General features: G+C 35.7%; 2 long non-coding RNA genes across 2 annotated transcripts; one reads left to right on the top strand and one right to left on the bottom strand.

Moving 5' to 3' along the window:
* Window positions 1–38,157: 38,157 nt before the first annotated feature.
* On the bottom strand, window positions 38,158–70,825 carry LOC147914540 (uncharacterized). The gene is made up of 3 exons (XR_015555266.1): window positions 70,641–70,825; window positions 39,487–39,745; window positions 38,158–39,267 (listed from the first exon to the last, which is right to left on the bottom strand). It is a non-coding gene; the product is annotated as an uncharacterized LOC147914540 (long non-coding RNA).
* On the top strand, window positions 70,167–138,557 carry LOC147914539 (uncharacterized). The gene is made up of 4 exons (XR_015555265.1): window positions 70,167–70,374; window positions 72,565–72,638; window positions 137,041–137,080; window positions 138,252–138,557. It is a non-coding gene; the product is annotated as an uncharacterized LOC147914539 (long non-coding RNA).
* The last annotated feature ends 5,622 nt before the right edge of the window (window positions 138,558–144,179 follow it).

Below are 144,179 nucleotides of genomic sequence, written 5' to 3'. Positions count from 1 at the left end.
GACTGAGAATTTTACAAAACTGATAGTAGACATCAACTCAAAGATATAGAAATATTAATGTGTCCAAGCTGGATTTAAAAAAAAAAGAAAAGAAAAAACAAAAATAGAAATACTGTTAATCACATAGGAGAAAAACTGCTGAAAGTGAGCAATAAAGTATCTTAAAAAACAGCCAGAGAATAAAAAACACATTCCATAAAGTAGGTAAAAGATAAGAATGACAGCTGTCTTCTCATCACAAACAATCAAGGATTGAAGATAATGGGACATCATTTTTGAAGTGCTGACAGAATAAAATTGTCATCCAAGAATTGCTTTGACAGCAAAAATAACTGTCAAACATGAAGCACGTCTTAGAAATTTATATATTTAAATGTTTTTTCATAAAATAAAAGTGCAAATTCAGTGATTTTATCTTCTACCTTAGAACACTAGAAAACAAGAAGCAAATGAAACCTAGTTAGGTAGAAGAAATGACTAAATAAAAATAACAAGGGATATCAATGAAAAGTACAAAAAATAGAGAAAAACATGGTGCTAAGTAGGCCCTTGAAAAGATTAATAAAATTGATTATCTCCTAGAAAAAGTAATCAAGAATAAAAATCACAGAAAACAAAATGACAGATATCAAGAAGAAAAGAGAGGAAATCGGTCAGCATCATGGCGGAGTGAGCTTTCCCATAAACTCTTCCCCCGATAAGATACAACAAAAGGAACAGTCACAGACCAACAACAGAATCCTAGACAATGAAAAGCAGGATCAGAAAGATCCACACTGCCGCACATCTGAGAGCGGAACGTGCTGGGTCCCCGGAGGAAGTGGGGAGAGGTAAGGAGAACTCCTCTCCCTCCCCATCAGGTCAGTGATCCCGGTCTGCGTGGCTCCCAGAGAGGGGGGAGGGGTGGCCCTCTGCAGGGAAACTGTAGCTCTTTGGGCTCTCTCAGCCAGTGGGAAACTCCCACGCAGAGGACTCAGAATTGCTACAGGGTACCATCAACATCTGAGCACCCCAGAGAGCAGATAACAAGGGGCGAAGGAGAAGCCCCCCACGCCAGGGACCCAGCGGGCAAAAGAGAGAGCCCCCCCCACAAACCAGACCCTACAGCTCAGCTGACCAGACCAGACCAAGTGACCCTCGGATCGCTGATCACACCGAACAGCCGGGGCACAGCGCAGGGGGCTCAGATTACACAGCCCTTTACCCCCACACAGTGGTGGCAGGTGGAAATTACAACCAGAGATTTCCAGGATGAGGAAAAACAAAGCCAACACAGGAACCACAATGCAAAGATACATGAAATCACCAGACCAGAAGGAAAATGACAAGCACCCAGAAACCAACCCTGAAGACACAGAAATCCATAACCTAAACGACAGAGATTTCAAAATAGCTATCTTAAAAACACTCGATGAAATACGAGACAACACAGACAAACAATTCAATGAGATTAGGAGTTTCTTCACAAAAGAGATTGAAATCATAAAGAAAAACCAATCAGTGCTGATGGAGATGAAGAAAAGAGAGGAAATCACCACAAATAACACAGACATTAAGTAGGTAATAACATATTATGAAAACTTTGTGACAATAAATTTGCTGATTTTGATGAAATTGACAGATTTCTGGAGAAACACAACTTACCAAAACTGACATAAAAAGAAATAGAGTATTTAAATAGTCTATTAGGTAATTTAAATATTATTGTTAGAGAATTATTATTAGCAGAAAATTTATTACTCACAAAGAAAATTCTAGCCATATGACCTCACTGGTAAATTCAATAAAAAATTTAGGGAATAAATAGAACCATTTTTATATAAGTTGTTTTATGAGACTGATGTAAGTCTGGTACTAAAATTGATATGATGTTATAAGAAAAAAATACAGATTAATATCTCTCATAAACATAGATGGAAAAATACTGTACAACATATTAACAAATTATGTCCTGTAATATGTAAAAAGGATAACATTTTACAACCAAACTGAATTGAAAGTCATTTTATCATTTAAGAATCAGACACTATAAATCAACATGTTAACTGAATAATGAAGAAAATTGTATGATTATCTAAATAGTTGCCGTAAGTAAACTTTGAAAAAAAACTCTCACAGTATCAGAAAACTATGAATAAAAGGGAAATCTCGCAATCTGATAAAGGGCATTTACAAAAAACCTACAGGTAACATCATATTTAGTAATGAAGTATTGTATGTTTTAACCCTAAGATTGAAAACATGGCACAGATATTCTTTTCCCAAATGCCAACTAATTCATTTGTAATTTGTCAAGATTATTTACATTTAAATATTTAATTCCTGGTGACTAAACAGATTCTCTGCTACATATCTGAGTGTGTGTAAGAAGATCAATTAATTCTTCATAGCAAAAGTTTAGTGAGCTTAATTTTCTTACTAAAAAGTTTTTCTGGTTAACTGCACAATTTTGTTTTCTCTTCTGTATAAGAGAACTGAATATTTTTCCACATTTTAAAGAGCAGGCAAACAATATTAGTTTATCACTTATAGAAATAGTCATAAACCTAATTCAGAACAAATTGGAGACTAACGATGTATTGACAAAAGGTTCACATGGTGTTCTAAAGGCAGAATTCTCAGTGCAGTATCTCATTTTCACTTTTCTAACTTCCAGGTCCCAGACCACAGCACAGGTTAATTTAATTTTCCTGAACAATTGTATAAGTGCAGCTTATGTTCAACATGTCAGATCAATATAACCTCCAATCAAACCCTTCTAATTGGTTAGCATAATACTTATATGTTAGATATGTCTGAATAGTTATTAGAGATTTTTTGATCCCTATAGTATGTTATTTATCTAGATGTCTCCACTATATACCTGGGAGAATCATTCAGCATTGTTAAATAAATTATCCCTGCTTCTAACAGTAGAGCATGCTAAAAAAAAGTAGCCCACATAAGGGGTAGCTGAATCATAAACCAATGGTGTCCCTCAGAGCATCTATATCTTTGATGTCTGATTGCAGGATTGTATTTGAAACCACTGCTTTTTTTCCTTGTCCACAGAATCTTCTTACATGTGGCATATCTCACCTAATTACAAGGGATTGTAATGGTAATTTAGTTTTAATATCTCTATATTATGACTACCTGTTTCTTTAAAGTAAGTTACATACCCTATGCATTGTCCGTGTCTTCCTTTCATTAATTTATTTAATTCGTATTTATTGAGCAACTATTTCATTCCAGGCTAGAAATTCCATGTTGAACAAGATAAGTACAATCCCTGCCCTCAAGGAGCTTATATTCTAGGATGGGAAAGATATATAATAAATAAATGTGAAAGAGTCATAAATATATTATCTAGAAAATAAAATATCATTGTGTGATAGACAGTAACAAGGGGACCACATTCTATAACATGGTGAGATAAAGAGTAAGGTTGAGGGGCTGGCCCAGTGGTGCAAGCGGTTGGGTGCATGCGCTCCGCTTTGGCGGCCCGGGGTTTGCAGGTTCGGATCCTGGGCATGCACCAACGCACCACTTGCTAAGCCATGCTGTGGCAGCGTCCCATATAAAGTAGAGGAGGATGGGCACGGATGTTGGCTCAAGGCCAATCTTCCTCAGCAAAAAAGGGGAGGATTGGCATCAGATGTTAGCTCAGGGCTAGTGCTCCTCACAAAAAAAAAAAAAAAAGAGTAAGTTTGAGTGGAAACTCAGGAGTCACCTTTTTCCATGTTAAGTTTGAAATGTTATGTGCCATACCAGTGAATAATATATCAAGCAAGCAATTATAGGCACATTGTTGGAATTCATGGGAAATATCAGCACTTGGAGTAAAAAATTAGGAGTAGAAAGCATATAGATGGTACTTAATGTGTTATACCTAGACGAAAATATCAAGGCAAGAACACAGAGAGACAAGAGTTTCTACAACCAAGCCCTAGCATGCCAGGATTTAGAGATTTAGCAGAGAAAGAGAATCAGGCAATGGAGAATAAAATGTAGAAAAAGACACAGTAGGGTGGTTCAGGTCAAACCGTATTTCAGAATCAAATCTATTTCAGAATCAAATAGATTCTGAAAGTCCACTCAGCAAATTTTATATGCAATAAGAAAAAGACAGAAATTTAATATTATTCATCTACATAAGTAGTAAATAACAGTACAAGAACTTGAAAGATCTAATATCTATTGAAAACTGGAGAATAATTTCATTCCTAGAAAATGTGGCTCATGATTATTTTGCATAAAGCTGGCTTTCAGTTATTATTTTTCAGAATATTACTTTATCCAATAAAGTTTTTCTGAATAGAATGCCCTTGCTTTTGACTTTCTCGTGACTCTAGACCTCGGGGTCAGCAAAGTTCTCTCATTAGAACAGGTCATGCATATTCAAAATGCTCACGCATATTCAAGTGCTACAGATCTTTTCGCTTACACTAAAGAATTTCCAAAGTGATAAAGATTGATCTTGCTCTTGTCACCCTTCTTTGAATGTCACTTGGTTTAGGTTATATTTACATAAATCCTATCTGTTATATAATAAATTTGCCAAGTATGTTAATCACAGATCAATTATGACAGGTTTTACGACTAAAAATACACAACTGAATATTCCTTTCATAATGCTGAGAAATATGTGTTAGTAGAGAAAACACATTTGATGGGCTTTGGTTCTGCATTATGATTCGTGATTGATTTTGAAGATAGTTTGCTTTATTCTTTCAGAACTCATCTATTATTTCCTGCCGTGTTGTACTTTCAATTCAGATTGTAAAAGTGACATTTTGAGGATGGAGATAAACACCCCATCAAGCACAGTATGGAATTAGACCCTTCATATTGATAATTTTTCCCTGAAAAGTTTGAGTAAGGCTTTCCTCCATATAAGTATACTTGCCTCCTTTCCTGATACTGCATCTATCAGATTTGGTTTTAGAGTATGACATTCGCTGAGGAGATGTTACAAACTGAATTGTGTTCCCCCAACCCTGCAAAATTCATATGTTGAAACCCTAACCCCCATTATGACTGTATTTGGAGATAAGGCCCTTAAAGAGGTAATTACAGTTAAACGAAGCCATAAGGGTGGGGCTCTAATACGGTAGAACTGGGGCCCCTTAAGAAGAAGAGACACCGGAGATCTCTCTCTTTCTCTGGTGTGTGTACAGAGCAGAAGCCATGTGAGGACACAGGAAGAAGGTGACGGTCTGCAAGCCAGAAAGAGAGGCCTCACCAAAAACTGAATGTGCTGGCACCTTGATCTGGGACTTCTAGCCTGCAGACCTGTGAGAAAATAAATTTCTGTTGTTTAAGCCACCCAGTTTGTGGTGTTTTGTTATGGCAGTCCAAGTAGACTAACACAGGAGAATACACGGTGACCAGATGACTGGGGTGAAGTACCTCCAAGTTTAGGAGATGCAGGTGGTTTGTTTGTTTCAATATTTTCCAGCAAGTTCTCTCTCATTTTTTAAATCAAATTTTAAAACTCTACTGAAAAAATACTTTTATACAAAAGTGATTGCTATTTTACGGTTCTTTGTGCTTTTTTGATGCTAGCCTCCTACATTTACTCATTTTACTTTTATACTTTTCAGACATCTATGTGGTATCATCACGAATAAATTGTGTACTTAGTCAAAATTGTTTTATCCTATTTTATAATTCACTTCATTTAGTAGATTCAATTCTGAATTATTTTTAGTAATTTCAAAGGAAATGCAACTTGTATTTTAGGAGAAATATTTGCAATCATTGAGAATATGAAAAACAGTTATTTTTTTGTCTCTGAAAATAAATCCAAATGAGAATTTCCATATATATTTGGGCAATAATAACATGCTAGGAAAATGATAAAATTCATGACTTGGAGATAAGTCAATATTGGTAAATTGAGCCACGTATAGCAGTCAGAGAAAGGAAAGTATTAAGTACTTCAACTAGAGACCAATGTATCAGGACAGGAGAAAGATAAAGAGTTATTAATCTGATTATAAGAAACTAGCTAGGTAGTATTGCCACATCGGTCAGGGGCCATTCTATATTAGCGGAAACAAGGATATGTTACTGTTTGGCTCCACAGAGTCCAATGTCATCAACAGGACTATGTTGGGGAATCTTCAGGTCTAAAGAGTCAAATAATTAATCCTTCTTCAGGAATGTATCTTTTGGTATAAATCTCCACCGCTTCACTCATTATTCACTAAATGTTCTTTTAACATCTACAAGGTTTCAGACACTTTCCTGGATACTGAAGATGTAAACCTCAAAACACAAGTAAGACTGAGTCTTACACTCAAGTAACTCATAGACTAGTGGAAAAGGTGGATAATTACAATACAGTATGATAAAAGCAAGCAAAGTAATTATGGGGGCATAGAGTAACCAGTCATAAAAAAGGTAAGAGAAGATTCCTGAAGGGAATGGACACTTTAAGTGAGTTTGAAGATAGGTAAATTCAGAAGAAAGAATTGAAATAGTATTCCACACTGAAGCAACAGAGGTAACGAATGAACCACAAATATTCCTGTATTATTAGTTACCTATGGAAGGAGAGTCATGTGAAGCAGCTTCAGACAAAGGCAGGGACCAGATCACGAAGGTCATTGTGTGTCAGTATGAGAATAGTCACAGGGAACTACTGAAAGATTTTTAGAAAGATGCTGCTATGTCAAAATTTGTGTTTTGCACAGATCACTTAGCACTCAGGAAGGAAGGGCAGATCTATGGGCAGAGTGATGTGTTAGGAAGCTATTGCAGTAATGGTGTTGTAAATTGAGAAAGGCAGACATTTAGCTAACAATAGTGAATCAGGAACGAAGGACACATTGAGAGATAGTTAGATGGTCAAATTAACGGGATATTGAGACTAACTGGAAGTAGGTTAAAGAGCATAACAAAAAGAAGTCAGTGCTAACTTAAAGATATCTGACACTGGCAACTAAGAGAAAAACAGTGCCTATCACTAGGATGGAGAATCCAGAGAGGAACAGATTTGGGTGGTAGGATTTAAGATAAATTCAAATTTAGATGTGTGTCCTCCCTTCCTTTCTTCCTTTCTCCCTTCCTCCCTCTCTCCTTTCTTTCCTTCCTTCCTTCCTTTCTTTTCTTTTGAAAGAAAGTTTGAGGTACAGAAAAGGAATATATCCAATTGACCTTGGATAAGTTATCTGGACCCAAACAAAAAAATCTCTGCCTTGAGAGTCAATAAGAAATGAGAGCAGAAGTGGATTCCAATTTACTGACGGAGCATGGGGGGAGGGGTTGTGAGGCCCATGATTCTAAATAGAGAAACACAATGGGTAGAAACCAAAGCAGAAGCCCAGTCTTATAAACAAAACCAAGATGAAGCAATAGAAACAGGTGATAAAGGTGTAGAGATACTACCATTTGGAGCAACAGAAATGCCTGGAATTATGTCAATGTATATAACAGTTCCCAATCTTGTAAACTAAGAAGAAAACAGTGGACACACAACTATTATTCTTAGGCTAAGGGAATTGATAGGACAGTGGGCAGTTTATCCTCATTTATCACTTCTGACACACTCTCTACTCTTCTTTGCCCTTTGCTGTGCTCTATGAACTTATTTTGTTTTACTGTATTATTTGGGATTCCTTTCCTCTTGGCTTCTAGTTGGGTTTAGATAATGCAAAGTACTAGCAGGAGATTGGAGGGTTGGAGGAAAGGTCGGAGGAATTATTTTTTTGGTTATCTCCCGCCTATCCACAGTTGAATAGTGGTGTCAATTTTCTACCTGTAGTCATAGCTGTTTTGTGGCTATCCTCTTCCAAATTTAAATTCTCCCCAGGTTCCATTTATCACCTTTCCTTCTCCCTTTAAGCCTATGAATAATAAACAATTCACATTGTTGCTAGTTACTGGGTGCATAAACTTCCTTGATTAGTTCCCTTAATCCTACTCATACCTTTCTATATGATCTCTTTATTGAACTCTCTTTAATTTTCACTTTGAGTAAGCCATCCTTCTGGGACCTGGACTGATAGAGTAATTAGTACTATGATTGGATGCAGGAAAAGGGCCCTCAAAAATAGGATTCTGGAATTTGGTAGGTCATATATTTGATTAATTTGTGGACAACCTCCTTGAAGGAGGAAAAAAAATGGAACAGTAATAATCCACGGTAGGCGGTGCTATGATTACTTAAGTTATTAACAATAGTGGCATATGGTGAAACAGAGATGGAGGGTTGAGCATTGGTAGAAAAAAAATGGTTGTACCACTTAGACGTATGGCATCGATGGTGATGACAAAGTTTACTGGGTAGTCTGGAAGCTTCTACAGCCCTAGAGAACAGATACAGTAAAGTACAAATGTAGTGACTTAAATAAATAAATTCAATAAACCTGACTAAAAATTAGAAAGATTAGAAAGCCTCTTTGACAATTTTAAAGTAATCCCTTATCTGATGGAGGTAAAGGGTAGACATGGCTGAAATTAAGCCCAGAACATGAATGCAATGCTTGTAGAGTAGAAGCACCAAATAAATGCACAGCTCTGCCAGGTATCTTATGTTAAAGAAGGGGAAGTGATAGGGAAGTAATGGAATAATTTCCACAAAAAGAAACTTTGAATAGATACAAATAAATTTGATAATGTTGAAACCCCTAATATGTCAGGAACTTGATTGAATAGAAACAACATCTTCCTATCCCTATCCCCACAAGTATCTGAAAGAAACATCTTTCCAGGAACATAAAGTCTTAAGGACTTTACATGGGTTATTGTCTCACAGGGGATGCTTATTTTCCTTGGGATGGTTCATCACCCTGTATTGCCTCCAGACTCATAAGGAGAGCTAAGTCCCTCTGTACTCTTGTATGAGAATTTATCTGGGAACAGATAGATTGTACCTCAAGGATTTGCAGGATTTGCCAGGTTTTTACTGGCAGAAATCTGAGGAGCATACATGTGAATGGAATCTAGAGGTGAAGAGCAAAGAAGACCTAAGTATGATTAACTTAAGCATATTCCCCTAAGACTCATAATTTATTATGTTGGATTAGTTGTGTGGTTATAAAAGTCTTTAGGACTCTTGAAAAGATAGATGACGAACAAGTTGAAAACCAACACAAAGAGAAGAGGTTCCTCATGGTTAATGAGTTTGTAATCACCTTCAAATAAAGCATATGATCATAGGGCAAAGTTAAATCTCTATGCTATTATGTATGGAACGTGTACGCATTCATTATTCAAATAAACCCCAAAGGATCATCAAGCTTTCCAAATTTTATTCTAATATTTTAATATACATTGACATCAATCAGATATCTGAATTAAATGTTCTAATTGAATTAATGTCATCATGAATTGAAAGGGGAAAAAACTGACGTGCTCTTTAAATATTATGATTCCTCAGGCACAAATGTGTCAAATTTCCTCTTTAATTGTAAATATAACTAACAATAGATACTTGCCAACTGCAAGGATGACTCCCTTCTCTAGGCTTGAAGTGATATTTAATTAATCAGAGAACTGGAAAATCCAGGATACTAGGATTGAGCAGGCAGAGGTTTATTGTTCTGCTGTTTCATTATCCACTAATTTTAAATAATTTAAAACAAACAAAGACAAAACAAAACACTCAAAACATGTCAGTATCATCACAGAGTTTTTCACCTGTGTTTATGGGATGAATAATTTTTCACTTGTCTGTGTAGATATGGACTTCTTATATTTTATGGAGTTGGATACAAACTTTTTGGCTCTAAGGGGAAACGGTTTGGGGTCCTTTTATAACCTTTTGTGAGGGGAGATATAATTGGTATTGATGATAGCCAATAACAGCTCCATTTACTTGATTTAAGGTGAGTGGATGGATACATCTTTCTTCATGCATTATTAACAATATTAGCAAGCCCACTGGAAAAATTTTGCTCAATTGAAGCTTTACTATCATAACATTTTCAATTTATTACAACAATCGGTAAGGTCTTTCAGGTTAAGGTGAATATGCATTTTTGTTCCAACTTCATGAACAAAGTAATTAATACTAAAATCTTATTTCCAATTTTTTCATCCACAAATAGAACTGATAAAAAATTATACAACAATAAATTGTATTTCTTTAAAAATATTCTGTATGAAATTCAAATTTGAAAAATCCTGTCTGAATCAAGGCACAAGTTTATTAATTCCAACTAAAGAAAAACTGTTCACCTATACATAACTAATTACTCTCTGAACTCTAGAGATTATTCTATGCCATAAATAATAAAGGAAGTTGTTAAAGTTACAGATAGAATTAACATAAGTTACTACAAATTGAGTAAAGCTTATTTATGTCCACCAGGAATATTTTGGATTATATGACTATTTTTGTTGAAAATAGTAAATATTTTCTCACATGGCAATCAGTACTAGAAATTCCATCCACATTTCTGAATTTCATAAGTTTTATTTACATCTCCAGATTTTTTTCTCAACAATGATTAAGATATAGACTACTTGTGTTACACAGTTTTCCCTTCTGAGATTTGTAAACATTACACTATTTTCAGCAAACTAATGTTGCTGAGTGGAACTCTTGCCAAGTTAATTTTTTCATGTCTTCTACTTGTACTCCTGTAGAATTTTTTCTATAACCTTGAATTTGAGTCACTTCACCAGTATGAGTCTTGGTGTTGATTTTCCCCAATTTTCCTTGGGCAAAATGAATTCTTTTTATCTTTTATGAGTCTTTGAAAAAAATGAGTCCTTTTTTCATCTACAATCCACTCTCTTAAAACACTATTCTATGGCATCTCTATCTAGTGATGAAATCATCAATTAGAAAAAAAATTGAAGAGGTAGGAATTCACAACTGGGAGAGAGAAACAAGAGGCTTCCAAGATATTGGTAAAATTCTATTTTTTGGTGTATAATGAGAATATCTATTATTATTATTATTGTTCTTTAAATACACATCATACATACATTCTCATCTATGATCTGTTCGCAATAAAGACTGCAAAAATACAAGAAGTATAAAAAAAGATGGGTATATACTCTTCAGTATGTTTTATGGAAAAATTTAAACCTTGAGTTATTTCTTCCTTTCAAATGTATTTGAAAGTTAAAAGAATATGATTTCTAGTGTACCAGCTCTGACCTTCACTGTGTGACTAAGACTAATGACTTCTATCTCTGAGTTTCATGTTCTCTCTCTATATATAATTAAAAGATTAGAGTATATTATGTTAAAAATCTCTTATAGCTGTTACATCCTTGACTTCAGATACAAGCTGCTGACAGCCAGTGTTGCTGTGTCATAACCAGCGTGTAGTATTTCTAACTGATTGCATTAGTGATGAAGTAGTTTTTATTCTCTAACAACAATTAACAGTGATAGTGGGAATAAGAGGCAAAGATTATAAAGCCTCTTGATTTTCTGCAAAAAAATTAATTTAGTGCAATGTATTATTGAATGAAAGGAACTAAGAAGTGGCAAGAAGCATTCAAAGATATCTTTGGATACAGAAACAATGGCAATGTACAATTTTGTATGATTGGATTCAGAGAGCATAAATGGATAAATTCTTCTTTTAAAACTATAATCTATTCAAATACACAAATGATAGGTTTTTCTTAACATGATATATTGCTATTATTATCATGATGAGTATTTTCTATTTTTTTAGGACTAGATTCTTAAAAATATATAATTCTAAATTTGATCTGTGTATTTCATTCAATCTTATTATTTTACATTGTTGATGTTATTTACATCGAGAGCTTACTCTGTTCCAGGTATTTTTCTAAGTAGTATTGGGAGTATAAATCTGAATAATGCAAGGGTTTTTGGTAATATTTTTTGCTTAGATAAAGACAATTAAAAAGAGAAATAGGAGTATTATTCTGGGAGTGGTCGTCTAAAATTGTACTAATCATTTTGGAAGAAATCCAATTGGAAGAAATACAATCAAAATAATACAATTTTGAATGGTAATTTGCACATAATGTGCCCATATACTCCATATGCCATGAAATAGGAGATCAATGACTAAATAATTCAAGACAATAACACTGACAATATAAAATAAAAACTTGAGGAGGGATATATTCAAAGACAAGTACATTATTAAGAATAAAAGACATTAGATGTTCTACAAAATCAGCTGCTGTACCTGAAACATATAACAGGAAAAATTAGAACAGAGAAATCTATGTCTCTATACAGATTGATAGAAGAGGGGTCCAATAGCATCCTTGTAAAATTTTGTGGTGCCTTTCCACTCCAGGCTGGAAATGATAGTAAAAGATACCTCAGGGCCAGACCCGTGGCTTAGGGGTTAAGTGCTCGTGCTCCCCTACTGGTGGCCCAGGTTCGGATCCCGGGTGCAAACCGATGCACCACTTCTCTGGCCATGCTGAGGCCACGTCCCACATACAGCAACTAGAAGGATGTGCAACTATGACATACAACTATCTACTGGGGCTTTGGGGGAAAAAAAAAAGGAGGAGGATTGGCAATAGATGTTAGCTCAGGGCTGATCTTCCTCAAAAAAAAAAACAAAAAAACAAAAAAAAACCACTTCAGAATCACTGGGCTCTTGATTTCAATGGAAACAATGAGATCCCAGACAAGGGGTGAGCGTGAGTGTTACAGCTCTGGCATAACGTGGGAATGATTGGCAGAATAAACTACATTGATGTTGGTGATCAGATTGTTTTTTTCTTTCAGAGGTTTATGAAGATGGCTAACTCGTCTCAGAGTCCCAGGGAATTAAATAGACGGGCAATCTATTAGGCCTACATGAATCAAGTCAATGGAAAAATTCTAGGTCTGCTGTGCATAAAACTGACTTGAATTGCCATAAGAGGGATTCATATCTTTTTTTTTTTTTTTTTTTTTTGTGAAAGACGATCAGCCCTGAGCTAACATCCATGCCAATCCTCCTCTTTTTTATTTTTTTATTTTTTGCACCAAGGAAGACTGGCCCTGAGCTAACATCCATGCCCATCTTCCTCCACTTTATGTGGGATGCCGCCACAGCATGGCCTGACAAGTGGTGCATCGGGATCCGAACCTGGGCGGCCAGCTGCGGAGCACGTCCACTTAACCACTACGCCACGGGGCTGGCCCCAAGAGGGATTCATATCTTCATACCCAGTTCCCAAATGCAATCCAGTTAACATCCAGAGCACTTTTTTGAAAGACCTTATGTTAGGGAAAAAAAAGTGAAATATTTTGAAAGGGGCAAAAAGGTAAATGGGGATACTTTCAGTGAAATGCTAGGCATTATCTAGATCTAGAGGCACCTCAGGCTCCTCTGATATTATAGGGATCTGAATCTTTCATTGTCTTGGATTATTTTGCAACTTTGTAGAGAAAGAAGACACTTGTAGACGGCTGATCATGATGCAAATAATTCTGTACAAAATAATGCCAATGTATGTTTCCCAATGAAGACACAGTTAACGTCCACTCCATGGAAGATTCCAGTTTTGCATTTAGTTGCAAATTTATTTCAGCATCTCTGATTACCTGTATATGTGTGTGTACTCTCTGAATTCTCCTTTGAACTGGTATTTACATCTTACTGGTTCCCTCTTAATGGGAAAAATAAAATCTTTGACACGTTCAATTTATATTCGTATGAGAGTTATCTTAAAAATTCTTTCAACAGTTTTGGAGTTTATCCACTGGAATGCCCAAAGGATTCACTTAACAGAGAGAGATAAATCACATTATCAGAGAAGTGTTACTTATGGTAGCTTAAGCCTAGGTATATACATATACATATTTTTCGGGGGGTTCCCAGAAAGAATACCAAGCAACAAAAGAACTTTAACTTTTATAACCGTTTCTTCAAAATTTTTTCCTTACTGATTTTGTGTTGTGTTTTGTTCTGTTTTCTGGTCCTTGCAGGGTGATAAATTAGTCCCTTGATGGCAGCAGTGATTGGATTTTGGTTTCACAGTCTGAAGATTTGATGATCTCTGTATATGGATGATAGAGATATATTATCTGTTGGGTGAGAGACAATAGAGAACTAGTTTGGTAGTCTTTTGTATTGGTCTATTTGTCAGCTTTAAACTCAAATCAATGAAGAATTTTTTGTCTACTGAGAAGGAGAAAGGCTCTTTGAAGTCTAAGTGAATGTTTGTTTCTGTTTGTACTCATGACCTGTTGCTGAAATTATAAAACTAAAGCTTTAAGCTTTAAGCAATCTGTGTGTTTATGTGTCTACGTGTCTGCAATTCAGAGAGGTCTACCTGTCGTGTGATGATGAAATATTTTCCCCTCTCCAGAGTATTAATAAATTGGATTATAATGCCTCTTAAATTAAAGGAGATCTATTCTGATTGGTTTATATCACTAATTAAACACTTATTTAGATAGAATTTTCCTAAAATTCCCAGGAAATAAGGAAATTCAATTTCTAATACTTTAAATGCTGTAGACTGAAAAAAAATCCTTGTTTTAGCAAGTGCAAACTCTTGAAAATGATTTACATAACTTAAGTTCACATGACTAAGGTAAAACTTTGGCGAATAAGACAAGCGTGTGTTCGAGCACTTGGATAGTTTGCTAAAAGGCTGTATTGCAGACAGTTCTCAATTATCCATGTCTCAGTTTTCTCTGTGAAATAGAAACCAATTACTTTGGGTAAAAGTTACAATTAATATGAGTAGTTGAGACCATGCTAGCAGCAACAGTGATACTACAATAAAACTCAGTGAGTGTGTGTGTGTGTGTGTTGTGTGTGTTTTAAGACTTTTGTTGTTGTTGACCTTTTTTTTTTTTTTTTTTTTTTTTTTTGTGAGGAGATCAGCCCTGTGCTAACATCCGCCAATCCTCCTCTTTTTTTTGCTGAGGAAGACGGCCCTGGGCTAACATCTGTGCCCATCTTCCTCCACTTTATATGGGACGCCGCCACAGCATGGCTTGCCAAGCAGTGCGTCGGTGCGCGCCCGGGATCCGAACCAGCGAACCCCGGGCCGCCGCAGCGGAGCGCACGCACCCAACCTCTTGCACCACCGGGCCGGCCCCAAGACTTTATTATTTTAGAGCAGTTTTAGGTTCACAGCAAAATTGATGGGAAGGTACAGAGATTTCCCATATACCCCCTACCTCCACACATGTATAGCCTCTCCCATTATCAATATCCCCCAACTTGTGTGGTACATTTGTTACAATTAATGAACTTAACATTGCGACATCTTAATCATCCAAGGTCCATAGTTTATATTATGATTCACTCTTGATATTGTATATTCTATGGGTTTGGACAAATGTATAATGACACGTATTCATCATTATGGTATCACAGATTATTTTCATAGCCATAAAAATTCTCTGTGCCCCACCTATTCATCCCACCCCCACACCAACTTCTAGCAACCACTAATATTTTTACTGTCTCCATAGTTTTGCCTTTTCCAGAATGTCATGTGGTTGGAATCATACAGTGTGTAGCCTTTTCAGATTGGTTTCTTTTACTTAGTAATATGCATTTAAAGTTCTTCCATGTTTTTTCATGACTTGATAGCTCCTTTCTTTTTAGTGCTAAATAATATTCCATTATCTAGACGTACCACGGTTTATTTACACATTCACCTACTGAAGGACACCTTGGATGCTTCCAAGTTTTGGCAATTATGAATAAAACTACTATGAACATCCATGTGCAGGATTTTTTGTGGACATAAATTTTCCTCTCCTTTGGGTAAATACCACGGAGCACAATTGCTGAATCCTATGGTGAGAGTACATTTAGTTTTATGAGAAGCTGTCAAACTGTCTTGCAAAATGTCTGTACCATTTTGCTTTCCCACCAGCAAGGAATGAGAGTCCCGCTGCATTATATCCTCAGCACCATTTGGTGTTGTCAGTGTTCTAGATATTGGCCATTCTTATAGGTGTGTAGTGGTATCTCATTGTCCTTTTAATTTGCATTTCCTTGATGACATATGACGTGGAACATCTTTTCATATGCTTATTTTCCATCTGCACATCTTCTTTGGTAAGATGTCTGTTAATGTCTTTAGCCCACTTTTTTACTCAGGTTATTTTCTTGTTGTTGAATTGTAAAAGTTCTTTGTATATTTTGGATTGCATGTGTGTGGTTTTTTTTTAATGTTAAAGAGTAATTTTGCCTTAAAGCAGCTGATCTCAAATTTCTTTTATCTCAGGACCCCTTTATATATATATTTTTTGTGTCTGAGGAAGATTAGCCCTGTGTTAACATCTGTCGCCAATCCTTCTCTTTTTGCTGAGGAAGACTGGAACTAACATTCCTGTCCATCTTCCTCCACTTTATATGGGACACCACCACAGCATGGCTTGACAAGTGATGCATTGGTGTGCACCCGGGGATCCGAACCTGGGCCGCCGCAGCAGAGCACACGCTCTTAACCACTATGCCACTGGGCCAGGCCCAGGACCCCTTTACATTCTTAAAATCACTGAGGACACAAATTTTCTTCAGTATTTTACTATATGAAAAATAAATACTGAAAAATATTTTGAGTGCTTGTTGATTTATTTTAAAAAACAATGAATTCTTTTTAAAAATTGCTGCCCTAAAATAATATATCAATATGTTCCAGAATATACCAGAGCATGATGAAAGATAAAATTCAGAAAGTAAATTTTATTTTTCTTGATTTATGATACCTGAATCTGTGAAGAAGCTATAAAAACTATTAGAACTTTGGTAAAATTTCTGTAAATATTATTATGTTTCAAATTATTTAAGGAATAGGAAAAAATGTTTCACACCATTGAAAAGAGCTAAGGTTCTTTATAATCATATTAAAATTTTTTGAATTTTGAATGGTTTTTAACATTTTGATTAGATGATAAGTCAGTCTTTCTCAAGTACCCACAATTCTGTCTTTTTTTCCTACTTTATTGAGATATAATTGACATATAACATTGTGCAAGCTTAAGATGTACAATGTGATGATTTGACATACATATATTGTGAAATGCTTGCCACAATAGGTTATTTAACATATCTGTCACTTCATATATTTACCTTTTTGTGTGTGGTGAGAATATTCAAGATCTACTCTCTTAGCAACTTTTAAGTATACAATACAATACAGTATTACTAACTATACTTACATGTGCTGTACCTTATATGTCCAGAACTTATTCATCTTAGAACTGGAAATTCTTACCCTTTAACCAACATCTTGCCATTTCCCCAAACCACCAGCCACTGGCACCACCAATATACTCTGTTTCTCTGAGTTTGACATTTTCAGACTACACATTTAAGTGAGGTCATACAGTATTTGTCTTTTTTCTTTGTCCGTTCATCTATCAGTGGATACTTAGCTTGTTTTCATACTTTGAGTATTGTGAATAAGGCTGCAATGAACATGAGGGTGCAAATATCTCGTCAAGATAGTGATTTCATTTATATGCTATGTATACCCAGATATATACCCAGAAGTGGAACTGCTGGATCACATGGTGGTTCTATTTTTCATTTTTTGAGGAACCTCCATACTGTTTTCCACAGTGGCTGCACCAATTTACCTTCCCACCAACAGTGCACAAGGGTTTTCTTTTCTCCATATCCTTGCCAACACTTGTTATCTGTTGCCTTTTGATAACAGCCATTCTAACAGGTGTAAGATGATATCTCATTGTGGTTCTGATTTACATTTCCCTGACAATTAGTGATGTTGAGCACCGATTTACATTTCCCTGACAATTAGTGATGTTGAGCACCGTTTCATGTACCTGTTGGCCATTTGTATGTCTACTTTGGCAAAATGCATGTTCAATTCCTTTGCCCATTTTTAAGCAGATTATTATTTTTTTTTTTCCCATTGAGTTGCATGAGTTCTTTATATTTTTTGGATATTAACCCCTTATCAGATAGATGGTTTGCAAAGAGTTTCTCCTATTCTGTAGGCTGCTTTTCATTTTGTTGATTATTTCTTTTTTCCTGCAGAAGCTTTTTTGTTTCATGTTGTACCACTATGTTTATTTTTGCTCTTGTTGCTTGTGCTTTCAGCATCATATCCAAAAAATCAGCTGGGCAGTACTTTAGGTTGGGCTCCGAGGCTGCCCAGGGTCCCTGTTCAGGCTCCCTGGTCAGGCAGGGTTGGAGGCTAAAGCTCAACAGTCGGGTGTGGTCGCTGGCTTGGCTCCCCACCCCAGCAGAGTGGTAGGATGGGCTCTGCAGCTGCGCAGTGTGTCTGGCTGGACTACTTGGTCAGGTGGGGTTGAAGGCTATGCTTTATCATTGGGCAGAACTGCTGACTTGGCTCTCTGCCTGGGTAGGGTCACAGGCTAGGCTTTGAGGCTGCCTTGGGATCGCTGATCATGCCCCCTGGTCAGTCAGACGGGAGGTTCTGCTCAGCAGTTGGGCAGAGCTGCTGACCTTCTTCCCTGTATGAGTGAAGCTGTAAAATGGGCTCTACAGCTAGTAGAGCCTTTTTGCTTGGGACTCAAACTGTGTAGAACTGCCCGTTAAGCTCCCTGGCCAGACGAGGCCACCGGCTCTGCTCTGCAAACAGGCAGAGCCACTAGCTGGTATCTCTGCTTGGGCACTGCTAGCAGCAGGAATGTGGTTCACCGTGTGCTGATGGCTGGGGGCCCCCACCCATCTTCTCCATCCCTAGCTGATCCCAGGTGTTCTAGCCTCACTCACTTCCTCAGTGATCCCCTTGAGGTGAGAGCTAAGTAGGACTTCTGGGAAACATCCCTTAACACTGGAAAAGCTGGATGCCCACCTTGGGTTTTCTTTTTCCTGCAGGAGGAACTGTGGGCCCAGAGGAACTGTCTTGGTGTGGCAGTCTGCCTGCCCTGGGGAAGGGTGAAGTGGGCAAAGTGTAGCTGCTCCTCTTACCCTTCCAATGAAGTTTTTCCTGGTTTTTGTCATCCAAGGAGATGCTTCATCCTTACTCCCGGGTTCTGGGCATCTTGTCTCTGGATAGTTGCTATTGGTCTTTCTGTGAGGGGGATTGAAATCGGGAATGAAACTATCCTGCCATCTTGTTGATGTTACTCTCACAATTCTATCTTAATCCAGCGCTTACTAAGGATTGAACTCTAAATTTAGAAAAAGATAAAATGAAATATTTAGGTTATCCTAACCTCTAAAATAAACTGAGATTTCCCAGAGGACCAATGGAAAAATCTTGAAGATTCATTAATTACTGTGAGAATAATAGGAAGGCAAAGAAGATTAATGAAACTTCTTAGTCTTTTTGGATTTTTTTCTTTAAAGCTAACTTTATGCCGTTTGAAATATAAATGTATTCATTTATTCAACATCTATTTATTTAGCACCTACTATGTTCTAGGAATTTTCTAGGAGCAGGACATATAGCAATGAACCAAATAGAAAAAATTCCTTTTCTCACGGAATTTTCATGTTGATAGAGGAATATAGAAAAAAAAAAAACTAAGGTGAGGAACCAAGAAAAAACATGGCTTGGGTGCTAAATAAAGTGTGAAAAGGTTTACGGAGGGACTGAGACTTCAGCAGATTTGCAGGAAGTGAGGGGGACGTCGTGTAGTCGTGCGGGGGTGGGAGGTGTGGGAAGAGGTTCAGGCAGAGGAAAGAGCTCCTGTAAACGCTCTGAAGTGAGATGATGCTTGGGCAGGTGTACGAATTAGGAGGTCAGTGTGGTAGGCATAGAGTGGATGAGGAGACTGTGAAAAGGATGAGTTAAAGAGTGACCATATAGGACATCTTTAGCCATTATAGGGTCTTTTCTCTAAGGGAATGAAGTGAGAGTCACTGTTGGTTTTGTGAAGAGGATTCACATGATCTCTCTTATATCTTTAAAAGATCCCTCTAGCTTCTACAGGGACTAGGAGAGAATCAGGAAGTTAGGTTGGGAAGATATCTCCAGAAGGAGAGAGAGGATAGCATGGAACAGTGTGGTCGTGGTGCAGCAGTGAGAAATGAGAGTTTGGGTATATTTTGAAGAGAGCATTCATGGAATTTTCTGATAAATTAGATGCAGCATGTAAGAGAAAGAGCCTGAGAACCTGGAAAACAAAATTGCCATTTACTGAGATATAAAACATTGTGGAAAAAAACAGGTTCTTTTTTGAGAAAGATATTAGAATTTCCGTTTTTGGATACATTCATTTTGTGATGCCTTTTCAAGTGCAGAGAAAGGTGAAATAAGTGGTTGAATATATGAGCCTGGTGGTCAGAGAAACGGCAGAGGTTGGTGATATAAATGTTTAATTTCTTAGGTCAGAATATAGATGTTATTTCACACAAGACAGTGTCTTATTTTTTTATCTTTAATAAAAGTACCATGAAATTTATTCTAAAATCCATATTACTTGTATAGTTGATACTAGTACCTCTAGTAAACCTAAGTTAACTTGTTGATATACTAAATATCCAGATTATTTTTTCAAGTTATTGAAGTGTTCAGGTTAAATTCCATCTTTATATAAAAGAGAGATATTAATGGAGGAGAATGGGGAACAATAAAGAAAGTAGTCACAATAAGATAGACGACAATTATACCTGAAGTTATCAATCCCTTTTGCTTAACGTAATTAGGATTCATTTACTCAGCACAAAAATTCTTAATTAAGAGAAAAAAAAGTATTGTGAGCTGCTGTTAAATTAAACAAAAGCTTTTCTACTTCACAATTATATTCATAGCTATAATTCTGTTTAAATTTATAATTCCATTTTTTTCCAGTAAACATGTTCACTTGCTTCTAAAAATGCATGAAATGTCATTATAATTGTTCATCTTTCTGGATGGGATTTCAACCATAGCTGAAGACAGAAATGGGAAGGAGAGGAAATGGAAATAACTGGAAGTTTTGAATAGGAAAAGAATGAAAATGACATAATAATTATTTCTTTATATGTAAATAATTAGTAAAATATTTAAAATATTATTTAATGATTTAATTTATCCATTTTGCCAATAAATCTTTTATCCATTATCCCAATAAATCTAGAGAAATTGTGATCATGGTAAGTAAATAAATAGTGTTGACCTTCTTCCCAAGGAGTGAACAAATGTTGCCAATGGCATTGCTATCTTAAATAGACTATTTGTAACTATCACACTGAATTGCAAAATACAAATTTTAACATTAAAAGAAAAAAATGATACTACTAAGACTTCAATTTTGTTCTCTCACAAAACAAAATAAAAAATTAAAGTTCTAGAAATTAAATTCTGTACTCTTTATATATGTGTGTGCATGCTTATTAGGAATTTCCTAAAGATCTCATGTTGAGAAAAAATAATTCAAAATGGTATGTATTAATTTGTCAGAAAATAAATTTGATAAAATTCAAAAATGTAGTAAACATATTAAAATCCTGAAATATGTTAATAATACTTCTAATAATATTTGAAATATCTGCATTAAAAATGTTAAACTTGTTCTATTCCTAAAGAATAGAATACAAATATTTATGAAAATATTTCTGCTATCTAAGATTGTTCAAGAAAAGCAGCATGTTACCTGTGAGATAAATTAAGTTTATAAGAATGTCTAAAATGGTAAGGATTTAAAAAGGAATATTTATTTACTTTAGTACGAATGCAAAAATATCTCATAGAATCTACTTGTTCAAGAAGAAACTCATTTCATTACTATTATTTCAGATTGTAATTGTATATTTAATTGAGTAATAATTAACTTCTATCTCTTCCACTAAATAATAAGCTAGTCAATGAATGACCAGAGCATGAAAGGAATCTCTTGCTCTCCTAAGAATATACTCTCAAGGCATAGAGTCTGTTGAATAGGTAAATTCCGCCACAGAATTTGCAGTGCGAATGCCATTATATGTTGATCAAGACATTTTATAAGAGTCCTCTCAAAACAGCTTATTGCTACTATGGATGATTTTTAACTTGATTTCCCCAATTTTGAGGGGAATAATATATTTTTTATTTTAAATGAAAGCTGAAGGGACAATATACTTAATTACATCCAAATTACCTTTACCTAAGTCTTTTTAACATGAACCTTTTATTTTGGAAGAGGCTGAAAGAAAGGTACACTGGTACGTTAAAATACACTTTCAGGTTATAAGTATTATACAGGAAACTAGTTTCATTGAGGGCAGGACTCAAGCAGACATGAGGAACAGGCTATCTGGAGGAGTGAAATGTGGGGGTGGAGTTGACTGAGAGAAAAGCACGAAGAAAAATCTTCCAATTTAATGTCTCATTTGAGCCCTGTAATAAAAATAATTTAGCAAAGACACATCATGTTGATTGGATTATTACTGAACATATTTTTAATAATAGAAGAGCATTCACTCTTCTAAAGGTACAAAAGTTTTTCATCACCAGGAATCTTTAAGCCAAAAAAATCTTAAAGATTAACTTAAAAAATAACATTATTTTAAAGACAATTTTTATGAATATAAGGTAATTACTTAAAATATAAAATTCTCTTCTTCTGGCTTTATTTTTGGCTTGTAGTTATTGGCTTGAATATTTAATACCTGATTAATTATGCACATATTGTGTTTGATCATGTTCTAAAGTGTGATTTCATTCCTTGGTTGTTAATTCTATATAGGATCATGTTTAATTAAAACCTAACCTTAATTAAAACCTTAAAATACAAGTTCAAACATTATCTTACTTCTCAACAATAAATACATATAATCTAAGTTGATCACATGTAGTAATAAAGTCTTACATGTTCAAGAAGACTTAATAATGTATATTTCAATCAAACAGTAATTTTGAAGTCCACACATAATTATTTGCTTTGGTTCCATCTCCCTTCACTTATTACTTCCTTATCCCTGACATGGTAGCTTTTCTTTGAGCATACCAATTACACCGGCAGCAGCTGGCATGACCATTGGTAGATCACCACAAAAGTTCATTGGCACTTTATAAACAGTGTTTGGCTGCTCTTTGTGTGTGTGTGTGCCACAAACATTGATGCATTGTGTTGTTTGCCTGCCCACTTGCCTGAATTCAAATAGCCTTGTACAGAACTCAAAGCACAGGCTCTATAAATGCAAATCACCTAGAATATGCAAATTATAAGTTTGTTTAAAAATGTGGGTGTTGGGGTAAGGATGCTAAATCATCTTTCCATCCAAAGCTATTTTGCTTAATTACAAACTTGAAATGTACGTAGAAAACAATCCTACTCCCAAATCACTCAGATCCAGCATGCAATTCTTTAGCATCCTCTTAATTAAATTTGGCTTCTGAACATTAATTATGAGCTCTATGGAGGTAGACTGAGAAAATTTAAAATACATGCTGACCATTTAATGTGAAAGTTGTTTTTGCAGAAAAGAAATCCCAACTCCCAAGTAACTGTTGCAAGAAAATCATACAAATTTGCTATTATATAATACACAGACTTAAAGTGAAAAATGAGCTGACATGATTATATAAGAAGCAACTAGCCTCTAGCTAAATTTATTATAAAAAAATCACTCTTAAGCATCCTCTAAATGTCATATACTTCTAACTTAAGAAAATGCTTTTATTAATTGCTATGTACTTATGTACTTTGAGCATGCTAATACATCATGTTAAGAAAATTAAGTAGATAATATTAATATCACTGTTAAATATGACCTAGTTTAAATTTAGAGTCTCCATCAAATATATCACCAACATTTCACTTCATTTGAAGAAATAAAATATAATGAGGTATGTTTGCCAGCAGAGCCACTACCAGTCCCTAAGGTGTTTTTACACAAATTATCAAGAGAGATCCGTCCTCAAAATATTTTATTTCCGTATGTCAGACATTCGTCAGAATACACTAATTGTGTAAAAATGAGATATTTTATTGCTTTCGGTTAGAAAATGGTCACTATATTTGCAAATTGGCTTTGTGTATGATGTGGATGATGCCTCACAAGGTGACTCAATCCTGTTAGACAATTTTGGTTTGTTTCCATTAGAAATATGTTCTAGAACACTCCATTCAAGGTATATGGATGGATGGACTGTCTTAATAGGTCAACTACCAGTTATGGAAATTGTAATATTGATTTGCATTTGTGGGCAAAAATTAAAACACCAAGAGAAATGTCAGTGTGCAATCTAAAGGTAATCTGTAAGAAATTTAATCATCTCCATCACAATGATCTTTTGTTTGAGATATTGGGAAACATATATGACTATTATACTTTGAAATATCTTAGTACACCTGCAAAAGAACACACAAAATAATAAAAAAAAAATAGTCTTGAAGTAAATAGATAAAAATAATGAATAATCATCAATAAAGGCTACAAGTGATTATCCATTTGTGCACATATTAATATATGAATTCATTTATTTGAAAATATTCGGTGAGCTTTCTGTGCACTATTTACTGTAATATTAATTGAAGGCATTGACACTACAATAGAGCCCAAGTCTGGTAAGAAGACGGCAAAATAAACAACTCTAATACAATGTAGTAAGTTCCGTGAAGGAAATAAGCACAGATCAACTTGAATTTGATATATTTTCCCCATCTCATTTTCCCATTGGATGACATAAGTTTAAATTGTAAACAGCAATGAGAATTTTGGATATGTTAATTGATGTTAAGTCATGATATGCTTTAGGAATTTTTTGAAGTGAAGGTTCTTAACGTACACCTTATCCAAAATAAAATTACACACAGAATCAGGATTTATATGTTTAAAAAATGAAACCATACACATTAAGAAGAAAATAAGTGTAAATTGTTTTCTAATCTCATGGTGAGGTAGGTTTCTCTAAATTTACAAAGCTGTAAGCAGTATACATGAATCAAAAAATTATAAAAGGAATTCCGTAAATCAGATTGTGAATTTACCTACAAAAGCAATAGAAAAGACGCCAAACGTGTGAAAATATTTCAAAACTTACTGAAACCAAATAAATGCAAATTAAGTTGAGATGCCTTCTCTAATTCAAAAGATTTTAAATTTTATTTTTCTTTTTAATGGTAACCTTACGTGGGCATGAGTTTTCAGACAGGAGCTCTATTTTATACTAGTGGAGGAATGACAAATTAGTGCAAAATTCCTAGAAGGAAACCTGGCAAAACATAACCAAAGACAAATAGGAATGGGGAGAGGAATGCTTGAGAGAAGAGAGAAAAAATCACAGACAATTCTTCCCTCATTTGTGCTTTCAGAACAGGTCTGTTAGGCACATCATCAAGAGTAACCACTCCAAAGTGGGCCTTTCCATAAATTGCAGCCATTTTCATCTTCTTAAAGGAGTTTTTCATTCAAATAAGAGTTTAACTGCAATATTTGGACATAACTTCTTAGATTCCAAAATATTTAGTCCCACATACTCGTACATGGGTGCATTAGCTTTTACAGCACCATTTGTTATTTTGATAACAATTCTTTCTGTTATTTATACTTTAAAAAGTCTTATTTGCAGGGCCAGTTCTGTGGCGTAGTGGTTAAGTTTGGCATGCTTTGCTTTGAGGGCATGGATTCATGTGTTGGGATCCCAGGCATGGACCTACACCAGTCGTCAGCCATTCTGTGGTGCCAAGCCACATATAAAGTGGAGGAAGACTGGCACAGATGTTAGCTCAGGGATAATCTTCCTCAACCAAAAAAAAAAAATCTTATTGCATACACTGGTGTATTGAGGTAAATGTGCAAACTATAATGTTTTTAATAGGATGAGTCCTCTAAAATCCTTCTTTTTGCACCTTATTTTCTAGTTGTCATAGTTTTGGTGAATTTCTCAGGGAACATGTAGAATCTAACAAGAGTCAGATAAACTTACTGCTTTTATTTATCAAATTAAAAATAAGCCATAAGACTATGAAAAGAGATGTGCCTAGAAATTCATCTTTTGTGAATGTATTCTGAAAAGCAACCCAAATATACAAGAAGCTACGCTGTTTGTCTTTTTTTTTTTCCTGACAAAATGGCTGCTGTATTTCTGCTAAAGTGACACTGACACAGGTAAGGCCAAGAGCTGAGGGACAGGACACATCAGATGGAAATGGGGTAGACATGCAAAATGGCAACTTAACATACAGAGATATATTTAATAACAGCCCCTTGAGTCAGTGTATGGACAGAAAAGCAGACTTTGTCCTTCAGAAGGGAGATTTAAAAAAAAAAAAACAAAAGACAAAAATTCTAGGTGAAGGGCTATAGATGGGGATTGGGATTGGCAAGGGAATCTTATGGCCAGAGGTCATCTGAGGGCAACAAGCATCGGCAGGTGTGAGAAGGCAGAGTGATAAGATGTCTTTTGTTATGTTAATGAAGTGATCTTTGGACCACACCTAAGGATGGGGCTGGTTACCCGTGGAGCCAACCATGTGATTAGAGGGTTGGAACTTTCCATCATACTCCCCCACACAAATCTCCGGAGAGGGGACAGGGCCTGGAGATGAACTTCAATCACCAATAGTCAATGATTTAATCAATGTCAATGTAATGAAGCCTCTATAACAACCCAAAAGGATGGGTTCGAAGAGCTTCCAGGTTGGGGAACCGGAACGTTTCCATGTGCCACTGTGCCAGGTCCCAAGTTCCACAAGAACAGAAGCTCCTTTGTTGGGGACCTCATCCTATGTGTCTCTTCATCTGGTTGTTGATTCATAATCTTTATTATCTTTTGTAATAAACTGTTAATCTAGTGAGTAAACAGGTTTCCTGAGTTCTGTGAGCTGTTCTAGTAAATACATCGAACCCAAGAAGGGAATCATGTGAATCTCTGATTTATAGCCAGTTGGTCAGAAGTACAGGTAACAACCTGGACTTGCGATTGTCATTCTGAGCTGGAGGGGGTTGTTGGAGCCTCCAATTTGTAGCCAGTTATCCAGAAGCATAGCTAAAAACCTGGGTTTTGGATTGGTCTCCGAAAGTGAAGGGCAGTCTTGTAAGACTGAGCCCTCAACCTCTGGAATCTGACTCTTTCTCTGGGTAGATAGTAACAGATTGAGTGGAGTTCTCAGACACCCTTCTGGTGTCCAAAAATTGCACGCTGTTGTGTGGGAAACCCCCTGCCACACTCATGTTGGAATTGGGTTCAGGAACCTAAAATAGCTATTATCAGAAAAACAAAAGATAAAGTGTCAGCAAGGATGTGGAAAAACTGGAACCCTTGTACAGTCTTGGTGGGAATGCAAAATAGTGTAGCTATGGAAAACAGTATGGAGGTTCCTTAAAAAAATTAAAGGTAGAACTACCATATGATCTAGCAATCCCATTTCTGGATTTATCCAAGAGTTGAATCAGGATCTTGATTATATATTAACATTCCCATGTTCATTGCGGTGCTATTCACAACAGCCAAGAGATGGAAGCAACTGAAATGTTCACTGAAGGATGAATGTGTAAAGAAAATGCACTATATAAATACAAGGGAATATTATTCAGCCTTAAAAAAAAAGAAAATCCTGCAATCTGTGACAACAGGGATGAGACTTGAGGACATAATGCTAAGTGAAATAAGTCAGTCACAAAAAGAAAAATACTACATGGTTCCATTTATATGAAATATTTGAAATAGTCAAACTCTTACAAGCAGAAAGAAGGGTGGTTGCCAGGAGCAGGGGAGAGGAGGAAATGGGGAGGTGCTGATCAATAGGATTAAAGCTTCAGTAATACGAGATGAATAAGTTCTAGAGAACTACAGCACAACACTGTGCCTAGTTAACAATATTGTACTGTACACTTAAAAATCAGTTAAGTGTGTAGATATCATGTCTTTTTACCAGTATTTTTACCACAATAAAATTTTAAAAAAGAAATTAGGGTTCACTGTAGAGCCAAATTATGATGACCTATTTTTCTAGCACAGATCCATTTCATCCATTCTTTTAAATGTTTAGCCTAAAATTTGTCCTTAATATCCTCTTCTAATTATACAATTTCCTCTTGTACCTATTGCTTTTTCTTGCAGTTAATATTTTTATTTGCTTCTTCATCAATTGTTCTTGAGAGATGTCAGTTTTTCTGTTTATTTTTTTAAAAAATCACCAGCTTTTTTTGCTTTAAGTATTTCATGTATTTGCATTTTTTTATTTTATCATTAACTAGATCTTCTTTTATTTTTGTTTATTTATTATAGATTTCTAACATGCTTTTAATTCCACAACATTTTCTACATTTTGGTATATAGTGTGTAGTCTTCTGGTTAGCATTCTTTTCTCAAAAGTTGCTGAATTTAGTTTTGATTTCTTCATTAACTTGAATTATTTAGAAAGATTTTTACAAATTTCCATTTTGATTGATTTGTTTTTGCTTATCTTTTCTTCTCTTTTCATTTTCTTTTTCTTTTCCCCCACGTTGGCTGCTTTATTTATTTCCATCCTTTCTTATTTTACAACAATGTTAACCTTTTGATAAAAAATAACACAGACAGTAAATATTAAATTAGAAATAAAAATAGAAAGCCCATGCCAGAGAAAACAAAACAAAACAAAATGCAAAAAAACTTATAATTCTAAAGTTCAACAAAATTGTTATGATTGAGTTTCAAATTATTCTTAAGTTTCCTGGCAGCCATGACAAAAAGGAAATGACTGTCAATTATACCTTGAATATTCTTTCTATCAGATAGCAAATAAACCTTAGGGCACCAAGTAACAAAAATGAAACATTCCTTGATACTATAATCTAAAATAAAATCTTCATGTAGATCTTATATAGTTGACTCTAATTTTTATAAAAATATTCGTAGTAATATATGTCTAGCAATTGTGGTGGAAAAGATCATGTAAATTTTTCTTAATATTTAAGCTATTTATATATGCAGTGGTTATATTTTCTACCCTTGAATATTTCCACTTCTCATTCTTCTGGACACAGCTGACTACTGCAGTTCTTTGCTCACTGTGGTTGTTCCGCCACGTGAACGATTTAGTTAATGGTTGTTAAGTGTAAGTGCCATGTGTTACTTAATTGCTTGTGTGGATCCGCCACAGCACTCTTTTCCTTCTGTCCTGGTACCATGATAATATTCAAGATGGTAGCCATCCCTTAGTCTGTGTAGCAGAGTGAGACTAATTCAGAGCAGGACCACTGGAGACTCATAATGGACATAAAGCATGAACAAGAAATTAAACCTATGTAGTTTAAAGTCTCTGAGATTGGGGAGCTGTTTGTTACTCAGCATAACCTAGCTTCACATAGTGGATGTCAAAACTGAAGGTGTTTTATATTGCACTAAAATCTTTTTTCAAGTTATACTTTGTATGGTATCTTTCTATTCAAAGATATATTTGAGTATCATAAATTAAATAAACATAAAAATTTTCTCCAAATATCACTTCACCTTTGACAGGAGCTGGATAGCAGACAGTTCTAGTTTGCTTTCTTAAATAGAAGCTAAAAGTATAGAGTTACTATAAAATAAGGGGAGATTCAAATGTTTTGAAACACAGAATGAGTCTGTCAGAGTTATAAATAAAATAAGTTATAAAATAAGTTAATTTTAACAAATCTTCTTAAAAGAATGTACAATTTCTCCACTTGTACACAGAAATTACTGTAAGAAAAGCTAGAACTTTTCTTAAAAAGCAACTTTCTTAGAAAGTCAGGAACGTTGCCCTCACATCTCTCATCTGTGTGCTTTTTCAATTCCCTTTTTTATTTCCTTCTCTTCTCGTGCTTTCCCCTGGCTTTGCAAAACCCAATTGCAGTGCCAATATGGGGGGTCAGCCTCCCTCAGATGTTCCCTGATACTTAACGCCTTTTCAAATATTTTTTTCTTTTCTTTTTCCATCCTATAAATTATGGATCTGAACTCTTTCTCTTATTTGACAACTCAAATGCTTAAGTATAAATTAATAACTGCATAGATATTGGACATCTTGTCCATGGTTGTATGTCTCCTTGAATATAGGAGCGATCCTTAATAACCCACAGGAATTGTGTGCATAGAAGGTATTTTTGAAAGGTATTGCTCTCAGTACACCTCAAATCACACTACTTACATCAAAGCTCGCTCTATCTGTTAGAAATGGTGACTACATTCAAAAAACCAATTTAAAGAAAATTGGCTCAATTTCTTTACCAGAAGGGCATTTGCTTGTTACATTAGTGTACATTATCATTAATAGTAGGAGTAATAGTAGCATTGTGTTATCTTAATACAATGTCAGAATCCCCCCAAATCCTAAGTACTTGGATTTTCATAAAGGTTATACAAAGAAAAATCCTAAAATTACAAAATGTACATTTTTCAACTATAAAACCTATTACAAACTAACAATAGTTTCTAGAAGATCAGTTAGTAGACATATAACTAAAATTTCAGTTTAAGCTGAAAAAACACCTACAGACACATGCAGTACATATGAACACAATATTTAAATGATCGACTTTGTCATACCTATAGCCAAAACAATATTGTCATTAAGTTGGGAATATTTATTAATTAGATCATCCAGTTTGTGATGCTCACAGTCTAAGTGTCATGTAGTCAAATATTTACACATTAAATATGTTTCAGAACCAAAAGTTTTGCTAATATATGTGCTGCCCATTTACATTTGTGCTTCTACAACTCCTACATTTATGCTCAAATTCAAAATAAGAAAACAAAGGAAATAGTTAAAGACACAGGAGACAAAAGAATTACAGATGAATTATAAAGACGTAGGATTCGAAGAGAAGAATTACGGAGGGTTGAGTAGTCGGGGAACTGAGGGAAGAAATGACAGCTTAAATCTGAAGTGGTACTAGAGAATTGAAAATCTGAAGTTACCTGAGAAATGGACATGTTGGAATGGGGCAAATTCAAAATGGAGGGAAATCTGGAATAATCATTAATGGAAAAAAATCACCCCAGACAATCCTGCTAGCCATTTTTCCCCAACGTACTCTTCATAAGCAGATACTAGTTTAGAGATTGAAAGGATCTAAGAGTTATTAGTTAAAACCTTTAATTCTACCGACTGAATTGCTTTGGGCCACCAAGCCCGTTAAAGGTAGAGCTAAGGACAGAACTCAAGTGTCTTAATAGCACACCAATCTGCTTTTACTTCTGCCTCAGATAAACATGAACAAAAGAAAGTAAAAATATGATATAAATGATAGGATTTATTGGTGATCAAACATCTGTTCAATGCATTTTTCAGTAAGAAACATATTTCAAATTGTCATCCACTTCTATTTTTAAATTTCACACTAGTGTTTTATCATGAAAATTGCATACCTAACATACCTAAATTTGGATTAATCATTCAATGAAACTATTCTTTTATAACCCACTCATCTTTCTAGAAAATTTATTGTCATCTTACACATTCTTTTGCTGCAGATGTATTTTGAGCTAGCATTTCCAATCTAATACTATTTTGTTCAAATTTATGAGTGAATTGGGATTGCTAAAGTACATATCTAATTAGATTCAATAACCTAATTTTTAGGGATATAAAATATTTTATATTAAGCATATGAATTGGTATCAGTAATACATACTTCTACCCTTAATTAGTAATATCTCTTTTAAATTTTGGTTGAAATGCAGTGACTTCTGATTTGCTCACTGTTTTTAGAAATAAATTATTATACAGACATAATAGTTTTCAAATAATTAGAACTAACCCATTATAATCATTCATGCCTGTTTCTATTTTATCTATTTTTAATGGAGTTTTTTTACAATCTCTTTCACATGACACTATCTCCTAAAATAGTAAACATATCTTGAATGTTTCCTGAGGAATGCAGCTCATAACCATTTACATTATAGATCTTTAGAGATGAAAGAGATTTAGTCTAGTTCAGCCCCCTCATTTTGTAAAAGAATGAACTGAAGCTCCCTAAGAGAATCACCAAGGCACTGGAAGACCTAGGGCTGGAACCCAGGTCCAGACCTAGGGCTGGAACCCAGGAACCCGCTTCATTTGCCTGATTCCTTTCTGCACTCTAACTGGCGTGTCCTACAGTTGTGGACGTGAAGGGACCTTTTGTCCATCTACACACACAATGGTGTTGAGTTCTTTATTACATTTCAGCCCTTATGGTTGTATTTTACTGTGGCATCATTTCCTATGTTTGATTGCTTTTGAAACATGGTAGCCTAGAATCCTCCTTTTAATGCTCATAATTGGTTAGAAATGACAAACTAGATAAGCAAGCATTTTACAATTGAGTATAACCTAAGTGTAACAAAATAGGGCTTGAATGAATAAGAGTCCTCCCTACAATAAAATATATGTGTTCTTGCCTATTTCCTTTGGGGCATGTATATTAGCAGGTTAAAATTTTATTTTATTTTTTTAATTTTTTTTAAATTTCTTTTTTAATTTTATTTATTTATCTTTTTCCCCCAAAGCCCCAGTAGATAGTTGTATGTCATAGCTGCACATCCTTCTAGTTGCTGTACGTGGGACGTGGCCTCAGCATGGCCGGAGAAGCGGTGCGTCGGTGTGCGCCCGGGATTCAAACCCGGGCCGCCAGCAGCGGAGTGCACACACTTAACCGCTAAGCCACGGGGCCGGCCCAGCAGGTTAAAATTTTAAATTATGTTTCATTTCTCAATTCTGACATGGTCAATTTAGTGACTTGTGATGAAGTGAAGTTTTGTCATGATGGTTTAAGTCAAATGTTAAAATAGATTTTCTGTGATTCCTAATGCCGTTCCTAAATTCATATTCAAATTTGTTCTGGAAATTATTAGTAGCTTAAAAACAGATATCCATATGTTCAAAATGTAATCATCTAGAAGCTGTGTTAAAGTAAAAGAAAAAGTAGAGTTGAAATATATATATATACACACACATATACAACGTATGTGTGTGTGTATATATGTACACACATTATATAGTGTATATATTTTATGGTCTTTATATAATCCATACCATTCAAACCTGTACCATTTTCAAAGACTTTGGAACTAATTGGCTCCTCTTTACAGTTTAAGAAGGGAAGAACACATATTTCCACCTCTTCTGTGAGTCACAGATGACTGATACTTCCCAGTGACTCTGTTCTTCATGGTTTGCTGGAGGCTGGCTTTCTAGAGGACCCTGATAATGGAGGGACCAGTAAGTTTTCCTCTTTGGAAAGCAAATGTCATTGGGTTGCTTTGTTTCAGGGTTATTTGAAAGTTGAATACCTTCCTGAGGAATTGTTTCTACAGTGATTGCCAATTTTCTGCTTGAGAGGTTTATGATCGAATAGTCTCTGGTAGGAAATTTTAGTTGGGATTCTTTCTACTGCTGATGTTCTATGACATTTGCTGGCACGTGCTAAAATTTCTTTTTCTACCATAGTTAACGTATAAATTTTAGGACCCACTAAAATGAATTATGCAAAGCATATGGCTTAGAAACTGATAGATTTAATTTCAAGAAGGAATAAATTCATATAGAATTTTTAAATGGAAGGTGGGAAGCCTGTGGATAAAATATTTAGAAAACAGAAACAATAAGCTTCAAGATGTAAAGATTTTCCTAAAGGATAAATAATATCTCCTGGAATCTGGCAAATACAGAGGGAAAGGTCTAATATAAGTTGATATAACAACCACAATTAAACACTTCAATAAACGAAGTAACTTGGATAAAAAATATTTTCTTTTGGTTTCTACTTTTCAAGTATCATCTAAAAGAAAACTGTCTTAAACTGTTCTCATTATCTGTCCCTAGACATCACCTTAATGGCTGTAACCACCATGGCCTTCAGTATTGTCAGGGAGTAAATATTAAGTGAAACAAATGAGTGACATTCTCTATGAAGACATTTTTTTTCAAAAACTGCAATCACTAATTCTCTTATGTCTGATCTCCTAATTGTTCTAGGATGCAGTAAATTAAATATAGAATTAGTTCTATTGCAAAATATCAGGGTTATTTTAACTTTTGGCTCAATATGCTCCATGCGGAGAATACCTGCTCCTCCGTGTTTTTTAGATATGACTCTTCTTTTTTTTTTTTTGCTGGAAAAGTTTCACCCTGAGCTACCATCTCTTGTCAATCTTCGTTTCTTTTTTCTTTTCCCTCCCCAAAGCCCTGGTACATATTTGTATATTCTAGTTGTAAGTCGTTCTAGTTCTTCTATGTGAGCCGCTCCCACAGCACGACTACTGACAGACGAGTGGTGTGGTTCTGCGCCCAGCAACCAAACCCGGGCCACTGAAGAGGAACACACTGAACTTTAACTGCTAGGCCATCAGGTTCTGCTCTGCTCCTACTTTATTTGATTGTCCAAAGAGAATATATGCTGACTATATCTGCAAATGTAAATGTAACTCCATTGTAGAGAGTCCATTTCAGTCTAATCAATCTAAAATCAAAAATTGCTAAAAATATTAGTGAAACTGTAAATATTACAATTTATGGATCATTCCCAAAAAATAAGACACACATTAAAAAGATGACCACAGAAATGATATTGAATTTCAAGACAACTTGATATATTAAAAAAATCCCTTTCAATTATTTATACTACACAAAAAACATTATTACAATTTTGTATTTTGTATTTTTTTAGTACCAGGTGGCTTATTATGCTGTGTTGTGTGCCCAGATAGTAATTTTGTTGAGCCCATGAGACATGAGAGAAACCTCAAATTAATGAGTCAAGATTTTAGAAAGCCATGAATTCCATTTCTAAATCTAGGCTCAACCTCTGACTCTCTCCATTTATTCCCAACCTTGTAGTAAATTTCGGAAAAGTGCCCACCATATGGTAGTAAAATATTGACATTTGAGTTCATTAACTTTTCCATTATAGCCAAAAACACCCAGTAGAAACTGAAAGCATTGTTACAGTCTTTTCCAGTTTTCTCAAACCAGTAAATTAATTTCACAAAACACAATTTACTAGGTTACATATAACTTCTAGGTAAAGAGTAAAGTGTGTATATGCAGGAACATGAAATTTTCAGAGAAAAAGAGGTCATTTAATGAAGGACTGCAGCATACAAAAAATAGAAAATGACTAGTATGGAAAAGTTTAAAAAATTCCTCTAAATTACCTTACATCCACGGAAAGCACATTTTAAAGCAAACACCAACATGGAGCAAAAATAGTGAATTTTAAACAGTAAGAACCACAGACATTAATATACAATGTGAATATTGAGAAACCAGACTATACCTCCTGAGAAAGAAGTCTTGATGTGATTCAAATTCTGGTTTCATTCACTTATTCATTCGAAGTCATTAATAAAGGACTTGTATTGTCTCAAGAATTGTGCTGCACAAATGGTAAATCATTCTTACTTTTAAGTGGTATTAATATAGTTGAGTATTGGCAAGGGTAGGAAAAAAGAGAGAATATTACAATACAGGGTAATAATTTCTATGGTAGGACTACAGCAGATGATATCAGAATATATATAAAGTTCCCCAAATCCGAACTTTGGAGGCAGAACAATCTTAGAAGAAACTTCATGCAGGAGACTATGATTGAGATCTGGGAGAGAAATGGAAGTTGTCCAAGCGGAGAGGAAGCACATGCACCCACTGGAAAGGAGACTGGTCTAGTGTATTTTGTGGGACTTGGAATGGTCCCCAGGCCTGGTGCTGTGGCCAAGAAGTTAGTGCTGAGTCAAGGCTGAGGGGAAACCAGTCGCTAATTAGAGACGAGTCTGAGAAACTTGTTAAGTGGTTTATCCCTTTTATTACAGGTAATGAGAAACAGCTAAAGGATTTTAAACAGGGAGTGGCATATCACATTTTTTTAGGCTTTAGCAGTAATGTAATAATAGGTTGGAGGGAATAGGACTAGAGATACAAGACTGATTAGTAGACTTTTTATAATCTCCGTGAGAGTTGAGAGTGATGGTCCCTAGAGTTGTGGAGGAGATAAAAAGAACTGTAAATTAAGGAGGTATAAAAAGATTGAGTCAATAGGATTTACTAACTGATTACATGAGTAAAAAGGAGAGCTGAATGATGGTTTCTTATTTTATGATGTTGAAAGCTGGATAGAAGCCTGGACCATTCACTGATATAAGGAGTGTAAAACTAAAACAGATTTAAAGTAGAGAAGGAGGTGATTAATAGATAAAAAGTTTGGTTTCATATATATTGAACTTAAAGTACTTTGGATTACCTGGTTGGACATATCTAGTGGAGAGCTGGATATAGGATTTTGGAAAATTAGATTTAAGATTACTCTCTTGAGATTCATCACCATGTAAATGAGTGTTGAAATTTTGGCATATTTCTGGTGAGATTAAATGAGAAGAGAATTGAAAGTGGAACTGTGTGGAACGTTAATATGATTAGCATGTTCAGAGAAAGAGGGGAAGGAGACAGAAGATTATTGAAAAATGGGAGAAGAAAATCAAAGTATCATTATATAATCAAAGAAGTGAAAGTTTTAAGACGGGCATCTTCAAACAGTTTCAAACCACTATAATAAGGTCAGGTGAGTTAGAGCCTTGAAATTTTCCATTCGATTTAGAAAAATGACCACAGCAAGAATAGTTTTAAAGGCATTATGAACAAGAAAAACAGATTACACTGTGTTAGCAAGTAAATGAGAGGTAAAAAACAGAATCAATTCAGTGGCTAATTATTAAATTCCTGCTATGCATAATGCCCTACACAAAATGTTTGAGGTAAAATAATGAAGACAACAGACCTGGTCTCTATCCTACAGATTTTCTAATAGGGAGATACACCTCAGTTGCAATGCACTCTGATAAATCTTGTGATTGAAGAGAATTGCAAGGTGGTTTACTTTTTAAATGAAGGTTGGCTTTTAAGGGAAGGGAAAAGTTAAGGTAGAAGCTAGAGGGAAAATTGGGTCATAATTAAAACTTTTCTCATTTTAAAATGAAAACTGTAACTGTCTTCAGTGAGAGCATTTTAGAAATTATATACATCTATATAATACTTATAATATAAAACCTGCAGTTATGCTATACATGTAGGGAAATGAAAGCAACACTAGAAATTAATATCCTGTCAGTTGATGATAAAAGACAAGATAAGAGCTCAGAACCTAATTTTGAAGGTGTGTGGTATAAGGCTTGTGAGATAGAGATCAGGTAGGGAGAAGAAGAACCTTTAACTAGTACTAATTTATTAATATTAACTGTAAACAACACACAAACCTAGCTCTTTATCACAAGTGGAATTGTCAACAGGAAAACTCCTTAAGGTCAACAGCCATAATTCTAATTTTACATTTACACTTAATCCTATTTATAGCATCTAAGATAGTTAGTAGCTCAATGCACTATCTATGCATGTCATTAATTGCAAGTGAAGCCAAGCATCAGACCAAAATCCAAATGATTAGCCATCTTTCAGAAATAACCTGAACCAAGAAATTACTTATAAATAATGTTTTAATAGTATTAGAATACTTTTAAACATTATCAATGACAAGTAAGAGGTAGCTAGTTCAACAAAGGATCTTAGAATTGAATGTGACTTTAGAGATCATCTGGTCCAGAAAAATTCAAAACTAATTAATGCCAGGTTGGCTCAATCTGAGTCAGCCTCTAGGCCCGCTACACTTTAGCCTGGAGGATGGGGCTTGCTTTGATACAATTCAGTTCCCATGATGACTAGTTAGCTTGGCTTCATTCCCATGGCCTTAGGACTGTTCTACAGAGAGTCAATGAAAATTTAGCACAAATTCTTCACTACTAGTATGAGTCCTACTTAATGAGAATCTGTGGTGTTGACTTCATTTCCACATAGAATTAAGATAAAAACTAAGAATTTCTGACTCCTACTCCAGGGATTTAAGGGACAACTATTGAAAAATTAAAGGATCTAGTATGGGAAAATGACTTTCAGAATGAGTGGAGATATTATTTCACAGCCTAAGGAAATAGTTCTCCATTCCATCATACTGGCATGATAATCTAAAAGAATTCATCCATAAATGAGTGGCTAATTCTGTGCAATGCTGATAGTGTTTGACTTTCTGAAAATAGAAAGATAGGTGAGTGTTATAAAGGAAAAAAATGTTTCCTTAAATTTATTGCATTTTCATTAGGAAATGAATGAAAGGAGAAGAAAATATACACAACCCAAAAAATGAAAAAATCATTAGAAGGACAATCATGTCAACTACTCATAAAAAAAAATCCATTAAAATTAGAGATCATCAAATATGTCAGTTCTTGGGAAACTAAACTTCTTTAATTTCCTTTGAGACATGATAATTTTACAGCTGAAAGCATCTGCATACACAAAATTTGTCAAAGGCTTAGGGTATTTTATTTCTGCAAAGTTTATTTTTTACTTAACAAAATTATTATAATGTAGATCTCTATAAAACCAAAAACTTAAAGAAAGAAAACAAATATGGGAAAAATATAAAACCTTGGCAGAAAGAATATAAAACAACTATAAAAATGTAAGGTTAGAAACAAAGAAAATGTCAACATTTTTGTTCACATTAAAGAATATCTTCTGATAACCACTGGATTCATCTTCACATTATAATATAGTTTTTCTCATAAGAAGAATCCAATTACAGAAAGCAGTAGAAAAAAATTCCGTTTGTACCACTGCTGTGAAGATTTTACCAATGAAAAAATATATACAGGGGCAAAATTTTCTAAGAAGTATCTGCAGCAGGAAATCTGACTCCAAGAAAAGTGGAAAAGCAAAAAGGACTGAGAACTCCTCTCTGATCCTAAGAGGAAAACTTCAATACTATTTACAGGCCCTCAAATGGACCTGGAGAGACTATTAGAAACCATTTGTTCCATCTTGCTTGTTAATTGTATCTCTGATGGAAAGAGAGTTGGCAGGACGAAAAAATCAACTACTTCCTGCCAATTTGATTTCCTAAGGTGTGTATTGTACATGTGTGCATTTGTTTGTACCCTTATACAGACACAAAATGCACACACAGGGCAGTCCAGGCCAATGAACTTTTCAGTAAGTGAAGGCTTTGTAGCTCCATTTTCTTGTGCGTTCTCTTATCCTGGATCATCAGTTTTGACATTCAAACCAAATTTTGGGCTGATTACACATCACTTTCATCAAAACTGCTCTTTTTTATAGCTTAAAACCTCAATATAAACTAGGCAACCCTCTAAACTTGACCTTTGACATCTCCAGAGGAGACATGGTCATAAAATTCCAAAGAGAACACTGGAGAAGAACCAGTCTGAGACGCTGACTCCTTATCTCCTTTCACCAGACCCTCTCTTGTACTTCGAGACCAGTATTTCTCAAATTTTAGGTACAGTAGGATCACTTGGAGGGTTGTTAAGACACAGAAAGCTGAGTGTCCTCGCCACCCAGTAGGTCGGGGGTGGAACTCAAGAAATTGCATTTCTGACAAGTTCCCAGGAGGTGCTGATGCTGCTGGGCCGCATTTTGGAAGCTGCTGTGCTATGCCTTCCAATGACGTGGCTTGAGGTGGGATGGGGAGAACAGCAGAGGAGACAAGGCCAATCGAGAAAGACTCAGCCTAAAGCTTCTTCCTGGATCAGAAGAATGGAAAGGAAAAGAGGAGTCAAGTCAAGCAACGAGAACAGCAAGCAATCATTCCCTTTCCGACAAAACACGCTTTATGGAAATAATACATTTATCCTCTTGTGATTAGCCCAAAGAAGTGAGATGGATGTTCCACCCAAAATTTCATTTGCATATTGAACTGATGACACCACATACACCCAGAGGTATAAATGTTTATTACTCACACAAGGAGGCTTTCTAGGCAGAGCAGGGCGGGCTTCCAAAGTGATCCAAAAATGGCTTGAGAAAAAGATCAAGGAAGAGTGAATGGCTTGGGGTTTTATGGTGGTAAGGAAGTGGGCTGGGATGAAGGTTCTCACATGTGCAAATTCGTGTTGTATGGTTCAAACTTCCCACAGGTGTAGAAAGAGGCAACACTCAGGCTTTCTTATCAGCTTGCTCAGATGTGGTACAGAAGGGAAGGGGGAGTGATGGGCTTGAAATCTGTCAAGAGTTAAACATAAAAAATGAAGCTGTATTCTTTACTACAATTCACTCCTGAAGATTTACTGATAACTGAAATGTACCATGTTTCATTTAATTGAATTTGAATTTGTTTACATAAGCCAATATGGCACTCTATGAGACCTGTAGTCTAAGGCCAGTAAATTACTTTTTCAAGAATCCAACATCGTGTATTTTAACAAGTGAAATGAGTGCCTTGGTCACTATCAAGAATGTGTGGACCTTCCTAAAGAAGATAAAGGGTGTTTTGGTGAGGCTTTACATTGTGGCCTTAGTATGTGCAGAGACTTTTGTGACTTTGATTTATATTTTTAGTATTTAAGAGGCAAGAGTTTTCCAGATTCTTTACCCCAAAGAGAGTGACCTTAGATAAGGTAATATTGTTGCCATTGACCAAACCAGGTGGCTAGACTACTGGCGATAGTGATAAGAATAGGTAAGAATATGCAGATGGGGCTGACTGTTGGCCAGGACATCCAGCATTAAAATTACTGCCTGAATTTGGCCAAGTGTGCTAACTATTGGGAAATGTTCTTTATTGGGATGGCCTGGTTAAAGGATAAAAAGCAGAAGCTCTCCAAAGAGCTCTATCACATGGGATGGGATCCTGCCATCCATCAAGTGTATGAACTCCCACAGCTGTTTACTCAGTTGATCCAAGGGCTGCCCAAGCAGCCAAGAATTCTAGGGGAGGGGTGACCTCCTCTGGCACTGTGGCATCTGGCAAAGAACTAAGAACAAGGGAGGTCACCCCCTCCTGCAACTGGGGTATGCCAGGGGCCCTGTAGGTGTACCCTGTAGGTACAATTGCTGTTACGACAAGGAGGCCTTGGTGGCCATAGTATGTTTGTGGGGTGCTGCTTCCATGACCAAGGCACAATGGGCAGTGGTACAGAGAATCACAGGCTCAGGACCTGTGGGAGTCTCCATATCCAGTAAAGCCCAGTATATAACCAGAAATTGCTGCTCTAATGGCATATAACATGGGACCAAGGAGGGAAGTTTCTTGCATCAGGAGACTATGAACAACTTGTGATAATCATGGGTGGTCCAGAGACTCCAGGAGGCATGAGAGAAAGTACCTAAAAGCTTTACAGTGAAGGAGTCAGTCATTGGGGTGGTGAGAGGGTTGGGAAAGTGCAGAGGTGGAGGGACTGGTACTGTTCTATGAAACTTAGATTCTAAAATAGTTTGTCGAGGGTGTTCACATTCAAGTTGGGCCAATTTGTAAGTAACAATATAAAGAGACTTAAGTGAAATTTGTAAGTGAGGAATAGATTGTCTCCAGAGGGGCTAAAAGATGTTGAGGTTGTTTTAATGTTGTGGATCCTGATGGGGTACATAGCTGTTTCTTGACGATATCAGGAATAGAACAACCCTCAGTTTACCAAATAATTTTCAGGAATTCAACTGAGATGATGGGGCTATGCACTGTGTGTGAGGAAATGAGCCATTTCCTTTTTGTGCACCTCTGTGTGAGTACTTTTACGTCCTGAATAAAGTGTCAAATGTATCTACTCAAGGAGGATGTTCTCAATGTAATATCATAACTGTACTCATGGAGAGAGGTGAATGTGGTTCAAATCTTACCTGCAAAGACTGCATGTGATTGAATTGTTGAGGGACAGAACTGTTGCACTATCCCATTGGTGGCCAAGTAAATGTATATTGTGCCCTTTTTAAGGTGAAAGCAAATTGTGGCTGAGAGGCTGTTGAAATAAACATTTAACAAACTTATTATCCAAATCTATAATGACAAAATATTTACCAATTACCAATAGTATGGAATCAGTAATTTCAATAATAGTAGGTGTGGGGACCTTAATGGGTGGGACCATGGCATTGAGGTTGCAGTAATCCATCGTGAGGTGCCATTCATTCTTTCCAAGTATAAGAACAGGCCAAATTGGGCTGTTCAATGGAGCAGTGAGGGTAATCAGCCTTTGCTAAATAGGTTAACTATTTTAATTAGTGGGAAGGGGCAGGGGTATTGAATCTGTTTTGTCAAGCCAGTGGTAAATGCCAATGACTTTTGTTTATTACCTGTTGATTCAGAGTGTCCATGCCTGCTCTGGGGTATTTTAGACTATGACTGTGGGAAAGGCAGGCAAAGCAATAGTTTAAACTAGAAGGACAGGAGGGAGAGGTCAAGATGGTGGCGTAGGCAGACTCTGAACTCACCTCCTCCCATGGACACAGCCAATTTACAACTACTCGTGGAAAAATTACCCCTGAGACAGAACTGAAAACTGGATAAGAGGAACTTCTGCAACAACGGACAATCCTAATTGAGGTGGAAGAGGCAGAAACTCCCTTCTGGAGAGAAAAAATGCTGACTTCACAAGCCGCAGCTCCTCACGGCCGCCCGGGCGCAGCCCACAGGTACACAGCCCTCCCTGGAGGCGCGGGGCCCTGAGCCGGGGAGCACCCCCGCTGTGGGCATTTTGTAGACCCAGCACAATCGAGACGAGTGGCATAATATCTGACTTTGCCTGCTACTAAAACATTGGGGAGTACCCCCAGAAAAGCTGGTTCACAAAGACATTAAAACCGGCTATTAAAGGGCCCACGCGCAAACTCACCCATTTCAGAAAGCAACCTAAAATCACCAGAAAGAAAGGTGCACAGTGCTTTGGTGAAAAGAGACTCACCTGATAGGCCCTGTGTGCATCTCGGTGAGAGGTGAGACCTCTCCAGGGACTGGGACATTGGTGGCGGCCATTGTTGTGGCCTGGTGTGGGCGTGCTGGTGCTGACACAGATGCCATTGGAGTTCTCCCTGGGGCCTGCTAACCTAGGTCTGCCCCACCCACTAGAGCACCGATTTAATCCAGCTCAGCCAGGGCAGGCAGCCCACCCTAGAGACAGGCCCCACCCAACAACAAGCCCTCAGGCAACTTGTGGGCCTGCATAGATTGGTGACTGGATTCTCTGCAGCCTGGCAACTGAGCTGACTTCAGTGGGGTAGGGCGTGCACAAGGAGCAGGTGGAGAGTGTGGGGCCATGGTGGAGTGTGTGGGGCTCCTGCCCTGGAGAGACTGGGTCCACATTGGGAGGTCGGGGCGCACACACAGGGCAGGACTGTGTTGACTGTGTGTGTGGACCTGTGGGCAGCAGGGCTTGTCAGCTGCAGAAGACTTGTGCTTCTCAAAGACCCACATAGGGGGTTTGCCCCACCTTCCAAATCCTCAAACAATTGGGTGGTCCTGTGCCTGAGGCCAGCCCCACCCAGCTGCAATCCTCAGAGAGCTGACAAGAGACCTAGAGGCTGGAGGCTTATAGCAATTGCAAAGCCCTGAGCCTAACAACCTGCCACGCTGGGGGCCTACTCACTTAAAAGAAATACTGCAACACAAATGTGGTATTAGAACTTGCAGCCAACTGTGCTAGGGCTCCCCACACCTGATAAGGAGACTGAAGGGCCCACACAACTACAAGCAGCTGAGCATTACAACAGCTGGCCAGGAGCATAACCCAGCCTCCCTGGGCGCCTACAGGGAGGACAAACAGGTCACAACAGAAGGACACATGTAGCCCACGTAGGGGTCACCCCTGGAACATTGAGAACTGAGGGAAGCACACTGGAAGCCTCCTAAGGCATCACTTACATAAGGTCACCTATCCAAGAGCAGGAGACGTAGCTGACCTACCTAACACGTAGTCACAAGCACAAGGAAAGAGGCAAAATGAGGAGGCAAAGGAATACATTCCAAGTAAGGGAACAGGACAAAACCCCAGAAAAGGAACTAAGTGAAACAGAAATGACCAACCTACCTGACAGAGAGTTCAAACAAAGAATGTTAAGGATGCTCACTGATCTGGGGAGTAGAATAGAGGAACTCAGTGAGAATGTCAACAAAGAAATGGAAGATATAAAAAAGAACCACTCAGAAATGAAGAATACAATACTGGAAATGAAAAATTCACTAGAGGGACTCAAAAGCAGAGTAGAGCATACAGAAGAATGGATCTGCGAGCTAGATGAAAGAATAGAAGAAATTACCTAAGCTGTACAGGTAAAAGAGAAAAGAATTAAAAAGAGTGAGGACAGTCTAAGGGACCTCTGGGACAACATATAGCGCACTAACATCCGTGTTATAGGTGTCCCGGAAGGAGAAGAGCGAGACAAGGGGGCAGAGAATCTATTTCAAGAAATAATAGATGAAAACTTCCCTAACCTAAAGAAGGAAACAGACATCCAGGTACAGGAAGCACAGAGAGCCCCAAACAAGATAAACCCAAAGAGGCCCACACCAAGACACATCATAATCAAAATGTCCAGAATTAAAGAGAGAATCCTAAAAGCCGCAAGAGAAAGTCAAGTTACATACAAAGGAAACCTCATAAGGCTATCAGCTGACTTCTCAGCAGAAACCTTACAGGCTATAAGAGAGTGGCACGATATATTTAAAGTGCTAAAAGGAAAAAACTTACAGCCAAGAATACTCTACCCAGCAAGGTTATCATTCAAAATGGAAGGAGAGATCAAAAATTTCCCAGACAAGCAAAAATTAAAGGAGTTTGTCACCAAGAAACCAGTGCTACAAGAAATGTTAAAGGGACTGATTTAAGGGGAAAAGAAAAGACCACAAATAGGAAAAATTATCTATTTCCATGATAAGAGGGTAATGGATACAAATGCACAAAAAAGAGGTTAGATATGATATCAAAAACATAAAAGGAGGGAGGAGGGGAGTTAAAGAGTAGAGCTTTCAGACAGAGGTCAAACTAAAGAAACCATCAATTCTGTGTAGAAGAAGGAAGGAACAGAGAAGGACTACTAAAACACTGAGGAAAAAAAGTTAAAAAATGGCAGTAAGTACATACTTATCAATAGCTACTTTAAAGGTCAATGGACTAAATGCTCCAATTAAAAGGCATAGGGTGGCTGACTGGATAAAAAAACAAGACCCATATATATGCTGCATACAAGAGACACACTTCAGACCTAAAGACACTCACAAACTGAAAGTGAAGGGATGGAAAAAGATACTCCACGCAAATGGCAATGAAAAGAAAGCTGGGGTAGCAGTACTCATATCAGACAAAATAGACTTTCAAACAAAAACTGTAAAAAGAGACAAAGAAGGGCATTACATAATGATCAAGGGAACAATCCAACAAGAGGATATAACACTTGTAAATATCTACGCACCCAATGTAGGTGCACCTAAATATATAAAGCAATTATTAACAGACATAAAAACAGAAATAGACAGTAACACAATAATAGTAGGGGACTTTAACACTCCACTTACACCAACGGATAGATCATCCAAACAGAAGATCAATAAGGAAACATTGGCCTTAAATGATACACTAGAACAGATGGACATAGTAGATATATACAGAGCATTCCATCCAAAAACCAAACCATACACGTTCTTTTCAAATGCACATGGAACATTCTCCAGGATTGATCACATATTAGGCCACAAAACAAGTCTCCATAAATTTAAGAAGATTGAAAAAATACCAAGCATCTTTTCTGACCACAACAGTATGAAACTAGAATTCCACAATAGGAAGAAAATCAGAAAAGCCACAAATACTTGGAGATTAAACAAAATGCTACTGAACAACGACTGGGTCAATGAAGAAATCAAAGAAGAAGTCAAAAAATACCTAGAGACAAATGAAAATGAAAATACGACATGCCAGAACTTATGGGATACAGGAAAAGCGGTTCTAAGAGGGAAGTTTATAGCAATAGAGGCCTATCTCAACAAACAAGAAAAATCTCAAATAAACAATCTAACAATGCACCTAAAGGAACTAGAAAAAGAAGAACAAGCAAAGCCCAAAGTCAGTAGAAGAAGGGAAATAATAAAAATCAGAGCAGAAATAAATGAAATAGAGACCAAAAAAACAATAGAAAAAATTAATAAAACCAAGAGCTGGTTCTTTGAAAAGATCAACAAAATTGACAAACCTTTAGCTAGACTCACCAAGAAAAAAAGAGAGAAGGCACAAATAAGTAAAATCAGAAATGAAAGAGGAGAAATTACAACAGACACCTCAGAAGTACAAAAGATTATAAGAGAATACTATGAAAAGCTATATGCCAACAAATTCGACAATTTGGAAGAAATGGATAAATTCTTAGAATCATACAACCTTCCAAAACTGGATCAAGAAGAAGTAGAGAATTTGAATAGACCAATCACCAGTAAGGAGATTGAAACAGTAATCAAAAACCTCCCCAAAAATAAAAGTCCAGGACCAGACAGCTTCCCTGGTGAATTCTACCAAACATTCAAAGAAGACTTAATACCTATCCTTCTCAAACTCTTCCAAAAAATTGAGGAGGGGTGGAAGTTCCTTAACTCATTCTATGAAGCCGACATTACCCTGATACCAAAACCAGACAAGGACAACACAAAAAAAGAAAATTACAGGCCAATATCACTGATGAACATCGATGCAAAAATACTCAACAAAATACTAGCAAATCGCATACAACAATACATTAAAAAGATTATACACCGTGATCAAGTTACAGTTTTTGTTTTTTTTTTCTGATGTAAGTATTGCTACCCCAGCTTTCTTTTCATTGCCATTTGCATGCAGTATCTTTTTCCATCCCTTCACTTTCAGTTTGTGAGTGTCTTTAGGTCTGAAGGGTGTCTCTGGTATGCAGCACATATATGGGTCTTATTTTTTTATCCAATCGGCCACCCTGTGTGTTTTGATTGGTACATTGACATTTAAAGTAGCTATTGAAAACTATGTACTTATTGCCATTTTGTTACTTTTTTTCTGGGCGTTTTAGTAGTTCTTCTCTGTTCCTTTCTTCTTCTCTTGCTCTCTTCCCTTGTGGCTTGATAGCTCTTCTTCTCTTGCTCTCTTCCCCTGTGGCTTGATAGCTTTCTTTAGTATTATGTTTGGGTTCCTTTCTCTTAATTTTTTGTGTATTTATTATAGGTTTCTGAATTGTGATTACCATGAGATTCATATAGAATAACCCATGCAAATAGCAATCTATATTACGTGGATGGTCTCTAAAATTTGACCTCTTGCTAAAACCTCTGCTCTTTTATTCCCCTCCTCCAACATTTTATGTTTTTGATATGATGTTTACCCTCTTTTTTTGTGTGTATGTATCCATTAACCTCTTATCATGGAAATAAATAAGTTTAGTACTTTTGTCTTTTGACCTTCATATTAGCTTCATAAGTGGTTGATCTGCTACTTTTACTGCATATTTGCCTTTACCAATGATTTTATTTTTCATTTTTTTGATAATTTTCTTATTCTTATTTGTGATCTTTTCTTTCCCATTTGAATAAATCCCTTTACCATTTTATTGATGGTTTATTGATGACAAACACTTTTATTTTTTGCTTGTCTGGAAAACTCTCTCTCTTTCTATTTAGAATGATAACTTTGCTGGGTAGAGTATTCTTGGCTGTAGTTTTCTTTCCTTTCAGTGTCTTTAAATATATCACGCCACTTCCTCCTAGCCTGTAAGGTTTCTGCTGAGAAGTCAGCTGATAGCCTTGTGAGGTTTCTTTTGTGTGTAAATTGTTACCTTTCTCTTGTAGCTTTTAGGATTCTCTCTTTATCTTTAATTCTGGAAACTTTAATTATAACGTGTCTTGGCGTGGGCCTCTGTGGGTTTGTCTTGTTTGGTGCTTTCTGTGTTTCCTGTACATGGATGTTTATTTCCTTCTTTAGGTTAGGAAAATTTTCAGCTATTATTCCTTCATATAGATTCTCTGCCTCTTTATCTCTCTCTTCTCCTTCTGAGACACCTATAATATGGATGTTAGTAGGCTTGATGTTGTCCCAGAGGTCTGTTAGGCTGTCCTCACTCTTTCTAATCCTTTCTTTTCTATTCAGTTTGGGTGAGTTCCTCTCCTCTTTTGAAAACTTGCTGATCCATTCTTCGGTGTCTTCTACTCTGCTATTGATTCCCTCTAGTGAATTTTTCATTTCCATTAATGTAGTCTTCAGTTCTGATTGGTTCTTTCTTATATTTTCCAATTCTTTGTTGAATTTCTCACTGTGTTCATCTATTCTCCCAAGATCAGTGAGCATCCTTATGACTATTAGTTTGTACTCTTTTTCAGGTACATTGTTTATCTCTGTTTCATTTAGTTCTTTATTCTGAGGATTTGTCCTGTTCCCTTATTTGGAACATATTCCTTTGTCTCCTCATGCTGCCTGTTTCTCTGTGCTTATATCTATGTATTAAGTAGATCAGCTACATCTCCTGATCTTGGAGAAGTGGCCTTTTGTAAGTGATACCTTACGAGGCCCAGCAATGTGCTTCCCTCTCATCAACAGTTCCAAATGTTCCAGGAGTGTCCTCTGTATGGGCTACATGTGTCCTTCTGTTGTGGCAGGGTTGCTGTTACTGCAGGTGCATGGGAAGGCTAGGCTGTCCCCCTGGCCAGCTGGTTGTAAGACTTAGCTGTGTGCAGCTGCTATTGTTCCTTTGGTCATTTTATTGTGTGGGGGGAGCCCCAGCACAGTTGGCTGAAAGGTCTAATAGCACATACCTACTGCTGTTTTGCTGTTATGTGAGCAGGCCCCTTGTGTGGCTGGTTGCTAGGCTCAGGCGCTTACAATTGCTGTATGCCTCTGGCCTGCAAGGCTATTGTCAGCTCTCTCAGAAATGCAGCTGGGTGCAGCTGGCCCAAAGCATGGCAGCACACAATTGTTTCAGGTGGTGGAAGGTGGGGAGCAGATCCCCTACATGGCTGTTTGAGAATTACAAGTCTACTGCAGCTGACAAGCCCCACTGCCTACAGGCTGACACACCCCATCAATACAGTCCTGCCTCATGTACACACCCCACCTGCTGAAGCAGACCCACTTGCCCTGCTGCAGAGGCCCCATGCACTCCACCAATGCAGGTCTGTCACTTGTGCATGCCCTGCCCCACAGAGGCAGACCCACTCACCTGGCTACAGTGGTCCCACGCACCCCACCTATGTGGGCCCACAAGTTGCCTGAGGTCTTGCTGGTGGATAGGACCAGTACCTAGGGCAAATGGCTGCCCTGGCTGAGCTGGATTAAATCAGTGCTCTAGAGGGTGGGGCAGACCCCTGTGCTAACAGACTAGGAGAAGAACTCCAATGGCTTCTGCCAGCATCTGTGTCAGTATGCCTGTACTAGGTCACAATAATAGCTGCCGCCAAAGTCTCAGTCCCTGGAGAGGTGGCCCCAGTCACCTCTTGCTTCCCTGAGATGCACCCAGAGCCTCTCAAGTGAGTCTCTTTCACCAAAGGACTGTGCATATTTTTTTCTGGTGATTTTATTTTGCTTTCTGGAACTGGTGACTTTGCCCATGAGCCTTTTAAGAGCAGGCTTTTCTTTCTCTTACGTTCAATAGCTTTTCTGGGGGTATTCCCCATTGTTTTTAACAGCCAGCAAAATCAGATATTATGACATTTTTCTTCATTGTGTTGAGTTCAAAAACTGCTTATTGTGGCAAAGCTCTCCCATTCAGATCCCCTACTCCTCCAGGAAAAGCTTCATACCTTAAGATTGCTCTTGGCTGTGAAGCACCATGGCTAGAATGGGGTTTTTTCTTCTCCAGAATGGAATTTCTGCCTCTTCCATCTCAGTCAGTGCTGCCCCTTGTTGTGGGGGTTCTTTTTATCCAGTTTCTGGTTCTCTTTCAGGGGTAATTGTTCTAAGGGTAGTTGTAAATTTGTTGTATCCATGGGAGGAGGTGAGTTCAGAGTCCTCCTATGCTGCTGTCTTTCCAGTAATCTTCGGTAGGTTAAATCTATAACAGAAACTCCATAAGACTCAGCAAATGCAGCACAAAGTAGCAGAGAAAAAACCCCAGCTTGTCACCAGCAACATCTCAAAGTACATGCTAGCCAGCAGGCAGCATGGTCAGATAGCAAGCCAAAGTAAGAGAAGAAAGACCCATGGTGTTGGTGGTCATCATATAGACAATCTGCTTGCAGTGTTCATTGTTGTGGCCATTCCATAGATATGCGTTGGGTCCCTCCATCCCAACTTTGGTTTGGATGTAAGGACAGATGAAGCCTTAGGCACACTAAGAGGGCATAAAATTTATTTACCCATATAAAATTTATTACCTGTATACTAAGGCTTTCTGAAAAGAACAGAGTGTGCTCCCAGGCTGGTACAAAAATGGCTTGAAAGAGAAAGAGTAAGGAGAAGCAACTGGCTTAGAGTTTTATGGCAGTTAGGTGGTAGGGCTGGAGTAAGGGTTCCTCACAAGCGTCGGCTGGGCTTATGTGGTCTGAACTTGCTTATGGTGCCAAAGGAGGAAACTAGGCTTTCTTATTGCTTTGTCCAGATGTGGACAGAAGGGAGGGGAGGGTGAAGCTTGAAAATTGTTAGCAATCAGATATGAAAAGTAGACATTGTATTACACCTCTTTTCTCATCTCTTCAGTCCTGTTACTATATTTTACACTATTTTGTGGGGTAGGGCAAGATAAAGGAAATTCAACCCACTCATATTGTTGACTGAAAAAGAAAACACTAAAATTAAAAAAAAAGAGAAGAGAAGACCTAATAGTGATTGTGAGTCATCTTTATGGAATTCTTTGTGCTAAATATTCTCCTTTATTTTGCTCACAATTAGACTGAGAATGAGTGTCTATAAGTGGTTTGCCCAGGGTCACATAGTTGTAAAAGAGTAGAAATGGGTTTGAGACAGGTTTGGGTGCCTGTCTAACCACAACTCACTTTTTCCCCCATTATTCCAGGATACCTCTCAGTTCAGGGTTTGGTTTTTTTTTTTCCCCATGTGGTCCCTCAAATGGATGCAAAAAAATCAAAAGTTACAAGAATCAACTGGAGAGAATAATTGAATACAGATTGCATGTCAGAGCTATTTTTGTGTAGTCTGTCTACGTATTTATGCATGTATTTATCTATCTGTGTTTTCTAAGAATTTAATGGTTAACATTTTTGGACTCAGTTTTCAAATGTTAATGGTCTTTTATTTGTGCCTGAGGGAATGAGAAACCAGCATTTCATTAAATAAACTTTAATCACTTGAAAATTATCCATACATAGTCTTATTAGATTTTTTTTTCTTGGGGATTGAATAACTTATTCTGTTAGATTGTATAGCTTTTTTGGTATAATCACACTAAAATGGATTTTCTGTCACAGCAGAGGAGGAAGTTCAAGGTAAATGTATTAGTTACTCTACTTTTCTAATTTCATTGGTAAAGACTCTGAGTGTCGTGACTTTAAATATATTATAGAGTTTTTGTAATTATTTCTTGTATTCTAGCTATTCAAGTAGTCAAACTAAGACATAAATTTGCAAAAATTCTATTTGGCTTGGAATAACAAGAGTTATTGCTCTATATTTCTCCAACATCACAATTTCTACTTTTTCTCATGTAAATAAGCTTAAGAGACAAAATCAAGTATGCGTCTAAACAAGTATACTTATGACTTAGTATATGATTCAGTAATGATGACAGACACTGCAAGTGAAAAATTTCAAAACTAAATATATCTGCCACCTGGCTAGTCTTTGAAAATATTTAAGAGGATGGGACTTTGGAGGAATATAGGTCATGATCTTAGAAATGTCTCCTCAGCTAGTCTGCACAGTATTCTTATTTAATCAGAAAGACGGGAGATGACAGAGTAACGAAAATGTGTTTGCTAAGTGCTTAAATTACTCACCTAGTCATTGCAGATTCAAAAGTGAGAGGGTGTTCTAACCCATTCTATAATGTGACCTAATGGAATTTGGCAACCTTCTACCTGGCCAGGCTTTGTATCTTATAATCATCTCCCATATTTTAAACTGAGCAATGCTTTTTTAACTATAAATTCTTCATCTTGTTCTTTGACTACTATACATATTTTTGTTCTGGAATTTATTAACTCTTTGATTCATGTTTTTGCTCACTAGCATTTTACTCACCAAGAGCATGTTAGACACTGTCATGGGAGCTAGGAAGGGAGACATCACAAAGACAAGAGCTAAGTACAGCAATGTTGCACCTAAGGAGTTCATAGTCAAGTGTTAAGTCAATAAGAAAACAGACTAAGAAACACTATATATGAACAGCACGATATGTTCCATGGTGGAGAGGCATGGATTGAGGGCTCCTGCATAGGGAGTAGTGTCTGGAGAAAGTGGAGAAAGATCTTGCTAAGAGAGTGTGGCATTTATCCCATCTAAAATTCATTAGACATTTCTAAGGGTCTTACTCCTCCTAGTATATTCCAAGATTCTTCAGTATAGGGATTCCTATACCATGTTTCAAATTTCTTAATGTCTAGAACTGTGTTTGTGTGTGTGTATGTGTTTCTGTGTGCCTGTGTGCGTGTGTGAAATGATGTTTACTGGTCAATGGAATAAGATATAAAAGAAAGAAAGACAAATGAGTGGCAGAATAATATTCAATTACATTATTTTTTTTTATTTTCTCTCTTCAAGTTTTATTTTTTTTCCTATTGACTTCCTATTACATTTATTTATTTAGTTTAATTTTTTGTTTATTGCAGTAACGTTGGTTTATAACAGTGTATAAATTTCAGGTGTACATCATTATACTCCTATTTCTGCATGGATTACATCATGTTCTCATGTTCACCACCCAAATACTAATTACAACCCATCACCACACACATGTGCCGAATTATTCCTTTTGCTCTCCTCCCTACCTCCTTCCCCTCTGGTAACCTCAATCCAATCTCTGTATGTGTTTGTTTGTTGTTGTTATTATCAACTACTTAATGAGTGAGATCATACTGTATTTGACCTTCTCTCTCTGACTTATTTCACTTTGCATAATACCCTCAATGTCTATCCATGTTGTCACAAATGCCTTGATTTCATCGTTTCTTATGGCTGAGTAGTATTCCATTGTGTATGTATACCACATCTTCTTTATCCATTTGTCCCTTGATGGGCACTTAGGTTGCTTCCAAGTCTTGGCTATTGTGAATAACGCTGCAATGAAGACAGGGGTGCATGTATCTTTACGCATTGGTGTTTTCAAGTTCTTTGAATAAATACCCAGCAGTGGAATAGCTGGATCATATGGTAGTTCTATCGTTGATTTTTTGAAAAGTCTCCATACTGTTTTCCATAGTGGCTGCACCAGTTTGCACTCCCACCAGCAGTGTATGAGAGTTCCCTTCTCTCCACATCCTCTCCAACACTTGTTGTTTCCTGTCTTGTTAATTATAGCTGTTCTGACAGGCGTGAGGCGATATCTCATTGTAGTTTTGATTTGCATTTCCCTGATAGTTAATGATGCTGAACATCTTTCCATGTGTCTGTTGGCCATCTGTATAACTTCTTTGGAGAAATGTCTGTTCAGGTCTTTTGCCCATTTTTTAATTGGGTTGTTAGTTTTTTGTTGTTGAGATGCATGAGTTCTTTATATATTTTGGAGATTAAGCCCTTATCAGACGTATGGTTTGCAAATATCTTCTCCCAATTGTTAGGCTGACTTTTCATTTTGTTGATGGTTTCCTTTGCTGTGTAGAAGCTTTTTAGTTTGATGTAGTCCCATTTGTTTATTTTTTCTATTGTTTCTCTTGCCCAGTCAGACATGGTGCTTGAAAATATGTTGCTAAGACCGATGTTGAAGAACATACTGCCTATGTTTTCTTCTAGAAGTTTCACAGTTTCAGGTCTTAATTCAAGTCTTTAATCCATTTTGAGTTAATTTTTGTGTATGGTGTAAGGTAATGATCTACTTTCATTTTTTTTGCATGTGGCTGTCCAGTTTTCCCCACACCATTTGTTGAAGAGACTTTCTTTTTTCCATTATATGTTCTTGGCTCCTTTGTCGAAGATTAGCTGTCCATAGATGTGTGGGTTTATTTCTGGGATTTCTGTTCTATTCCATTGATCTGTGTGTCTGTTTTTGTGCCAGTACCATGCTGTTTTGGTTACTATAGCTTTGTAGTATATTTTGAAATTAGGGAGTGTGATACCTCCAGCTTTGTTCTTTTTTCTCAGGATTCCTTTACCTATTTGGGGTCTTTTGTTGTTCCATATAAATTTTAGGATACTTTGTTCTATTTCTGTGAAAAATATTGTTGGAACTTTGATAGGGATTGCATTGAATCTATAGATTGCTTTAGGAAGTATGGACATCTTAACTATGTTAATTCTTCCACTCCAAGAGCATGGAATATCTTTCCATTTCTTTGTGTCTTCTTCAATTTCTTTCAGCAATGTTTTATAGTTTTCGCTGTACAGATCTGTCACCTCTTTGTTTAAGTTTATTCCTAGGTATTTTACTCTTTTTGTTGCAATTGTAAATGGGATTGTATTCTTAATTTCTCCTTCTGCTACTTTGTTGTTAGTGTATAGAAATGCAACTGATTTTTGTATGTTGATTTTGTATCCTGCTACTTTACCATATTCATTTATTACTAAATGAATTATTTAGTAATTTACATTATTACTAAACTACAAAAAACTAAAAGTTTTTTGGTGGATTCTTTAGGGTTTTCTATATATAAAATCATGCCATCTGCAAATAGTGAGTTTCACTTCTTCCTTTCCAGTTTGGATTGCTTTTATTTCTTTTCTTGCCTGATTGCTCTGGCTAGGACTTCCAATACTATGTCAAATAGGAGTGGTGAGAATGGGTCTCCTTGTATGGTTCCTGTTCTTAGAAGAATAGCTTTCAGTTTTTCACCATTGAGAATGATATTAGCCATGAGTTTGTCATATATGGCTTTTACTATGTTGAGGTACTTTCCTTGTATACCCATTTTATTCAGAGTTTTTATCATAAATGGATGCCGTATCTTGTCAAATGCTTTCTCTGCATCTATTGAGATGATCATGTGATTTTTATTCTTCATTTTATTAATGTGGTGTACCACGTTGATTGATTTGCGAATGTTGAACCATACTTGCACACCTGGAATAAATCCCACTTGATCGTGGTGTATAATATTTTTAATGTATTGTTGTATGCGATTTGCCAATATTTTGTTGAGGATTTTTGCATCGATGTTCATCAGTGATATTGGCCTATAATTTTCTTTTTTTGTGTTGTCCTTGTCTGGTTTTGGTATCAGGGTAATGTTGGCTTCGTAGAATGAGTTAGGGATCTTCCTCCGCTCCTCAACTTTTTGGAATAGTCTGAGAAGGATAGGTATTAAGTCTTCTTTGAATGTTTGGTAGAATTCACCAGGGAAGCCGTCTGGTCCTGGACTTTTATTTTTGGGGAGGTTTTTGATTACTATTTCGATCTCCTTACTGGTGATTGGTCTATTCAAATTTTCTATTTCTTCTTGATCCAGTCTTGGAAGGATGTATCTTTCTAAGAATTTATCCATTTCTTCCAGATTGTCGAATTGGTTGGCATGTAGCTTTTCATAGTATTCTCTTATAATCTTTTGTATTTCTGGGGTGTCAATTGTAATTTCTCCTCTTTCATTTCTGATTTTACTTATTTGAGCCTTCTCTCTTTTTTTCTTGGTGAGTCTAGTCTAGATAAACAAAATGTTGTTTTGTTTATCATTTCAAAGAACCAGCTCTTGGTTTTCTTAATTCTTTCTATTGTTTTTTTTTTTGGTCTCTATTTCATTTATTTCTGCTCTGATTTTTATTACATCCCTTCTTCTACTGACTTTGGGCTTTGTTTGTTCTTCTTTTTCTAGTTCCTTTAGGTGCATTGTTAGATTGTTTACTTGAGATTTTTCTTAATTGTTGAGATAGGCCTGTCTTGCTATAAACTTCCCTCTTAGAACCGCTTTTGCTGTATCCCATAAATTCTGGCATGTCATATTTACATTCTCATTTGTCTCCAGGTATTTTTTATTTCTCCTTTGATTTCTTCATTTTCCCAATCGTTGTTCTGTAGCATTTTGTTTAATCTCCACATATCGGTGGCTTTTCTGATATTTCTTCCTATAGTTGATTTCTACTTTCGTACTGTTGTGGTCAGAAAAGATGCTTGGTATTATTTCAATCTTCTCAAATTTATGGAGACTTGTTTTGTGGCCTAATATGTGATCAATCCTGGAGAATGTTCCATGTGCATTTGAAAAGAATGTGTATTCTTTGGTTTTTCGATGGAATGTTCTGTATATATCTACTAGGTCCATCTGTTCTAGTGTATCATTTAAGGCCAATGTTTCCTTATTGATCTTCTGTTTGGATGATCTATCCGTTGGTGTAAGTGGAGTGTTAAAGTCCCCTACTATTATTGTGTTACTGTCTATTTCTGTTTTTATGTCTGTTAATAATTGCTTTATATATTTAGGTGCACCTACATTGGGTGTGTAGATATTTACAAGTGTTATATCCTCTTGTTGGATTGTTCCCTTGATCATTATGTAATGCCCTTCTTTGTCTCTTTTTACAGTTTTTGTTTGAAAGTCTATTTTGTCTGATATGAGTACTGCTACCCCAGCTTTCTTTTCATTGCCATTGCGTGGTCTATCTTTTTCATCCCTTCACTTTTAGTTTGTGAGTGTCTTTAGGTCTGAAGTGTGTCTCTTGTATACATCATATATATGGGTCTTGTTATCCAATCAGCCACCTTATGCCTTTTAATTGGAGCATTTAGTCCATTGACGTTTAAAGTAGCTATTGATAACTATGTACTTATTGCCATTTTTTAACTTTATTTTTTCTCAGTGTTTTAGTAGTCCTTCTCTGTTCCATTCTTATTCTCTTGCTCTCTTCCCTTGTGGTTTCATGGCTTTCTTTAGTATCATGTTTGGGTTCCTTTCTCTTAGTTTTTTGCGTATTTATTATAGGTTTCTGGTTTGTGATTACTATGGGGCCCATATATAGAATTGATGGTCTGTTTAGTTTGATCTCTGTCTGAAAGCTCTACTCTTTAACTCCCCTCCTCCCACATTTTATGTTTTTAATATCATATCTAACCTCTTTTTTGTACATTTGTATCCATTACCCTCTTATCATGGAAATAGATAATTTTTCCTATTTGTGGTCTTCTCTTTTCCCCTTAAATAAGTCCCTTTAGCATTTCTTGTAGTACTGGTTTCTTGGTGACAAACTCCTTTAATTTTTGCTTGTTTGGGAAACTTTTTATCTCTCCTTCATTTTGAATGATAACCTTGCCAGACAGAGTATTCTTGGCTGTAAGTTTTTTCCTTTTAGCATTTTAAATATATCGTGCCACTCTCTTTTAGCCTGTAAGGTTTCTGCTGAGAAGTCAGCTGATAGCCTTATGGGGTTTCCTTTCTATGTAACTTGTCTTTCTCTTGCAGCTTTTAGGATTCTCTCTTTATCTTTAATTCTGGACATTTTAATTATGATGTGTCTTGGTGTGGCCCTCTTTGGGTTTACCTTGTTTGGTGCTCTCTGTGCTTCCCACACCTGGATGTCTGTTTCCTTTCTTAGGTTAGGGAAGTTTTCATCTATTATTTCTTGAAATAGATTCTCTACCCCTTTGTCTCACTCTTCTCCTTCCGGGACACCTATAACATGGATGTTAGTGTGCTTGATGTTGTCCCAGAGGTCCCTTAGACTGTCCTCACTCTTTTAAATTCTCTTTTCTTTTATCTGCTCAGCTTGCATAATTTCTTCTAGTCTGTCATCCAGCTCGCAGATTCGTTCTTCTGTATCCTCTATTCTGCTTTTGAGTCCCTTTAGTGAATTTTTCATTTCTAGTGTTTTATTCTTCATTTCTGATTGGTTCTTTTTTATATCTTCCATTTCTTTCTTGACATTCTCACTGAGTTCATCTATTCTTCTCCCCAGATCAGTGAGCATCCTTAACACTCTTTGTTTGAACTTTCTGTTGGGTAGCTTGCTCATCTCTGTTTCACTTAGTTCCTCTTCTGGGGTTTTGTCCTGTTCCCTTACTTGGAATGTATTCCTTTGCCTCCTCATTTTGCCTCTTTCCCTGTGCTTGTATCTATGTATTAGGTAGGTCAGCTACGTCTCCTGCTCTTGGATAGGTGACGTTATATAAGTGATGCCTTATGAGGCCCGCAATGTGCTTCCCTCAGTTCTGAATGTTCCAAGAGTGACCCCTATGTGGGCTATGTGTGTCCTTCTGTTGTGGTGTGTTTCCTTTCCCTGTAGGTGCCCAGGGAGGGAACTATGCTCCTGGCCAGTTGTTGTAGTGCTAAGCTTCTTGTAGTTGTTGTGGGCCCTTCAGTCTCTTTATCGGGTGTGGGGAGCCCCAGCACAGTCGGCTGCAAGTTCTAATACCACATTTGTGTTGCAGTATTTCTTTTAAGTGAATAGGCACCCAGCGTGGCAGGTTGTTAGGCTTAGGGGTTACAATTGCTATAAGCCTCCAGTCTTTAGGTCTCTTGTCAGCTCTCTGAGGATTGCAGCTGGGTGGGGCTGGCCTCAGGCATGGGAGCACCCAATTTTTCAGGCTTTGGAAGGTAGGGCAAACCCCTTACGTGGGTCTTTGAGAAGCACAAGTCTTCTGCAGCTGACAAGCCCTGACGCCCACAGGTCCACACACACATTCAACACAGTCCTGCTCCATGTGTACACCCTGACCTCCTGAAATGGACCCAGTCTCTCCATGGCAGGAGCCCCACACCCTCCGCCACCACCCCACACTCTCTACCCGATCCTTGTGCTCGCCCTGCCCCACTGAAGTGGGCTCAGTTGCCAGGCTGCAGAGAATCCAGTCACCAATCTATGCAGGCCCACAAGTTGCCTGAGGGCTTGTTGTTGGGTTGGGCCATTCCCCATGGTGGGCTGCCTGCCCTGGCTGAGCTGGAGTAAATGGGTGCTCTAGTGGGTGGGGCAGACCTGGGCTAGCAGGCCCTAGGGAGAACTCCAATGGCGTCTGTGTCAGCACGCCCGCACAAGGCCACAACAATGGCCGCCGCCAATGTCCCAGTCCCTAGGGAGGTCTCACTTCTCATTGTAATGCACTCAGAGCCTATCAGGTGAGTCTCTTTTCACCAAAACACTGTGCACTTTTCTCTCTGGTGATTTAGGTTGCTTTCTGAAACAAGTGAGTTTGTGCGTGGGCCCTTTAAGAACCAGTTTTCATTTCTTTGTGAACCAGCTTTTCTGGCGGTACCCCCGAATGTTTTAGTAGGAGGCAAAGTCAGATATTATACCACTCGTCTCGATTGTGCTGGGTCCACAAAATGCCTACAGCGGGAGCACTCCCTGGCTCAGGGCCCCGTTCCTCCAGGGAAGCTGCAGACCTGTGGGCTGCTCTCAGGCGGCCGTGATGCTGGCAGCTTGTGAAGGTGGCGTTTTTTCTCTCCAGAAGGGAGTTTCTGCCTCTTCTACCTCAATTAGGATTGTTGTTTGTTGCAGGAGTTCCTCTTATCCACTTTTCAGTTCTCTCTCAGGGGTAATTTTTCCACAAGTAGCTGTAAATTGGCTGTGTTCACGAGAGGAGGTGAGTTCAGAGTCTGCTTATGCCGCCATCCTGACTTCTCTCTCTCTCAATTACATTAAATGTGGGCCTGTTTCTTTCTCCGTAGGAGAATGATCTCTTGATTCTTTCTCCTCTCAACCCACTTCAAGCAAAATCACTTACAACATGGAAATAAAAAAAACTCTGTGCATTGACCCTCATAGTCTTAAGCGTTCTTCCAAATATATAGCAGTTACTGATTAATTGGTCTCTACATGGTACCACATTATGATTACAAACTACACCTTTGTCTCACCTGATCACACTTTCAAACCCTCTCATGTCCACACATTCCTCAGGTTATAGATTCGTATTGGGGCACTAGGAGAGTCACAGCATAAGCTATTGAATTCAGATGTTCTGCTCTTTTAAGATATCCTGCTTTTCTGTCCCATATGGCTTTGTCTTATAGTTATTCCAGCATCACTCTTCCAAGATTCCAGCTGTCTCTTTCATACTCTGCATTTAAATGATATCACCTCATTAGTTAGGATCTGTATTATTCATGGTTCTCTAGAGGAAACACTATATATCTATATCTATATATATATCTACATCTATATCTTATCTATATCTATATATATCTAGAGAGTCTCTCTCTATTCTCTCTCTCTCTTTCCCCCTATATCTACACACAGGTAGAGAGAGACAGAGAGCGATATTTATTTTAAGGAACTGGCTTTTGGAATTGTAGGGGTTGGCAAGTCTGAAATCTGTAGGGAAGGGAAAGTTAGCAGGCTGGAAATTCAGGCAAGATTGATAGTACAGTATTGAGATAGGATTACTTCTCTAGGAAACTTCAGTCTTTGTTCTTAGACCTTCAACTGATTTGTTGAGGCCCACTCACATTATGGATAGTAATCTACTTTAATCACAGTCTACTGATTGTAAATGTTAATCAAACCCTAAAAAATGTTTCACAACAGCATCTAGACTGGTATTTGACAAAACAATTGGGCACCATAGCCTAGCGAAGTTAACATATAAAAATAACCATCACAGGATTCATCATAAACATGAAGCTGAATAATATAGTTTATTCCAGGTTATCCTTTAATAGGCAGAGCCAGATATGTGTCTTCCCAAAGAAAGCAATATCACAGAGACAGGATAACTTTATTAAAAAGTCCACTGTAATGTCAAAATAAAAGTATGATATCTGTAAAAATTAAAGGTAATATGTTTTGTCAAAAAGTCTGTCCAATTGCTTGTAAAATTAAATTTACTTGTCTTTAGAAAGGCATCCAAGTTTTGTTTTCAAGATTAAACCAAAAATATTAGAAACATGTTGTGAGGGATATGGATCCTAGACAAAATTCTGGAGGCTATAACTCATATCAAGTTGTTAGCAGGGCCATGTTCACTCCAAAACCTGCAGGGGAGAGTCCTTCCTTCCCTCTTTCTGGTGGTTTGCCAGCAATCTTTGGCATTCCTTGGCTTGTAGATGTAGCACTTCAATTGCTGTTTCTTTCATCACATAGCATTCTCCCCTCGTGTGTCTGTGTCTTCTCATTTCTTATCAGGATACCAGGCATATTGGATTACCCTATTCCAGTATGACATCCTCTTGAATTAACCAATTACATCTGCTGGAATGATCCTATTTCCAAATAATTTTACATCCTGAGGTACTGGGTGTTAGGATGTCAACATATCTTTTTGGGGGACACAGTTCAACCATAACACTCATCTTTGTGGATATCTCTCTGAGACACAATTTTGTCATCTATAAAATGAAAGACATAAGCAAAATAATTTCCCAGGTAACTTGCAGCAATTGCATCCTATAATTTCAATTGCAACTTAAACATCTTTAGTCATTTAACAAATGTTCATGAAAATTATAATATGTCTAGAGTACTTGAAATATAGAAACAAATGACAGTTCTTACACTCAGGGTCTTCTAGTTCAGTGGGTAGGGTGGAAAGTATAATGGAGTGTGGAATTCTAATGTATACTGGAAATATTGTGAACACCTGAGTGGAGTAGAAACAATGAAATGCTTCTTAGAAAAGAATTCTTCTGAGTTATGAAAGATGAGTAGGAGTCTGTGATTTAAGAAGACAAAAATTGGTATTTAAATAGAGGGAAGAACTGAATGTGTGTTTGCAAAGGCCTGAGAGCAAGACAATATTCATCATTCAACGAACATCTGGTAGTTTGACCTTCACACGACCCTCAGCTCTGGGAAGGGAACTGGTAGGAAATGAGACTAAAAAGACAGATACAGTAAAATTATAAAGAACCATAACTATAATTCTAAAGAATTTGAGCTGTATCCTATAGCCACGGTGAACTTAATGACTGGCATTTAATGAGAGAGTGTTCATATGCTATATATTATTCAAATTCAGTCTGATGGCAGAGTGGAATATAAGGGATATATTAGATCTTTATGGAAACATAAAGACCAATTAAAAGACAAATGATATCATTCAGAAAAAAAAATCTTAAGAGTTTGAAATATGGCAGTAGCTGAGAGAATGTGGGCAAGGGGGTAGATTTGGGAGATAATAAGGGTATAGAGTTGTCATAATATGGCCATGAATTAAATTTGGAGGAGGCAGAGGCTGATGAAAAAGGAGTCTAGTATTTGTCAAAGTTCCTGGTTAACTCTATGATGGTGTATTTCACTGAAATGAGAAATACTGGGGAAAAAAAAAAAAAAGGAAGCATAAGAGCAAAGTTGAGAAACATAGTTTTATAAATGATGACCTGGAAGTGACATTACACCTAAACAGAAATGCTCCATGACCAGTTGGGCACATGTATAGCATTCTGAGTATGCTCAGACACAGGTGGAGTTGGAACAAGTTTCCTGACAATTCCAGTGGAATCTGTGGGCACATACAATACGAGTGAGTTACACAAAGATTTTCCTCCTGCTATTTATGAATTTCTACCCCTGATTTGCATAAGAGAGGAAGATTCTCCTTGGTAAAAAAGAATTGGATACTCAAGCTCTTTCTTGTGTTCCAAGTTAGTAAACCATGACTAATGAGTCCAAGGGCAGGGTTGGGCAATGAGATTCCTGAAAAACATTTTCTCATATCTGTAGGCGGTGATGCAACCAATGAGGTGGCTTGTATACTACAGATAGGGATGAAAAGAAAGTATTGGTTCTATCCCTACGAGATCATTGATGCAAATCATGAATCTATACATGGGACATGAATCTATAAGTGGGATAAATTAATCTATACATGAAATAAAATTCCATAGAACTACACACACACACATACAAACGCACATTAATTCAGTTTTAAAAATGGTGAAAACTGGAGAAGGTCTATAGCTTAGTCATTAGTAATGTACCAATGTAAATTTCTTAGTTTTGATGTTATACTCCTTCCATATACGGTGTTACCATTGGGGGAAGTTGGGTGAAGGTTACATGAGACTCTTTGTACTATTTTTGTAACTTTCTTTGGCTCTATAGCTATTTCAAAGTGAAAAAGTTATAAGAAAAGAAAATGAGCCTGAGTCAATTTTTCTGTCTGCATCCCTCTCTTATCTATCCCTAGTGACTGATTGCTGAACAAAGCTGGTTATCCTTGTTGTAGATATATGGACTTTGAGGTGGTCATTATGTCATTTCCAGTCACATTCGAAAAACAGAGTTACTAGGAAGGTAGTCTACCTGAGAAAAGGCTGCTTTTATTTCTTTATATAATCTTAGTACATCTGTTGTGTAAACTTGAGAAAGTTACATTATCTTTCTGTTCCTTAGCTTCCCCATATGTAACGGAGATAATGGTTGCTAATGATTGTAAAGAGGATTAAATGAGTTAGCACAGGAAAACATTTAGGTCATGTTTTTAGAAGGTATTATCTTTGTGATCAGTATTTGCTAGTAGTTTCTAGCAAAATGCCATGCATTTATTAAAAGAAGACTTGCAATTACATTTATGGCAACTATTTGAAAAATCATATAATTTAATTGTTTATTTCAGTATGTAGTACTACTCAGCAAAAATTCTTTACTTTTGCTGACATTAGAGCTTTTAATGTTTGTAAATTAATAGACATTCTTATAATCACAGATCTTTAGTGCTAGTCACAGATAGCAAGTTAATGAAGACACTGTACTGCGGCAATCCCTTCAGTATTTATTAGATAGTGATTCATCTACATTTTTTGAAGGATGTCTAATTTGCCAAGAAGACACTGACTTTACAAGAATCTATAAAACTTGACCAACTCACAATGTTTTTCACTGATTCACCTTTTCCTAAAGTCTACACGTGCTAAAATGAAGGATGACATTTTATTTATGCTATTACAACATGAACCAGTGAGTAAGCAAAAAGGATACATTAAAAACATAGTGCAGTTTGAATTAAAGAAGAATCACTTTCATAGTTTCTATATTTAAAAAAGTCTCCTGCAGTTTTGATTTGGATTGCATGGAATCTATAGATCAATTTGGAGAGAATTGACATCTTAACAATATTGTGTCTTCCAACCCGTGAACAAGGTATATCTCTACATTTATTTAGATCTGCTTTAATTTCTAAGCAGTCATTTTTGGTTTTCAGTGCACAGATCTTACACATCTTTTGTCATATTTATTCTAATTATTTCATATTTGAAGCTATTATAAATGGTATTTTTAACAATTTCAATTTCCAGTTGTTTGTTTTTAATATATAGAAATGCAATTGATAAACCCTGCATCCGTTAGCAATTACCCTCCCATCCCCACTAGTCCACTCTTTTGTCTCTATGAAGTTGCCTTCTCTGGACATTTCATATAAATAGAGTCATATAACTGGTGGCCTTTTATATGTGGCTTCTATCGTTAGTGTAATGCTTTTCAAGGTTCATCCATGTGGTAGTATGCTTAAATACTTCATTCCTTTTTATGGCTGAATGATACTCTATTATTTGAACATGCCAAATTTTGTTTATCAATTCATCCATTGGTGAACATTTTTTTGTTTCCACATTTTGGCTATTACAAAAAAATTCTGCTATGAACATTCATGTACAAATTTTCATGTGAACATGTTTTCAGTTCTCTTGGATATATACCTAGGAGAGGAATTGCTGGGTCGTGTGATAACCACGTTTAACTTTTTGAGGAACTGTTCAACTGTTTTCCAAAGCAGTTGCATCATTTTACATTCTGACCAGCAGTGTATGAAGATTCTAATTTCCCTAATAACTAACAAACAATTTGAGCAACTTTCCATGTGCTTATTGACCATTTTCATTTTTTCTTTGGAGAAATGTCTACTCAAATCCTTTGCTAATTAATTAATTGTATTATTTACATTTTAATTGTTGACATTTAAGAGTCCCTTATATATTTGGATAATAAACCCTTTCAGATAGTATATGTTTTGAAAATATTTTCTCCAATTCTCTAGATAGTTTTTTCATTTACCTGATAGTATCCTTTGAGGAAAATACATTTTTAATTTTGATAAAGTCCAATTTATCTATTTTTCCTTTGGTTATATTTGCTTTAGGAGTCATATCTAAGAAAGCCTTGTGTAACCCAAGGTCACAAAGATATACAGCTATATTTTCTTCAAACTATTTTATACTTTTAGATCTTACATTTAGGTCTTTAAGGCCATTTTGAGTTAATTTTTACGTATGGTGTGAGGTAAAGGTTCAACGTCATTCTTTGTTGTTACCACACTGTCTTGATTAGTACAGCTTTTTAGTAAGTTTTGAATTGGAGAAGCATGAGTCTTCCAAATTTGTTCTTATTTTTCAAGATTGTTTTGGCTGTTCTGGGTCCCTTGCATTTCTGTATGAATTTTAGGATTCATTTGTCAGTTTCTGCAAAAAACATTAGACGGGATTTTGATAGAAATTGGGTGGAATTTGTAGAATAATTTGGGACTATAGCCCCATCTGAACAATAGTAAGTCTTCCCATCCATGAACATGGGATTTCCTTCCATTTATTTAGGTATTCATCTCACTTCATTTGTTAGTTTCTAACAGCTTAGTTGTGTATGTGTGTGTGTGTGTGTGTGTGCGCGCGCGCCTTAGGATTTTATGTTGACAAGATTGTGTCATCTGCAAATAGAGATTTTTAAAAGATACTTTCTCTATGTATAAAAATCTAGGTTGAGGGGCTGGCCCAGTCAAGTAGCAGTTAAGTGCCTGCACTCGGCTTCGGCAGCCCAAGGGTTCCCAAGTTTGGATTCCGGGTGCACACCGATGCATCGCTTGTCAAACCATGCTGTGGTGGCATCCCATATAAAGTAGAGGAAGATGGGCACGGATGTTAGCCCAGGGCCAATCTTCCTCGGCAAAAAGAGGAGGATTGGCATTGGATGTTATCTCATGGCTGATCTTCCTCACAAAAAAAAAAAAAATCTAGGTTGACTGTTTTTCCCAATACTTGAACAATGTTGCTGTTCAAGTATTGGAATAACAGAAATCTACTGTTATTCCTTGCTTTGTTCCTCTGTACATAATATGGTTTCCCCCATTCCTCCTTTTAGTGCATTTTTAAAATCACTGCCTTTGAGCAGTTATATTGTGATGTGCCTTTATGAAGTTTTCTTTGTATGTCTTAGTGTTGAACTCCTGAGATCTGTGGGCTTATAGTATTCATCAAATTTGGAAAAATTTTTTGTCATTGTTTCTTTAAATAATATTCTTCCCTCACCTCATCTCACCTCAGCTTCTATGGACTAATTTGTCCCACAGTTCACCAACGATGTGTTCAGTATGTCTTCTTTCTCTGTGTGTGTTTAATTTTGGATAGTTTCTATTGCTCTGTGTTTAAATTCACTAGTCTTTTATTTTGCCATATATAATCCCCCTTTAATTCCATCCACAGTATTTTCACCTCAGATATTGATATTTTCATCTCCAGAGGTTCAATTTTTTTTTAACAAATAGGCGTTATTTTACAGCAGTTTTAGGTTCACAGAAAAAATGAGAGGAAAGTACAGAGTCCTCACATACCCTTCTCCCCACACACACAGCCTCCTTGACCATCAACATTTCACATCAATGTGGTACATCTGTTACAATCAATGAACCAACATTGACACATCAGTATCAACCAAAGTCCATAGTTTACATCATAGTTCTCTCTTGGTGTTGGAAATTTTGTGACTCTGGACAAATACAGAAGGACATGCATCCACCATTGTAGTGTCATACAGAATACTTTCAAATCCTCTGTGCTTGACCTATTCATCCCTCTCTCTCTCTTTATCCCTGATAACCACTAATCTTTTTACTGTCTCCACACTTTTGTATTTTCCAGAATGTCATACAGTTAGAATTAGACAGTATGTAACCTTTTCAGGTTGGTTTCTCTCACTTAGCAATATGAATTTAAGGTTCTTCTATGTTTTTTCTTGGCTTCATTGTTTATTTTTAGCACTGAATGTTTTTCCATTGTATCGCTGTGCCACAGTTTATTTATTCTCTCACTTATTGAGAGAATCATTGCTGGATCGCATAGTAAGATTATGTTTAGTTTTGCAAGAAACTGCCAAACTGTCTTTCAAAGTAACTGTACCACTATGCATCCCCCAAAACAACAAACGAGAGTTCCTGTTACTCTACCCCCTAGCCAGCATTTGGTGTCATCAGTGTTTTGGATTTTTGACATTCTAATAGGTATGTAGTGGTATCTTGTTTTAATTCGAAACTACCTAATGACATATAATGTTGAGCATCTCGTCATATGCTTATTTACCATCTATGTATCACCATGGTAAGGTGTGCATTCAGTTTTTTGCCTGTTTTATAATTGGGTTGTTCATTTTCTTATTGTTGAGTTTAATAGTTCTTCATATGTTTTGGATTAACAGTCCTTCTCCAGATGTGTCTTTTGCAAATATTTTCTCCCAGTCTGTGGCTTGTCTTCTGATTCTCTTGACAATGTCTTTCACGGAACCAAATTTTTTATTTTAATTAAATTCAACTTATCAATTTTTTCTTTCATGGATTGTGTCTTTGGTGATTTATCCAAAAAGTCATCACGAAACCCCAGGTCACCTAGATTTTTTTCCTATGTTATCTTCTTCTAGGAGTTTTATAGTTTTTGTATTTTTGCATTTAGGTCTATGATCTATTTTCAGTTAATTTTTTGTGAAAGAAGTAAGATTTGTGTCTAGAGTCAATCTTTTGAATTGGGATTTTCAAGTGCAATTATTTTTATCGTCAATGTTTCACTTTACATTTTCAATTTTTCTTTTAGCTTGTTTAACATATAAAAAGTTTTTAAAACCATATTAATGTACTCGTTTGCTAATTTTAACATCCATGTCAATTCTACATATGTACTGATTAACTGATTTTTCTCTCCATTATGGGATGTATTTCCCTGCTTCTTTGCACATCTGAATTTTTTTACCAGATGCTAGACATTTTGAATTTTACTTCATTGTGTGTTGATTATTTTTGTTTTTCTATAGACATTATTGAGCTATTAAGCTTTGTTCTGGGATGCATTTGAGTTACTTGAAAATGGTTTCATCCTTTAAGGTCTTGGTTTTAAGATTTAGTAAGTGGGATTTGTTCGTTGAGACAAAAGCAGCCTTTAGTCCTTGGCAATTTTGTTTCATTTGTTTTAATTACTGGAGCAAAATCCTTCAGTGTGCTCTATCTACTCAATGCCCCATGGATTAAGAGTTTTCCCAGTCTCTTTCATGGAAACAGAAGCTTATTCTGACCCTGTTTAAGCTTTGGAAACTCTTTTCTCCAAGCAAGTTATTCCATTTCTAGTCTTGGGTAGTTTCCTTACATACACTCTACTGAAGATGCCATGAAGGGGAGACTATGTGGAGATCTCTGGATCTGTCTGTGCAGCTTAATCTTCTCTTGAACTCTACTCTATAAACACAAGCTGCCTTGATCTCCTCAGACTTTCTGCTCTGTTTCCTCAACCTAGGGAGACTGCCAGGACTCACCTAGATTCTTCCTCCCTATTTTGTGGCCTGGAAACTTACTCTAGAAAACAATCTGGGGCACTTATAGGACATATCTTTTGGTTTCCCATCACCCAGAGATCACTGGCCTTCGTTGCCTGATATTCAATGACATAAAAACCGTTATTTCACACATTTTTTGCATTTCTTATTGTTGTTGTTTCAGAGGAGGGAGTAAATCCAGTCTCTGTTAATCTACCTTGGTCAGAAAAGGAAGTCGTATATTTAATGCTTTTGTTCTTTATATTACACCACATTCACTCATAAATTGTCATGTTTGGAGACTTTGCAATCTCCTTTAATTTAACGAATTGTCTCCATCTAAAATCACTCTATGTCTAAATTTCTCCATTAGAGATAGTACAATTTAAGGATTAATAGACTGAAAATTATTTTTAAAGAAAGCTTCTATTTATATTGAAATAGAAAAGCTCTTTACTACCTCAAAATATAAGCTTCTGTCCTTGAAAAAAGGATACTAAACAATATAGCGCCATTTTTAGTAGCAGAAAAGACACCTAGAAACCGTTTTGTTGTTTATGTCAGGAGTGCCTATTGAGAATGCAATCATTTGAAAATGGCATGACACCAAGCTGCTAGATATTTCTTCATGGAAAATACCTATAAAGGGCCACACTATTTTTAAGATGCAAGAGAACGTTTGAATGCAGAATGGTGAAAGGTAGAAAAAAAGATAGAATAAAGCAAACTGACCAAGGAGTGGACTCGTAGAAAAGAAAGACTGAGTTAAACTTAAATTAAAAACAAAGGTGGACGGTAAATGTTGAATATTACCAGATCCAGTTCTTGCATATATATGATTTCAAAGAGAAAAGAAGATAACAGCAAATTGCTAACTAGAGCCAATTTCCAAATGAGAGCAAATTGCAATTCTCCAAGACAGTCTCATAGGTTTTGGTAGTTACTGCAATCAATTAATAAAATGAGTGGCTAGAAAACAGGACTCTTCTGCTATTTAATGCAGAGAATAGGATGCTGTTGACATCACAGTGGCAAATGCCTGTCAGACACAGTTTCAAGTTATTCAGAAAGGGTAAACAACGCTCTAATGTGACTCTCTTAAAGAGAACCTAGCCCCACACAAAGAAGACATCACATTTCTGATACTCCACCAACCCCCAGCAAGTGCACAGTGTTTAGAAGGATTTGTTCAGATTGGTCCTCTCTGGTCATTTTCAGTGCAGGACCACATGCAATCTAAATGTGAAAGGGAGACTTGTCTCTGACATCATCCCTGACTCTGTTCTGAATACTCCTCCTTCTGTTTATGCTCCATCCTGTGCGTCACTTAAAAAAAAAATGAGACTGGGCTAGTTGATGACTATATATCTCATTCCATACTTTTCAGCTATTTTTTATTTTTTTTATTTTTTTAATTTTTTGTTTATTGCAGTAAGATTGGTTTATAACATTGTAAAAATTTCAGGTGTACATCATTGTACTTCTATTTCTGCATGGACCACATCATGTTCACCACCAAAATACTAATTACAACCCATCACCACACACATGCACCGAATTATCCCTTTCACCCTCCTCCCTCCCCCCTCCCCTCTGGCAACCACCAATCCAATCTCTGTCCCTATGTATCCGACCATTGTTGTCACTATCTACTACTTAATGAAGGAAATGGAAACAACATGTGTTGGAGAGGATGTGGAGAGAAGCGAACTCTCATACACTGCTGGTGGGAGTGCAAACTGGTGCAGCCACTATGGAAAACAGTATGGAGATTCCTCAAAAAATCAACGATAGAACTACCATATGATCCAGCTATTCCACTGTTGGGTATTTATCCAAAGCTATTTTAAATAAATACTATGAAGTCTCCAAAAGAGACTCTGAAGTCATTTAAAAAAAAAAGAAATTTTGTTTTCTGGAAAAATCTTCAGACTATTATATTTAGCAAGAAGACTTACATCTTATCAGTTCCCAATAGTAATTCTATGTGTCTGACTACTTTCTGAAAATACAGCTTCAGAAAATAGGCAGATAGCACTATATCTCTGAAGCTAGCATACTATAAGATTTACTCTCATTTTTTGAAATAAATATCCCTTTAAAAAACAGCACATTGAGGCTATTCACTATGTGCCATTTTAAATACCACTGAAGGACAGGACGTCAAGATGGCGGCGTAGGCAGACTCTGAACTCACCTCCTCCTGCAGACACAGCCAATTTACAACTGCTCATGGAAAAATTACCCCTGAGACAGAACTGAAAACTGGATAAGAGGAACTCCTGCAACAACGGACAATCCTAACTGAGGTAGAAGAGGCAGAGACTCCCTTCTGGAGAGAAAAAACGCTGCCTTCACAAGCCGCAGCACCTCACGGCCGCCGGGAGCAGCTCACAGGTACGCAGCCTCCCTGGAGACGCGGGGTCCTGAGCCGGGAGCGCCCCCGCTGTGGGCATTTTGTGGACCCAGCACAATCGAGACGAGTGGCAGAATATCTGACTTCGCTGCTACTAAAGCATTAGGGAGCACCCCCAGAAAAGCTGGTTCACAAAGAAATTAAAACAGGCTCTTAAAGGGCCCACAAGCAAACTCACCCGTTTCAGAAAGCATCCTAAAATCACCAGAAAGAAATGTGCACAGTGCTGGGGTGAAAAGAGACTCACCTAATAGGCCCTGAGTGCATCTCGGTGAGGGGTGAGACCTCTGCAGGGACTGGGACATTGGCAGCGGCCATTGTTGTGGCCTGGTGTGGGCGTGCTGACACAGACGCCATTGGAGTTCTCCCTGAGGCCTGCTAGCCCAGGGTCTGTCCCACCCCCTAGAGCACCGATTTAATCCAGCTCAGTCAGGGCAGGCAGCCCACCCTAGAGACTGGCCCCACCCAACAACAAGCCCTCAGGCAACGTGTGGGCCTGCATAGATTGGTGACTGGATTCTCTGCAGCCTGGCAACTGAGCCGACTTCAGTGGGGTAGGGCGTGCACAAGGAGCGGGTGGAGAGTGTGGGGCAGTGGTGGAGTGTGTGGGGCTCCCACCCTGGAGAGGCTGGGTCTGCTTCGGGAGGTCAGGGCACGCACACGGGGCAGGACTGTGTGGACTGTTCGTGTGGACATGTGGGCGGCAGGGCTTGTCAGCTGCAGAAGACTTGTGCTTCTCAAAGACCCACATAGAGGGTTTGCCCCACCTTCCAAAGCCTCAAACAATTGGGTGTTCCCGTGCCTTAGCCCGGCCCCACCCAGCTGCAATCCTCAGAGAGCTGACAAGAGACCTAAAGGCTGGAGGCTTATAACAATTGTAAGCCCCTGAGCCTAACAACGTGCCACACTGGGGGCCTACTCATTTAAAAGAAATAATGCGACACAAATGTGGTATTAGAACTTGCAGCCAACTGTGCTGGGTCTCCCCACACCTGATAAAGAGATTGAAGGGCCCACAACAACTACAAGCAGCTGAGCATTACAACAGCTGGCCAGGAGCATAACTCGGCCTCCCTGGGTGCCTACAGGGAGAGCAAACAGGCCGTAATAGAAGGACACATGTGGCCCAAATAGGGGTCACCCCTGGAACATTGAGAATTAAGGGAAGCACACTGCAGGCCTCCTAAGCCATCACTTACATGAGGTCACCTATCCAAGAGCAGGAGACGTAGCTGACCTACCTAATACGTAGACACAAGCACAGGGAAAGAGGCAAAATGAAGAGGGAAAGGAATACATTCCAAGTAAGGGAACAGAACAAAACCTCAGAAAAGGAACTAAGTGTGTGCGTGTGTGTGTGTATACTTCTACTACTTTCCCAACTCATATAAATACAATTTTAAATAAACTTTGACTTATATGATGCAAAAATCATTTGTATACAACTTGATAAATAAACACACCATTTAACCATCACCTAGGTCAAAATGTAGACTATTGGCCTCAATACAATAGCCCTTTTCATGCCCCATTTTCAACATCTCCACACACTTCCTAAAGGTAAACACCATCCTGACTTCTAACATTATAGATCAATTTGTCTGTTTTGATATTTATGTAAATGAAATTATTTATACATTTTTGTGTGCATGGCATCTTTTATTCAACCTTATTTTATGAAATGTTTCACATCAGTATATGTGGCAGTAGTTTAATTCATTTCGTTATTTAAATACTACCATTTATCCATCATACTGTTGGTGGTCATATGGATTGTTTCTAATTTAAGGCTATTGTATATAATGAAGCTATAAACATTTTTTACGAAACACAGAATTTAGGTACCTACTCAGATTTCCTCAGCCATGTGACTTCCTCCTGAAGTATACCATCTCTGAACCAAGTAGTTATCAGTCTTGGCATTTTTGGCTTCCCCGACTACTCTGTACTTAAATGGAACACCATATCACAGAGCTTGAGATCTAGCATCCTGAACAGGCATCAAATAAACCAGAAGACTAAACTTTAGAGCCAGAATGAGTTTAATCCCCACAGAGGAGGAGTTGACCAATGGAAGAACAGGAGGTTGGAGGAGACTGATTTTATAAACATGCTTTCTCAGCCTCATGGACTACACTGAGACAAAATTTATCTTTGAATTTTCATCACAGTATTCCTATCTGCAAAGTGGAAGCACTTATTCAGAAAATTCTTCACAAACCACCATGAAGAAGCAGCTGGCATGGTAAATCAGCATCTTACAATGCTTTATATTATCCCTGTTTTTTTTCCCCCTTTTCTTCAGTCTTGTATTTTGATGTTTGCATCTCTCAAACAAAGTATTACACTTATCATTGTCTTATGTTTCTGTAGAACACAAACTAAAACAATTAATGAATGTATTTTGGGGTGCATAATATATGCATCTCTATTGGATATATATCTAGGATAGAATTGCTGGTTCATAGTACATATGCATGTTAATCTTTAGGGAGTAATGCCAAATTGTTTCCCAAAGCAGTTGTGCTATTTGGTAAAATAAACTCCCAATAGTAGTCATTAAAAATTATGCAAATACATTTGAACAATATTTAAAATATGTATTTTTCTAGGAAAATAAATGTTGACCAAAATGGATCCCAATAGAACCAGAAATTTTAAATAGACTGAATTATAAATAGAAAAGAAGGGGGCTGGTCCCATGGCTTAGTGGTTAAGTGCGCACGCTCTGCTACTGGTGGCCTGGGTTCGGATCCCTGGCATGCACCGACGCACCGCTTCTCCGGCCATGCTGAGGCCGCTTCCCACATACAGCAACTAAAAGGATGTGCAACTATGACATACAACTATCTACTGGGGCTTTGTGGAAAAAAAAGGAGGAGGATCGGCAATAGATGTTAGCTCAGAGCCAGTCTTCCTCAGCAAGAAGAGGAGGATTAGCATGGATGTTAGCTCAGGGCTGATCTTCCTCACAAAAAAAAAAAGAAGAAGAAAAGAAGGAAATAAATTGAGGAAATTACCAAAGGAAAAGCATGAAAACGATATGGTTGCAGAGGAGATGTCTAACAAACTGACAAAGAGCAACTAAGTCCAATGCTAGCCAAAATATTTCAGGAAACAGGAAAAAACAACTTTTAAATTATTTTGTGATATTATTTCACAATCTTGACAACTCAAACTAATGTCATTTATGAATATTGATGTAAGAACCTGAGGTCAAATTGTAGCAATAGAATTAAACATGCATCAATATTAGGAAATTTATTAATAAAATTTGCCATCTTAGATATTTTCTAGAAGACTGTTTTAATTCTCTTGTTTTTTTTACTACATTAAAAAAATAATTTTAATTTTTTACGTGTTTTTAATTTAACTCGAAATTTTAATTAAATTAGCATCTTGATTTATAATAATCTGTCAGATTAATACCAATTTAATTTCAATTTTATACAAAAACTCCTCCTATAGAGTTCCTTTCCCTCTTCCCTCCTTTGTGTTGTTATTGTCACACACAAATTATGTTTTTATACATTGTCCACGTATCCACAGAGAGTTATAGTTATTGCTTTTTGCAGTTGTCTTTTAAATCAAATAGGAGGAAAAAAAGAATTACAAACAAAATATACATTTATACTAACTTTAATATTTATCTATTTAGTTACCTTTCTTGGTGCATTTTATTTCTTCCTGTGGATTCAGATTACTATCTAGTGTCCTTTCATTTCAGCCTGAAGAGCTCCTTCTGGTATTTCTTCTGTGACAGGTTTGTTAGCAGTGAGTTCTTTCAGTTTTTGTCTTGGAATGCTTAATTTCTCCTCTATTTTTGAAAGATAGTTTTGCTGGATTTAGAATTCTTGGCTGACAGTCTTTCTTGTTGCCTCTGTCCTCTATGGTTTCTGACAAGAAATCAGCCATTAATCTTATTGAGAATGCCCTGTATGCAATGATTCACTTCTTTTTTGCTGCTTTCAAGATTATCTCTTTGTCTTTGTCTTCAGACAGTTTTATTATAGTGTGTCTAGGTGTGGATCTCTATGAATTTATACTACTTGGGCTTCATCGAACTTCTGGGATGTGTAAACTAATTTTACTTTTTATCGAAGTCGAGAACTTTTCAGCCATTATTTCTTCAAATATTCTTTCTGCCCATTTCTGTCTTTTGTATCCCTCTGGAGCTAGCATCATCCGTATGTTGGTATGCTTGATGGCACCCTGCAGGTCTCAGAGACTCTGCTCGTTTTTCTTCATTACCTTTTTATGTTCCTCAGATGGCAAAATATCAATCGGCATATCTTCAAGTTCTATGGCCTGCTTAAATTTTCTGTTGAGACACTCTAGTGAATTTTTTATTTTAGTTATTGTACTTTACAACCACAGAATTTCTATTTGGTTCTTTTGAAAAAAATTCTATCTTTTTATTGATATTCTCTATTTGGTGAGACATTGTTTTTATACTTTTCATTAGTTTTTTAGGCATGGTTTCATTTAGTTATTTGTATATATTTAAAATAGCTGACAAAGTCTTTTCCTAGTAAGTCCATGTCTGGGCTTCCTAGGGGACACTTTCTGTCAATTTTTTTTTTCCTGTGTAAGGAAATGTTTCTTACATGTCTCATACTTTCTTTGCTGTAAACCAGATGTTTTAAATAATGTACTTGGGCAACTCTGGATATCAGATTCTACCCTTTCTTGGGGCTTTTGGTTCATGCTATTCTTTATTACTGTTGTTTGTTTCTTGACTTTTCTGAACCAATTCTATAGTCAGTGTTCTTTATCATGTATGGCCACTGAAGTCTCTTCTTGGTTAGCTTAGTGGTTAGACAGAGATTTCCGTAAATGCCTGGAAAAAAATAGGTCTCCTAGTCTTTGCTGAGGGGCTCTAAGTGCATATGGGAGCACACTTTTAACACTCAGCCGGGTGTAGTTTTGACAACTCTGCCTTTTACTTTCTGCTTGAACTTAGCTTCAAGGTCAGCCAGAGGTAAAGAGCTTAGGGTTTTCTCACATCTTTCCAGATCATGTGCACAGGCCTGTGCATCCACACAGTCCTAGGTATGTGTGTGTCCTTCTAGATCCCCAGAAATATGTCAGAGCCTTTCAAAGCCACTATGGAGATTTCATTCTTCAGCTTTTCCTTTTACACTTTTTGTTTAGCCTTTTATTTGCTCTGACTTTATCCATCACTTCAGGCAGGCATGGAGTTAATCAATTGACTCTAGTTGTTTTTGACAAAAGCCCCCAGGAAAAAGGCTTTTTATACCAGATGAGCTCCCTAAAGACAGCCTTGCAAGTAGAGTACTCCAGCGAGCCATCAGAGAGGTCAAATAATATTTCTCTGGAAATGTGACGTCGAAGGAGTTCCAACCTCTTTCTGCCCCCTCCATTGGGTACCAGACCACTGACACCATGACTACAGGCTGTTGATTTTCAAGGCTACTGTAGAGATGGAAATGGGGATGAGAATAATGCAAGTTAAAAGCCACAAAATTCACTGTTCGCACTATGTAGCCAATTTTCTTGAATAAATGCTCACCAGAGTGTTACAATTTTTTGCTTAATTTCTGGAGTTGTTAATTCTAAAGTTAATTCTAACCATTTTTGTCAGTTTTCTCCTTGCTTCTTTGAAAAAGAAAATTTGGGGAAGTCTTTTCTCTTCTATGTTTGCTAATGTCCTTACCATCTGTATTAGTTTTTTAGGCTGCCATAACAAAATATTACTAACTGGGTGGCTTAAACAACAGAAATTTATTATTTCCTACTTCTGGAATCTAGAAGTCCAAAATCAAAGTGTCGGTAGGGTTGATTCTTTCTGAGGGTTGTGAGGAAAGATCTGTTCCAAGCAATTCTCCTTGGCTTGTAGATGGCCAACTTCATGTTCACATGGCATTCTTCCAGTACACATACACATACAGTCATATTGGTTTAAGGCTGACCCTGATGACTTTATTTTTACTTGATAATCTCTGATAGGGACCTTCAAATATGGTCACATTCTGAGGCACTGGAGGTGAGGACTTCAACATATGAATTTGGGGGGGGACATAATTCAACCTATAACACTGTCTTAATTGATCTTTGTGAAAAGTTATAGGGCTAAATCCATAGACGCAGGCACATCATGCTATAAAATTCAAATTAAAGCACTCTATAAATTAGAATTTGGTGAGTACTTCTTTAACATGGTGTCTTTACTTATACATGTGTGTGCATGTATGTATTCCTCATTTCCCCTATATTTATATCATACTTAATGGGGAGACACTAGAGGCTTTCTTGCTATTTTCAGGAAAAAAAGAATGATCGTTATCACTGCTGCTATTTTATGTAAAACTAGGCGATTTAGTCAATACAATTAAACCACAGAAATGTTTAAATATATAATAGTTGGAAAGAGATGTATGATTATGAGCTATTATTGTATATTTGGATAACTCCAAAGATCAATGTGAAAAAAAAGCTTTTGTGAGCAACATGAGATCCTTGCAGGGCTGCAAGCTGTAAAACTGATGTACAAAAATCCATGATCTCAAGGGTTCCACTTCCAAGCATGACAGAGTAGCTTGCAGAAAATCAATGGTACTGCCAGAGCAAGTGGAAAATCTAGATAAAAACAGTGAAAAATACATTTGTCTGAAAGCATTGGAGAGCTGCTAAGGCACTCAGTAATGAGGGTTCATAATCCTTGAGAATTCAGCAAATGTCTTGAGGACAAAATCAACAAGTTGATGTATTCATTTCTCTGCTACTCTCTTCTCTTCAGAATACCAACCTTTAAAGTTTATAATGTTGCTCTCTCTTCCCCATGACACCATCAGTCAAACTTCTACTGCTTTCTCTGCATCTCCATACTTGCCTTCTGCATGGCCATGAACTGAATAATCTGTGTCTTGCCCCATTATCAGAATGGCCAAATTCCCTGAAGAATAAAAGTAACTGCAGAATTTTGTTTCATTTCTGTTTCTTTTCTCCTTCAAAGTTTATAAGGAGAATAATTTTCAACCTAAAATTTTATATCCAGGCAAGTTTTCCATCAAGGATTAAGATAGGATAAACATATTTTTCAGGTATGTAAGTACTTGAAAGCTTTCTATTTAGTTTTCACTAAGAATTTATATGAGGATGCACTCCATTTAGATTTAGAATCAAATAATTAGTGAATCCAACCTAGGAGAATGTAAAAGGAAAGTTCCAGGATAGTAGCCATAAAAGGAGTAAAAACAACTACACTTGTTCCACTTCGGAGAACAAGATAAGAAAGATTCAATAAGAAGGGTTTCTAGAAAATAAACAATTTTGTATTGAATAGTGGATATAAAGGAAAGACTAAAAAAACTTATGAATTTTATAAAAAAATTTTAAAAAGAAAAGAAATTGAAATATTTAGGTTAAACATAAAGTTATAGAAGAGAATATGGTTCACATATGAAGTAAACTGTTACAAATAGAATGAAAATCCAAGGAAAACAACAAATTAATTTCTTGTTACAAAACATAATGTATTAAGGATATTGTGAAGAAGCTCTGTTTTTTTTCTCCCAACAAGAGAAAAGAAAAGCAATCAGAAACTCTAGGATAAAACACTAATATTTTCTCTTATATTGTTAGCAATAAAGAGATACAGATTATAGAGGATAAAACCAGATAAAAATGTTGTGAATGTATTACTCACCTTTGCCCACGTGAACAATTGATAAACTAAAATATGGATGCAAATAATACTTACAGAAGGGACAGGAAGGTTAGTAAATGTAAACTAAATTCTTATTTATCACAATATAAATCCAATAGATAAAATCTGGCAAATCAACAAACAGCAGCATGAACTTTTTTTTTTGTGAGATGTAAAGGTAACCACTAGAAGATTTAAAGCAAATTTTTATAAGTTTTTGCATCTAGAATTGGCTTGAGAAAAAACAGGATAAGGATGGTTGTTTTTGATTATTTGCTCTTTTGTACTATTTAAAATGTGTAAACAAATATGTTGATTAAAGAATTGTCAACAAATAGGATGAGTAAGAAAATGTAAATAGTAGAAGAGCAAAAGAATGAACAGATAGACTAAGTTGAAGGATTGTCTCCTGTAATGAATAAAATGGAAGGGAAAAAAAAAGTTAAGAGGCATACATCACAGATCCAGAAATTTTAATATATTTCTAGGTTAATTTCCATAAAGAGACAATAGAGGCAGAGTCGATTTAAGAACTAACCAAAAGCATAATTAAAGAGTATCATTCTGAACTACTTAAAGTCATCAGTTTTTAGATTCAAAGAGTCTATTGAGTGTCAAATAGAATAAGAAAAAGGAAAATACATAGAGGTATCGTGATGGTATTTTATAACATCAAATATAAAATTAAAATACTGAAATATTCTAAAAAAATATTTTTAAAAGATCACCCCAGAAGGCAACAGAAAAGGCCAGCATCAGTCTTCGTAATAGCAATAATGGACATTAGGAAGCAGTGGTGCAAGGTTATTAAAAGGCTGAAAGAACATGCTTTTCAACAGGAATGTTATTACCGGAGAGCAAGCATTCCACAGGAGCAATTTCAGAAAGTGTACCACATAAAGACCCTTCCCAAAATCATTTATTGGATATATCCAGCCCATGGTAGACGGTTATTAACAAAACGTTTGCCTTAGCCCAGTAAACATGTCAAGTGGGAATAGCATGTTAATACACATCTTGCTAAGATTCAAGAGAAATATGCATGAGAACACCAAGAAGAAACCAAAGACCCCCATCAGTCTCCTCTCCGAAGAAAATAATGCCTATTGAGGCAAGGTCAACACAAACTCCTTTAATTTAAATTTTGATATTTTCATAAAATGGAAACACATTGCATTTAGAATGTTAAAACTGGAAATTATAAGTTTTTCATAATTCAGATGAAGAAACGCTGCAAAGTTGAGATTTTAACTAAGTAGAGTTAGTCACATGTAGACGCTAACTCTAAAGGGACTTTATTTTTTCTGTTTCTAACTATTCTGACTTAACCTGAATACTTCCAATGACATTTTGCTAGAGAGCTTTGGTTTTTAAAATTTTGTACTTTATACTGAATAAAAACATGCATTCACTTAACTTCCACCTAATTCTCCCAGTTAGTCCTTCTGGAGTAATCTTTGGTATTTTGAGGGCTTTTTTTTTTTTTTTTTTTGTGATATCAGCCCTGTGCTAACATCTGCCAATCCTCCTCTTTTTTTGCTGAGGAAGACTGGCCCTGGGCTAACATCCGTGCCCATCTTCCTCTACTTTATATGGGACGCCGCCACAGCATGGCTCGCCAAGCAGTGCAGCGGTGCGTGCCTGGGATCCTAACTGGTGAACCCCTGGCCGCCACAGCAGATCGCACGCACTTAACTGCTTGCGCCACCGGGCCGGTTGAGGGCTTTTTAAAATAACCTCCGCTCCCTCTTTGAAAATGCAGATGTCTTTGCAAAGGATAACTAAAGATGAAATTGGTGAAAAGTGATTTTCTAACTTAGTGTCTTTTTTGGGACACTAGATGAGAGAAATTTCTTTGGGAATATGATTTCCATGGTTAATGTATTCCACAGTTGAAAAGTTCTGGTACAGGAAATAGAAAACAGTCAAAGACAAGTGTCACCTATTTGACAACTTTACTTACTGTCCCAAAAGCAGTCCCTCAAATGCAATCAATCTTAAAGCAAGACAGCAACTTCATACAGTTTTGACTATTTTTTGTTAAAAAATACTTTTCTCTAAAGTGTTTTTCCTAAAAGTAACTTCTACTCCAGGCATTTTTTAATCTAAAATACAAATGTCTGACAATTAATTCAACATATTTTTGATGTATAGACTTCTCCAGATCCATGTTATTCCTATGAATGAAATGTCATATTTTACAACTTCTATAACAGGATATAATATATAATTGTCTATTATGTCTAGAATACCAAAAAATGTTATTAATTTATTCCTCTGCTTGAAAATCTACAATAATATGACACTGAGTGGTCTCACTGGCCTTGCTTCAGTGATAATATTTCTGTAAACACTGTTTTAAGAGAGCTTAAAAATATGCATGTTTTATAACAGCAATGCCTTATGAAAATACTTATTAGGTATACTCTTTGTTCATAAAGTTCTTGCTCTGCTTGGTAATTGTGTTATGGCTACGCATTTAGATGTTCCCTGAGTGCTTTGATATGTTTTCTTATGACATAAAAATCACAATAAAAATACAAGTTGCCATAACAGCGTATGGCAAGACATTTTTGCCAGGCAGTATGAACAATTTCTAAATGCCATTATGTGATTAAGCAGTGAGGCACAACAGGTTATATTACACTATGAAGTTCCATAATAGGTATTGAAATTGCCTCTCAACATCATACCCAGGAGTATTTCTGAGATTTTTACATGACAATTTCACAGTTATAAAAAAAAAAAGAATAAATGAAGTCATTAAAAAACATTTTTCTTAGGTAAATTTAAATGCTTTTCATTACCCAGTGTGCAGTCATTAAAGTCTAATGCTTTTTCCTAGGAAAATATTTCATATAGATTTTTTAGCTTCTTTTACTGGTAACTCAAGATTTGTTAAATTTGACTTATTTAAATTTGGTTTCTATCTTGAAAAATAATGGCGACAATTACCTTCAACTCAATTTCCAGGGTGACAGTTTATCAATCATGGTATTAAGGGCTTGGGTTTCTTCATAACACATTTGACTCTCTGAATTTTCCATTTTTCCCCAACCCTTGGATTGCTTCCAATACTTTGTGGAATCTTCTTTTCTGTCTCAATTGAGAGTGAGAACACCCTCCCCAGTGAATGATTGTGGAAGTTTAGGAAACAGAGGAGTATTCATAAGGTTAGAAAGGCCAAGGGTATGTAAGTGGAGGACCTCAGCCACTCCCCTAAATTAGATGTAAGAGTACCAGAATCGAATATTTTACCTTATTCTTTAGTTACACAAAGTGACTTATAAGATTATTGCTTATTTATGAAATGGCAAGAGGCTATGTCCACGTTTATAAAGATTTTTTCTAAATCACCCAAAAGTTAGAGCAATAAAGGCTTTTGGCCTGTCAGTTCAGCTGGATTTTGAGTGTGCTGTCTTAATATTTGTTCCTGCAGAAACTGACACTGGGGCAAGTGTATTCAAGGGCAGACAGATAACTTAAATGTGGGGGGGACACTAGTAGGGCAGAGAGATGAGAAACAGACAAGGAAATTCAGCCAATAAAGTATGTACTACAAAGCAGGGTACCACACTAGTTGAATGGAGCTTAACTCCATGGTGAAACTCTGGGAAACACTTCAAAATACACAATTTAGAATTATCCCTAATCAAGGGTAAGTGAGCTGGAGATTAATATAGTAACTCTAGAGAGTCATTGGATGATGCTGTTGAGGAGAGGAAGTGAATATTAATTCCATAGCACTTTCAGACTCTCAAGAGCACATGAGCAGAGTGACTTTCCATATTTCGAGAAACAAAGCAATGAGGCACAAAGATACAGACAGTGGCAGTTGGAAGTTGGGTGGAGCACAGGGAAAGTCCAAGGAATGTGAATGGGCACTGCCAATATCTATTATATCTGCAAAACATTGCAACATTGCTGCTAACTACATCATATTCCCAGGTTTTCTATTATTTGCAATTTGATAATCATGTTTTCTACAATTTCAACTAAGAAACTGAAAAATATTTACCAGAAAAGATTGTAAGAGCTTAGACCTCCATAGAGAGAGAATAGATATACGTAGTAACCTTCTCTGGTCACAGCGGGTTATCACCTATGCATTCTCTGATGGATCCTTGGATGACCTCATAAAAAATTATAGGGTCAACTTCCATTTATGTGATGAGGACCACTAAATTCAACTATATCCTGGATATCTCTCCTGAGCTTGAAGCATTTGTCCAACTATCGTTTGTAGATTTCATTTTAATAACTGTTAACATTGATAAAGTACATACTTTGTGCTAAGCACTGTATTATGCAATGAGCTTTGATATAGATTATCTCAATCTTCACAACTCTAGAAGTAGATACTGATAGTGTTACAATTTAACACATGAGGAAATAGGCTTGGAGAGTTTAATTAGCTTGTTTGAAATTAGCTAATGTGTGGTGAGGTATGGATTTGAATCAGGCATTCTGACTCTAAACCCCCTGTGTCAGTCAAAGTTTAACTAGGGAAATAGAACCAGTAGGTGATATATAAGAGATTTATTGCTTACGCAACTGTGATGGCCGACTAGGCAAGTATGAAATCTGTGGGGCAGGCTGTCACGAAGCACAAGCTATAGTTCTTGAGAATGAGCTGAAGCTACTGTCCACAGGGGGACTTTAACTTCAGACAAGCTCAGCTTTACTCTTAAGGTATTTCAAGTGATGGAATCAGGCCCACCCAGATTGTGTTCAATAATCTCCCTTATTTAAAGTTAACTGATTATGGATTTAATCACACCTACAAAATACCTTCACAGCAATACCTGATCAAATAACTGAAGAATGTAGCCTAGCGAAGTAGACATATAAAACTAATCATCACAGCTCCTAACCCTGAAACTCTATGACTTCACCTAAATGATCCACAACACCTCAAACTCAGCAAGATTGAAATGTTGCCTTAAAATGAATGTAGATTTCCTATGAGCCTGATCTAGATTCTCCTGTGAAAAAAATCTGAGGACCTGCTTGATTCCTTCCAGACATCTCTGCATGATTTTTAAATCATTTTTATATTCAGTACCTAGCTAATAGCATAACACATATGAAGTACTCAGTAAATCTCTGTAGAATAAATAAATATACCTTTACCCAGCACATATTTCTGTCTTGTTCAAAATATTTATTAATATATTTTTGTAATCCATATATATAAATGATATATCATTCCTTTCATCCATCATTACAAAGGCTCCATTAAAAAATAAAATAAAATGAAGTTAATCTTCTTTTTCAATTTGTATTTTAAAAATTAAAATGTGAAACAAAAATTAATATGTATTAGACATATAGTGTAAGATTCTTTTCCAAAGTAGCCATTGAGATCTATATTTACTGAGCTTCTACTTAGCATCAATGGCAAGATGAGAGATTTAAATGAGCACATGATGATAAAATCAATTCAATATTCTAAGGCCTTCCGTGAAGTCCTTTATATATTTATACATTCATTCACTAAATGTCCATTGATCGGGCATTATAAAACAGATCCAAGAGATATAGAAATGATTATGAGATGAATCTTGTCATAAAGAGGACAAGATAGTTTTATACCATCTAACTAAGGAATCTGGCAACATTACTGCATGAAGATTTTTTAACCTAGCATATTTATAGGAAAAATATGGCAAGTTAGTAAAGAAAATTTAAAGGGATAGCTAGAAATATATGTTTATGTTGTAGTTTCTATGGAAGGGTGACTTTGGTCAACTGAACACACACGGGATAGAAATTGGCATTTTATGAAAAATAACTGATTAAAAAGTTGAAAGTGTGAATGTTATAACATGACACTATTAGAGTCTCTCACGCACAAAAATCCTAAAACATTTTAAACTACAAAGGAATTTTTCAGTTCATATTTAAAAAAAAAATCCTATCAAAGTAAGGGTGAGGATTGCCAAACTACTGTTTCATGGATACTGAATGGTTTAATCATTCCAATCAAGAAATTCAAGGCAATCAAATGGTTAATGTCTATAAATTGTGTATCTTCAGTGAAATTTATCTTACTTTGTTGAGTGGAACTATAAACAGAATAGCAGGTTCAAAGTGTGACAGGATGAACCAGAGAGCTGATTCTGTGCAGTGGCTTGTTTCCAGTCTGACGTGTCAAATGAAGAACAACTAAAACCCCAAAAAGAGAAGATCAGGCATTTAATGGTACTCAGTATTACATTTAGTAAGCATTTGGCTATTTGGAACTAACAGAAGAAAGAAAATGATAGTCGAAATTGTTTTATTCACTCAGAAGAAAATGTGCTCCTCCCATATTTCACTTCCAGAACAGAAAGAAAAAACTTTAAAATTTAGAAATCAACGAGAAGTTGCTAGGATTGTCTATAAATAGGACCTGTAATCCAGTACCTATTTTTCTTGCAGAAATCTTAGCAGCATTTATTTATTTATTTATTTATTTATTTATTTATTTTTGGTGAAGAAGATTGGCCCTGAGGTAACATCTGTTGTCAATCTTCCTCTTTTTGCTTGAGGAAGATTGTCCCTGAGCTAACATCTGTGCCAATCTTCCTCTATTTTGTACGTGGGACACCACCACAGCATAGCTTAACGAGTGGTGTGTAGGTGCCAAAGCGGTGTGCACGAACTTAACCACTACACCGCGGGGCCAGCCCGTTAGTAGCATTTAAAAAAACAAACGTACCTTTGTACTCCCATATTAATTTTATTTATTCATTATTTTTTAAATTGTTCTATGGGAATTCAGAGGATACACATAGGGAACACTTTCCACTTCTTTAAATTGTTTGATTTGCCTCCCTTTCCTCTTAATCTTGGTTAGTGAAGGATATCAAGTTCAATTTCCCCACCATGCCAATGTCCCAGGGCATAGCCTCCTGATGCAGTGCTGGCATTTTCTTTGTCCAAAAGACATCACCATCTACCATTTTCTCACTGCTGGCTGCTCACAGCTGTGGAGTTCCAGGGCAAGTCATATTGTGGGGTTACAGAGGCCCAGGTCTTTTGTTTCTTGCAAGCCTAGGAATAAAAAAATAAAGAGTAAAACAAGAGTATATATTTTTTCAAGATTTAGTTGTTTTTCAGTGGGAAGACACTGTAGAAAATCTAATCTGCCATACAATTGGTGCAGAACCTATTTTAGGTTTTGAACTCTGTAAATATCTTACCTATATAAAAGTAAACTAATTAAAAATTATTAGACTGAAACCAAACAAACATAACATGAATATTCAGTGTGACCGATGTGAAAAACCACCATTTTAGAAATCACAAACAAGTTGCTTGGGAGACTGAGCGTGTTTATCGGGCACTAGAAAACACCAAAAAGGAATTGATATGTAAAAGTTAGCACTCTTGACACCATGACCAAAGTACCAGAAGTGGAATAGAAATAAGGAAATTAAGTTTTGGTTGATACTAATTTTGTCATATATAAAAGTTAAAGGGGCTTCTATGATTTAAACTGTTACCGTATATATTTTTATTTGACCCTTTTCTGAATTTTGAATACTCAAAGAATGACTTTAATTATCTTAATTAAAATGAGGTTTTTAGGAATGTGAAGTAGTATTCTTTTTTTATGCATTGCCTTTTCAGTTATTTTGCTCCCACTTGTCAAAAAATTCTGGATTTGGTTGAATTGCCATATATTCTCTGATAGTTTTGGATTTACTTGTAAGCATAAGATCTGAAGCCATAAAACTCCTAGAAGAAAACAGGTAATGTCACCATAATTCACTCAATTGCTTAAACCAGGCAATGTAAACTATAGCCTTCAACAGAAAAAGTTTGTGGACTTCTGGTTTAAACTAATTGATTTTCTCTGTCATTCATTTCTTACGTTTAGTCAATTACCAACTTCCATTAAAATTTCCAGTTATATGACTCACATCCTATCAAATTCGTTTTTCCTCTATCCCTACAGCCACTACTGTTCAAGTCTCCATAATCCCTCGCCTTGATTGCTGTAAACTTTTCTAAACGGTCTTTTGGCTTCTGTCCATTCTCTCCTATTCTTGATACCAGCTGCTGCACTGATATTTCTAAATGTAGACAAGATTATGGCTGCTTAGAATCCTTCACTGCCTTTCCATTGCTAATTACTTTATTTTCCATTGTTAAATTATATGGTCCATAGTATGACACCTAAGATCCTTCACAAACTAGCCTCTGACAGTCTCTTCAGCTTCCCACTTCACTGATCTCCACCTAACCTCTGTCATGTTTCACCCTTACAGAACTATTTTGTCAATCAAATATTCTGTAATACATAACTTTCTTGACTTTCATGACTTGCCTTTAACCCCAGTGAAGACTTACAGAAAATGGCAAAAACATAGACTGAGAGAGAAAGACAAAGCTAGAAAGAAAAATAAAAGGTGCCGATATTTACCTAGAAGACTGGACTAGGAAACTGATAGGAAAAGACTAAAATTATATCAATCCCAAGACAAAGAGAACAGGAGAGAAAATGGCACCACACAAAAGATGAACACAATAGTATTATTCTTTGTTACTGGCTCCTTTTCAGAATTACTGAGATCCAATTAAGATCCTCATCTCAAGAAAAATCCACCTAAAGAGAACTGAGGAGAAAAAAAGTAGTTACTGATCACTTACGTCTTGCTTATGTTATGCTAACATTCAATGTTTAATATATTTCTTTAACTTAGGCTTTCTCATATATTTGACAAATAAAAAATGGAGGATGGAAGAAAATTGTATATCTTAGATTTGTCTCTATTATCTCCATTCTATCCTTTTCTCAAGCCTTTTCTAGAGGTCAGTAGAAAGTGGATACTTATTAACTACTCCTGAAATTAATTGCTTTTTGCAAGGAAGACAGTATCTGTGATTCTGATCTCTCTGGAATGTAGCTGCTTCCACAAAGCAACCACTGTATTTATATCGGTTTACATAATGAAGGTACTCCCCAAAATATCCATCTTGAGAACTGCTCCAACATTTCTTGACAATGTTCATTGTTCCTTCTCAGCTACATGTAAACCTTTATTAAATCATTTTCCCTTTCAGAATAATTCCACACACTGATGGCAATTAGAGTAGAAAAACACAAAGGTTTATTACTTTCAATGGACCTTTTATTTCTTGTTAAATATAGAAAAGCTGCCTTAATGTCATCACTTTGCAATTTGTTTTCAGGGTAAATGAGTACAGCAGGGACAAAAGGCTTTAGATAATATTCTCTGCCATTTTCATCTTTTGCAGGGCTACAGTTAGAGGAGTAGCTTCTGGAATTAATGTATTACTAAGTACTTTTATGATACAATCTAAATGTGTTTGTGCTGATTTGTGCTCTAGCTTACGATTGTGTGACATAGGCAACAGTGCATTCTCTGGAAAGTGTGCATGGCAATAGGAAATAAAAACACTAATGAGAGGATCAAAATATTAACTTTGTGAGACCTCTGTCACTCATATGCAAAATTATGTAGTAGAAAAATAAGTGGTTTCATTTTATTAATTGTTTGTTATACTTTTTAGTGATAGCACTAAGTTAAAAACTTAATAGTTTCTATTGTGAATTTATGTGGCAATTTAGAAATAAAACCCACAATTCCAAGATTTGTAGGTGTAGGTGGAATGATACATGTAGTTAAATAAGATACCAAAGACTTTGTTTTGAAAAGCTCAAAGGAGAAAAAAATAAAAGTTTTAATATTAATATTGATGTGTCTTAAAGACTAATACGGTAACTTGAGAGTGTAGATTTAAAGTCTTAGAGGGCAAGATCATTGGAACTCTAGAAGGAGCAGTTATTTCAAGTGTACAGGAAGTCAGGATATAAAATATAAAGTGCAAGATAAATAAAATTATGAGAACAGTGAGGGAATCAGCAAAAATAGGAACAGGAAAAACAGTTTTTAGTCATCACGGCTGCATAGAACTTTGAAGTTATTTATGCTGGAGAAAGAAAAATCAGGGAGAAAAGACAATGACATAGTCACATTCAGTATTCAGGTTTAGTCACATTCATCCCTTTTTATTATAAATTTATTTCTGTTATTCAAATATTAAAACAAAGTACAAACACTGGAAAAGAGTGAATATAATTCAATATACATTTTATCTTTTGTACTAAGAAAAATAAGCAAATGTGTTTTTTAAAAATAATTAGTGAAGGTATATATCCTGAAGAATTGATTATATTTAATGAGAAGAACCTCTGGAGATATAAAGTATAAGGAAAGTTGAATATAACGTCTTGATGTTTTATATACTTTAAAACAGTTTCCTTTTTATATAATGTTGAAAACTCAGTGTAAGAAACTATAGGTCATGAAATTGTACATTCCACTGAAATAAAGCTTACTTTTAAATTTTGCCTAATTTTATCTTTGAATCACTAAGATAGAGATGTTAACATCCTAAAACTTTGTTCTCTCTTTATTCGAAGCCAGCAAAGTGGCTTGGGAGTTAGGTGTGGCCTAACTTTCTTGAATGTTATTGAAAACAAATACACGTAAGTGGAGAGAGAAGCCATAGGGATGGCTCAGAAGATTCAGTATCATAAATAGACAATCTCCACGAAGATTTCATGTACAGTTTTAATGCAATCTCAATCAAATTCCCAATAATTTTTTTGTGAAAAATTTTGTGATGAACTTCATACCAATGAAATGTGAACAGATATGATTTAAACCATTTCCAGGACTAGGTCTTAATAATGTGTTCCTCCAAGCCCACTTTCCTTTTTCCACTGTCTGGAATCTGGGCTTAGTGATTCAGTTTCAATTATGCAGACTATGACAACACTTTTCTTTGACAAAAAAATAGAATCATCCCAGATCCCTGATTAACCACGGGTTACAGAGCCATCCCACATACATGGATTGTTTAATTTGGAACTGTTATGTAAGAAAGTCCTCTTTCTCTAAGATATTTTTCTTTTAGATTACTTTGTTATGTTGGTTTGGATAGTAATTCCTTGGTCCATTGAAGCCAAGGTGACTTGTTCTGGCCAATGAAAAGTGAGTGGAGATGAAATACATTCAGGAAAGATGCTTTAAGAGCCCACTTGTTGTGTCACATTTTCTGCATCACAAGAACATCAATGTTTCACATAGAGGTTTATCTCTCACATTAGTTTCTGGATCAAAGAAAACATGGAGCAATGGTTAAACCAATCCATTCTGGATACTTAGCATGTAGGCAAGAAATAACCCTTTGTTATTCTAAGCCACTGAGAGTTGGAGGTTGGTTGTTCCTGCAGTATATTGTACCCTGCCTTGGCTAATTTAAGACGTTTAGTCTGAACTTTGACTGATCCAACCTTGCTTAAGCCATTCATGGTTTAATCAGGCTATAATAAAGGAGTACTGTGGTAAAACAAGAAGTGAAAAATTCTGTTACAGCTTGTGTATGGAGTATAAAAGAAGCAAATACAGTATAAAATGCAAAATATCTTTCAATTTTTTTTTTGCAGGTGTACAAGGGTATGTTTTCTACAGATTTAATTTCTACTGTAGCTCAGTTCCACACAATTGATAAAATCCAAAGGTAGATTAACTAAATAAGGGAGAGAGTATATGGTGAGGAGAGCTGAGATTCTAAGACAGAGCCCTGGCAAACTTCTCATTTTAATTAGAAAGTACAGAGGAAGAGTTATTAAAGCAAATACAAAAATAAGGCCAGTGAGTAAATACTGAGCCTGGAGAGAAAGCCTAAAATTTGGGAAGAATGACTCATCATGCTGTTTGCAGCACAAACATTAAGGCAGTTTGGAAGAGGGTACTGGAGATGCTTTTGAAGAGGTCACTGGACATTACATGTGTGGCCTCAGGCGAAACCAATTTAGAGTGAGCCCAGGGAAAAAGTAAGGGAAATAACAAGAAAAGAATATATGATCCAAGTATTTAGAATCAAAATGAGAACAATAAATGGAAAGGGTAAAAGAGTCAAATGAAAGCATTTCAAGGATCACTGGAAATGCCTGAAAGCAGAAAGAAAATGACAGAGTTTGATTGGAAAGAAGAAAGTGATGTATCTTGAAATAGCCACTCCACAGGTGAAAAAAGATGGGAAGCCAAAAGATGAGTGAGGTGGGGCAAGCTAGGATATCTGGATAAAAACTGCCGACAGAAAAAAGCAGATGACACAGAATCAGGGGGAAGCTACCAATTTGGAAAATAGTGGAAATAAAACTTATTCCATAGAAAATATCTCCTGTTATCCTTTAAAGCCCCTGAATTAACTACTATTACCTACGCATTCTGCTTTCTCTCCGTGAAATAACATTATAAACACTTTCCTATTATTATAGTTTGATTGCAAGTCAGCTAATTTCACAAACCTGTTTTATTTTTCTGCTTCATTTTTAACAGCTTTGTGAAATGCAGTATACACAGAAAAAACACATGTGCATAAAACGTCTATGTACAGATTAACAAATAGTTATAAAGTGATCTTCCACGTAACCACTAGACTGCTCAAAAATAGAACACTGGAAGCTACCTCAACACCCACTTTTTTCCTTTCCCGTTCACAACCTCCTCCATCCCTTCCTTTCACTTTTCTGTGTTGTAGGATAATAATTACTAAAGTTTTAAGATAGTTTTAGCATGATAACTGCATTCCTAAATGATGTACATAAGTGTTTCCAGCATTTAAACTTTATATAAATGGAATCCTTTAGTGTACATTTTTTTGTGACAGCTTCTTTTATTCAACACTATGTTTGTAAAATGCATAGATGTTAACACATAGCACTGTAGTTCATTCATTTCCTTACTGTATAATATCCTATTGTATAATTATTCTACAATGCATCCATTTGATATTGATGGAACTTTGCATTATTTCTTTTTGGAGCTCTTCCAATTAATGTAGTTATGCATACTTTTTGTCCATGTGTCCTGGAGGACTTATGCATGCACATTTAGGAGGAGAATTACTAAATCATAGGGTGGTTACCTTTTTTACTAGACAATGCCAAACTGTTTTCCAATATAGTTGTACAATTTAGATTCTGAATAACAATATACAAGAATTTCAGTTGTTGCATGTACTTGCCAAGAGTTGGTTTCATCAGAATTCTAAATTTTGTCTCTTTTATTGTATACAGTTTTAAATCATTGTAGTTTTAAGCTCTATTTTGTTAATGACTAGTGGGATTGAACATTTTTTCACAAGATTTATTGGGTTCCTTTCTTGTAAACGCTTATGTTTGCAAATGCTATAGATTTGCTTGTCTTTGTCTTATTTATTTTTAATGAGTCTGTTTTTTTTTCTGCATCATCTAATTGTCCCAACACCATATATTGAAAAGAATGCCCTTTGCCCATGGCTCTACAGGATGACCTTTGTCATACAGCAAGTGTCCAAACTGTGTAGATCTGTTTTTGAGATATCTGCTCTGTTTCTTTGATCTAAGTATTAATCCATGAACCAAAACATTAATGTCTTATTTATTATAGAAAATAAAACTTCTTGTTAACTAGTAGAGCAAGCCTCCAATTTTTCTTATTTTTCTCTAGAAGTTATCCTTGACATTTGTATTTCTATACAAATTTTAGAATTAGCTTGGCAATTTTCACAAAAAAATATTGGATTCTGATTAAGATTGCACTGAATCTGTATGTCAATTGTGCTAGAGATGATATATTTATGATATAGAGTCTATAACACATCAATATTCATATATAAATAAAAAATAATTTCTCTGTATATTTTTAAATAAAACCAATACAATTTTCTGTTTTTCCCTGTAGAGATCTTATAAATCTGGTATTAGATTTGTTTTTAGGTACATAGTAGTTTTATGCTAGTATAATTTTGCGTTTTTTATTGCTAGACCTATAGAGTTACAAATAAATTCTATATTGATTTGTAAGCTATTATTAATTTTAATATTTTATTAGCTATTTTCTATAAGTACAGGCATATAATATCCAAATAATGACAGATCATATTCCTTTTTTTTTTTTTTTTGGTGAGGAAGATTGGCCCTGAGCTAACATCTGTTGCCAATCTTCTCTTTTTGCTTGAGGAAGATTGTCCCTGAGCTAACATCTGTGCCAGTGTTCCTCTATTTTGTATGTGGGATGCCACCACAGCATGGCTTGATGAGTGATGTGTAGGTCCATGCCTGGGATCCGAACCCTCGAACCTCAGGCCACTGAAGTGGAGAGTGTGAACTTCACCACTATGCTGCCAGACCAGCCCCATGTATTCCTTTCTTTTGATCCATATACATTATATTTAATTTTCTGGCCTTATATATTGGCTGTGACATTTAGTAAAATGTCAATAATTATCAAGAGAAACTTTGTCTAGTTCCATATCTCAAAAAGAATATTTTCAAAGAGCCAGTATTAAAAATAATATTTGCTTCAAGTATTATTATAATAAGTTTCATCAGAATAAATAGGTCCTCTTATATTCTTAGTTATCTATGAGTTATTACTTAAACTTGCATGGATATTGAATTTTATTAAATACTTTCTTATTGCCTGTATGAAGATGATCATATGATTTAAAAAAAAAAAAACATTTATTATGACAAGTTTCTCTTATTGAATTTCTCATTTAACATCAACTTCCATTCCTGGAATATTTTAGGGTTTTTGCACAGATGTCAGGAGTGTTATTGGACTATAAATGTCTCTTTCTGTGTTGTCTTGCTAGGTTTTGATATCAGATTATGGTAATTTCATAAATCAATGTGAGTAATACTGGTTTTCTAGTCTAAAAGACTTTGGATAAGATTATGTCAACACAAATAACCAATAATGAATCTATAGATCAAAATTGAGGTGAATTTAATATCCGAGCCAATTCTGAGGACTATAGCCCAGGAGAGTAACCTCTACCAGGCAAGGAAGCAGCACATCATGGTTATATACCGTTTTTGAACAAGGAACGTATATCAAATATGACAGGAATACTTTTTTTCTCTTTTTACTACAGTCACAATGGGTTTTGCTACACATAGTAGGTCAACCTGACCCTGGTTTCTGGAAAGGAATGCTTATCTTTATAGAAATACTGCTATGGAAGGGGTGACATTCATTCCTATCTTTAGAGACAGCTTTCTTTGCTTTGGGGCACTGTAAATGTTTAAAGCAGATGTACAATGTATTCATGCATGCTTGACAGGCCGTGTCAGCCCATTCTGGGAAAACAAGGTCAGGCCAAATCAGTTTTAAACCAAAATGCCTTCCTCATATATCTCAATATTAACTTTCTTTATTGCTTTTCATTTATTCCATCACTTAGAACTCTTTTTTCTTTAGCTGAATGTCTGAAATAATTCACCAGTGAAGCCATATGGGCTAGCATTTTCTTCTTCATGGGAATATTTCTGACTGCTGATTCAATTCTTTAAATAAATATAGGATTATAGAAGTATCTCAATTCATCTGGGGAAAGTTTTGCTAAGTATTTGTTTCTTTAGTAATTTGTTCATTTTAATCTAAATTTCAACCTAACAATTGGGAGAAGATATTTCCAAACCATACTTCTGATAAGGGCTTAATCTCCAAAATATATAAAGAACTCATGCATCTCACCAACAAAAAAACTACCAACCCAATTAAAAAATGGGCAAAAGACCTGAACAGACATTTCTCCAAAGAAGATATACAGATGGCCAACAGACACATGAAAAGATGTTCAAAATCACTAACTATCAGGGAAATGCAAATCAAAACTACAATGAGATATTACCTCACGCCCGTCAGAATGGCTATAATTAACAAGACAGGAAACAACATGTGTTGGAGAGGATGTGGAGAGAAGCGAACTCTCATACACTGCTGGTGGGAGTGCAAACTGGTGCAGCCACTGTGGAAAACAGTATGGAGATTCCTCAAAAAATCAAGGATAGAACTACCATATGATCCAGCTATTCCACTGTTGGGTATTTATCCAAAGAACTTGAAAACACCAATTTGTAAAGGTACATGCACCCCTGTGTTCATTGCAGCGTTATTCACAATAGTCAAGACTTGGAAGCAACCTAAGTGCCCATCAAGGGACGAATGGATAAAGAAGCTGTGGTATATATACACAATGGAATACTACTCAGCCATAAGAAACGATGAAATCCAACATTTGTGACAACATGGATGGACATTGAGGGTATAATGCAAAGTGAAATAAGTCAGAGGGAGAAGGCCAAATACCGTATGATTTCCTTCATTAAGTAGTAGATAATAACAACAATAAACAAACACATAGGGACAGAGATTGGATTGGTGGTTACCAGAGGGGAAGGGGGGAGGGAGGAGGGTGAAAGGGATAATTTGGTACATGTGTGTGGTGATGGGTTGTAATTAGTATTTTGGTAGTGAACATGATGAAATCTATGCAGAAATAGAAGTACAATGATGTACACCTGAAATTTTTACAATGTTATAAACCAATGTTACTGCAATAAACAAAAAATTTAAAAAAAAATAAATTTCAAAAATTTGATATGTTTCTTTTGGAATTGAGGAGTAAGCATTCCTTCATAAAAGTGATACAGGCTCAAGACAAGATTGACATAAGGGAAGCTGTATGGTAGAAAAGAAACCCTGTTGTAACTTTGAATGATCTCTGATTAATTAACTTAGCTGGATACGCACCCTCCAGGAGATCTACCTGCTCTGTAGATTTTATAACCCCTGTTTGTGCATGTATCTCCCAGCTGCGATAAGACGATAACTTTGTTCTTTTGAGTTCCTGAGGAATGTGATGACCCCCAGACAGAGAGTCTATCTGGTGTGGGCACTCCCAGGCTGTGACACCAGAGGGTTAACATTCCCAATCCCCTCCCCTGTTACCAACTGGCCTATATAACTGCTTCAAGATTCTGTGCCCCCCTTAAGATGGTTCTTTCAGACATTAGTGGGCCATCTTCTCCCTTGATAGCAAGCTGTAATAAAATTCCCTTTCTCTGCCACCATCTTGCCTCTTGACGATTGGCTTTTGTCTCGTGGTGAGAAGATCGTGCCCTTTGTGCGATAACAAAAGCAACAAGAAAATGAAAAAAATGGACAAAAATCACCTTTTTAAAAAGTGTGGAAATTAACCAAAGGCAACAATCCAAGGGGCATTTATTCAAGAAAAGCTACTGAATATCAGTAAGAAAGTAAGCTTTGTGGTATTTAACTTTCCCTGTTTCCATCTCTCACTCCTCACTGTCCAGGCAGCCTTGAAAACCTGCACCCTTGCAATCACGGCAGTTGTGAAACTAGCAGCCTAGAAGACACTGAAAGGGGCAGACTGGGTTTATAGGTACTGAAAACCTCATCCACAGCTAACAGGGGATGGACTGTTTGTCAGCTTACTGAAAAGCCCAATTCACAGGGCTTGTTGTAATTTGACCTGACTGAGAGCTAATTCAATGGTAAAAGCCCTCTGCTCAGAGTGTTTTTCACAAACAATAAGTGGCAATTGTTTAACATCACAGCTGCTTGAAGTGATACCAGTTAGGTGAAACAAGATGACCAAAAAACATAAAAGGAAGAGCTAGGGAATAAGATGTCCATGAGGGGATTTGAAAAGCTAAGATGTATTATTTAGAATATAGTTCATTACACACATATGCAGGGCTGTGCACACACATAGGAGAAATATGAAAATGCCCTAATGTCTCACCTCTGACAGATTCTGAGTCCCTTTACAAGCAGGAAGTAAAAAACAGGAAAGAAAGAGTTTTAAACTGCTAGAGGGTAGAAGGTGTGCTCAAATCAAACGAACAACCCATCCGCCAAAGGCAGAAGACTTATTTGTTCAAGGCATTTAAGGAAATATTTGTTCAATCAGATAACCACTAAGCACACCAGAGAGAGACTTCAGTGGCTGCACGTGACATGGAATACAGACATTCTACAACCAGTCCAAGACAGTCACTAAACAAACAAACAACAAACAAAGCAACATAAACACAATAACAAAAAACCCTGGGGAAAAGGGAAATTCAATTTCCACAATTGCTCCAATATATCATTTTGAATGTCCAGTTTTCAATGAAAAAATTAAGATGATGTAAATAAACAGGAAAGTGTGGCCCATACACAGGAAACAAAGCAATCATTAAAAACTGCCTTTAAGGACAGTGGACTCACTAGACAAAGACGTTAATTGTATTTGTCTATATTGTATATTGTAAATATGTTTAAAGAACTAAAAGAAACATGTCTAAAAATTAAAAGAATGTATGATAACAATGTCTCACCAAATAGAGAATATCAATTACAAGACAGATATTTTACAACAGAACCAAATAGAAATTCTAGAATAAAAAGTACAATAACTTAAATGAAAAATTCACTAGAGGGACTCAATAGCAGATCTGAACAGGCAGAAGAAAAATCGGTTAACTTGAACAGTTAGTTCAATTGAGATCCAGTCTGAGGAACAGAAAAAAACAAAAGACATGAAGAAAAACAATCCATTATGCTTCAGAAATTGTCAATAAAATTAACAGCTGTGTTTCATCAGAATCCATGGAGGCCAGAAGGTAGTAGGATGTGTGACATATTCAGTGGTGTAAGAAAAAGACAGCTGACCATGTATTCGATATTCAACAAAATTAGCCTTTAAAAAATTTAGGAGAAATTAAGGCATTCCAAGATAAAAACAGAGAATTCTCTGTTAGCAGACTTGCCTTACAAGAGATACTAAAGTACTTAATAGTAACTGAAATCGACAAGAAGTAAAAGCTCTGATAAAGGTAACTACATAAGTAAATACAGAAGACATTGTACATGTATTTTTGTTTGCAACTCTTTTCTTCTATTTGATTTAAAAGACAACTTCAAAAAGCAATTATTATAAAATTTTGATGATAGGCTTATAAAGTGGTGATTTGATTGACAATAATAGCACACAGGAGTGAGGAGAAAACAGAGCTATATTGGCACCAAGTTTCTGAATACCATTGAAATTAAGTTGGTATTATTCCAAACAAGATTGTTTTAAATTAACATGCTAATTATAATCCAAGGGCAGTTACTAAGAAAAAAAAATAACTACAAAATATAGTAAAAGAAACAATAATGAAATTAAAATAATACACTAAAAATTATTTATTTAATACAAAAGAAAGCAATAATGAAGGAATAGAGAAATAAAAAGACATGAAATATTTTCAACAACGAGCATAAAATCAAACTTAAATTCTCCCTTATCAGTAATTACATCTTATGTAGAAGGATTAAACACTATAATCAAAAAGTAGAGATTGGCAGACTGAATTAAAAAGAAAAATGATCCAGCTCTATAAAAGATACAGTGTAGATTCAAAGACACAAATAGGCTGAAAGTAAAAAAGTAAAAGAATCAAAAAGATATATCATGCAAACAGTATCCAAAAGATAACTGAAATAACTATACAGCAAGTTTTTAAGAAAAAAAGTGTTACTAGAGGCAAGGAAGGACATTTTGTAATGAGAAAAGTATCATCCCATCTGGAAGATGAAACAATTATATACATATATATAACTAACCAAAATATATGAAGAAAAAAATGGACAGAACTGAAAAGATGAATAGTTCTATAATAATAGATGGAGACTTCAATACTCTACTTCCAGCAATGAAGGGAACTAGGAGGGAGATCAAAAAGGAGATAGAAGACTTGAACAACACTATAAAACAACTAGACCTACACTGGACTTGTGTAAGATCTCATTCTTCTGTCTTGACATCAACAACTTAACCAGAGTCAATACAAATATAATTCACTGACTTTATTAGGTGGCAATGGCAGAAGAAAATACAATTAAAATAGATACGGAGATTTCTAGCTCCGGTTATGATGAACTATCTGGTATCACACTACCCCTCCCACTGTAAACAGCAAGAGTAAGACATTGAATAATAGACTGTGAAAGATTATGATCATTGAGAGATGGGAAAATGGCAAAGGAGCCCCAGCATTACCTCTGATTTCTGCCTGGAGACAATTTCCTAACCTTGTACAGAAAAGTGTTCTCCAAGCAGAACAAAGTGGTCAAGCTGAGCTGAGGGCACAGATATCAATAGACAAGTCAGCCCAAGCAGCTAGAGTCCACCTAGCAGAGCGATACAGAGGGAGCTGTGCAGAAAGCAAGCCTCAGAAGCCTACATGGGAGTCCTCTAAGAGTTCTTGACTAAGGGATGGGCTGTACACACACACGACAAATCTACATGAAGCTTGCTAGAGTGTGGTTGCTAAGGAGTGGTGTGCAGAAAACTAGGATCAATTAGTAAATTATGAAATCCAGTTAATACCCTGGTCACCAGATGAGCTTCTATTTATAATTAAGGACCACATCCTACAGTATAATACTCTAGGTCTGTCATAAGAGAGCCCAAGACCAAGCTCAAGACAATCCCAATCAAATTCCCAAAGTGCTTTTTGTAGAAATATAACAAATACAGTTATAGGACTCACATGACCTTAATTAATTCCAAGACTTTCTATAAAGCTACAGTAATCAAAACAGTGTCTTGATATAAGTTGGATATAAGCGTTAACAAATAGTGAATGGAACCAAATAGCTAGTCTAGAATAGACCTACATATGCACGGTCAGTTGATTGTCAGCAAACGCACCAGGTGAATGCAAAAGTGGAAAGTATAGTCTTCTGAATAACATTGTCATTAAGTGAATAAATACATGAAAAAATTAATGTAAATCTGAAAGTTGGTTGTTCCTAATTATTTTTTTCAATATGAATGCTCATAGGATAATTTCTGTAGAATTTTAATTTCAAAATTGTGTCAATGTGCATAGATCTGTGGGTTTCCTTTAATTAATTCCATGGATAATTATGCTCCACATTCTCAGTTCCACCTTAAATACATCAAATTTATTATTTTTACTATTATCTCCTGTCTCATACTTTCAAATCCACGTAGTCTTGTTCCTCCAAATCCTGAGTAAATGTTTTGGATTTGTTCTCCACATCACTAGTTTGTATTGTCAGTTCTGATCATTATACTACCTACCGCTGATTTTAATTATCTTACTAAATTTTAAGTGTCGAAAAGGAGAGAGGTTTACTTTATTTTAGACTGGACTTGTGATCCTTTTTCAAAAGTGTGGGGAGCCAAGTTTATTTTTCAGGAGATTTCTATTGAAATTGTATTTTATATTTATTTCTCTCAAGATCTGATTATAAGCTGCCTAATAGGTATAAAAATAATAATAAGAACAATAATAAATGTCATTATTATTGTTATTATTGTTTTTTAAATGTTAAGATGTTTCCATAGGGCAGAGTGGAGATTGCTGCTGAGAGTGTAGGGGATATTGGAATAAACCTTTATGGTTTGTCTCTGTCTGCTCACCCATTCCCTCCCACTGAGCAGCTATTCTAATCTGATTGCGGAGAGACTGACGTCCTCTGAGATAAGTTTCCCATGATCCTATACAACAATAAAGCCTGCTTCTGGCTGTTTCATTCTTGCACTATCTGTGCTCATGGCGACTGGAGTTTTGAGGCACACAAGATGTACATGTGAATCTACCTTGCAGGCTCAACTCGCTCCACAGTTTGATTCCAAAGTCTCGAGTGGAAGTAGTTTCTTACTTTGGTCTCTGTACTCCTGTCAGCACACAGGGATTTCCCTTTCTTTGGGGAATATTGAACCACTAGTAACAATGTTTAATCCTCATTTGACTTATTATATATGTTAGCCAGACGAGAGGAGAGGAGAGCTCAGTAATTAACAGCTCTAATCTCCATGTTGAAAGAATTGATCTGGGAGAATTATCATTCCTCAAAATTGTCATGGCTGTTTTTAACGGAAGTTATTAAAGTAATGTTTTAACCAAAAGAAAGTTTGGACATTGTGACACTTCCTCCAATACGACTTAGCAAGATACTTTTATTCTGCTTGTTATGAAACTGATCCGACTACCGAAGTACTACTGTGTTGAACACAGATGTCTTCTCCCTCCTATAATAAAGCACCTAAAAATTCAAAAGTGAAAATAATTGTATTTTGTAATCAGACATCTCTATTATAAACTATTTTATCTTAATATTTTTAAAAGCTGATAAACCAAGGTTAAGGATCTCTGGCTTAGATTACGTTGGAAGTCGAAGACTTTATAACATGCCTGGCACTTTAGTAAATAGAAAAAAGGCTTTGAAAACGAAAATATCTCCTAAAATGATTACTGAAGGCATACCAAAATCTAATTTTAGATCTTTGGCCAGTTGATGTTTCATCTAGGATGAGTCATTTAACTTCAAGTTACTTCAACTGCAAAAAGAGGATTGGTTATATTACATAACCAAGAATGCTACTGATAGATGGGGAAGAACCAAGAATGATACTGATAGATGGGGAAGAGCTGTATGTTAAAAGACTAAGCAGTCAGCATTTGTGGGAAATTTACAACATAGACTTTACATATTAGGCAAAGACCTCCCTCACAAACAAGAACCTCTCTTTTCTTGTGAAATATTTAGCTCGGGAAATGCGAAGTAATAATAATTAGCTATTATTTTCTTTGCTATGTCGATATCATATTACTTGCAAAAGGAGTTAAGAAGGTTATTCAGATTTCTTAAAGTATTCCAGGAACAATAAAATTGCCTTAATATAAGATCCCCCGGCAGAAGGAAACTGTCATATTTTTACTTCAACTTCTTATGTCAAACCTAAATAATGTTGTTTATGTGTGCGATCTATCATAGGAAATTTTTATCCTTCCTGTCTTTAGAAGACCCTGGTTGATGAAAGAGCCCTTGAGTACACATTCAAATAGCAATCTTTATTTGTGACTCTATATTTTGAAGACAGGACAAATGTAGGGAGTAGTAGCTTCTAATAATATTAGTTAAAAATTATAAGTTTAGGGGCTGGCCCAGTGGCGTAGTGGTTAAGTTCGTGTGCTCCACTTCCACAGCCTGGGGTTCACAGGTTAGGATCCAGGGCGTGGACCTACACACCACTCATTAAGCCATGCTGTGGTGGCGTCCCATATGTGCAAAATAGAGGAAGACTGGCACAGATATTAGCTCAGGGCTAATCTTCCTCAGCAAAAAGAGGAAGATTGGCAACAGATGTTAGCTTAGGGCCAATCCTCTTCACCAAAAAAAAAAAAAAATTTATAAGTTTAAAAGTATAATTCATCAGTTTTCATGAACAGCATAAGAAATCCTACAAGAGAAATTGAAATTTTTACTGCTATTGCTTATAGTAATACTTTTTGTTTTTGTCCAGAAACAGTTACATTCTGGACCAAAGACACAGAAGAGAAATATTTGAAAGTCAACTATATAATATTCTTTATAATATTCTGTTTTACATCTTTAGATTTATAGGTTTATGGAATTTGATGAAAAATGTTATGCTGTTTAAAAAGTGACCCTAACTTGTATTCTATAGGTTTTTTTCTGTGGAAAAGGGTGAACTTTAGAGTAGGGATAAGATTTGAAAAATTGATTTAGTGATTGAAAAATCAGGGATAAATATGTATGTTAATATATTCAGAAACTGTTTCTTGCATTATAAAGATTACATACAAGACTCAGCTTTCTATAGTAAATTATGACTGTATATATAGGGAAGATATTCTTGACAACAATGAAGATTCATACCTGAGAGATAGAACCTTATTTTTCTCCTGAGTTATTCTGAGATCATAGTTTCAAAAGGATACGTAGTCAGCTATTTCATTATAGACTGAATTTCATTCATCTTGTAGCATCAAGTTCTGCTATAGAGATTTTCCCAGAAATGGAGTCAGAGTTCTTGTTCTCCCATTGAGTATGTATATTTTTAAAATTAAATCTGAAAAAATAAGTGTATAGAGCAAGAGTCTAGCGGATTAAATCCTAACATGATCACTCTTACCTATGTCTATCTTCCACCTAGATCAAATCATATAAAATTTATGAAAAGTTTTAATATGAGAGCTAAAGATCAGATCAGTTGAATAAACTCCCTTCCTAAATTGGCAGAACTACAAACATGAATATGAGACCAGAGAATCTTATTTTCCTAATGCTTGGATAAATAGGAATTTCTACAGCTGCACGATAACTTAAAGAAGGACATCTACAGTCCTGTGAAATTCACAGAAACATAATACAAGGGATATTGTGAAAGACTGCAAATCACCAGCAATTCATTCCTTTTTTCATCTCATATTTGTTCATCCATTTTCACTCTTGCTTCCCTCTTCAATTTCTCTCCCACTTGTCCATGGTATTAGTTAAGATATTTTTGGAAGTATTAGAAATCCCAACACAAATTGGCTTAAAGAGTAATCATTGTGATGGTTAATTTTATGTGTCCACTTGGCTAGGCTATGGTATCCAGTTGTTTAGTCAAATATTAGTCTAGATGTTAAGACGAAGGTATTTTTTTAAAAATGTGATTAACATTTAAATCAGTAGACTTTGAGTAAAGCAGATTACCCACCGTAATGTGCATGGGCCTCATCCAATCAGTTGAAGGCCTTAAAAGAAAAGACTGAGCTCCCCAGGAGAGTAAGCAATTCTGCCTCCATACTCTCTTTGGTCTCAAGATTGCAATATCAACTCTTCCCTGGGTCTGCAGCTGAACTGCCTTGCAAATTTCAAATTTTCCAGTCCCCACAATTGTGTGAGCCAATTTCTTAAAATAATTCTTCCCACCCAACAACTAAAGAAAGAATAATAATAACTTTGGAAGAGTGTCTTCTCAATCTCATAGCAGTAGAATTGTTTATTTGAGTAATTGAAAATATGACCTACACCCTAGAATAAATCCCAAATATTAAGAATAGGAGTTCTACTTCTAAAAACAACTTTATCGGTTAGTGTCTTTTTTTTCCTTTTCAATAATAATAGTACATATTTACTCCTATACCTCCTACTTTTTACTGGAATGAAAGGAACAGTACAGGATTATTAAAGTTAAGTGGGTTCACTTCAAAATTCATCAAGAAGAACACTGGTCAAAGTAATTAGGGTCTTATCTAATAATATTTTTCAGGACTAGAGAATCTGTGTAAAAGCAATCTACTCTTGTTGACAGTTTATAAGTTTTTTGTTCAAATATATATTTAATTTTAATAGCTAATTTGTTTACTTGGTTTCAAAGAGGAGCCAGTTGTGAAGAGCTAGGTTTTCTTTAGCAGGAAACTACTGTTCCCCTCAAGGAGACAGATAATCAAAATATACCCTAAAGGTTAATAGAGATCTCAAAAAAGTAGCACTATTGCATAGGCTGCATGTGTTACTACCTTCAAGGTTTAGCTACTGAACCTTGAAAGTTTCAAATTTTGTATTCAGCTAAAGCAACAATTTCCTAAACAAAATTAATTGCACAGATTCACAAAATGCCCTAGAGGATTTAAATTCTAAGCTCCAATTTCATTATTAATACTTATTTCTACTTATTTGGGATAAAGTTTAAGATCATGTTGTATTTTAGCAAAGTTCACTATTCTTTTACTGCTCCAGTAACTGTGTAGGCAAGTGTAACACATGTTTAAGGACAATACTAAAGCATTCTTAAAGCATGTTTTCCTTAATGGATTAAAAATAAAATATAATTATGGGTATATTTATACAGAAAGAAAGATATTGAACTAGATAATGTTGTACAAGAACTACATTAAAATAATTGAGTGTTTTTAAAAGAAACTTTGTGTATAAAATATCTATTTTTACCCACTGTATACAAAATAATAAAAGAAATACTCAAATAAAAAATTTTTTACCAAATAACTCCTTGTGTAAGGTCATGTTTTAGTTACTGTGAGAAGGATAAAATATAATAATAAAATAAAGAGTGATGAATAATTTATATTCTAAAGAAAATCACATATTTAGTTGTAAAAGCAAGGTATAAACATATTAAATAAAATAAGAAATAAAAAATATGTATAAAAATATGACATGTTAAAAAGCAGTATGTAATCAGCTACTAAAAGAAGTATAATGTTTATAATGAGTTCATTTAAATATTGAGAGATCATTGTAAGCTGGGGTATCCTGGAGGGACTTCAAGGCACAGGAAACTTTTGAGCTGGTGATAACATTAATATAATTAATACATTTAAATGTGCAAACGTTGTCGTGCCCTAAATAATATAAACATTCTGCTACAAGTCACAGGCTTGGAAAATGTTAATAATAAATATGAAAAATATTAATTACCCTAATACATAAATATGTTTGTAAGTCAAAAAATTTAAGAGCAAAACTCAAACAAAAAATGCATAGGGATTCACAGAAGCAGGTGTAAGATCTCCAGCAACACCTGAGAGCATGCACATTGTGACTAGTAGTTGACAACGTGTTTTTGAAAAGATTAGTGATATATTTTTAAAATATCTAATTAGAAATATATTTATATTGTAATGATCAAGTTATTGAAAATGTGGGAAAGTAGTAATTCTCAGACATTAATTCTTGGAATGTGAATTGATACATTTTATATAAAGTACTTTGTCATTGTGTTTCAAGAACCTCAAAAGAGTTAAAAGTTTTTAGCCTAATACGTTCACCTATGATAATGTATCCAAAGAAATAGTCTAATACAAAATAATGATGACAGGGGATATCCATTACTACATTTCATATAGTGCAAAATTTAAGAAGGCTAAATATTCAATGGTCTGAAAATTGCTACAATAAAAATGATTTCATTCACATGATGAAACGTATGGAATCAGTAGAAATGAATTTTAAATTTCAAAAATTCTCTTGTGGCAATGTTATATGAATAAAGATAAAATAAAACTTTATTTTATAAACCTACGTTACCGTAAACAATTACATATATCTCTCTCTATATATATTTATATATTTTATATATTTATATGTTTATATATCTCTCCATGTATTTATATATAGAGAGATATAATTGTTTATGTCTACATATTGAGATAGACAAATATATATCTATATATCACAATATTTTAGTTAATATTTTCTAAAATATTTTTAAAATTAATAAACACTACCTCATTTATCATTTGAAAATCTATACTATAAAATTGAACATATGTAAAATAAACAGGAACAAAATCATATGAAGTGACAAAATTCCCAATAGGATAATTACAACAATAATCACAATAAAAATAAAAACAATGAATCAGAACTCTAGGTATATGTCAAGTTTTACAATTTCAAAATAATGTCTCCTGAGGATACTGGCAACCAAGGAAAACCAGAAATATATGTTTGCCAGGTATGATTATGATTATTTTTTAGGGGAAAATGCTTTTTCCTAAATGCTAAGGGAATGTGTGACATTGATTTCTCTGTAAATGATGTTTTGCAATATCTTCAGGAGCAATTACATGAAGAATAAAACTTGGTTTTATGTATCCATTTCTTGTACCAATCGTCAATAACTTTTGTGGTTATACAATTAAATTACATTTCTGTGGAAGCACGTCTCCTTGGAGTGAGAAGGACATAGTCACGTACAGAGGTTTCATGACGCATATTGGAGATATAGAGATTATAGAGACCTAGAGAGATGGATCATCATAGTGGCCATTGGACAACTGTCTCAGATATCACTGTTTATGTGAGTCTTTAATTAGGGATGAAGCAGATATTTGACAACTTATGTCTCCACCCAATACTATAAGATATTTATTGTTTGAGTCTTGAGATATGCTTTTTACAGCATATCCTCATGTTATAAGACACATATAGTCAAAGATGAATAGCTTTCTAGATGGAGGTTTGCCCAGCCTCAAACAGAGGGAAGCTGAAAGAGATGTCTAGGATGTAAAATGCTTACAGGCACTAATCAGCATTCTGATTCTGAAACCATTACAGAAACTTACTATGTTTCTTGTAGGATACTGATTTTTTTAGGAGTTCTTTTAATCTCTGGCAAAGGTGAATTTTAAATGATACCAAAAAAATTAAATAAATCAATATTTTGAATAAATGCCATTAATACTATCAGTCAGAATCCTAAAGAATAATTGATTAAAAATAGCTGCTTTCACTTCTGTATCTTTCTATTTATAACGGCAGTAAAAGTGCATTAAATTATTACTGGGGGAAGGAAATCCTAGCCATACACAGTAAATTCCAGTTGTAGTTGGCAATATATCACCAAGACCCCTATTAATGTTAACATTTATCTTCCTCGAGATGTATTTGTATAGACAGGTAGGTAGATATTTTTTATCTATGTATCTATATAGCTCCCATGAATAAAAAATTTATAATAGATGAATATATGACTTGAGAAGTTTGTTTTTATCATTTTTATTTATATGAATAATTATAGCAACAATAAATAAAATAATATATAATAATAAATAACATAAAATATAACAATAATAAATAGCATGTGCTTAAACTTCTTATCATGAGTTTGAGCAGTAAAGGGCTGCAATTTAGTGACAAGAAAGCTAGTGTAGTGATGGTAGAAGACACAGCGTTTTAGAAAAATAGAATAGAAAGGCAATTATAGAAAATGTATTAAAAGTTGAATGTGAGATATCCAGGGCCCAATTTAAGTAGTTGTGCTGAAACCACTCTAACAAACAAATCCAAATGTGTACAGCATCAAGCAAAGCAGACGTTAGTCTTTGCTCATATACATAAAATCTAGTGTAGATATGTAGGTTCGTGGTGGCTCCCTTGCATGTGGTGAGTCAGGGATGTAGGCTCCATTCGTATATTATCCTTTAGAGTCTGGTTACCATCCACACACACCTAACAGAAGGGGATGGAGATCTTGGAGAAAGAATACCTGTTTCTTAAATTCATAGTCCACAAATGGCACATATCACTTCTTCACAGAATCCATTCTCAATACACATAACTGCAGAAAGGGGAAAGGAAACTCAATGTACTTATAATCTCAAAAAGAAGGGGAAAATTGACAAACATCTAGCAGTCTTCATCATAAGACCCTGCGAATGAAGAATCACATTGTAGATGGCGTTAAAATTTCAAAATTTTCACAACAATGTAAGGGAAGTTGGGGAACCAATATCACATCCATTTTGTAGCTGAGGAAATTTTGAGGGGCCCATGGACTAGTGGCTAAGTTCAGCCCCCTGCACTTCGGCAGCCTTGGTTCGGCTCCCTGGTATGGACATAACACCACTCATTGGTGGCCATGCTGTGGCGGTGACCCACATACAAAATAGAGGAGGATAACAGAGATGTTAGCTAAGGGCAAGTCTTCCTCAGGAAAAAAAAAAAGAAATTTTGAGACCTTTATAAAATTCTCCATTTTTCCACCTTCCCCTTACACAGCTCTACCTCTGTTTCTTGGGAAAATTGGAGCTGGTCAACATGAAGAACTTGTGTCTGTCATAGCATTAAGTCCTCTTGTCAGGTAATTGATCCTACTATGGCTTTGCACTCTTGTTTGTATTTCCTTGTGTATGAATTTCTGCCTTGACAATGCGTCTTGGAAAAAAGGCACAAAGGTCTTGAACTCAGTCTCTGTTTTGCCAGCATCACCAAAATACATGAAATATTTCCTCTGAATTCCAACCCAGAATGAGGCCTTGCTATCTACTACTAGACTACCTTTAAAAAGCCTATTAGTTTGCTTCGATAGTCTAGTGCTGCATCCCCCATGATTTTACATTGCAGGGCTCTGTCTGCTTATTGCTTATCAATATCCCATCCTCAGCTCTTATCAGATTTATCAATACCAGCTGCCAACTTCCACCTTGACAGCATTCAGATATTGTTTTCTGTTGGCACCCTGGACTTCCCTCCAGCGTAGAGCTGGGTCTGCCTTCTCAGTGCCTTCACTGCCTCAGGGGACGAATCTGTTTCTGAGTCTTGAACTATCTCCTCTTGTCTGGCTTCATGAGGTACTTAAGTCTTAATTGTGCCACAAGATAGGGCAGAAATTGAACTCACCCACATGCATCAAGAGGTAGTCTGATTTAAAATCCATAATACCTGTGTATATATGGTCAACTGATCTTTGACAAGTGTACCAAGAACACACAATGAGAAAGGATAGTCTCTTCAACAAACGGTTTTGGGAAAACTGGATATACATACACACACACACACACAAAAAAAAAATTGTACACCTACCTTACACCATACACAAAAATCAACTCAAAATGGATTAAAGACTTCAATATAAGACCTGAAAGTGTAAAAGTCCCAGAACAAAACATGAAAAATCTTCTTGGTATTGGTCATGTCAATGATTTCTTGGAAATGACACCAAAAGCACAGGTAACAAAGCAAAAATAGAGATATGGGGCTACATTAAACTAAATACCTTCTGCACATCAAAGGAAATAATCAACAGAATGAAAAGGCAACCTGCAGAATGGAAGAAAATATTTGTAAACCATATATCTCATAAAGGGTTAATATCCAAAATCTTAGGAACTCATACAACTCAATAGCAAAAAAACCCAAATAACCCAATTGAAATTGGGCACAGGATGCAAACATTTCTCTTAAGAAGACCTACGAATGATGAACAGGTACATAAAAAGATGGTTAACATCATTAATTATCAGGAAAATGCAAATCAAAACTACAATGACATATAAACTCACATTTGTTAGGATGGTTATTATTGGAAAAAAAGACAAGTGATGGTGAGGATGTGGAGAAATTTGAACCCTTGTACACTGTTGATGGAAATGTAAAATGGTACAGCAGGTATGGAAAACAGAATGGAGATTCCTCAAAAAATTACAAATAAAAGTACCATATGATTCAGCAATTCTACTTCTGAGTATATATCCAAAGGACATAAAATCAGTATCTCAAAGAAATATCTGCACTCCCATGTTTACTGCAGCACTATTCACAATAGTCAAGATATGGAAACAACCCAAGTGTCCATCGGCTGATGTATGGATAGGAAATTGTGGTATATATACATACAATGGACTAGAATACCACCTTAAAAACAGAAGAAAATCTTGCCAATTGTGACAACATGGATGAGCCTGGAGGACATTATGCTAACTGAAAAAGCCAGTCACAGAAGAACAAATATTGCATTATTTCCCTTATATAAGATATCTAAAATGCTCAAATTTATAGAAGCAGAGAATACAATAGTGGCTCCCAGAGGCTGGGACGTGGGTAACATGGGGAGTTGTTATTCAATGGGCATAAAATTTCAGTTATGCTAGAAGAATAGATTCTAGATATCTACCGTACAACATAGTGCCTCTAGTTAACAATGTGGTATTGTGCACTTAAAAATTTAAGAGGGTAAATCTTATGTTAAGTGTTCTTATCACACATACAAAAAACACACAACCAAACAAGAAACACCAAAGTAACATAAGAAAACTCTAGGAGTGTTGGATATGTCTATTACCTTGATTGTGGTGATGGTATCATGAGTGCTTGCCTATGTCCTCACTCATCAAATTGTGTACATTAAATATGTACAGTTCTTTATATATCAATTATACCTTATTAAAGCTTTTGATAGATAGATGATAGATAGATAGATAGATAGATAGATACATAGATACATAGATACATAGATGATAGATAGAATCCAGAATACATTTTACCGTACAGCAATAACTTCAAATGAATGACAGTGGAAAGGGCATGATCAGATGACAGATTTTCACCTCCTCCCTATGACACATCATATGACTTATGAGAGACAAAGCAATGAGTTTCTAATTTCAGGCTTGTCATTTAAATCCAAAGTTTTGTCTGTTTTTAAATTTTTATTCCACTGTAGCTTTTAAATCTTAATAGAGATATGCAGAGTATATCAAAAGTCTTGAGGCTTACTTGAGCTTTAAACTAAGCAGACTATAACTTGCCATGGAATGTCTAGATACACTCAGATAGATGGTTCTTGATATTATTTTCATACCCTTGAACTGCGTGACCCTGGGACTTGGTTTGGAATTGCTTCATATGGACTTTTGCAGAGTATGTATGCTGTACGTGATGCAACTCCCGGCCACCTCTCAGTCCACGTGTTTCCTATTGCTGTGGAACCAAAATGAAGTGATGCATACATATACAGCTATTTAACTCAAGATTATCATCTACATTAAATATGGTCATGAGGTTGGCATCCAGGACTACCCATCATGCTGCTAAGTAACTTTCCACAACCACAGGCACCCGCATGTGGTATAGTTTAACAAGTGTGGAGAACTAGCTGATCTCAAATTGGCAAGAGATACCTGTAAGGCATTCCTGGGATGGCACTAACATATGGGGTGATGTGAGAAATATCACCTCATCTTCAGTATCTTCTCTCTGTTCCAACATATTTATCTAAGAATTTAGCAAGTGTACTTCCAGAATCTATGCTAGATGCTTTTAATGGCTTATTTTCTATAAATGTGGTTGTTTTCATCTAAGTCTGGCCAAAATGTAGAGAACAGTCTGTGTTTAAAGGGAGTTTATTTGTGCATCTTGTTAATATCAGAAACTGTCTAGACACTTCTTTTTTTTTTTTTGCTGAGGAAGATTGGCCCTGAGCTAATATCTGTGTCAATCTTCCTCTCTTTTTGTGTATGGGATGCTGCCACAGCATGGCCTGATGAGTGGTGAGTAGGTCCACACCCAGGATCTGAACCCCCGAACCCCGGGCCTCCAAAGCAGAGTGGGTGAACTTCACCACTATGTAACCCACTATGCAACCAGGCTGGCCCCTGTCTAGCCACTTTTTGTTTTGTTTTGTTTTGTTTTTGTGAGGAAGATCAGCCCTGAGCTAAGATCCATGCCGATCCTCCTCTTTTTGCTGAGGAAGACTGGCCCTGGGCTAACATCTGTGCCCATCTTCCTACACTTTATATGTGATGCTGCCTCAGCACGGCCTGACAAGCGGTGCATCAGTGCATGCCCCAGATCCGAACCCAGGGTGCCAGCAGCGGAACGTGCGCACTTAACCGCTACACCACGGGTGCTGCACTTTTGATGCAAATGTAACTGCTTTGTGAGACACTCACATCATTTTTACTGTCAGCTTTCCTACCAAAGACTCATATATCTTTTTTATGCCCCATTCAGTTGTCCTACTAGTTGCTATTTATGGTTACTACTTAATAAACACTGATAAGATATAGGAATGTGACAAATGGGACATTGTGGTATAGTTACAAGAGCTATTATTTTGGATATAATATTTTCAAAAGGATTGGGAAATCACAATTGGGAATGCAGAAGAAGATAACCTTTACCAAAGGGGTGGGAAATCAGGAGAAAAATTGAAAATAATAATGCAAAAAAAATACAGTCATAGTCTTTTACTCTTCCAGTCTTCAAGCATGATATTTAAAATTAAAAATAGATAATCACGTATAAAACAAATTATATAGAAAATAAGTATATTTAGAATATAAAAATATTATGTAGAGGAGGCAGGCCCTGTTGCATAGTGGTTAAGTTTGTCCACTTAACCACTTCCCACTTAACCACTTAACCGCTTTGGCTGCCCATGGTTAGCAGGTTTGGATCCCGGGCACAGACCTACACACCGCTTATCAAGCCATGCTGTGGCTAGCGTCACACACATAAAACAGAGAAAGATGGGCACAGATGTTAGCTCAGGGCCAATCTTCCTCAGGAAAAAGAAGAGGATTGGCAACAGAGGATAGCTCAGGGCTAATCTTCCTCATAGACACAAAAAAATTACATAGAATATATGATTCTATTAGATGATATACCGCCCAATTTATGTTATGGGGAGGGCGGGAACTAATATAAAGTTAGAGAGTGAATAAGATAATAAATTTAGAATTACTTCAAGTTATTCAAAAAAAGATACTAAGTAAATCAAAAGCACCATTTTATTAATGTTACAAGCCTCAACAACAGAAAAGAAGTGTGTGTACAGACCTTTAAGTCCTGTTTATGTCATTGATTTGCTTAATTTTCACAAACTAGACATCCCATTCATTTTTCATGCTCCCTGATCATCTGAGCACATGCAGTTATCATTGTCCTCAGACAAGTTCCTCTTAGTGAGGATGTTGACAAGAGAAATGAGATCCTAACTGTCTCTGATAGTGAATCCAATTGACAAACAGATTGAATAACCCTTTAAATGGCCAGAATACCCTTACTAAGAGTGCTGGGAAGATGAAGTGTGACATTGTAGAATTGAATGCAGTGGCTGCTGTGGAGATATCCCTTTACCATAAACCTATAAACCCAACGAAAAGCTCTGATAACAAGTGTACAGGAATAGTGAATTTTAAATTTCACCTAAACATTTTGCCTCATGAAAAAGTATCCAAAGTGAAAAGTTTTTTAAGAGTACAGACTTAAGATATATCAGTGGAATTTAAAGTAAATAGGGCTAGCAACCATCAGTGATTGTAATGTTTCAGGAAGTAGGCTAGGGTTGAGGCATAGTCGGAATAACAAAACATAACCGTGAACATTAATTATGACACCACGCCGAAAGCATAACGTTGAATAGGGAAAAATATAATAAATGTAAGAGTGAGCTAAGAAAATGTAGATAAAGAAAAAATGAAGGCTATCAGATTCCTCCTACACCTATTTTATGAACTGTTTGATGGCAATAAAAATAGATTGAATAAACCTCTCTTAGTCTACCTACTAACCAGAAGCTGAAGAAAATATTTTCCTGGTATCTTCATGTTTTCTTATTATAATAATCTATTTTGAAAACTTTTTGTGTTATCTTAATCATTAAACATTGAAGAAAACATTTGATATTCTTGGTTTCTTATCATCTGCAAAATAAAGTCAGTATATTAGAAAGATAAATTTAAAATATTCATTGTCATGGTTAAAAAATGTGTACAACCAAGTAATAGCATGGGAAACAGCATAATGTGTATGCTTTCAAATGTTATCAGTTAGAGGTTTCATTTATAATTCCCTGAAATTGCTTAACATGTAAGACCAAGGAATGCATTTAACACTGTGATTGCATCATCATACCATTTGGGTGGCTTTGATCAGCTTTGTCATTTCAGACATCTAGTAGTTTTTATATTGATTCATGCATTAATCAGAGCCGTTTTTATTTCAGAATTAGCATACCAAAACTGTTCTGAGTTATAGTGCTAATGTGTCCTATCAAAGACTAAATTAACATTTTATTGCTGTTAACCAGAGGAAATACCTCATAAAAAATTAGATAATTTTGCCAAAACTTCACATTCCAAGCTGTTTAAATTTCAAGATATTTAATCTACACCTGTAGCTGAAAAGGAGGAAGAAAACCTCCTTCTTTTCCTGCTGACAAAAAAAATGCCAGGTTTCAATGTCTAATGAAAGTTTTGATTTCCCATCAGTCTAACTATGTGTTTAGGTGCAATGAAAAAATTTGAGACGATTTAACTTCCTTAATAGAAATTTACAAAATTAGTGAGATCATAAGTTTTTTTAAAGATAAGCAAGTATAAAGAACTGCCTATTACTATTTTATTTCTAATCTAAGTAATCTTACTGATTATTTTATGTAATAGAGAAAGTTCATCTCAAATATTGTCTAATTTCATCACTGGAAGATGATAATTGGCTGAAAAGGAAAGCAAAATTTTGTTCATCTCTGTGACAGTAACTTTGTAAACTTTTAGTAACTTTTTTCAGGCAACAGTTATGCATTAGCGTTCATCCCAGAAAAATTCTGGTTCTCAACCCTTAGGGGTTTACACAGCAAATGTCACATTTTCCATGTGCAGATAAATTCATAAATCAATATGTACAGCTCATAGTGCCTGAGTCATTATAGGAAATTTTAATCTGCTAAACACATACAGAATTTGCCACACTTGATCCACTGCTATGATGAGATATTAGAATATAGCAGATGTAGCTGCATGACAGAGAAATACTGTAATTAATGTCAGGCAGATTCTGGGTAAGACATCTCGTGAAAATGTGACTAACATTTTCTTTCAGTGATTCAATCATGTCTTCACACTGTGAAATAGAGAAGATAATCTTGCTATTCGTATGAGAACAGTTTCAGATATAATAAACAGATATTTTGTCAAGTTTGTACAAGTTGGGTTGCTTTAGAAAGCTGAGAGGAGACACATATGTAGTCCATAAGGATGGAGGAAGAGAAGAGAAGGAAGGAGAAAGATTAGAATATCTTGTCTTGCAACTGTAAGAATATATATCTGGTTGTGTCCTTTGAGTAGAAGAAACCATTGAGAAGATATTCTACACTGGTCAGGGTATTGGATAAAACAAAATAAGAAGATTGCTGACAAGGCAGTTGAGGAAAGAGATATGAGGATGAACATCTCACGCTGGGAACAGCGTAAACATAATGTGTCCATATAGGGGACCAACATTGAGCCCTGCATGACAGTCTTCATTGGGGGAGGGGAGGCAACAAGCTACCTGGTGACAGGCAGTTGTTCACAGTCTGATTATACAAAATGGTGTCTATCTTGGAGGGGTCAAGGGTTGAACTCAACAAAATATATAATTGGGCTATGAATTTGCCTTTTCTGTCTCAGTGCACATGCTGACATCACCATTTGTGGACCTACAGAATGCCTGAGTCTTCACCACATAATATTGTTGCTGACTACAGGATATATTTTATGCAAATGAAGTGAATCTATGGGCTCATACTCACAGTATTCAATTGTCTTACCATGTGCCCTTTGTTCTAAAGTACTTCACTTGATAGAACTATGAGAAAGAATGGTGAAGGCTCGATTGCAGAATATGCTAGGAGAAAACACCTTATGAGGCTGTAGCGTGGTGCTATAGGATACATTTTATGCCTTAAACCAATGGTCAATATGTGATTCCATTTCCTGCATAGCCAGATTACACAGGTCCAGGCACCAAAAGGTAGAAGTAGGAGTGGCCCTCTCACAATTATAGATAATAATAATAATAATAGCAACACTACACGTAAGGACTTTTTTTCTCACAAATCTAGGGTGCCTAGGAGATAAATGCTTCCACTGGGGCAAAGAGTTGGTTCCAATGAGTTGAAAATTGAGAGAGCCCCTTGGCAATTTTTCAGATCCTCATAGTACTAAACCAAAGAGAAGTGAATGAGGGATCCTAACTACCGTTCATGATACAAAATGGGGCAAGGCAGAACAACGTCTAGAATCAGGATGTGGGCTTCGTTGCCCCTTAGCATTCTCATGCCTGATAGTACTATCAATGGAAAATTGTAGCAACTCAATGAAGAACTAGGAACTTGCATTTCCCTATATTGACTGCTTAGTTTTCTTCAACCAAACAAAGACTGGAGTGGTTACTAAGGGGCATGGTTTGTGTATTGTAGTGGATATTCTCTGTTTGCACCTCTAGATCTATTCTCCATCCTTCTCTGTCCTCTGTGTACAAGTGGGCCTGACATCTAGGGCTTCCATTTGAGTTCAATTAATGAACTCATTATGTCTCTGAGTATTTACTCCCTTTTCTTTCTGCTTTTCAGGCTGCAGCCCAGCAGTTGCTGCCTTCTTCTCCTCAAGCCGTGGTATCTTTTGGGGCCCCACTTCTAAGAAAATATCCCTCACTGGGTCATAGTAACTGTCTCTTCCTTTGCCCTTTCAGGTATAAGGATGGTGACTATTTCCTAATGTTGCTGAGTCCCGGAGGCTTCATCATCTTTTCATATTTTTTTGCCCACGCTGCTATAAATTCTTTTTGTTAAACTCTCTTCAAATACTCTTTTGAGTGTCATATCTGTTCCAATCATGTTTCTGACAAATATTTCATTATATTAAATGACCCAAGGAAACAGTACATTTTAGATGACCAAGAGTAGTTCAAGAAAATAAGAGGGGAAAAAAATGGGAGAAATGTAGAGAAAGGAGGTCCAGAATTAAATAACAGAGGGTCTAAAAAACCAAAAAGGACCTTCAAAGCTAACAGATAATTCAAAATGGATCACGGAACTAAAATGTAAAATATAAAACTATAAAACTCCTAGAAGACAACATAGGAGAAAAACTAGATGACCTTAAGTATGGCAATGACTTATTAGGTAGAATACAAAAGGCATGATCCATGAAAGAAATAATTGATAAGCTGGATTTTATTAAAATTAAAACCTTCTACTCTGTAGAAGACAATGTCTTTTTAGAGCAATGAAAATATTTTGTATAATGTTATAGTGATGAATATATCTCATTATAATTTTGTTCAAACCCATAGAATGTACAACACCAAAAGTGAACCCTAAGGTAAACTGTGGATTTTGGGTGATTATGATGTGTCAATGTAAGTTCATATGTGTTAAAAAAATGTACGATTGTAGTCAATGATGTTGATAATGGGGGATGCTATGCAGGTGTAGGGGCAGAGAGTATGTTGGAAATCTCTGTACTTCTCTTTCAATTTTGTTGTAAACTAAAACTGCTCTAAAAAACAATAGTCTTAAAAAAAAGATGGAATAATACCTTCTCATGGAGTGATGAGAATAATATGAAATGATGTATTTTGTGAACAATGACACTATCTAGCTCATAGTAAACTAGCATTCATAAGTGGTAATTCTCTTCTCCAGCTTTTTTCTCCAAATAAGATGAACAAACCTTGGCTCAAATTAATTTTCTTTTCTAGTTTACTTATTCTATATCCAGAGTATAAAGAAATGTAATATAATGAGTATTAATGCTCACATACTTGAAAAAATGAGTGGACTTTTTTTTTTACAATTAGAATGGTATAAAATAGATTAATGGAAGGATACTATAAATAATATAGCCTCCTCTAATTTTACTACCTAAAAAAAAGACAATGTCAAAAGAATGAGAACACAAGCCACAGATGGGGAGAAAATATTTGCAAAGGACACATCTGACAAAGAACAGTTATCCAAAATATACAAAGAATTCTTAAAACTCAACAATAAGAAAACAAACAACCCAATTAAAAAACTAGCAAAAGACCTTAACAGACACCTCAGCAAAGATATACAGATGGCAAATAAGCATATGAAAAGATGCTCCACATCATACGTTATCAGGGAAATGCAAATTAAAACAATAACGAGGGGCCAGCCCCATGGCATAGCTGTTAAGTGCACGAGCTCTGCTGTTGGCGGCCCTGGTTCAGATCTGGGCACGCACCCGATGCATCGCTTGTCAGGCCATACTGTGGCAGCATCCCATATGAAGTGGAGGAAGATGAGCACAGATGTTAGCCCAGGGCCAGTCTTCCTCAGCAAAAAGAGGAGGATTGGCATGGATGTTAGCTCAGGGCTGATCTTCCTCACACACACAGACACACACACACACACACACACACACACACACAAAAACAATAATCAAATGCTACTACACACCTATTAAAATGGCTAAAATTCAGAACATGACAGCATCAAGTGCTGACAAGGATATAGGACAAACAGAACTCTCATTCATTGCCGGTGGGAATGCACAATGGTGTAGCCACTTTGGAAGATAGGCTGGTGGTTTCTTACAAAAACTGAACACACTCTTACCATAAGATCCAGTAATCACACTCCTTGGTATTTACCCAAAGAAGTTGAAATCTTATGTCTAAACAAAAACCTGTGCATAGATTTTTATAGCAGTTTTATTCATATTTGCCAAAACTTGAAAGCAACCAAGATGCCCTTCAGTAGGTGCATGGATAAATAAACTGTGGTATATTCAGACAATGGAATATTATTCAGTACCAAAAAGAAATGAGCTATCAAGCTATGAAAAGACATGGAGGAAACTTAAATGTGTATTCCTAAGTGAAAGAAGTCAATCTGAAAAAGGCTATATACTATATGAATCCAACTATATGACATACAGGACAAAGAAAAACTATAGAGACAGTAAAAATAATCAGTGGTCATGAGGGGTTTGGGGTGATGGAGGCATGAATAGGTAGAGCAGAGCACAGAGGAATTTTAGGGCAGTGAAACTATTCTATATGATCCTACAGTGGTGAATACATGTTATTCTACATTTTTCCAAACCCACAGAATGTACAACACCAATAGTGAACCCTATGGTAAACTATGGACTTTGGGTGATGTGTCAATGTAGGTTCATCAATTGTAACAAATGTATCACTCTGGTGGGGGATGTGACTAATGGGGGAGGCTCTACATGTGTGAGAGCAGGAGGTATATGAGAAATCTCTGTACCTTCCTTCAGTTTTGCTGTGAACCTAAAACTGCTCTAAAAACATAAAGTCTTAATAAAAAGAAGAAAAGCTACTGTACTTTTAAAATCTTGTTTTTAAGCATCAACCACAATTTTAAACACAAAACATTAAGCGCAACATCAAATAATGACATTTTAAAAAGATTATTCTGATGGTAAGATGAAGAATTTATCACCTACATTAGAGGGATCTGTTACTGTATATTTTTCTATCTATCTTGGAGTTAATTTGTTCCCTTTAACTGCCAAACTGATAGAGATCAAATCAATAAATGAGTTGACTTCTAGTGAGCTCAGTTCTAAACTTTGGAATATCAGCACTTTGGAGTAGCATTGTTCTTGGAAGGATCAATAGAAATGGAATATTTGATTAGCATACTATACTTTGAAAAAAGTTGTCACACCAAAATACATCCACTGCCTTATTCTCCATACCACATTGTGCCTTAGGACAACTATTCCATCCTTCTCAGAATACAGTTTTTAATTCTTTCTCTGATCGAAGCCTCTGGCACTTGTCAATTTTGTAAATAACATAAAGATTGTAAGCAAGTAGGCTAGATTTTGCATCTTTTGGGACAACTGGATAAGAAATCTGGTATCACCAGGTCAGTAGCACGATAACAAACACCATTTCCCCAGCAAGACGAATATCGACTTTCAAATTAAGTTCAAACAGAACATTTGAAATATTCAATATTAATTGCAAAGAAATTTGTTTACAACTCTAAGGTTAAAACATAAATTAATATTTTATGTTTATATGTCCAGCTCTCTACATCTTTCTTTTCTTTTTTTTAATTAATATTCAGTAAAGTTTATTGACCTCAGTGACTCAGTTTTAGAGTTTTGAAAAACAAATACAGTCACCAACACCATAGTCAGGATGTATACTATTTCAATTATATTGAGGAAGTTTTCTTCATTTCTTAATTTATTATGAATTTGTAAATCAGGAATGATGTTGAATATTTTCAAATGATTCTTCTGCATGTATTGAGATGATCATGTGATTTTTATATTTTTTATTGGTTAATTGGTGAATGACACTCATTGATTTTCAATTATTGGATCAAAATTGCACTCCTACGTAAACCCCAGCTGATCCTGATGTACTACCCCTTTTATATAGTGCTGGATTTTATTTGATAATATATTGTTAAAGATTTTGCATCTGGTTTATGAGAGATATTTGTCTCTAGTTTTTTTTTCTTGTAATATATATGATCATAGCATCAGAGAAAAGCTTAGATTAGTGATTTGAGAACTTTCTTTTAAGCTACTTGCATTAATATATTCAAAGTGAGTTTCTAGTAGACAGCTATGGTTGTTTTGTTTTGTTTTGCCATTCTGACAATGTCTGTTTATTATTTCTGGATTGATAGTTTATGTCTTTAAACACTTTAAAAATATTGTATCACTTCCTTCTGTCTTCCACGGTTTCTGGTGAGAAATCTACTGTCATTCAAATCATTGTTCCCCTATAGGTAATGCATCATTTTCTTCTGACTGCTTTCAAGATTTCATCTTGAAAATTTCTCACTGGTTTGATTACGAAGTGTCTGAACATGGATTTCTTTGAGTCTGTTTTGTTTGGGGTTAAGTTATATTCTTAAATCTGGAAGGTTATGTCTTTCACCAAATTGAGAAGTTTATCACCATTATTTCTTCAAAATATTTTTTTCGCATTGCAGTCTATGTATGTTGTTTAGGGTATAGTAGCTATTTACAAAATGATGCAAACTTCTAGAAAACAATTTGACACTATATATCAAGAATATTAAAATAATTCGTGTATTTTGATCCAATTATCCTTTTAGAAATCTATCCTAAGGAAATAATCAGAGCAGTTATCAAGTATTTACAAACAAAGTTACCCTTCCTAACATTACGCATGAGAACAAAACATTCAACTCTATATAAATGTTCAGTAATAAGGAATTTAGGCAGGTAACCTATTATCATCAAAGCAAAATTTAATGACAATAAGTACAGCTATTATACTCAGGTAAGTATTTACTGAGTATTCAAAAGAGATATGTGGCTTATGCTGAGTATTGTGGTGATCACTATAACATACAAATATAAGACCTTTTCTTTGATCTCTAAATAGAAAAATCATACAAATAAATATAAAAATTAAATAATAAAATATTATTAAAATAGTATGAGGTGTTAACAAACATTGAATTATTTGTGGAGAATTTTAAAGCAGTTGGATCTTAAGTTTGTGGAAGAACTTAGATATAAATTATTAATTTATATGTCAGATTTCTTTGTTTTGTTTTCTTTATTCTACATCACATTGGATAGTTCAATGCAAACAATGAATAACATCATCAATGTTCAAGTTCTCAAGTCTTTTCAAATACCTAATATAAGTAGCATATACACTTTTATTTCTCTTCCATTAACTTGTGAAATGAAAGATTATTAATGTTATTTTTAGGTAAAGTGATTCATAGAAATGTTTATTTTTGTCATTATTGCTGTTATTACTATTACTATAATAATTATCTGTCTCATGGTATATTCCTAGAGAGTCACAGGAAATGCAGGTAGGAAATGCATTTATCTAGTATGACCGGAGACAAGAAATAACAAGAAAAATAGAAACTGTTTGTTTATTCTATTTATCTTCATTAAAAAATGCCTTCATGTAGGCACGTCAGTACTCACGTGGGGCTCCATTATTATTGGGTCCCCTTTATCTTTCTGCTCTGCTATCTTTGTCTTCCACATTCACAGATTCCTTCTGTCTAACACAACTGAGGGAGTTCCAGCCACCCTGTATACATTTAATACGAGAAACGTAAAAAAAGACACTCACAAGCTTTCTGCTCCAATTTCCCAGTTTGAGGACCTGTTAAGTTACACGAAATAATTTCTATTTGCATCATTAGCCAGAAATTTTTCACATGGGCGCAGAGTGCTACAAGAGAAGCAGGAATATAGAGACTTTAACCGAGTTATTATTTTTTAAAATTTGCTTATAAGAATAAAAGAGAGAATAAAAATTGAGACTGCACTTAGCAATCTCTGCTACAATTTTACTGATTTTCAGTGTTTAGCAACTGAAATATGTCCAGAACACCCTTTAACATTGAGATTACCATTTTTCTGGATGCTAAACTATCATTAGGTCTGTTGAAGACATATTTAGAGAGGATGTTCATAATACATACTCTTCCTAACCTTATTAGGACTAATTTTAAGGACTTCTTCTGTTTGATTATGGAGAAAATGGAAAAAAACCTCTATTCTAAATTAGACTATTCCTGAATCAATTCAATAAGAAATCAAATGTTATTCAGATACCAACCAGAACCCAATTTAAAGGGCCCTTTTGGTTATTTATTTCTCTTTTAAAACATCTGAATTAACTAAGAAAAGATAATATACAAGATCTTGTCATCTTCCAAAATTTCACATTATCTATTTGGAGAATATTGATTATACACTTTGGCAGGCAATGATGGCTGCCCGCATTACAATCATTCTTTTTCTTCCTTCCTAATGGAATCTCCATTGCATTTGGCTTTAGGAGCCATAAACTTCAAGAGAGATTGGTTACTTCCAGACTTTAGGGGTTGAGCCTTGATTAGTCTAAGTCAGTCATGAAATGTTAATCCTACTCTTATTTGCTGGGGATTAGGCTAAGATTGGACAGGTGACAAAATTCTGGTCAATTAGCTGTTATGGGATATCTGTTGCAAGCATTCTTGTTAAGGTTTAATAATTCTTAAAAATGAAGAGGAGGAACTGTTACACTCTCTTTTCCTCTTCTGGTTTTCTCTCCCCTCTCCCCAAGGATAAAATGCTTGAAACTTCATGAAGCCAACTTGTGATCATGAGGAGACAAGCTTGAGACAGCCCATCCTCAAAGGGCTGAAGATGGCAAAGTGGAAAGATAGGAAAAAACCTAGAACACTAATAATGTTGTTGAGCCACTGAAATAGACAATCCTGGAAGTGATCTATCTCTGAATTTATTATTTACAACGGATAATTCCTTTTTTTTTTTTAATGATTAAGCCACTGAATGTTGGGCTTTCTATTAAATACAGTTGAAAATATCCTATCTGATACAGACTTCTCTTATTCACAGGGCACTGGGCTTCATCTTCAGGTATCTTACTCTCCAGAACTGCAAATATCCAGATGACGATTTAGCATTCAGCTGGAAAAAAGGAGTATCACCATTCTTCTCTCAAAATCGTCATGCTCCTTTCTAGACATTTTGTTAAGAGCCCTGTTTACATTTCTTTAAGGGCTGTGTCTGTTTTTTCAAGTCTCAATCTTGTTAAACACAGAAATCATATTTAAAGTTTGCTCTGGAAATTAAACAGCAAGCTTTCTGAATTTTCCCAGCAACTTGATTCGAGAGTGAGGTGCAGACAATTATCTCTAGAAGAACTATTTTTTAATCAATATTATAAAGAGATACAAAGTAAAAACTAGTATAAATCTATCATGACTTCAAAAAACTCTCATTTATTATTCTGAAAAATTCTGCAAGAGCCTAGTTCAATTGATTCTAATTTTGAAATCAAAGTTTTTAATTTAATATTTACTTGATAACAAGTGATCTCCTGAGTTTTCTTCTTGCTTACAGTAGAGTTCTGGGTCACAATGAACAGCTTTAATGGCATATATAACTGAGGAAAGTTAAATTAATTCCATTATTTTCTAAGTTTCAGTTTAGCAAAGATCCATCACAGTTCATTCACAGTTCATTAAACAAGTAATTTTTTTTTAAATATACAAACAAATACATCAATAACTTGAAATGTAAAACTAATGAGGTCAGATGTACGAATCACAAAAATATCATTTCATTCAAACGTTACACAATCCTATAGTTACTTAAAATTACCCTTATGACACTTGTCTCAGGATTTTTATTGCCAATCTTAAAGGTCAATCACATTTAGATCAGCAAAGATTTTTGTGCTTTGATTTATAATGTGCAGAATTTATCCAAGTGACATTTTGGAAATACTTTATGAATAGACCTTTAATAATTTCTTACAGTTTAATAAATGCCCTTTTTCTTATTGTTAGTGGAATTTACACATGAAAATTAAGCACTGATTAATGAGCTTCCTTTTATGAGAAGAAAGATTGCCAAAAATTCTTCTCTACGAGCATTTCTCAATAAGTAGTCATCAGTTCTACAGATAATCATTATTTAATTGATCGTAAATCCAATGATAACCCTAAGGTTAAGATTACTCAAATTTCTGGTGGTCTAGCTTCTCAGAACTTTAGTTTACTTCTATTAAAGTTAACAAACTTAGCCACTGTAACGCATAAAGGTCAAAGATTCAGTGACTTTTATTTAGAAATAAAAGTTAATCTCTTATTTACGTAAGTGTCCATTGCAGGTTGACTGTGTGTGTGTGAGTGTGTGTGTGTGTGTGTGTGTGTAAGAGACAGAGAGAGAGAGAGAGAAACAGCAGAGAGCGATTCAGGTCAGGGGCATTCTGGCTCTGTAGTAATTTAGAGGCCCAGGTTCCAGTGAACTTTTAAGGTGTGGTTTCCAGCATCCCCGAGCATTATCCAGCGTGAAGAAGGGTAAAGCAGAGAAAGGGTAAAGAAACTACACCTGCTCTCCATTTGTCTCAAATATGTGACTACTTTACTTAAATTTGTTTGGGGACAACTATTCATTTGGCACCACCTTGATGCAAAAGGACTGGGACACATAGTTTAGCTTTGTGTTCTAAAGAAAAGGAAATGGATTTGGTGATGATCTTGCCAGCCTTGCCATATCTGTTATCCAAACATTATAGTAATGATAGCCTTCATGTTTGTCAAACAGTATCCGGCACATCATGGACCATCTATTAATGTTAGTTTCTATCTCTGTCTCAATCCAAAGTAATGTTTTCAAATAGAAATAGACACATTTTATTATTGTCTCTTCTATTTTAAGGTAAATTGAAATCCATAAAAAACCTTTTTTATATGAAAGAAATTAGTGATAACTTGCGCTTACTGGAATATTTAGTCTTAACAAAAGATGAAATTGTAATCAATTCTCTTATTCTCTTGCAGAGCTTAGTTAATAAAAATGATTTAAATAAATCTTTATCTTAGAGACATATTTTATATACATATATATATATATATATGTATATAAAATCAATCCCTCTATTATAACGTGGCCTACGGAGGGAACTTCTGCTTACAGCTAATACTATAGGTTATAATTTTCACTATTTTTTTGTGAAATTATTTTCTTTTCTCAGATTATTTTTTATGGTTGGCAATTTATGTTAGCATCTAAGACTACACTGCAAAACTGAACAAAAAGACATTCTAAACCATTTGAGTATAGGGAACAGTTTGAGACATGGTGCCATCTGAAGCGCTGTTTCTCAAACTGCAGGTCTCAAACCCTTCAGTGCATCCAAAAATGAATTTAATGGGACATGACAAGCATGCTCATGTAAATAAAATAACACAATAGAATACAGTAGAAAATGGAAGAGTGTGTCATATATATTATAAGGGTAAGAATTTTCACTAGAAACTTTTACTTTAGTAATGCTTTTTGGGTATGTATATGTGTAATGTATTTTTTGCCTTAGATTATTGTAAAAGTGTTTCAAAACTATTTGTATTATTTGCAAATACATTCTTACATGTAGGAAAAGTTTCAGGATAATCTCATTCAAATAGCAATTGAATCCAGTCTAATAATTTTACTGGAAATTAATATTCTATTAAATTTTAATGGAAATATTCCTAATGTGTTATTACATAACAATTTATTTTCTAGGACTGAGAGTAAAGCTTATAACACCAGTTCCTAAAAGTTCTATTCCATTATTCAGCTTTGTGATCTTGAACAATTTATTTGACCACGTTAGCCTCAAGTGAAGGAAAAGTGGATTATTAGTCTTCAAGTTCCATCCAAAACTAATTTTCTTAAATGCCTTGTTTTTCAATATATTAATGCCCTCTGGGGCTGTTAAGCTTCAAAGGCCAGCTCCTCCAAGTTAGCGTTTGCAAGGTTTCATCTTCCAACCATATTCCTACTTCTATTGTTGTTCTGTTATACTAGAACTAGGGCTATTGATTCAGAAGACTAATATCTCACAGAATTCCAAATGAATTCCTATATTAACAGACTTCAAGACTTATAGCAAGAAAAGCTCATGAATATATGATAACTATCACCCGTGTCATGATTATTGTTATTTTCAAGTCAGTCACTATATGTTTAGAGTTGATAGATTTCAAGAAAAGAGAGACACCATCCTGAGTACACTGTATATAGATTTATCCTATCATCTATTTTTTTCCGTTCATCCTCCACTTTGTACTCTTTTTCTCTCTTCATTTACAATATTCAAATATTTTAAGCATTTTTTGATGTAAGCTTATGCAGGAAACATTCTTTTATCCTTTTGTTTGTTACCCTTGAGATTACTTTATGCATCTTTAATGTATTAGAAACAGTGCTAGGAACACAGAAATTTTGTGCCTTTTATATTTTCTTTTTTTGTGTGATCTTATTAATGCAGTGCACATATATGTGTGTGTACAGCACTATTTGTTATTCATTTTGATTTATTTTATATAGTTAGTTCTCATCAAGATATATGCACATATTTACTAGTTCCATTGCTATTCAGCTATTCATTCCTTCATTTACTTTTACATTTCTTTCTAGAATAACATTTCTTCTCTCTAAGGTAAAAAACAATCCCCAAAACAACAACAACAAAAAAACCTTTCTTAATTATTTGTTCTAGTGCTAGTATGCTAACAATGAAATCTCTCACATTTTATTTTATTTTATTTTGAGATTATTTTATTCATTTGAAATTACCTTTATTTCATTATCATTTGCTTTACAATTCTAGTTTGGCAGTTCTTTCTATTTAGCATTTTAAATATCCTATGCAATTATCTTCCACTTTTATTTTTTGTTACTGGGAAGCAATTGCTGCTCCTTTGAAAGCAATATGTCCTTGTTCCCTGGTCCATCTTTGTATTTTTCCTTTGTCTTTGTTTTTAGAAGTTTTACTATGATGTGCCTAGTTGGGATTTCTTTACATTTATTCTACTAGAGTTCATAGTATTTTTTGTATCTGTGGATTGGTTTCTCTCATCAGTGTTGACAATTCTCAGTTACTATCTCTTCAAATATTGCTTCTGCTTCCTCATCTTCTAGAGATACAATTACACATATTGTAGACATTTTTATGTTCCTATGTGTTTCTTTGCTTTATCCTGTATTAGTTTTCTTTTGTCTCTCTGTGTTTCAGCCTGAATATTTTCTAATGACTTTTAGTTCACTGGTCTCCTCCTCGGCTGAGTCCAATCTGATCTCCAATGGTCGATTCAGTGATTATTTCATTTATTGGTTTGCATCAATTCCAAGGCATATAGCTCTCTAGGTGTCCCAACTGAAAGAGAATTTTTACTATGACCCTTTTTGCTTGGTGATCCCTTATATCCATTTATGCACTGTAATAGTACATAAAGTTAGCTCAGTTTTCCAGCTGTTTTCTAATTGATTTCTTAGGTTGTTTCCACATATAACATAAGGTTGAGCAAACACCTAAAGGAGAAAAAGATTATAGACCATAACATCAATGTCTCTTCATGCCCCATCTCCCTGGGATCTTCCCTTGCCCACAAGTCTTATCTGCTTTCATAGCTCAAACTTCAGTGTTTGTGTCTCTGTCCCCACGAGGTTGCCAAAAACTCTGCTGCCTTCTCTGCCTCTTATCCACTGCCTTCTGATTGTCTTAGCTTAATACTCTGCTTCAGGTAAAAATCATCAAATGATCCAAGGGCAATGCCAATATGTCATGTTTAACAAACAAAATAAAACTATTTTCTCAAGGATCTTTGCTCCTCAAGCCCTGATTGCCTCAGCAGCTCTTCTGTGACTTCAAAAAGACTTTTCTAATCCATTTTTCAGTTTGTGGCAGAAACATTAGTCCTCTATAAGATATTCTGTCATATCCAGAAGGAAAATTCATGTGGTTTTAATTTGCATTTGCTGATTTCATATCAAGAAAAGTATCATTTCATGTTTTATTGCCCATTCATATTTCCACCTTTATGAATTTTCAGTTCACAACTTTCCACTAAATTGTTGAACTTTTTCTTGTGATTGGTAGAAATTATTTATATATTTGGGAAAATAATATATTATAAACTTTATGTGACATGCATATTTTCTCCTAGAATATGGGCGTATTTTTCACCGTTTAAAGGTGTCTTTAGTAGAACAGTTGTTTTAAGATGTCAGATTTGTCAATCTTGGCACTTAATGATTTATTCATATCTTGTCATAATTTAAGTAGAAGGCTTAATTATTTAAGTTTTGGTCTTTCCTTTATCTAGAAAGAGCATTAAGAGCTACAAACTTTCCTCAAAATATGACCCAGACGCATCAAAAGTTTTGAGGTGTTTTAGGTTAAACCATAAAATTACCATTTGTGTAGGTCAAAATGGTTGACTAATGACACTGTCATAACTAAACCTAAAAAATATGAACAGTTTCAACCATTATTTCATTTGTTCTATTAAGATATAATTTAAATACAGTAAAATTCATCCTTTTTAGTGAACAGTTCTGTGAGTTTAACAAATGCACACAGTTGTGTAACCATCAACTTAATCAGAGTATAAAATATTCCATCATCCCTCCAAAATTCCTATTCCTGCTTATAGTTTAAACCATCCCAAACTTCCAACCACTGATCTGTTTTCTGTTTCTTTCTTTTTGCCTTTAAAAAATATTGTGTAAAATAATCTTATAGTATGTAGCCCTTTGAGTCAGCTTTCTTTAACTTAGCATAATACTTTGGAGAGTCATTCGTGTTGTCATGTACCAATAATTAGCATTTTGTTGTTGTTGTTTTTTTGGTACGGAAGATTAACCCTAAGCTAACATCTGTGGCCAATCCTCCTGTTTTCGCTGAGGAAGATTGGCCCTGGGCTAACCTCCATGCCCATCTTCCTCTACTTTATATTTGGGACACTGGCCACAGCATGGCTTGATAAGCAGGGTGTAGGTCCGCATCTGGGATCTGAACCTGCCAACCCCGGGCAGCCAAGGTGGAGTGCATGAACTTGACCACTAAGCCACCAGGCTGGCCTCCTAGTATTGTTTTTTGTAACTGAATAGTATTCTGCTTTGTAAACATATCACAGTATGTTTATGTATTCACCAGTTGAAAGACATTTAGGTAGTTTCCAGTTTGGGGTGCTTATGAAAAAACGCTATAAACATTCTCATCAGGATTTGTGGGAACATATGCTTTCTTTTCACTTGGGTAAATACTTGAAATCTGTATTTCTGAGTCATATGGTAATTGTATGATTAACTTTTAAAGAAAAGGCCAAACTATTTTGTAAAGTGGCTGCACAATTTTGCAATCCAATCAGCAGTGTATAAAAATTCCTATTGCTTCAAATCCTGCCCAACAATTGTTATTGTCAGCTTGTTTTTTTTGTTTTTTGTGTTTTTTGCCATTCTAATAGATGTATAGAGGTATCTCCTTATGGTATCAATTTGTGTCTTTTCATGTGCTTATTTATTATCTATATGTCTTATTTGTTAGAATGCCTCTTCAAACATTTTGCCCACTCTTTTTTATTAGGTTGTGTGTTTTCTTATTCTTGAATTTGGAAATTTCTTTATATATTCTGCATACAAGTCTTTTATCAGATATGTGGCTTGCAAATATTTTCTCCCAGTCTGTATCCTGTCTTTACAATCTGTTAAGTGTCTCTTGAAGAACAGAAGTTCTTAATTTTGATGAAGTATATTTTATCATTTTCTTCTTTAATGGATTATGTTTTGGTGTTGCATCTAAGAAATCTGCTGACTCAGGTAAAAAAGATTTTATTCTACGTATTCTGCCAGAAGTTTTATAGTTACTGGATTTAACTTGAACTCTATGATTCATTTTGAGTTAATTTTTATATGTTGTGTGAGGTATGAAGTGAAATTGCTTTTTTTTTTTTTGCATATGGATACCCAATTGTTCCAGCTCCATTTATTGTATCAATTATTCTTTCTCCATTGACTAACATTTATATCTTTTGTGAAAATAAAAAATCCATGTATATGTTAGTCTATTTTTCATTTTTATTCTTTTTCAGAGATATATTTATCTAACCCTTTACCAATATCACATTGTCTTCATTACTGTAGCTTTATAATAAGTTTTGAAACCAGGTTGTGTGAGTCCTTCTTCTTTATAACTATTTTTGAAGAATGTATATTAGACCTCATTATTTTGCCTTGCATGTGTATTAATCTGTCCTTTGTAGTTTCAACTGACTTAGCAGTAATTTCTTCAGAGTTATTTCCTAATTCACAAGTTTTCTCCTCATAAACATATATTCTGCTTATTAATCTTCTTTGGGTTATTAACTTCAGTGATTATATCTACTACTTCTGGAAATTCTATTTGTTCGTTTTTTAATCTTGGTCGTCATTTTGGAAAGTCAGTTGTTTTCTTTTTCTGTTTTTTATTTCCTCATTTGTTTCTTTGTTATTGCATTCTGTATCTAAAATTTCAATATGTGGGGTCATTATAAATCTGAATCTGCTATTTGAGAGTCTTACTGACGACTCTTGCCCATGGTGTATTGTTTTTTCTTGTGCTTTTTATTCTGAATCCATGTTATCTGTAGAAATTCCATGAGTCCTAAAATGTGTTTCTCCAGAGAGAAAGTGTTTTTGCTTCTTCCAGGTATCTGGTAAGATAACCATCTATAACTATTTTAATTTAACTATTGGCTAGCATTTGCTGTACCAGACAGGGTGTGTATATTTGAACCCTCAAGATTTGTGAGGTTGGACAATTTGTTAAGAGTTCTCAGAGAAGTGATTTGTTTCCTACTTGGATCTGAGATCAATAGCAGACAAATTTCCTCAAAATAACCCTTTGCCAACTGGTGAAATTTACAGACACACACATACACCTGTACTAACGATATATTTCTTCAAAATCCTTTATTTTTGTAAGGCTCTCATTTCAACCTCTACCTCACATGAGATCTCAAATGCCTCCAGGTTACCCACAGTTTCAGGAGCATGCTGATCCTTTTTATTTCAACTCCCTCTTAATTTGATTACTGGGAATTTTTAAAATTTTACTGAATTCAGAAGTGTTTATTATTAACTTAATGTTTCTAGATTTATTTTAAAGACAGATTTTTATACACATAGCACCCCCCTCCTATTGCTCAGGATAATTAATTGATTACAGGAGATACTAAGCTATCAACTCTTGCTGGAGAAGAAAGCAGAGAAACTTAGCCTTCAAGAAGAAAAGAACAGAGAAAACATGCAAAGAGGAGGTATGAATGGTACAGATGACATTCCAAATGACATTATAATTTCTAGCTCTTGTCCACACTAGATTTGTGATTGAAGAAGGCATATCTATGCCCTTATAATGCTCCTTTTTCTTAGTCTAGGAAAGTGGTCTGATGCTTTCAAAAAACATTCCTAATGCCAGTTCTGAACAGTCTTTGCATGGATCCCAGAGCCCAGCTCCAGATATTACTCTGCCTTTTGGTTTCACCAATTTTCTGGCTTGCCTCTGTCTTCCCTAGGATGAATGAATAGTCTGGGGGAATCTGGCACTTCAGAATCTCAGTTCATTTACTTTCTCGTTTGCATAAATCTATTATTCCACACAACACTTCATTTATCCTCACCCATGGCCAAATGTTAAACCCCGAATCACCCGAAAAATATTGAGCTCAGACATTCTGCCCTCTGTCCACATTTATTCTTTCAAGTTTCTACCCAATTACTTGGCACTACAGCTGGTTTTTCTTTTCCTTTTCTTTTCTTTCTCCCCCTACTCCACTTCCTCCTCTTCTTCATCATCTTCTTTTTTGTCTTCATCTTTGTCTTCTTCTAAGTAGTGGGGTCCCCACTCGCTTGACTCCTCTACCTGCTCTCTGTTGCACAGGACTGTGTCTTCACCTTCTTCCTTTAGGTTAAACGGGTGATCGTTTAAACCACCCTCTGGCTAAAATCATCTAACTGTTCCCCATTAGTGTCTTGTCTCACTTTTCTGACAAATCCACAACACTGGATCTCTCCAAATGTCTGTCTTCTAAAAAGCCTATTTCCAAGCTGCTGAACACTACTAGACATAGACATACCATCACCTTGTTGTCACTAATATTTATGCTCTTTATACTAAAGTGTATTCTCCTTGCTGCCAGAAAATCCTTCTCTGATTTTCTTTTCATATCTTTCATTCATCTTGCAAAATGCCTGTTCCAGATGAGATCCACTATCCCAAGACATTAATTCAATTGCCCTTGTTTTTTGCAAATATCTCACCTGTACTTTTTTCCTTACCTATACTTTATAGAGATAAAAGACATAGAGAAGAGAACTCCTTCAATATTCTGCCAGCAAACCTGCACTTATAGCCATCACAGTTATTCTATTTTAATGTTCTAATCCCCACCTTGCACTATGTGCTATCCTGTCTACCCCAACAGATGCCCTTTTTAAATAAGTATCCTCTTGCATCAATCTCTTATTCTCTCACATCCTTTCCATCAGTACTTAAATCTACTCGAGTCTGTCCTGTGTGAAAGAATAAATGAAAAGAAAGGCATTATTTGAAGCTGTTTCCTTTTTTTTTTCTTTTCCCTCTCCTAGGCAAAATTATTTTTAAAATTTATCTACAGTCACTTTCTCCATCTCTTCAACTACTGATAATTCCTCAATCCTCCATTGTCTGACTTCAACCCTCACCACCTCAAGGAATTTGCCCTCAGCAGGGTCGCTGTTAGTTTGATTTTCCTTTAACTATCAGTGCTATTTCACATTGTTAATTCTTCCTCTTTCTTTAAATACTGTTTCCTTGGTTTCTATGATAGCACACTCTGACTTTTACTTCTCAAACTATTTTTCAGGTTTCTCTTATATGAACCTATCATTCAAATGACAAAGTTTCTGACTCTCTTATCTTCTTTTATATATAATATTCCTTGAAGATCTTATTTATTACCATGGCCTTAATTATCATTTCTATGATATATAGAACATAATATTATATAATATAATATAATTCTGAGGTTTAGGATCTCAACTGAAGGTTTAGGATCTCATCACCTCTTTTATACCACTATTTGGATGCTGAAACTTCACACATCCCCCAAAATAATCATTATTATAACCCTTCTAAATCTTGGTCCATCTTCTGTGTTTAAGACAACAAGTCAGCCCTTTGCCTGCCTATTAACATTATCTTCATTTTTGGTCATTTTTCTTTGAATTTAAGGTCAAGATAATATTTTTTTCTGTTATTTGGACCCACACAGGGCAAACTAGCAAATAGACAGTCAAACATGATAAACTGTCCTTGGTTAATTCAGAATGTTGTCATTGGAGCACATGAGTGGGAAATTTTGCAAAGATTATTTCAAAGACTGAATAAAAGGCATGGTTTTGGTCCTCACAGTCTTTGAACATTTTTTATCAATTCAAAAGTTGCCCTCAATTTTAATACTTACTCTACTTCAAAAAGTATTTTCTATTTTTCTGTAGTAGATCTTGGAGAAAATTTGCCCGTTAGTGTTAAACATGAGTTTCCAACTCAATTTCAATAACGGAAAGAATAGAGTCTTGTGCCTTGCTCACTAACCAGTCTGATTTAACAAAACATGCATTGAATCCCACTTCAAAATGAGAATCTTATGTAAATCAAACAGCTCTTACCTATTTATTGTATAAAGGAATAACCTATTTGGCCCTCACTCACTTAAATGTTGGAGTCAAGAGAGAAATGACTCTCTAATATTTTGTCTATGTAATACTTTTTCTGCTCCTTGGGAGTAACTCCCCAGTCCTCCATGGCTTTGGTTCTGCCTTCTGGGAAGAACTTCACTTCCCATTACACTCCTCAGATATATCTGTAGGGGACACTAGACAGTAAAACAGGAGCAAGAACAGCTGCTTTCTCAGTCTGCTTCCTGCCCATAGGAGAATGAAATAGTTTCAATTTATTATTAACATGGTACCAATAATATGTTAATATAAATGTACTATTATAGTATTTAATAGAGAATACTTAGTAAATAATACAGTATACCACACAAAGCCACCATAAAATTTTCACCTTTTTTATTTTTAGCTTTTTCCTCCCCAATTAATAGTTACTAAAAGAATCGTCTTCCTACATATTTGATAGATTTTTTTCTCTTGTTACTTGTCTATAAACATAGTCTATCTCAACACATACATCTAAAACAGTCACCACAATATTGTCTCTTTTCATTATTCCAGTTCACTCTCCAAGGAAAATTGTTAAAATAATTTGGGAATTTTTGCATAAATCCCTTTTCTTGATGAAAATAATTGTGAGAAATTAAATAGTAGCAAAGAACTAAAAGAAAACCTAGGCCAGAAACTACCTGTGTAAGTCAAATATGCTTACTTATTTAAGGACACCGAGGAAGAAAGTACATTTAAGATCAACTTTGGGGAGATCAGCAATGTTCTCAAAGAGAGGTGCAAGTGTCTAGGAGTTTGTATCTAGCCAATAGGGATACAGTGTAGGAGATATCAGCTGTGAAAATGAGGGCTACACTTGAACTTTTAGAAGCATAACTCTATTCCTCTAGGCCAAGACTTCCTTTCAGACATAAGACTAGGTGAATTCTCTATACATAGGATATTTGAATATATGCTAGAGATGAACTTACTGGGTCAGGTGTAATACATAAATCTCGTTTATACAACACATAACATGCATGCCAGTGTATAGTTCAGAGTATACTCAGGTATAAACATGATTTCATCCATCTGTGTCACTCTCAGACACACACACTCGGCCTTATCCAAGAACATTTATGAGCTTAATGCAGAATAATTAGAGTTAAATAGGTTACCAAAATCTGTCTAGGAATCAGGCTCACATTTCCTCAGGTAGCTATGGTGCCCATTTGGCAGAGGGCTATTTGCCAGTAGAATTGCTTAATCATGAAATAGCCACATTAGACACTTTTTATTATTCACTGACAATCCCCCTCCCCCACCCCCATAGATATTGTATAAAACCAAAGTGTGTAAGTTCTCATTTCCAACTAATTTAAGACGAGTTGTAGGAAATGAGTAGTAAGAAATAAGGACGAATAGGTAACAGAGCCCCCAAAATATGAGGACATTTAGGCCATTGATGGGATAATGACATTTACTCTGAGTGAAACTGAGAGCCAATTACAGGGGTTTTACAGAAAGGCGACATGATCTGACTTATTTTTTTAAAGTAGCACATTGACCACTGTGTTGAGAATAGATATTGACATTACTTTGCTTCTTACTTGAAGAAGGTATAGCTAATTCAATAATCAAGACAATGGCTTGGATCAATGTAGGAGCACTAGAGGTAGTGAGAAGCGGTAAGATTTGGGACATATTTTGATAGTAGAATCAATAGCATTTCTGATGGTTTAGATCCGTGTTGTGAGAAAAACAAAGAGCTAATGAGGGCTACTAGTGTTTTGTCCTAAGAAACCAGAATGATGGAGTTGCCATCAATTCCTGAGGAAGGTTGTAAGCTAAGAAGAACTGAAAGGGATGAGAATTTTGGATTTGGTCTTTCTGAGTTTGAGGTGTCTTAGCCATCTAAAGGGTAATACTGTTAAATTAAAAGTTATACATATTAGTTTGGATTTCAGAAGTGAGGTCTGGTCTGGGAGTTTGGGCATATACATAGTATTTAAAGCCATGATATCAGATGAAATCACCAAGGTAGTCTATGGGTATAGAGAAGATAAGAGAGAGGACTAAGAAAGAAGCGCAGAAGCTTGAGAGGAGATGGAGAAGGGACAAAATATGTGTTAGGAAATAAAGTAGGGTGTCCTAAAAGCCAATTGAAAAAATATGTCAAAAACAAGTGATAAGTTGTTTAAAATGTTACTTATTGGTCAAATAAGATGACTGAAAATCAAACATCATATTTGGTAATGCTGAGTCACTGCTGATTTTGACAAAAGCAGTTTCAGTGGAATGATATGGTGAAAACCTGATTCAAGTGGACTAATGAGAGAAGGAGAGAAAAGGGATTAGACATCATTGATGCAGTTAACTTTTTCAAGATATTTCATTGCATCAAGGAACAGCAACAACAAAAACGGAGATAGCTGTCGGGGAAAGTAGGATCACTTTTCACCTGCATCTATTTCAAATGGTGGCTTATTTTGGAGCAATATGATGATCATTTTGAGAAAAGAGGTTGGGGAAGTAGTGATGCTGCCTTTGACGGAGCACACATTCCATAGAACATAGTGCAATGGTTTCAGGAGTTGGAGCTAGGTAGGAAATGGAACAAAAGAAGAATGTGTTAAGCTTGTGTGTATTAATATAACACGGTCACAGATGAAGGACAGTGTGGGTTTTAGAGTTTTGTTTCGTTTTTTGACAAACAGCAAAGAAATACATGACATTAATACACTAGGAAACAGTGACAAAAAAATGTGAACTATATTTCCCATAATTATCCAGCTAGTAAGTTGGAAGATCCAGATTTTGAACATAGTTTATCTGAAGAGTTATGCACTTAGCTGCTGTACAATACTACCAATATTAAATGCGGGGGGGTTGATTCAGGCTCCATGTTTTTCTATAAGCAGACATTCATTGTTTACCTTTACAATCTCACTGCTTTTAACATCTTTTTCTTTAAGTTAATTTCAATGGATATTTGATATAAATTTACGTCTTAGATTGAGTTTTGTTAAAGACACTCCAGTGTAATCTGGAGGCAAAGAGAGCCAGGAACTTGTCTGACTGTGTTGGTATCTTCTGTGTGTTATATACAGATGCTTCAGTGGAGGTCTGCCCGTCAACAAGGGAGAAGACCCACCATTCCAAGTTTTCTGTTATCATAGTTGCAGAGAAATCCAAGGGCCCTCAAGGAAACTGTTGTCATATTTTCTAACCCTCAGTGGGAAAGGGATCCCAGGGTTAGGGCTCACCATCAGCCTCATGACTCACATTTCTTTCTAGACGTACAATCTTCAAATGGGGGTTAGTGAGTTTTGCCACAATCCTTTCAACTCACTTCTCAGGATGCTATTTGTCTCAGAATTAAGGGTTTTGTAGTTAGGTCTAAGTGCTTCTTCATTCAGATCACAATCATGAGGCACAGGAAGTTTTTGAACTTTTTGGCTTATGGAAAACTCCTTTCTTAAATTTTCAAGGGCACTTGAAGTTTTTGACAAGTGTATCCCCTCGCCCATTTCCCTCACAGTCTCTGAGTTGCATATATGTGCTATGGGTGGGGGGATGGGCTTGTAGGTGACAGTAAAGGAAATTGTCTTAGATTCCCGTGCTGAGTGTTCATTATTGAAAGGGGAATATAATGTGGTTAGCAAATCAAAAAGAAGAAAAATAAAAAATCAAGGATTCAATAGACTAATAAAGAAATTTTAAGTCAGGAAGACTTTGCAAGAGGTCTATTTTATTGATATTTAGTTCTTTGACATTTTACCATTTGTTTTGGATGAGTTATAGCCAATAAGATGCCACTTAACTAAAATATTGCAAGCCTCGTCATATATATCTGATAATTTCTCCTTATTTTCACTTGGTTGTTATTGACATATTTATCATCATCCAAATTGTGAGAGACAATATCAATGTAAACAGCAATTTACCCTTTGTAGAACAGCTTTAATACAATAATGATATTTCTTGTCATAACAAATTACTGTTTATCTCATCCATCTCATCTTAGACTATGGCCCTTCAGCTCTCTCCTACTTACAGAAAATATCTGTCAATATGATCACATATAAGTTATGATGTATTACAGAATAAGTGAATTTTCTTGGCTACCAGTTTCAAGTGACAGGTTCAATTAAGAATGTTTATTCTTGTATGATGTATTTACCACTTAGTCTGTCTTCTTTCAAACTAATTTTCTTTGTAAAATCTCATCAACAGGAGGAAATTCATCCAGACACTGCAAAAGGCTACTAAAAAGGTAAAGTATATTTTTGTGTTCTTTGCTTTACTAAACTTATGACAGAAAACATTTAACAAATTTAGTGTGATTATATAATTACAAATTGACAAAGAATCATCATAGAAAAATAGATGAAATGTCTTCTATAAAACTTGACATAATTCAGATAAAAATATTTATTCGTAGAAGGAATTAAATTATTTTTTAAATATTAACATAAAATAAAATAGGGCTGAATACAACCTTTTATGTAATTTTGTTTCTAAATTAATTTTCCATCTCATCTACTAAAGAAATGACACATGAAGATGGTTCTAATTTCTGTGTGACCATGTTAGGCAGAGAGTGCACATTCAGAGCTGACTTCACTGATAATATTGTTCCAGGGTTAACTTTATCTGCATCCCAGGAAGATGAAAGAAAAAATGTAGCATAATGATTGGTATCACTTTTCCTTGAATAAATGAGTACTTAATCCAGTGAACTCTAATTAAACATTTTAATATTCTTTACCTTATTCTCTTATATCCTCCCAGCCCAGAAGTGACACTTGCTAGAAACACCTTTGAAAATTAAATCAGTTATAACCTTCTTTGAATTTGAGTTAAGACTGTTATCTTGCTTTCTTTTTTCCCTCTGGAAAATTATGCAAAAATATATGCTAATTTTTCTTGTATCCCTAGATAAAATTTATTTTTCATCTAGCTATTTTCCAGCAAGAACAATAAGCCTGAGATGGTAATACTAAAATTGAGTTATTTCATTACTTGCATTTCTACATACTAGGAACACTGACACATTATTGTGAACATTCCTAGAGTCAAGAATTTTGTACTTTAATTTTGTAACATATTTTTATCTTAAAATTCCTTATTCGCAAGGTACAATATTGTACTGTTTATTCATATACTGTGAACCTAAATAAGCAATAAAATGTCTTGAATAAAAAAGCAATTTTTACTGCTTCTTGAAATTTAAACTACATAAGCTACCAATTAGAATTTGCTTGTGTTCCAAGAGAGAGTAATGCATAAAAAAGTATCCAGTTAATCTAAGTTACTTTTGTAGTAAATTATGTTTAATATCTTTTTTAAAGATATATATCAATATTTAAATAATTCCACCAAGCCTTTATGTGTTTTCAAAGTACTTTTTTCCTGGAGATCATCGGTACCATGTCTTTTTCTAGGCTGTGTCCTACAGGAAGGCAGACACTAATGCTTCATAAAAGGAAAAAATTCATGACCTAAGCTCAAACCCACAAGGACATTGAAGAGAATTAATTGAGATAAGTGAAAAAAGACTGGACTCTTACAAACAGAAAAACACTCAAGAAACCGATGAACAGGGAAAAAGTATTCAAATATCTTTAAAGCTCCCCGGGGACCCTGCAGTGCACAAAGTTAGTTGCGCTCTATAGTATTTTACCAAAAATTCTCAGCAAGCTCACATGTACTGAATTAAATATCTCTAAACTTTGTCACAATAAAATCATTTGCTTATACTTCCTTGTATGTAAACAACTTTGTATTTTCTTATCAAGAAACACCCAGTGAGAACACCTCTGAGCAACTTACTGTGCTAATTTCCACAAAGCAAGGACACAGACCTCAGCCAATTCATTTTCTGTTTGCCAATTCTTACTTGTCTAAAAAGAGTTTCCAAAAAACTCTAGGGAACCAGAAGAGTGCCTGTGTAACAAGGATTTATAAATGCCTAGGCCTGTCTGATGGGGGATTTGTGAAAGGAGTCGGGTGAATGAAGTTGTTGAGTAGATGGGGCAGAGAGGAACTCCAGTCAGCATGACCATTATCAACTTGTGACCTTCATCAAATAGCAGTAAAAATACTCTCTCTCTCTCTGCTCACTATGCTTTTCCTTTAATCTTCTTTTCTTGCCTTGTCACCTGTATGCTAATGTCAAGACTTCTGTGTGTGCTTGGTTCTGCTTAGCATACTTTGATCTTATAGATTCCTTAGGTGTGTCCATGGACGAGGCTGAATGGGTCCTCTCTGTAGTTTAGCCTAGGTAATCAAGAGACTTCAATGGCTTTCCTATAGGAATTTAGGCACTATCTTAGTCTGCTTGGGCAGCCATAATAAAATACCACAGATTGGGTGCCTTAAATAACAGAAATTTATTTTCGCACGGTTCTGGAGGCTGGAAATCCAAGATCAGGGTTCCAGCATGGTTGGTTTCTGGTAAGACCTCTCTTCCTGGCTTGTAGATGGCCACCTTCTAGCTGTGTGCTCACATGGCCTTTCCTCGGTGTGGGGAGAGAGATTGGCAGAGAGAGGAAGCTCTCTGGCATCCGTTATAGAGGCACTAATCCTATCAGATCAGGGCCCTACCCTTATGACACTTAACCTTCATTACTTTCTTAGATGGCTCATCTCCAAATACAGACACACTGGGGGGTAAGTTTTCACGTATGAATTTGGGGGGAACCAAACATTCAGTCCATTATAACCATTATTTCATTTGTGACAGAAAGAGAAAGAAAACTATATGAAATGCCTTTTAAAATTCTACCACTCCTGGGGCCAGCCCAGTGGCACAAGCGGTTAAGTGCGTGCGCTCCACTGTGGCGGCCCAGGGTGCACAGGTTCGGATCTTGGGCGTGCACCAACGCACCGCTTGTCAAGCCATGCTGTGGCAGCATCCCATATAAAGTTGAGGAAGATAGGCACGGAAGTTAGCCCAGGGCCAATCTTCCTCAGCAAAAAAAGAGGAGGATTGGCTTCGGATGTTAGGTCAGGGCTGATCTTCCTCACAAAAACAAAAACAAACAAACAAACAAACAAAAGATTCTACCACTCCTTATGAGTGGTAGAAATAAAGCAGAAAGACATCTTATGAGCTAAAACAGAAATACATCTAGAAGTAGTATAAGAGGACACATTTTCAGCCCATATTCTGTTGAATAAAGATGAAAAAGGGCTAAAGGAAGAGAAGAGGACAAGTGGGAAAAAAGAAAATTACACCAAATTAATTAGAATATTGCCTTTAAAACTAAATACACACTGAAAACCAAAAATCAGACCTGAAACTTTGTAAGTAATTTAATTGTTTTGTTTTATATGAGCAAGTCTTAACAAAGGAATTTTTTCTAACAACTTCCAAACTATTTCCAGACTAAGCTGTAAATTGCTGCTTCTACTTTGCCAAGGCTGCTCAAGTTTTGAATTTCTGTCAGAGCTGCCAAGGATCAGACCAAATCAGCCAAATCCTGAGCAGTCCAAGTCAGCACTGTCAGTTCACTGTGGCCACATTACGAGGAATTAGTCCTAATGAGGAATGATTTCATGAAGGAGGCAACCCAGATGGATGATGAGACAGATCATGAGTACTCACCTTGAAAGGAAGCTTCATGCTGATTGTGTATAAAGTAGGGTTTTTAAAAGTCAAATATGGAAGAGGATATAAAGTATAAGAGTGAAGAAGGTCCTTGACATTTACTGACAGAAGATTGCATTTAATCTAAATGATAACAATTTGTCATTGATGGAATTTCAGGAAGAAAAGTAATTGGGCCCAAACAGTGAGCATACAAAATAATTGCGAAGAAAGTTAAGGACAAACTTTAGACAGAAATGACCAGACAAGGTGAATTTTGAGAACTAATTATGTGAAGGCAAGGATACTATAATGAGTGCTTTACTGATGATGATAAAAGAAAGGGGAAAGTTAAAAAATATGACATTAAAACAATAGGATTTGGAAAATAACAGGTGGTTTAAATTGAAATTAGTAAAATGGTAAGCTAATGACAATAATGATGATAAGGACAAAATTAGGCAACGCAGAGGTTTCAGGAAGAAAGGTCAGGTGATACATGCATGTTTTCATTGAATTTTGGGTACTAGAGGAAAGAATTAGAAAACACATTACACCAGCAAAGGAAAAAAGTTTTATTTGGGAGTTATTAGCACAAAAATCCTGTGACATGTTAATATTGTTAACAGAGATTTGTTTTTATTATTTAGAAATCAATTTTATCTGCGCATCTTATTACAGACATGCTATTCCAGATTATTCTAGGTAGAATTATTATCATTATTTTTTGTGTGTGTGAGGAAGATCAGCCCTGTGCTAACATCTGCCAATCCTCCTCCTTTTTTTGCTAAGGAAGACTGGCCCTGGGCTAACATCCGTGCCCATCTTCCTCCAATTTATATGGGATGCCACCACAGCATGGCTTGCCAAGCAGTGCGTCGGTGCGTGCCCGGGATCCGAACTGGAGAACCCTGGACCGCTGCAGCAGAGCACGCACACTCAACTGCTTGCGCCATCGGGCCAGACCCTAGGTAGAATTATTTTAATGGTTTTATGCATTTAGGAATCTACCGCAATTTCTATCTGATAGAACCTACTAATATCAAATATAGGTCAACACAAATCAGACCATAGAAATTAAGACAGAAGTTGCTCTTCATATATAATCTGCAATATTCCCAAAACTTTAATCTTTATAGTAGAAACTTACTTTAAAATATTAATATGGAGTTAGAGTATTAGAATTTGAAAGTTGTTGCAACACACATCCCCTCTCCCTCCTTTAGGAGATCTCCTTTGCTCTCCCTCCAAAGCTCTTCTTTGTACACACTTGTTTGGTCACAGTCTTTTCACTGAAACTTGTCGCTCTACTATGTGGTAGGTTTCCTTGCACTTTTTTTTTTCTTTTTTTTGTGAGGAAGATCAGCCCTGAGCTAACATCCATGCCAATCCTCCTCTTTTTGCTGAGGAAGACTGGCCCTGGGCTAACATCCATGCCCATCTTACTCCACTTTATATGGGACGCCGCCACAGCATGGCTTGACAAGCGGTGCATCAGTGCGCGCCGGGGATCTGAACCCCGGGCCACCAGCAGCGGAGCGCGTGCACTTAACTGCTATGCCACGGGGCCAGCCCCTCCTTGCACTTTAATGCTCACTCAAACTAACGTTCACAGTGTCCTGGGATATTTCTCTTAAGTAAAACACTGTTATGTAACTGTGTTAATGGTATTCCAGTTTGAATTTAATATGCATTCACTGCTGGAATTTAAACTTATCTAGGATATGTCTAGAAAGCTTGTAGAGCAGATTAATTAAAGTCTGAGGAGACTCCTGAGAATGAGACTTCTCATCCTAAAGGATAAGGGAGCCTGCAGACAATGTTGGTTCAATAGGAAGGCCAGAATCATATCAGGGAAGGCAGAATCTCTTGCTCTCTCTCTTTTGCCCCACCCACTCCTCTGCATTCTTTGTCCTAGGCAACCAATCTGCTTCCTCTCACAATACATTAAATTTGCCCTTTAGAGTTCATATAAATGTACACTTCGCTTCTGGCTTCTTTCACGCAGCATAACGTTTTCTGTATCATCCCTTTTTATTGCTGAGTATCCTGAGTATCCTCTGTCTCTTTCACTCACTTGGTGATGGAAATTTGGATTGTTTTCCCCTTTTTTTTTTTTACTATTATGACTAAACTGGCGATGAATATTTGTCTACGGGTCTTTTTGTGTACCTGCTTTTTTTTCCATGGATAAACACTTAGGAATGGAGTTGTTGGGTTATTTGATAAGTATACGTATAACTGTATAAGAAACAGTCAAATTGTTTGCCAAATCAGTTGTTCCATTTTACATTCACATTTGATATTATCAGTCTTTTAAAATTTAGCCATTCTATGCATGTGTATATTTCAGTGAAACAGCATTTCATTGTGGTTTTAATTTGTGATTTCCCAATGACTAATGATGTTGAACTTTTTTCATATGTTTATTTGTCATCTGTATTTTGTTGTTTTAAAATCGGGTTTGTTTTCTCATTGTTAATTTTTAGCTGTTCTTTATATATTCTGGATATACGTACTTTATCAGTTATATGATTTGCAAATATTTTCTTCCAGTCTGTGTTTGTCTTTTCTTTCTATTAACAATATCTTTTACAGAGCAAAATGTTTTAATTTAGCCAAGATCCATTTTATCAATTTATCGTATTTTTTTAAGTTGTGCTTTTTAATCCTGCCTAAGAAATTTTTTTCCTGTCCCAAGCTAACAAAGAATTCTTTCTATATATTTTTTCAAGATCTTTTAGTTTAGGCCTATGCTCTATTAAGGATACAGTTAAGGTATATGCCCCATTTAAAGTTAATTTGTGAATATGGTGTGATGTGCTTGGTTTGAGTATGGTGTGTGATCGGTTTGATTTATTTTTTTCATGTGGATATCCAGTTGTTCCTATATCCTTTGTTGGAAAGTTTATACTGTCTTCATTAACGTATTTTCATGGTTTTTCTAAAGTCAGTGGTCTATGTGTGCTTGTTTCTGGCCTCTATATTCTGTTTCATTGATTTATATGTTCAGACTTATGCCAATACCACAATGCCTTGACTTTTTTTTCCAAATACTCTCAGTGTTTATTTTATTTGATTCCTTCTATATGCTCAGAGGTAGGACAGACATTTTATAGCTACTGAAGTCCTATGACTTGAAGGTCACAAGCTTATGTCAGAGGCTTATAGTTTCATATCTTGAAATTAGGTAGCATAAATCCTCCAATTTTGTTCCTTTTATTTTTTCAAAATGGTTGTGGTTATTCTAGAAATATTTTGCACTTATAAGTTTGAATCAGTATGCCATGTTCTGCGGAGATTTTAATTTAGATTACATTTAATCACCAGATCAATTTGGAGGGAATTTACATTTTAATAATATCAAGTGATCTAATCCATGAACATAGTATATCTCTCAATTTATTCTGGTCTTCTTTAAATGTTCTCAGCAATGTTCTGTAATTTTCTGTGTACCTTCTGTAACGGTCTTTCATATATTTTTTATATTAATAATTAAGTAGTCCTTGTTTGTATTCATATCATAAAAAGAAAGATTTAAAATACAATTTCCCATTGTGTGTTACTAATATGTAGAATACGTCTGATTTTTATATATTGCCCTTTTACTCTGAGATGTTTTTAAATTTTCTTATTAGTTTTAATAGCACCATACCCTTTTAAACAATATGTGACCTGCTCATCTTCCTTTGCAGGAAGGTTAGTTTCCTCTAGAGTCTAAATTGCTTATTCCACCTTTTGCCCCTTCTTTAATAATTAGGACTCAGTGAGTCTCTTGTTC

This window comes from Ceratotherium simum, chromosome 19 (genome assembly GCF_057802395.1).
Source record: "Ceratotherium simum simum isolate JZ-2026a chromosome 19, ASM5780239v1, whole genome shotgun sequence".
NCBI lineage: Eukaryota > Metazoa > Chordata > Mammalia > Perissodactyla > Rhinocerotidae > Ceratotherium > Ceratotherium simum.
Note: the sequence above shows the minus strand (reverse complement) of the source record. Positions and strands in the feature narration are given on the sequence as shown.